This window comes from Phyllobates terribilis, unplaced genomic scaffold, assembly GCF_046119375.1.
Source record: "Phyllobates terribilis strain yellow unplaced genomic scaffold, ASM4611937v1 Scaffold_2__4_contigs__length_985480577, whole genome shotgun sequence".
Taxonomy (NCBI): Eukaryota; Metazoa; Chordata; class Amphibia; order Anura; family Dendrobatidae; genus Phyllobates; species Phyllobates terribilis.
The window spans coordinates 174,377,345-174,521,523 of record NW_027362762.1 but is presented as its reverse complement, the minus strand read 5'-3'; the positions used below and the strand labels follow the sequence as shown (position 1 = coordinate 174,521,523).

Sequence of the window (144,179 nt, the reverse complement as noted above, 5' to 3'; positions counted from 1 at the left end):
ATTTCAAGTGTTTATTTCTGTTAATGTTGATGATTATGGTTTACAGCCAATGAAAACACAAAAGTCATTATCTCAGTAAATTAAAATAATTAACAAAAAACACCTGCAAAGGCTTCCTAAGAGTATAAAAAAGTCCCTTAGTCTGTTTCAGTAGGCTTCACAATCATGGGGAAGACTGCTGACTTAACAGATGTCCAGAAGGCAGTCATTGACATACTCCACAAGGTCCCAGAGTTCCAATTTTCATTTGGAAATCAAGGTCCCAGAGTCTGGAGGAAGAGTGGAGAGGCCACAATCCAAGCTGCTTGAGGTCAGTGATGGTTTGGGGAGCCATGTCATCTGCTGGTGTAGGTCCACTATGGTTTATCAAGACCAAAGTCAGCGCAGCCGTCTACCAGGAAGTTTTAGAGCACTTCATGCTTCACCTCTGCCGACAAGATTTTTGGAAATGGAAATTTCCTTCTCCAGCAGGACTTGGCACCTGTCCACACTGCCAAAAGTACCAATACCTGGTTTAAAAACAACAGTATCACTGTGCTTGATTGGCCAGCAAACTCGCCTGACCTTAACCCCATAGAGAATTTATGGGGTATTGTCAAGAGGAAGATGAGAGACACCAGACCCAACAATGCAGAAGAGCTGAAGGCTGATATCAAAGCAACCTGGGCTTCCATAACATTGATGCAGTAATTGATGCCAAAGGAGCCCCGACCATAATAAGCCATAATCATCAACATTAACAGAAATAAACACTTGAAATAGATCACTCTGTTTGTAATGACTCTATATAATATATGAGGTTCACTTTTTGTATTCAAGAACTGAAATAAATTAACTTTTTGATGTTATTCTAATTTAGTGAGATGCACCTGTATCTTAATTAAAGCTCATCCTACATGAAGTGTATGTTCAGGCATCTGGTACAGTATTTCCTGTAGTGGTATTGCACCCAGTTAACACAGAACTTTACACACACAACTTCAAATCATGGACAAATTTATCAGTGGTTTGAAAAATTGTGGCAGACAACCTGATGGACATTTCCATTAGTACCAGTCGTCTCCGCCTTGAAAGGACACTTTTAAAGGGAATCTGTCTGCAGGATTGCACATCCCAAACTAACTACCGTGTTGTGAAAAAGTGTTTGCTCCCTACCTGATTTCTTATTCTTTTACATGTTTGTCACACTTAAATGTTTCAAATCACAATTGTAAATATTTGACAAAGAGTCAGTGGAAGACGGGGGTGATACTAACTTTTTTTTTCATATTCTTTAAAACTTTTTTTTTTTTTTTACCTTTACTGTATTTTTTAGTTCTCTTAGGGGATTTGAACCTGTGATTGAAGAACTAAGGAATGTGCAGATGGTACATGAAAATACCTTCATTGGTACTGTCTCCAACCATGTGTTTCGAGGCTTCCAGTAAACGCGTTGTTAGAAATTGTACCAATAAAGGTATTTCTGATTAACCTCTCCTGGTCATCTGCGCCTTCTATATTATTTCTTCGTATTATTATTATTATTATTTATTTAGCACCATTGATTCCAAGGTGCTGTACATGAGAAAAGGGTTTCATACAAAATACAGATATCACTTACAGTAAAAAAACTAACAATGATAGACTGGTACAGAGAGAAGAGGACCATTCTAACGGATGATGGGGAAGGAGACAGTAGGTGAGGGGTTGCAGCAGCTCTGGTGGTGGTGAGGAGGCAGCAAGCAAGGTCATGGCAGGCTGTAAGCTTTCTTGAAGAGTTGGGTTTTCAGGTTCCGTCTGAAGGATCCAAATGTGGTTATTGGCTAATCGGACGTGTTGGGGCACAGAATTCCAGAGGATAGGGGATATTCGGGAGAAGTCTTGGAGGTGATTGGGTGAGAAACAAATAAGTGTGGAAGGGAGATGGAGGTCTTGGGAGAACCGGTGATTACGTGAGGGAAGATATCGGGAGATTAGTTCTGAGATGTATGGAGGAGAAAGGTTATGGATGACTTTGTAGGTCAGTGTTAGTAGTTTGAACTGGATACGTTGGGGAATTGGGAGTCAGTGAAGGGATTTGCAAAGGGGGGGTAGCAGAGGAGAAGCGAGGAGAGAGATTAACTAGTCGTGCAGCAGAGTTGAGGACGGACTGGAGAGGTGCAAGAGTGTTAGCAGGTAGGCCACAGAGGAGGATGTTGCAGTAGTTGAGGTGGGAGATGATGAGAGCATGCACAAGCAGTTTAGTAGATTGAGGGTTGAGGAAGGGACGGATTATGGAAATATTTTTGAGCTAGAGGCGAAAGGAGGTGGCAAGAGCTTGGATGTGCAGTTTGAAGGACAGGACAGAGTCAAGGGTTACTCAGAGGCATCGGATTTCCAGTACAGGGGAAAGCGTGATGTAATTTATTGTGATAGATAGATCAGGTGGGTAAGATATGTGAGATGGAGGAAAGATAATGAGTTCAGATTTGTCCACATCGAGCTTGAGGAAGCGAGAGGGGAAGAAGGAGGATATGGCTTCGTATGGTATTAATTACACTGTGCTACTTCTGTGAAGCGCTGTTAACAGTGTGCCACTGCTTATGGGATTTCTGCAAATGGGACTTTGTATGGTATTAATTATACCATGCTACTTTTGTGAAGGACCATTAGCATCACAGTAGGACCAATCAAACCTGACTGAGGAACCTGGACACTAGCAGCAATTATATCTAGCTCCATCTGTCTCAGTCCTCTCATTGGATTTGTGCCCACTGTATCACAACTCAATGAGGTGAGCCTTCATCTATTTGCCTTCCTTCCCCTTGTCCTAAATGTATTTACCACGAGTGTTTTTTTTCTGGTTTTGTGCACTGATTTTTGAATATTATTAAGGGTATTGTGCACAAAGCGTTTTTTCCAGGCAGAGTCTGCCTGAAAAAGCATGGCAAAAGTGCCTCCTAAAATGAACATATCAAAACGACATTACTGTGTATATGTTCCATCTTGTATCATGTCTTTTAACTGCTTCAGGGTTTGGAAACCCTGAAACGGTTAAAAGAAGTGAAGTGTCCATTCATCAGAGCCACTTGCTTTCTATACTGGAAATTATAGAGTTACAAATACCAGTGTTTTCCTCAATCAGGAACCCGACAAATACCTAAAAGACACCATGTGCACATACCCTAATAGCGGAAGACCATGTGGCCGCTATATAATCCATGAGTTGGGGGGACCTTGTGCCGAATGGCCTTGCCCTCCTCATCTAGCATCTTGATTTTAATAATATCTGCATCATTAGGATACCGTTGAATACAATTTATGAAACAGGGAGCCATCAGCCGTCTCTGCTCTATCATTCAGCCTGTGTGTCTGAGTCTCAGTGCAGCAGGCACAATAATATCACTAGATCACACCTACTGCGAGGAACCTCAGTCCGTACATTGCATAAACGGAGTAGTGCATTGGTAGAATGGGGCTAGGTGAGTTTTGTTTTTTTTCTTTTGTCAGTCGGTACTTGTGCACTGTGGGGGCATCATACTGTGACAAAGGCAGTATGGAGACACCATACTTTGCTAGGGGAGCTGTGGGGTCAGCATACTGTGTGTGTGTTGAGGGGACAGTGGAGGCAAATTATGTGGAAGAATATATTGAATGGGGGAGCATTTTGGGCATATCCTTCTGTTATGTGGGCCATAAAAGGATTTTGTAGTGGTTGAGATCACTAAGGGATTTCAGAAAGGGCACTATTTCTGTGTACATGTTCCAATACTTGTCCCTCTTCCTGTCTTTAACATTGGAAGGTATGAGTTTCTTTGACTGTGCCTATGCGCTGCGACCCCATCTATATCGCCATTTTTTTTTTTTACTCTGTCCATAGGGTTGCAGTCACACATTGCAGTAGTGTTACAATTTTTGCAGTAAAACCACAACATTTTTGCTGCAATTGCTCAAACATGATACTTCACAAGACCAGAGTATGAGGATGAAAGGTTCTAGCAGAGGCGTATCTAGGGGAAACATCCGGGGTGCAGCTGGCAGGGGGGCGCCATTGGGGCACATAATTCAGCGGTCCGAGGTGTCTCCCTTTTTGCTGTCCCCGGAATGAGAGTAAGCAGTTCTCTGAGCCGGCTGTCAAACTTTGGCAGACAAGACCCCTAGTTTCGCCTCAGGCTTAAAATCCCTAGATAAATCAGAGGTGAGCAAAGTCCTCTCTAAAAAATCTAAGAGGAAGGAAGCTAACTATGAGGTCTCCCCAAACCCTGATTATTCCCTATCGTCAGCCGATGAGGTGGACTCTGATGATTCATCATCTTCATCCTCCTCATCCTCGGATAGTGGTTCAGGCCAGCACTGCTTTCCGTTAAATGAGGTTGACGGATTGGTTAAAGCGGTCCGCTCAACCATGGGCATTATGGACCCCAGGCCAGATAAGTCAGTCCAAGACGTCATGTTCAGAGGACTGGAACAGAGGAAGAGAAAATGTTTTCTGTTTAATGATAAACTTCAGGATCTAATCCGTAAAGAGTGGCAAAGGCCAGAAGGAAAGTTCTCTCCCCCCATTATTTAAAAGAAAGTACCCCTTTGAGGACTCGGCCTCTTCCTCCTGGGAGTCATCTCTCCCCTTTGATGATATGGGGGCCCTTAAAGACCCTCTGGACAGAAAAGCGGATGTGTTTCTCAAAGGCAACTGGGAGACAAATGCTGGGGCTTTAAAACCGGCAATTGCCGCAATGTGTATAGCTACGTCTTTGATGATATGGCTAAATCAGCTGGAGTCACATTTAGAAAACAATACATCCAGGAAAGAGATCTTGTCTAGTATCCCACTCATGCAGGGGGCAGCAGCTTTTCTAGCGGATGCTTCCCCGGACTCAGTTAAGTTAGCTGCTAGATCGGCCGCCATGTTTAATGCAGCCCACAGGGCTCTGTGGCTCAAGTGTTGGTCGGGTGACATTCAGGCTAGACCTAGACTCTGTGCTATACCTTACAAAGGGGGACATCTCTTCGGTCCAGTCCTGGATGAAATCTTGGACAAAGCAAGCGACATGAAGAAAGGTTTCCCTAACCTGTCCATGCCTGCCTATAAGCGGTCTTTTCGCAGGAGAAGATTTGTATGTAAGAGGCCACAGAGGGACCAAGATAAATGGGAAGACAGTAAACCAAAAGGTAGAGGTCTTCTGTTCAATACATCTTCTTCTACTCGGGAGCACCGGAAATCGAGTCAATCACTCGTAGCCCAGGTAGGGGGGAGGCTAATGGGCTTCTTATCTGCCTGGACAAAGATTTCAGCCAGTAACTGGATCCTTAATCTGATAGGTTCGGGTCTGATATTCCAGTTCCAAGCAGTTCCTCGTGGAAGGTTTATCTTGACCCCGCTACGTTCCTCTATGTCGGAATAGTTTGCCCTTCAGAGAGAAGTCCTGGACCTTGTTCATAAAGCAGTCCTGGTGGAGGTCCTGGCGTCCGAAAGAGGGTTGGGATTTTACTCCCCTCTCTTTCTGGTCTCTAAGCCGGACGGTTCTTTCAGGTGTATTATAAACTTAAAAGCACTGAATAAATTCCTGATAATCCCCACCTTCAAAATGGAATCGGTCAAGTCAACAATAAAATTGCTGTTTCCAGATTGTTACATGGTAGTTTTGAATTTGAAAGACTCCTATTACCATGTACCTATCCATTCAGATTACCAGAAGTATCTTAGAGTGGCCGTGGTTATAGATGGGGTAATCAAGCATTTTCAATATAGGGCCCTTCCGTTCGGTTTAGCCATAGGCCCCCGGGTATTTACCAAAATTGTGGCAGAGGTAATGGCTTATGTCAGGGAACATGACATATTAATTATCCCTTATCTGGATGATTTCCTGATAGTTGGTAATTCTGCAGTCCAATATAATAAGCATCTAAAAATAGTGATTTCCATCTTAGAGAATCTGGGCTAAGTACTCAATCTGAATAAATCTAGGTTAACTGCCACAATGGTTCAGCAATTCTTGGGCGTTATGCTGGATTCAAATTCTCAGACATGTTACCTCCCTGAAGCCAAAAAACTAAAGATCAGGGATCAAGTGAGAAGGGCAGTGTCAAACCCAGTCATGTCCCTTAGAGTTGCGATGTCCCTGTTAGGTACCCTGGGGTTCTGTGGGCACAATACCACTCTAGGGTTTTACAATGGGATGTACTGCATAATGAAGTTTTGTTGAGGGGAGGTTTTCCTTGTCCCCCCGGTCAGTTGAATCCTTACAGTGGTGGGATGATGAAGCGAATCTATCCAGAGGGGTCCCCTGGATTTTTAGAACCACCAGAACAATTACTACCGATGCCAGTTCCAGTGGGTGGGGTGCCCATCTAGGAGATATGGTAACCCAGGGGTCATGGTCTAATACGGAAAAGAGTCTCTCCTCCAACGTTAAAGAGTCGATAGCGATAGACAGGGCAGTCAATTATTTTCTAGTCTTTCTTCAAAAACGTGACATAAAGATTCTTTCTGATAATAAAATCGCAGTAGCTTACGTGAACCACCAGGGGGGTACATGATCAAGATCTCTGATGAGAGTGGCGCATCATCTCTTTCAGATTTCGGAATGCCATCTTCGTTCCCTAACAGCCCTTCATATAAAGGGAAAAGAAAATTCAAGGGCTGACTACTTAAGCCGCTATACCCTGAGACAGGAAGAATGGGAACTAAATCAGGACATTTTCTTCCAAATAGTCCGAAGGTGGGGGCCTCCGGTAGTGGGCTTGTTTGCCGCTAGGTTAAATAAAAAAAACACGGCTCTTCTGTTCCCTGAATCCCGAAGAAAAACCCCTGGCAGTGGACGCTCTCCAAATACCTTGGGGGTTCAGCCTAGCCTATGCCTTTCCCCCGTTGACCCTTCTTCCCATGGTTATCAGGGAGGACAGGGTGAGAGTTCTGCTGGTTCTCGTGCCTGAGGAGCATGTCTGTGTCAGATCCTCGGTCCTACCAGAAGTTCCGGATCTCCTCTTCCAGGGTCTGATAGTCCATCCTCAAGTGTCTGGCCTCAACTTGACGGTATGGAACTTGAAGGGAAGCTATTAAGAAAAAAGGGGTTCTCCCAAGGCCTAGTAGCTACCTTAATGTGTAGCCGTAAACCTGTTACAACCAGAATTTATGCGAGGACCTGGAAGAACTTTTTATCTTTTTCCGGTTCCAGAGTCGATGAGGGGGCTCCAATAAGTAAAATTCTAGAATTTCTGCAAAAAGGTCTTGAGCTAGGGCTAGCCACTAGCACCCTAAAAGTTCAGGTGTCCTCCTTAGGCACCTTATATAGCTGTGATCTGGCGAGTAATTAATGGATTTCTCTTTTCATTAAAGCTGCCTTTAGGTCCAGGCCCATTGTCAAAAGCAAATTGGTACCCTGGGATCTAAATTTGGTTCTAAAAGCCTTAACTAGTTCACCCTTTGAGCCAATAGAGTTAGCTACTCTTAAGTCCCTCTCCCTTAAAACAGCACTTCTGATAGCCTTAACATCTGCTAGGAAGATTAGTGATATTCAGGCTCTGTCTTCAGCCTTGCCCTTCACTCAGATCCTGGATGATAGAATAATTCTTAAACCTGATCCCGCTTATCTTCCTAAAGTAGCTACCCGTTTTCACAGACTCCAAGAAGTAGTCCTACCCTCCTTCTGCCCTAATCTGGGTAACCAGAAGGAAGAAGAGTTTCATGCGCTAGACTTAAAGAGATGTGTAATTAGGTACCTCTTGGTCACCAGAGATTTTAGGAGAGACAGTTTGTTATTTATATCCTACCACGATGTTAAGAAAGGCTTCAAAGTCACAAAGTACACCATTGCTAGATGGATTAGGGAGGCTATTTCCCTAGCTTATACATCCAGCGGTGAGGAAATACCACAACGGTTGAAGGCTCACTCCACCCGGGCAGTGGCGACCTCCTGGGCGGAGAAGACGGGTGTATCGATAGAAGACATATGTAAGGCTGCTACATGGTCTTCTCTGTCTACTTTCTATAGGCACTATAGACTGGATTCGGGTGTTTTATCTGATCTCACTTTTGGGAGAAGGGTGCTCCAAGCTGTAGTCCCTCCCTAAACTTCTTCATCTCTGCAATTCTCTCGTGGTGCTGTCATGGTCGACCGATAAAGTCATAAGTTACTTACCGGTAACGGGATTTTTCGGACACCATGACAGCACCCTTATATTCCCTCCCTTCACATTTGTGGGAGCACTCCTTGTTTACTGATTTTCACTCTTAGATGGTGATATATAAAAATGTTGATTTATCAAGTTTGCCATGTCTACTAACCTGGTGGTCCTCTCAATGCTCTGTAATTCAAACTGAGGCGAGAGAGAGGGCCGCCCCTTTTAAGCCTGTAGGTTTCCTGGCTTTGGTGGGCGGATCTCCTCTCTCGTGGTGCTGTTATGGTCTCTGAAAAATCCTGTTACCGGTAAGTAACTTATGACTATCCCAGCTGCCAGTCATTGCTTTGTAGTTGGGGTTAGCCAACCACTTGTAGATTCCTAGACAGTCCATAAAAACAGGACACCTTTCCTCCAGTGTCCAGATCATAGATTAATATGATTGTAAGTACATATAGCATCATTTTACAGATATGTTCATATAAGTATCTGAGTTGAACAAATATATTACTGGTAATCTTTGATTCCTCATACTTTTCTTATTTGCCTGTAAAATTAATGGCTGTCTGTGATTTTTGGAGTAGATGACCAAAAAAAAAGTAAAAATCCGATTGTGTGTAGTAGTGAAACAGTGAGCATGGAACAAAGCAAACCAAGCTCACTGACTCTCACATATATTGAGAGTTTATAGCATCAATATTACTGATCTCAAATACTACAGTTACAATGCAATTAAGCATGTATTTCATGGATCTTTTTTTTTCCAGAGAACCCTACACTTGAATGAAATCTATTGTTAAAGGAGCACTCCTCCCATCAAAGTATTTATCCTCTTAATATATCACAGTTATCATATTATATAGCACTGTACTTACAATTGCTCATTTTGCCGATTCTACCCAGTTAATTCTTCTCTTTTCTCTGCTCTATGTATAAACTAGAAGTATCTTGTACCTGCATGAATCATTCCCCTCTTCAACTCCTGACCCAGCTGCCCCCATCAGGGAATTTTGCAGTGATGACTCATGCAAGGAAAATGGATTTTGCATTTATTTTTCACTGACCTACATGCCCATATAAATGGTATAGGACTGTGTGACACCCCAGGGGTCTGGTTGCCACAGTGATAGAGATATTACGTCTGAGAGCAGGTGGGAGGTCCTTTGGTCAGGGATCCTGTGCATGCCACACCTCCTGCCCAGTCTTGGGAGGGGAAGGACTTCCCCTATATAAACCCGGGGCTGAGGCAGAGTGAGTGAGAAAGAAGACAGAACAAGAGTAGAGAAGAGAAGCAGCATAGCAAGAAACATCAGGAGCTCTGTGGGGAGCAGTGTTACAAGGAGTCAGGGGCTGGCAGCTGAAGAGCTCGCCCTGACTGAGAAGATTTCTAACCGGACCCGGAGTCCGAGGCTGTGGGGACTAACTCCTACCCAGCAGCAGAAACCGTCCGGCAGAGGATTTCAGGTCCTCTGGCCCAGAAGCCCGAAGGCACGGTCACACGCGTGGGACCAGCACCGCCATCGTGGAGCGGAAGCATTAGAAGGCCCCGAGTCACCGGCCATACGGGTGAGCACCACACGGTACACTCAGGGACGTGGGCTACTTATTCCCGCCTCTAGCAAGGTAGCCAGAAGAGTACAGTTAGTTGGGAAGGCCTACAACTCCGCCTGGCCAGGGGAAATCCCATCTGCTCCAGGACTGACCAGGCCCCTATCACTAGCAAGTACTCCGGGAGGGTCTATCTTTGTCACCAGTAAAGACCCTGAACTACACCGCACCGTCTCTGAGTGGTTCCTGCTACCCCCATCATCCACGTCGGCTGCCTTGAGGCTATACCCCTCCCGTTGGGGGTTATACCATCCACGCTGCACCATCCTTCCACCGGCCTCAGCGGTCCGCCCTGCAGCGGCAGCTCCATAGCTGCATTCAACGGGTGGCGTAGTCACCAACCATCTACTGCTAGTACATCGCCGCTCAGTTTGACTCCCTGGGCACGGACCGGGTCGCCGCCACGAGACTACAACACTCAAGAGATCCGGCTCCGGGTAAGCTCCCGCGTGCGCAACGCAGCGCGACACAGGCCCAGGGGCGCGTCAATTTTGGCGTAGTCGGCAGGATTTCGTGCCCGCAACCACCGGGTACTGCGTGCCTGAAAAAGAGACTTTTCAAACTTACCTGTGGTGAAGATTCCCGCCATCCGGCGCCATCTTCAGCCTTCTTCCCGCCATCGGTGAAGTTTCCCGCCATCCGGCGCCATCTTCTGCCTTCTTCCCGCCATCCGTGGAGTTTTCCCGCCATTGGACGCCATCTTGAGGACGCCGCGCGGGAAGAAGAGGGGCGTGGACTCCGAAAGCGCGCGAGAACTGAAGCCCCGCCTCACGTCCGGACGTTGCTTAAGGTCCTGGAAGGAGCCCAGCAGACGCCGACGTCACAGGAGCGCGACGGAAGGTCCTCAACCCTGACGATCCACTGCGGAGCCGCGGCCTACGGAACAGGATCATCGCAAGGTAGGCCACGGTCCACTAGGGGGGAGGAAGATGTCGGATACGGAGGAGAGCTTCACTGCCTCAACCCCCGCCAGCGCCACCGCTGCTGCAGTTATGCCCTTCACCATGCCCTATATCCCGGGAGCAGCTTGGCTACCCCAGTACTCAGGGGAGTCACATACCCTGCATGACTTTAGAGAAAAGCTGGATAGCCTCTTCCAGGTGTACCCCCTCACAGAAGAGCAAAAAGTGAGCATCCTGGTGGCCCAACTAACTGGGGCAGCCAAAAGGGAAGTAAAATCCTGGCCACCTGGGAGGAAGACTGTCGCAGGGATACTAACCCGGCTGAAGGACACCTTTGATACCCGCACCTCAGCTGAGATTAAGCTTAGATTCTACGGGTGCAAGCAGCGAGCGCATGAGAGTATAAGGGACTATGCACTAAACCTACAAGAGGCCCTGAGGGCCATAAAGCAGACCGACCCTGATGGGGTGGGAAACGAGGACAGGCTGTTGACTGAACAATTTATAGAGGGTTTATATTGCAATGCCCACCGAACCCAGTTGCGGGCAATGGCCTTACAGGATCCCCATCTAGACTTTGCACAGTTCAAGGACAGAGCCATCCGGGTGCTCCGAGAACCGGCACCGGGTGGCGTTGTGACCCACAGGCGCCCAGCTATCACTTACCACCAGGAGGCGGCGCCCTTGTCGGCAGGGCCTGTGGGAGCTGATGCGCAGGCTTTGGACAATGACCCGGCTCCAGACCTACGCCATCAGGTCCAAGAGCTAGCTAAGAGCGTTGCTGCGCTAACCCGAACTGTGCAGTCTTTACAGGTTTCCACCCCAGGGAAGATCCAGTTGGCATCCGGACCGGAGGACATCCCGTGGCGTCGACCAAGGAGGACCCCACCGGCCAGAGGAAGACCCAGTGACCGATACAGCGAGGACGGACGACCCATCTGCCGCCGCTGCAATCAACCCGGACATATGGAAAGGTACTGTTCTTTAAACGGGCACAACCTGGGGTAGAGGGCCAACCCCCAGGAAAAAGATCACCAGGCCCATCGAACTGGCGCAACAGATATGTGGGAGGACGTCCAGTCTTGCCTGTGGTACTGGATGGCATTCCCATGAGTGCCCTACTGGACACCGGGTCACAGGTCACCACCATCCCGTACGTGCTCTTTAAGCGGTACTGGAATGACTCGGATATTACCCGCTACCCTGACGACGACTTGAGTATCATCGCCAGCAATGGCCAGCCCGTGCCACAAATCGGATTTAAAGAGGTGACCATCAAAATCGGTAGAGTCGAACTGGCAGCACAGGGACTGATCATTGTAGACATTGACAAACATGAGAGCCACCCAAAAATAACTCTAGGAACTAATGTAATTGAGAATTGTCTTGCAGAAGTGATTTTCCTTCTACAGCAGGTTGCCAAGAACGCCAGCTCCGGCGAGCAGCGAGTGCTCCAGAAAGAGATCCGGGCACTGATGCGACGGCAACAGGTGGAACTCTCCGGCGGTGAGATTGGTAGCGTAAGAATGTGTGACCCTTTCCCTATTGCCATGCCCCCAAAAAGTGAAATGATGATTTGGTGCCGGGCAGCTATTGGTCTGAGAGGTAGAGATTACCAGGCAATGGTAGAACCAGTTTACTCAGACAGTAGGCCCACCATTTTGACAGCACGGGGGGTGGTCAATGTACGCCATGGGAGGGTGCCCGTTCGCATAATCAATATCGGGGAGAGGGAAGTGTACCTGCCCCGGTATGCCACGCTAGCAAAATTATATACCATCAACCAAAACTCTATACAGTCTGTGGAACCCTTGCCTCCATCTCACCCGGAGGAAGGTAACGGCTCTAAGAAAGTAATGGAAGATTGGTGTCAGCAACTACACTTGGGAACTGACTCCACTCCCTCCCACCAGAAACAGGGAGTCTACCGGGTGGTTCAAGAGTATGAGAGAGTGTTTAGTAAACACCCGTTAGACTTCGGGCGAGTCAAGGGGGTAGAACACCGCATCCCCACGGGAGATCATCCTCCCATAAAAGAGAGGTATCGACCCGTACCCCCTGCACATTACCAACACGCCAAGGGGATGCTTAGAGACATGAAGGAGGCTGGGGTAATCCGGGATAGCTGTAGCCCCTGGGCAGCCCCGCTAGTTTTAGTCAAAAAGAAAGACAACACCATGAGGATGTGTGTAGATTACCGGAAAATCAACCGTATCACACACAAGGATGCGTACCCCTTACCAAGGATAGAGGAGTCATTGGCTGCTTTAAGGTCTGCTAACTTCTTCTCTACCTTGGATCTCACTAGCGGGTACTGGCAGGTTCCTGTAGCAGAGGCGGACCGGGAGAAGACCGCATTCACCACCCCGATGGGACTTAGCGAGTTCACCTGCATGCCGTTCGGACTCTGCAACGCCCCAGGAACCTTCCAACGATTAATGGAGTGCTGTCTGGGCCACAGAAACTTCGAGACGGTCCTGTTGTACCTGGACGATGTCATTGTATACTCCAAAACTTATGAGGACCACCTGAAACACCTGGCGGAGGTGTTCGAAGCTCTGGCGAGTTACGGCCTAAAGGTGAAACCCTCCAAGTGTCACCTCCTGAAACCAAAGGTGCAGTACCTGGGACACGTGGTGAGCGCTGACGGAGTGGCTCCCGACCCCGATAAGATCACCGCAATTAAGGGATGGCCAAGCCCCTCCAGCGTAAAAGAAGTGCGGCAGTTCCTCGGGTTGGTAGGCTACTACCGAAGGTTTATTCCCGGTTTCACCAAAAAGGCAGCGCCTATGCAGGACCTCCTGATAGGCCAGTCCCGGAAGGCCAAGAACCAGAAGCCGCCCTTCAAATGGGAAGAGCTAGAAGAAGAGTCCTTCCGCCAGCTGAAGATGGCCCTCACGGGGGATGAAATCTTGGCGTACCCGGATTATAGCCAGCCCTTCATCCTCTACACCGACGCCAGTAACATCGGGCTAGGAGCCGTACTGTCCCAGATCCAGCAGGGGAAAGAACGAGTAATCGCCTACGCCAGCCGAAAACTGCGACCCACTGAAAGGAACCCCGAGAATTATAGCTCATTCAAGCTAGAGTTCCTGGCCGTGGTATGGGCAGTCACTGAGCGCTTTAAGCATTACCTTGCTTCTTCCCGGTTCACCGTGTACACGGATAACAACCCGTTGACACACCTGGACACGGCAAGACTCGGTGCCCTGGAGCAGAGGTGGATGGCCCGTCTGTCCAACTACGAGTTCATAATCAAATACCGGGCAGGGCGCTCCAATACTAACGCGGACGCCCTGTCCAGGATGCCCAACCTGCCGGACGAAGGAGAAGATCCGGAGGGACTGGAAGAGATTGAACTCCCTGCGTTCCACCGTCATGGGACTATCCAGTATTCCCACCGGGTAAGGAGTAAGCAGGCTGCTACGTTGAACCCCTTACCTCACTACAACTGGGCGGAAACGCAAGACAGCGACCCTGCCGTCCGACTGGTGAAGGAGATGCTGACTCGGCCGGAGGCTTGCCTTGAACCAGACGCTCCGGAGGAAGCCAAACAACTATGGGCAGAGAAGAGTCGACTGTTCCTTTACAAAGGGAAGTTGTGCCGCAGAATGGTTAACTCCCGGACGCATGAATTACTCTGGCAAGTAGTGGTGCCACGAAGAGACGCAGCCATGGTGATGGAGGCATACCACGACGGAGCTGGACACTTCGGGTGGAAGAAGCTGGAGTTCCTGCTGCGCGAGCGATTCCACTGGGTAGGCATGAGGGGAACCATTGAGAAGTGGTGCAGAGACTGTGGCCCGTGCAACCTGAGAAGGAAGGACCGCGCCAGCCAGAAGACTCCCCTGCAGTCCATCGTCACCCGGCAACCGTTGGAACTGGTAGCCTTGGATCATGTAAAACTGACCCCAAGCAGAAGTGGCTACGTCTACGCGTTAACCATCGTGGATCATTACTCCCGGTTTCTGGTTGTCGTCCCCGTCAAGGACTTAACGGCTCAAACAGCAGCTAGAGCCTTCCAGCAGCACTTTTGCCGTCCACACGGGTACCCGGACCAAGTGCTGATGGACCAGGGACCTGCCTTTGAAGCGGAGGTCTTCCAGGAATTCTGCAATCTGTATGGCTGCCGGAAGATAAGGACGACACCCTACCATCCGCAGACTAATGGACTTTGTGAAAAAATGAACCAGGTGGTAATGGATCTTCTAAAAACGTTGCCCCTGGAAGAACGCAGTCTGTGGCCTGAAAAGTTGCCCGATCTGGTGGACCTATACAACCACATCCCGGTAGGTTCCACTAACTGTACCCCGGCTTACCTAATGAGGGCAAGACCTGGTAAGTTACCTGTTGACCTGGAAATGGGAGTCCTGACACCCGAGGACACTTCACCAGAAACAGACTGGGACACAGAGAGGCAGCAGCAGTACCGGAGAGTACAGGAGAGCGTGGAGCGAAGTCTCTGTCAGGCTAGGGAAAGACAAGAGAAAACTTACAACCAGTATGCTCCCGCTGTTCCCCTGGTACCCGGAGAGCAGGTCTTGAAGAGGAAGAGACGGCTCCACAAGTTGGACGACCAGTGGGAGAAGGACCCGTACACCGTACTGCCCTCAAGCCACGAAAACCCGAAGGTCTGTACCATCAGTAAAGACGGAGGGGAAACCACAGCCATTGTATCCCGGGACCACCTGAAGAAGTGTCCCGAACAACTGAGGAACCCTGAAGAGGAACAAGAAGACCATCGACCCGTAGAGGAAAGGGAAGATATGGTTAGTACCGTGCTCGGGGACTTCCCTCGGTCTTGGACTCAAGTCAATGGTGCAGTTGTGGTACCCGTACTCACCTTCCTCCAACCATCATCCCAAGAACCTACGGAGCAACCGGTAGAGCTGGAAGAACAGCCGGTCCAGGAGGCAGAAGACTCTACACAAGCAGACCCGGAAAATCAACCCTCTGCTTATAGTGAGCCTGCCATACCCCTAGTGAGCCAGAGGGCCCATAGACAGCTGCCCAGTTTACCCTTGACAGCTCCTACACCCTGTAGTTCAGGGCCAGACAGTCAGCTCCGTAGGTCCACTAGGGCCACTAGAGGCCAGCTACCCGCACGTTGGAGGATCTAAATGTTTAAGCTATCTTATAATGTTTACTTGTTTATAGTTGCTTGTGTATAATTTTGTGTTTCTAGTTCTTTTTAGGAGTCCTTGGTGGATTTACCGGGAATCCTTGTACATAGTTGGAGCGTAACCCAGGATGGACTAAAGACTGTTAAGGACTCGGGGCAGGACAGGCCCCTACCTGGTTACGTCTCCCTGTTTTGGTGAAATGGACACCTTGCTTTTCAAAACTGCACCCGGTTGCGGACACGCCGTAACCATCTTATGTGTTTTTCTTATTGTATTGTTATTGCTATACCTTGTTATGTTTTTTTTCTAAAAAAAAAAAATATGTTTAGTCCCGGAGTACTAAATTTCACTAGGGGGGAATGTGACACCCCAGGGGTCTGGTTGCCACAGTGATAGAGATATTACGTCTGAGAGCAGGTGGGAGGTCCTTTGGTCAGGGATCCTGTGCATGCCACACCTCCTGCCCAGTCTTGGGAGGGGAAGGACTTCCCCTATATAAACCCGGGGCTGAGGCAGAGTGAGTGAGAAAGAAGACAGAACAAGAGTAGAGAAGAGAAGCAGCATAGCAAGAAACATCAGGAGCTCTGTGGGGAGCAGTGTTACAAGGAGTCAGGGGCTGGCAGCTGAAGAGCTCGCCCTGACTGAGAAGATTTCTAACCGGACCCGGAGTCCGAGGCTGTGGGGACTAACTCCTACCCAGCAGCAGAAACCGTCCGGCAGAGGATTTCAGGTCCTCTGGCCCAGAAGCCCGAAGGCACGGTCACACGCGTGGGACCAGCACCGCCATCGTGGAGCGGAAGCATTAGAAGGCCCCGAGTCACCGGCCATACGGGTGAGCACCACACGGTACACTCAGGGACGTGGGCTACTTATTCCCGCCTCTAGCAAGGTAGCCAGAAGAGTACAGTTAGTTGGGAAGGCCTACAACTCCGCCTGGCCAGGGGAAATCCCATCTGCTCAAGGACTGACCAGGCCCCTATCACTAGCAAGTACTCCGGGAGGGTCTATCTTTGTCACCAGTAAAGACCCTGAACTACACCGCACCGTCTCTGAGTGGTTCCTGCTACCCCCATCATCCACGTCGGCTGCCTTGAGGCTATACCCCTCCCGTTGGGGGTTATACCATCCACGCTGCACCATCCTTCCACCGGCCTCAGCGGTCCGCCCTGCAGCGGCAGCTCCATAGCTGCATTCAACGGGTGGCGTAGTCACCAACCATCTACTGCTAGTACATCGCCGCTCAGTTTGACTCCCTGGGCACGGACCGGGTCGCCGCCACGAGACTACAACCCTCAAGAGATCCGGCTCCGGGTAAGCTCCCGCGTGCGCAACGCAGCGCGACACAGGCCCAGGGGCGCGTCAACTGGAGGGCTGATCTTGCTGACAGATTCCCTTTAAACAATTCTTTTTTGCATGAAAGCTGACCATGTGATTAATAGATCATCACAGGTCTGACTTATCCCACCCCCATTATTCACCTGTAATTACTGGTGGAATGTGCTTTGGCTAGGTATTAAAAGGTATGAACAAATCATGGGTACACAGTTGTGCCTTAGCTTTTAATTCTGACTCACAGAGGGGGTCCTGAGTGGAGGACTGCTTGCCTATAGATAAACAGATCAACTGCTAAATGTATATGCACCTGACTTAGGTTAAGTTCACATGTGGGTATATAAAATCGTCCACTTTTCATCCACAAAAAATGGGCAATTTTCATCTCAATTGTCATTTGTAAGGCATCCAATTTTATACAGCAGCTGTTTTTAAAATTTGCAAGTCCAAATACAGTTTACCATGGTAAAGAATTGCAAAGTATCCGTAAAAATCGGATGCTACACGGTTGATCCACATGAGATCCAATTTGATTTTTTGCGCATCCATAGAATTGAAATGACAAGTTTCATATCGGTTCTTTCATGAACAGCATTTGGACCAAAAACAACAGCATTGTAACTTAAACTTTCCTATTTTGGATGACTGTTCCCCCTCATTGTCAGCTGATCAAATTATTATATCTGACTTCCTTTTGAGTTATAAAAGAGCCTTTTCTTTTTTTATTATTATTATTGTTATGAGAGAAATTAATTTTAATATTTTTTATTTTATTGATTTCTTAAATTTTAAGGTGTAGGAAGGTGCTGAGAAAGTGACCCTGACTTTCCAGAGGATAAAAGGTAGATTTAGGACAAACATCAATATGTAATCCTGTAGTGACAGACGTAGTAGTAGGAGGAATTTCTATGTTGAGTAAAGTGTCGTCTTTTTAATGTAAGCTTACGTATAAATGTATGAAGATCCAGAAAGGTAGAGAATTCGTCCATGAAATTTGTGGAGCAAATATTTGTTCATATATTTTTTGTAATTTATTATTGTTTATTATACTTCTAGATTGGAGGAGAACTGTATTATCATTTCCCCCTTCACCTTCCCATTAATTAATATGCTGCTTCCTCCTCGTACTCCACATCGAGCAGGAATACCGCTAATCTTCTGAAATCTCACTATCCCGTGTATGTCACATTTTTCCTAAAACTAATTCTCGAAAACTTTTCCCATTTGCCATTCAGTTTTTGCACTTTATATACTTTTCTTACGAATTCCCTATGGACTCCATGCCTCTCGTCACACATTTCATTCAATAGCTGTCTAAAGTTCTCTCCAATTTCTCCACACTTTGGCGGTTGTTCTTTTCAGCTCACCCGCCCCACTTTCCCAATTCATATTTATTTATTTTACTCACTTATATAGCACCATTAATTCCACAGCGCTTTACAGACATTATCGGCAGTGTGCCCATTGGGGCTCACAATCTAAATTCAGTAGGTCTTTGGAGTGTGGGAGGAAACCAGAGAACCAGGAGGAAACGAACACAAACACGCAGATGTTGTCCTTGGTGGGATTTGAACCCAGGACCCCAGCGCTGCAAGGCATAGCACCCTTTACATCCATTTCTCCTTGGGAAAAAAACTTCTATTCATTACTCTTCCTTTTTCTCCATTTATCGATATAATTTCAACCTGTTCTTCATGCCTTTTTGAGTATATTTGGAGCTCACAAAACTTCCTCTCAATGCATTTTTTTCCTGTATTTTAGCTCGAACTCCCCACTTTGGCTTCTCATATCTTCTTCATTTCATACTTTTAATCTATAAAAGTTTTTTTTGTTAGATCATTTCCTAATCTACCACCTCCTAATGTTGCTTTTTTTTTTATTCCACATCACTTTTTAAAAAAGTTCCAGCTCATGCAAAAAACTCAGTCCAATAATTTTGTTTTTTTTTGTTTTCTGTACATCACATCCACCTCACTTCTGCTATAGCTCGTTATTCCAGTAATATTTTCCATAAAAAAACATTATTAGCCAGTCTTCCTTATACTCCATTGGGATTTTATAGTGGCTAGTTATTCTACAGGGCATTCTAGAGAACCACAAGGCCCACAAAAATCCATTGGAATCGATTTTTCTCTCCATTAATTTCAGCGACCTTTTTCCAACATCAGGCTTCTTTTTTTATCTCAATATCCTTTCTTTTCAATTTTCCACACCACTAATCATCACCTTCTTCATCCCTATTCCTCAGACCACACTATAACCCATCCCCTCTTTTTTTTCATATAAACTTCTATATTACTGGTTTATATACTCAAAACAACGTTCTCTCTACTTGAACCTACGTTCACATGATCTCCCTTTTCTCCGCTCTCTTTTTCCACTTCTCCACCTTCCGTCCTAAGTCTTTGTTCTTCTTTTTTTCGCCTGCCCCTTTTTTTCTTCTCTCCAATCCATTGTCTACCTCTTGCTCCATACACTCCTCTGTGCAGGACACTCCGTAGTTCCACTCGTCAGTGCGGTCAATTCCTTCCTGTCTGTTCATTTTTCATCCTCACTTCTTTTCCTACATTTCACACCCATTCATTTTAAATTGTTCTCCAATACTCTTTTCTGATTCCAATATTCTATTTTCCCCTAATCAAGGACACACTTTCATTTTTCATGTATTTCTCCATTCTTATTATCACGTCAATATTTTTTCCACATCTCTATTACTCTCTTCCCCACCCCTACTTTTTTTTTAATGTGTATTCCAACCCCTGAATATGCGTGCTTACTGACCACCTGGTACCCTATTTTTTTTTTTACTTGAAAAAAGACACTTGTTAGGCATTGAAATGCAAAGTTAAATAAAAATGCTTTTTTTCTACTACTACTACAGCAGAAAAAATGTTTATCCAGCCGTGCAGCCATCTTGAAAGTGTTTTTTCCTACTGATGAAAAAAACTAATTTAGCATTTTCATTTTTTCTCTTTACTGTATTGGTTAATTAATTTTAGATTTTGACAATTTTTAATACTATATTTTTAAATGGGAGAGAAAAGGAGGTGATTCAAATTTTTAGATTATAAAAAATATTTTAAAAACTTTTTTTTTTAATTTTTTAGTTTCATTTTTAGTCCACATATGAGACTTAAGCCTGTGATTGTCCCATTCTTATAATATATACTGCAATACCACAGTGTTAAATTATCTAAGACAAATCACGGTCTTATATGAAGCGCAGTCTTTGACAAATCAAAGCTAAAATAGTAGAGAATAAGGCCTTCAGCAGGCTTCTAGCTGCCATGGAAATTCATTGTTACCCGCGATCGTGTCACGGGAAGCCGATGGGAACTGGTACCAGCGACGGTTCCATTTAAATGCCACTGTCAGATATTAACAGCAGGATGCAAATGTCTAGCAGCAGCGTTCAAACTTAGCTCCGGCCACTGCTATTCCGGCTATGAACATAGCTGACATCTATCATGTGTAGAGAGGACTCAGCAAGGCTGCCACCAGGAATTTCAGGGCCTCATAATGGCAAAATTTTCAGGCCCCTTGAGACTCTGCCCAGGCTCCACCCCAGCTCTGCTTCTACCCCTCGAACCTTCCACAGTCCCACCACCCACTCTTGGAAAAACTCCACTTCTGCACCACATAACAATCACACATTAACAGTTCCCATGGAACACAAAATCACCTACGTAGCCATCAGCTTTTGTTTTGGCCAAAACATTTTTTAAGCCGCCACCACGACAAGGTAGATTCTTCTGGCCAGGCCCTACTCTACTGCAACCTATTAAACATTTGTTAAAATATCCAATATTCTTTTTAGGTATATTTTGATTTATTTTTCTTTAAGGGAATGAGTCACATACATTTTTTAAACTAATTGAAACCAGATTGTGATACATTTTTTTATAATCTGTATTTCTAATTGCAAATTATTGTATTGTGTTTTCTGTACATTTATGGAAGCTGCTCTGTTGCCAGTTTCGAAATATGGACATTGGACATATGCATGTATATATATTATGCATATATTAAAATGTCGCCACCTGAGAGTCTGCTCAGACTGCCGTCTGCTCATGGCAGAAGCTGCCATTACTAGATGGGCTACCCAGCAGTATCTAAGCGCACTCCACAAAGACAATGTAACGAATGTGCCACATCCTGCTGAGACCTGTGTGTGCCTAGGATCAGGTCACAGAGATTAGCTGATAAGAGGTCCTCTTTGGAGTCTACAGGGCCATTCACATGAGTGGTGCAGGTTTATTATTTATGGTACAGAAGGGGTTAAGAGTTCCTGGTTTAAATCTGCTGAGATTCCATTTGTTTTTTGGTCTCAGCTGCTGCTCATTGGGACCACTCCCCTTCATTATTTAGGCTGTGTGCCCACGTAGCATTTTTCAAGCGTATATGCTGCGGAATTTCCGCAGCGTAAACGCTTGAAAAACACATGTATATCCGCACTCCATGGTCCCCAATGGCATTCCGCAATGTCAATGCCCATGCTGCGGATTTTTCCGCAGCGTATATGCTGCGGTCAAAAATCCGCAGCATGTTCATTAATTTTGCGGAAGCGCAGCGGAATCAATGTGCGGATGGTACCCAAGTCTGGATGAGAGGAGACTCTCATCCAGACCTGGGTACCAAAGAACCTGTAAAAAAAAGAATAAAATAAAGTTTATACTTATCTTCTGATGTTTTCCCTCCGTCGCGCTGTTGTCTGAAGGACCTGCCACGTCATTGAGTCATGTGACCCACCACATGACTCAATGACGTCACCGCAGGTCCTGCACACAACAGCGTGAGCCGCTCAAGCCTCCGGACGGGGCAGAGAATGCATCAGAAGGTGAGTATAAAGTTTATTTTTTTATTTTTTACCATTCTGAACAAGTTGTCAAGCACTTTTCCAAGTGATGCTTGGAGAAGTGCTTGATGACCCGCATGCGGAAATGCATGCAAAGACGCCTCACAAACGCTTCTACCTGGCGGGAAAACCACATGTAATATCCGCATGCGATTTTCCCGCCAGGGAGAAGCGTAAAAAATATGCTTCAGGTCCGCAACGTGGGCACATAGCCTTCAACCCACTCCTGGCTTCCTCACTTGCCAGTAATAGAGTTTCTATCCTGAGCCTGACTTCTCTGGAGAAAGGTGTTCTTGGAGAAGCTGTTGTGTCTTCCATTGAAGCCATGGAGTTCTATTTGTGTGGTTTTCCCCTGCTTGTCTCCTTCCCTGTGTTGTCTTGTCATAGTAGTGTCTTGCTGCCCATCTCTTTTGCCAGGGTAAAGCCCAGGGACAGCCAGGGATTCCTGCCCTGGCGTGACAGACAAACACCTTATTTTCCCCACCAACACAGTGCCTGGCTGCATACTGCAAAGATGAAAAAAAAATACTGGAGTTAGTAGTGATTTTGGCCAAAACACTGACGTTTGCAAACAGAGTCACTGGTCTTAATTGCCTTCTTAACGCTAAAATTAAAAGCAACTCATTGAAATGGACATGAAATCCAGAAAGAAACCAGTATCTAGCACAGTACCAATATACTGCAGAATGCAGAGAGGCTACAGTGATATAAGACGGAGGTAGCACATTTACAAAATACTGATGAGCATGCAACCTCCACCATGTATCATTGGGGACGGATTACATCCTGTATTATAAGTATGACCTCTTTTCTTCTTTGAGTATATGAATGGGGTATAAAATACTTTACTCACTTTCGTTACAGCTGGAAAGTTAGCTGTAAGGCTGTGTGCCCACTATGTGTTTTTTTAAGCGTTTCCGCAGCAGAAATTCCGCTGCAGAAACTCTAAAAAACGCTTGGTAGAAGCCTGCCATGTTCCCCAATGATAATCCGCATGTGCTGTGCACATGCTACGGAAATTTCCGCTGCAGATTATCATTGCGGAAAAATATGCAGCACTACCAATTATTTTGCGGAAGCGCTGCGTTTTCGCCGCCATTAACTTGCATTGGACCGCATGTCATCCGCATCACTGCATCTATACATGCGGAATCCATGCGTTTCAATGTGCGGCTGGTACCCGGGTTTGGAGAAGAGGAGACTCTCCTCCAGACCTGGGTACCATAGAACCTGTAAAAAAATAAAATAAAAAATATACATTATACTTACCTTCTGATGGCCCCCGGTGTCCTTATCCAATGCGTCTTGGCTTGCCAGCAGCTCGCGGTGGACTCAAGGACCTGCCATGACGTAATTTAGTCATGTGACAGGTCACGCGACCACTGACGTCAGCAGGTCCTTTAGTCTACCGTGAGCTGCCGGCAAGCCAGGACGCATCGGATAAAGACACCGGGGGCCATCAGAAGGTAAGTATAATATTTTTTTTTTATTTTTTACCATTCTTTTACGGTCACACTATATAAATCCATGCTGTTTGCATGGATTTATATAGTGTGACCAAGTTGTCAAGCACTTTCCAAGTGATGCTAAAATCGCTTGGAAAGCGCTTGACAACCCTTACGGAAATGCATGTGAAGAACGCTTCACATCCGCTTGTCCCTGGCAGAAAAAACGCATGTACAATCCGCATGTACAATCCGCATGCGTTTTTTCTGCCAGGGAGATGCAGAAACGCTCAGGAAAAATCCAGAGCATTTCTGCATCGTGAGCACATAGCCTTACTGTCAGGATGTAGAATCCAAACATAGATCCTGAACATGTAAATATGCCATTAGGAGATGATGGGGCACTGCTATATACTTCAAAACCATGTGCATGTATGTGCCATGACACCAGTCCGAGATGATGGAGCACTGATATATTACAAGACCATGTACTGGCATGTGCCATGAAACTAATACAGAATAATATAGAATATCTCACTGGCGGACACAAAAGAGGGCCCCTGTGCAAGAACATTATATGGGCCCTTTTTAGTCCAATTGATCAGAATGCAAAATTACACTAGCTTTGGAGCTAATTATGGCTCCTCTGATATCTTGGGCCCCTGTGTGGCTGCACCAATGATATGTCTGCCCCTGGAATAGCTTTATTCCCAAATCGTGTGGGCCATGACACTGATATGAGATGGTGGACCACTGCTATATTACAGGACTCTGTGTAGATAGATATGTGCCATGACACCAGTAGCAGGTGATGGCTACAGAGAGCATCTTACGGGCAAGATGGGTGTCTGGTGGAGCACTACTGTTTTTCAGGACCATGTGCAGGTATGTGCCATGACACTGGTAGGAGATGATGGAGCACTGCTATATGACAAGACCCTGCGTAGGTACAGTTATATGAAAAAGTTTGGGCACCCCTATTAATCTTAAGCTTAATGTTTTATAAAAATTGGCGTATTTGCAACAGCTATTTCAGTTTGATATATGTAATAACTGTTGGACACAGTAATGTTTCTGCCTTGAAATGAGGTTTATTGTACTAACAGAAAATGTGCAATCTGCATTCAAACAAAATTTGACAGGTGCATAAGTATGGGCACCCTTATCATTTTCTTGTTTTAAATACTCCTACCTACTTTTTACTGACTTACTAAAGCATTTTTTTGGTTTTGTAACCTCATTGAGCTTTGAACTTCATAGCCAGGTGTATGCAATCATGAGAAAAGCTACTTAAAGTGGCCACTTGCAAGTTGCTCTCCTGTTTGAATCTCTTCTGAAGAGTGGCATCATGGGCTCCTCAAAACAACTGTCAAATGATCTGAAAACAAAGATTATTCAACATAGTTGTTCAGGGGAAGGATACAAAAAGCTGTCTCAGAGATTTAACCTGTCAGTTTCCACTGTGAGGAACATAGTAAGGAAATGGAAGAACACAGGGACAGTTCTTGTTAAGGCCAGAAGTGGCAGGCCAAGAAAAACATCAGAAAGGCAGAGAAGAAGAATGGTGAGATCAGTCAAGGACAATCCTCAGACCACCTCCAGAGAGCTGCAGCATCAACTTGTCACTGTGCTTCGGTCAACTATACAACGCACTTTGCACAAGGAGAAGCTGTATGGGATAGTGATGCGAAAGAAGCCGTTTCTGCTAGCACGCCACAAACAGAGTCGGCTGAGGTATGCAAAAGCACATTTGGAGAAACCAATTTCTTTTTGGAAGAAGGTCCTGTGGAGTTGTTTGGTCATACAAAAAGGCGTTATGCATGGCGGCAAAAAAACACAGCATTCCAAGAAAAACACTTACTATCCACAGTAAAATTTGGTTGAGGTTCCATCATGCTTTGGGGCTGTGTGGCCATTGCCGGCACCGGGAATCTTGTTAAAGTTGAGGGACGCATGGATTCCACTCAGTGTCAGCAGATTCTTGACAATAATGTTCAAGAATCAGTGATAAAGTTGAAGTTACGCAGGGGATGGATCTTTCAGCAAGACAATGATCCAAAACACCGCTCCAAATCTACTCAGGCATTCATGCAGAGGAACAATTACAATGTTCTGGAATGGCCATCCCAGTCCCCAGACCTGAATATCATTGAACATCTGTGGGATCATTTGAAGAGGGCTGTCCATGCTCGGCGACCATCAAACTTAACTGAACTGGAATTGTTTTGTAAAGAGGAATGGTCAAAAATACCTTCATCCAGGATCCAGGAAATCATTAAAAGCTACAGGAAGCGACTAGAGGCTGTTATTTTTGCAAAAGGAGGATCTACTAAATATTAATGTCACTTTTCTGGTGAGGTGCCCATACTTATGCACCTGTCAAATTTTGTTTGAATGCAGATTGCACATTTTCTGTTAGTACAATAAACCTCATTTCAAGGCAGAAACATTACTGTGTCCAACAGTTAATACATATATCAAACTGAAATAGCTGTTGCAAAAACACCAATTTTTATAAAACAATAAGCTTAAGATTAATAGGGGTGCCCAAACTTTTTCATATAACTGTATTTGACACAACACTGTTAAGAGATGGTGGAACACTGTGACGCGCCCAGGGGATGGGGAAACGACTCGGCGCCCGGGCCTTGCTGTTAGTTTTGGGGGATGTCGCGGTGGTCGGCTCCCGGGCCCGTACCCTGGGGTCACTCTTAAAAAAGCAGGGGGAAAGTTATATGGGATAGGAAATGTTCGTGTCTGGTGAGGATCACCAGCGCTGCGACAGTCCTCTGAGGCCGGTGTTCAGGCAGCTTAGTTGGTGCGGCTCCCCACAGGTGGAGCGGGGCCTCAGGGCAGCGTAGGAGAAGGGATGCAGGACAGAGGGGACCCAGCCGGGTCAGAGGAAGGGTAGAAGAATAGGCACGCACACCGGAGTTCACTTCAGTACCTTTACTGGTGGTGTTTCAGGCACGATCCAGGGCACTGTAGGGTGAAGGGTGCATATCAGGACTCTCCCCAGTGAGTGGGTGTGGGGCTCCTGTTTCTTGCCTTTTCCTGATAAGTTTATGACCTGCCTGGAGCTAGGCCTAACTTGGTCTCTGTCTTGCACCAGCTGACCTGGTGGTAGGGCCTTCTGTTGGAGATCACACTCCCCGGTCTCTTTGGCCTCCGTGACTCCTGACCCTGGTATAACGGTCAGCTTTTGGTGTTCCTGGGACATATAGTTCGCCAGGGGTTCCGGTTGTTTCTGCTGGGCGTAGAGATCCCGCAGACACGGACCCGGTGTCCGGTATATGGTCTTGGGGCGAGCTGGCTAAGCTCCTCTGCCCCCTATGTAGCTCGCTTACTCCACTTGCCTTCGGCCACGCTCAGGGCCCTCACTAGGCTTCACACTGGCAGTAGGCCTCGCTACTCTTCACCGCTCTTTTGGCGTCGGCATGCCCTAGGCTCACTAACTGAGCTCACTGAGTCCGTACTGACCTGTCAACCTCTCTGGCTGCAGCAGACTGACTAACTGCCTAGCTCCACCTTCCCTATTTATATCACTAACGGGCTCCCTCTGGTGGTCTGAGGTGGAAGGTGGAGGTGTGTGAATGCTATGAGGGCCTCTTGTGGAGGAATCCGTCCATGCACCCCTCTGGGATCTGTGGCACCAATGCGCAGCAGGTGTGTGCCCAGACACTGGTAGGACACAGCACACTGCTATATGACATGACCTTGGGCAGGTGTGTGCCATGACACTAATAGGATATGATGGGTCACTGTTAAATTAGAGGACCCTGGGTAGGTGTGTGACATGACTGCGTTAGAAGGTGCTGGTAGCAGAAGGCATCATGCAGGCCACAGGCAGGACGGACGCCTGCTAGAGAAGTTCTATATTACAAGGACCCTGGGCAGGTGTGTGCTATGACACTGGTAGGAGATGGTGGGGCACTTTTATATTATAGGACACCAATGGGAAAGAGATAGTGGGGCACTGTGATATTACTGAACTCTGGGCAGGTGTGTGCCATAATACCACTAATAGATGGTGGGGCACTGTTATATTACAGGACCCTGGGCAGGTGTGTGCCATTACACTGGTGGTAGATGGTGGCCACTGTTATATTACAGGACCCTGGGCAGGTGTGTGCCATTACACTGGTGGTAGATGGTGGCCACTGTTATATTACAGGACCCTGGGCAGGTGTGTGCCATTACACTGGTGGTAGATGGTGGCCACTGTTATGGCATACACCCGCCCAGGGTCCTGTAATATGAGACTGGCAGGAGATGGTGGGCACTGTTATATTACAGGACCCTGGCAGGTGTGTGCCATGACACTGGTGGTAGATGGTGGGCACTGTTATATTACAGGACCCTGGCAGGTGTGTGCCATGACACTGGCAGGACGTGTGTGAGGTGACCCCCTGTGATACCACCCTGAGGCAGGAGGTAATGTCGCCTCCTCCCCCCAGTGCAGGGATTTCTATTTTCCAGGCTCCTCGCTGTTGCTATGGCTATGACCATTCCTGCAACGCAACACCCATGTGACCTGCTGTACGATGGCTGCTGTGATGGGAGGTATGTCATCTCACCGCGATGTGCAGCGGCGCAGCCCCTGACACTGGCAGCACAGAGCCGCGCTAGCAGAGGGCAGCGTGCAGGCCGCGGGCAGGACGGGCGACTGCTATGGGCGACGCGAGCGGGGCCGGGCACAGGGCACAGCTGTGAGGAGGACGCGGCGGGGGCGCCTGGCCTGCCACTCATCCTGGCACCGGTGCGTATTCTATTACATCTCCTCCTATTATCATGAAAGATGAGCGATCACACATCCGGGCAGTATGGAGGCCGCCATGTACTGAGGCTGGGGAGGAAGGGTGAGCAGAGGCAGGGATGGCGCCGGGCAGCTGACTGCTGAAGGACAGGTTATGGATCAGTGACCCAGACATTGTAACATTCACCATCTGCAGACTCTTCTGTCACAGGATCCGAGGCCACAGCTGTGTCCTGGGGAGTCCGCCCTCCACACACAAGACTATATATATATATGTGTGTGTGTATATATATATATATATATATATATATATATATATATATTTATATATTTATATAAACACACACACCACACATACATCACATACAGGACTATATATACAGCACACATATATACGTCACATGCAGGGCTATATATACAGCACACATATATACATCACATACAGGACTATATATACAGCACACATATATACATCACATACAGGACTATATATACAGCACACATATATACGTCACATGCAGGGCTATATATACAGCACACATATATACGTCACATACAGGACTATATATACAGCACACATATATACATCACATACAGGACTATATATACAGCTCACATATATACGTCACATACAGGACTATATATACAGCACACATATACGTCACATACAGGACTATATATACAGCTCACATATATACGTCACATACAGGACTATATATACAGCACACATATATACGTCACATACAGGACTATATATACAGCTCACATATATACATCACATACAGGACTATATATACAGCACACATATATACATCACATACAGGACTATATATACAGCATACATATATACGTCACATGCAGGGCTATATATACAGCACACATATATACGTCACATACAGGACTATATATACAGCACACATATATACATCACATACAGGACTATATATACAGCTCACATATATACGTCACATACAGGACTATATATACAGCACACATATACGTCACATACAGGACTATATATACAGCTCACATATATACGTCACATACAGGACTATATATACAGCACACATATATACGTCACATACAGGACTATATATACAGCTCACATATATACATCACATACAGGACTATATATACAGCACACATATACGTCACATACAGGACTATATATACAGCATACATATATACGTCACATACAGGACTATATATACAGCTCACATATATACGTCACATACAGGACTATATATACAGCACACATATATACGTCACATACAGGACTATATATACAGCTCACATATATACATCACATACAGGACTATATATACAGCACACATATATACATCACATACAGGACTATATATACAGCACACATATGTCACATACAGGACTATATATACAGCACACATATACGTCACATACAGGACTATATATACAGCTCACATATATACATCACATACAGGACTATATATACAGCACACATATACATCACATACAGGACTATATATACAGCACACATATGTCACATACAGGACTATATATACAGCACACATATGTCACATACAGGACTATATATACAGCACACATATACGTCACATACAGGACTATATATACAGCACACATATACGTCACATGCAGGACTATATATACAGTACACATACAGAATTATATATACATATATATATATATATATATATATATATATATATATATATATACACAGCAAACATACGTCTCATACAGGACTATATACATAGCACATATATACATCACATAAAGGACTATATACACACATATACATCACATACAGGACTATATATAATACATCACACATATACAGTGGGTACGCAAAGTATTTAGACCCCTTTCAATTTTTCACTCTGTTTCATTGGAGCCATTTGGTAAATTCTAAAAAGTTCATTTTTTTTGCTCATTAAAGTACACTCTGCACCCCATCTTGACTGAAAAAAACAGAAATGTAGACATTTTAGCTAATTTATTTTAAAAAAAACCTTGAAATAACACATGGTCATAAGTATTCAGACCCTTTGCTCAGACACTTATATATAAGTCACATGCTGTCCATTTCCTTGTGATCCTCTAGATTGTTCTACTTCTTCATTGGAGTCCAGCTGTGTTTAATTAAACTGATAGGACTTGATTTGGAAAAGCACACACCTGTCTATATAAGACCTCACAGCTCACAGTGCATGTCAGACCAAATGAGAATCATGAGCTCAAAGGAACTGCCCAAGGAGCTCAGAGACAGAATTGTGGCAAGGCACAGATCTGGCCAAGGTTACAAAAGAATTTCTGCATTACTCAAGGTTCCTAAGAGCACAGTGGCCTCCATAATCCTTAAATGGAAGAAGTTTGGGACCACCAGAAGTCTTCTTAGACCTGATCGTCCAGCCAAACTGAGCAATCGTGGGAGAAGAGCCTTTGTGAGAGAGGTAAAGAAGAACCCCAAGATCACTGTGGCTGAGCTCGAGAGATGCAGTAGGGAAATGATGGGAGAAAGTTCCACAAAGTCAACTATCACTGCAGCTCACCACCAGTCGGGCCTTTATGGCAGAGTGGCCCGACGGAAGCCTCTCCTCAGTGCAAGACATATGAAAGCCTGCATAGAGTTTGCTCAAAAACACATGAAGGACTCCCAGACTATGAGAAATAAGATTCTCTGGTCTGATGAGACGAAGATAGAACTTTTTGGTGATAATTGTAAGCGGTATGTGTGGAGAAAACCAGGCACTGCTCATCACCTGCCCAATACAATCCCAACAGTGAAACATGGTGGTGGCAGCATCATGCTATGGGGGTGTTTTTCAGCTGCAGGGATAGGACGACTGGTTGCAATTGAAGGAAACATGAATGCGGCCAAGTACAGAGATATCCTGGATGAAAACCTCTTCCAGAGTGCTCTGGACCTCAGACTTGGCCGAAGGTTCACCTTCCAACAAGACAATGACCCTAAGCACACAGCTAAAATAACAAAGGAGTGGCTTCAGAACAACTCTGTGACCATTCTTGACTGGCCCAGCCAGAGCCCTGACCTAAACCCAACTGAACATCTCTGGAGAGACCTGAAAATGGCTGTCCACCAACGTTCACCATCCAACCTGACGGAACTGGAGAGGATCTGCAAGGAAGAATGGCCGAGGATCCCCAAATCCAGGAGTGAAAAACTTGTTGCATCATTCCCAAAAAGACTCATGGTTGTACTAGCTCAAAAGAGTGTTTCTACTCAATACTGAGCAGAGGGTCTGAATACTTGACCATGTGATATTTCAGTTTTTCTCTTTTAATAAATTTGCAAAAATTTCTACATTTCTGTTTTTTACAGTCAAGATGGGGTGCAGAGTGTACTTTAATGAGAAAAAATATGAACTTTTTAGAATTTACCAAATGGCTGCAATGAAAAAAAGAGTGAAAAATTTAAAGGGGTCTGAATACTTTCCATACCCACTGTATACGTCACATAGAGGAATATATATGTACACACACACATATATATCGCATATAGGACTATATATATAGAGCATATATATGTTACATGCAGGGCTATATACACAGCACATATATGTCACATACAGGACTATTTATAATATATATCTATATATATATATCTATATATATATATACTGTATATATACACAGCACACATATACGTCACATACAGAACTGTACAGTGGTGTGAAAAAGTGTTTGCCCCTTTCCTGAAGGCTATGTTCACATGTTGCATTTTTGATGCTTTTTTTTTCCACAGGAAAAAACCTGCTCTCTTGCCAGTAAAGAAGCAACGTAAAAAAAGGAAAGTTTTGCTGAGTTTTTACTTTGTTTCTATTTTTGCACTTTTATCAGTGTACATTTGTCTCTTGTTCATGCTGATAAAGTTTAGTGCATAAAAAAAACCCTGATTCAACTTCATCAGGTTTTGGCACCAAAAACGCAGCAAGACCTGATATGTGCATTTTTTGCTGCATTTTTGCACTACCCATTGCTTTCTATGGGTGAAAAATGCTGAAAAAATGCTGAAAGAAGTGACATGCTGCATTTTGGAAAAACGCAGCTCTTTGACAAAATAGTCAGGAAAAAAAAAACCAAGGTGTGTGCATGAGATTTCTGAAATCTCATAGACTTTGCTGGTACTGCAAAACGCAGCTGAAAATTTGCATAAAAAAACGCAGCAAAAAAACGCAAGTATGAACATAGCCTTAAATGTTTCAGATCACAAAACAAATTTCAATATTAGACAAAGATAACACAAGTAAACAGAAAATGCATTTTTTAAATGAAGGTCTTTATTATTAAGGGGAAAAGAAATCCAAACCTACAGGGCCCTGTGTGAAAAAGTGATTGCCATAAACCTAATAACTGGTTGGGCCACCCTTAGCAGCAACAACTGCAATCAATGCAATAACTGGCAGTGAGTCTTTTACAACGCTCTGGAGGAATTTTGGTCCACTTATCTTTGCAAAATTGTTGTTATTCAGCCACATTGGAGGGTTTCTGAGCTTGAACTGCCTTTTTAAGGTTATGCCACAGCATCTCAATCGGATTAGGGTCAGGACTTTGATTAGGCCACTCCAAAGTCTTAATTTTGTTTTTCTTAAGCCATTTAGAGGTGGACTTGCTGGTGTGTTTTCCATCATTGTTCTGCTGCATAACCCAAGTGTGCTTCAGCTTGAGGTCAAGAACAGATGGCCGGACATTCTCCTTCAGGATTTTTTGGTAGACAGCAGAATTCATGGTTCCATTTACCACAGAAAGTTTTCCAGGCCCCGAAGCAGCAAAACAGCCCCAGACAATCACACTACCATCATATTTTTCTGTTGGTATGATGTTCCTTTTCTGAAATGCTGTGTTTTTTCTATGCTGGATGTAATGGGACATACACCTTCCAAAAAGTTCAACTTTTGTCTTGTCAGTCTACAGAGTATTCACCCAAAAGTTTTGGCGATCATCAAGATGATTTCTGGCAAAACTGAGACAAGCCTTTATGTTCTTTTTGCTCAGCAGTGGTTTTCATCTTGGAACTCTGCCATTTTTGCCCAGTCTCTTTTTGATGGTGTAGTCATGATCACTGTCCTTAACTGAGGCAAGTGAGGCCTGCAGTTCTTTGGATGTTGTTGTGGGGTCTTTTGTGACCTCTTGGATGAATCATTGCTGCGCTCTTGGGGTAATTTTGGTCGGCCGCCACTCCTGGGAAGATTCACCACTGTTCATGTTTTTGCCATTTGTAGATAATGCCTCTCACTGTGGTTCACTGGAATCCCAAAGCTTTAGAAATGGCTTTATAACCTTTTCCAGATTGATAGATCTCAATTACCTTGTTTCTCATTTGTTCCTGAATTTCTTTGGATCGCAGCATGATGTCTAGGTTTTGAGGATCTTATGGTCTACTTCACTTTGTCAGGCAGGTCCTATTTAAGTCATTTCTTGATTGAGAACAGGTGTGGCAGTAAGCAGGCCTGTGTGTGGCTAGGGAAATTGAACTCAGCTTCCCAAAGATGTGATAAACCACAGTTACTTTATGTTTTAAGGGGGGGATCACAATCACACAGGGCCCTGTAGGTTTGGATTTCTTTTTCCTTTAATAACAAAGACCTTCATTTAAAAACTGCGTTTTCTGTTTACTTGTGTTCTCTTTGTCTAATATTTAAGTTTGTTTTGTGATCTGAAACATTTAAGTGTGACAAACATGCAAAAGAATAAATCAGGAAGGGGGAAAACACTTTTGTCACACCACTGTATATACGTCACATACAGGACTAAGTATAAACAGCACACACACAGGACTAAGTATATACAGCACACATATATGTCACATACAAGACTATGTACACACATACATATATATGTCACATATAGGACTAAAGACATATAATCTGCATATAGGATAATCTATATGCATACAGCACACATGTATATGTGACATACAGGACAATGTACATATATTCATACATGATTACTCCGCACATACATGTATAGTTACCCGGCGCATACTGTGGCAGTTACCAGACTGTGGGGTAACCTCTTGCACTAGTCCTGTGTAGTTGCCGGCTGTGGTAGCCCACTATGCCATGACATGTGCTTTCTTTGCCAGTGTGAATGCGTCCTGTAGAGCATTATGAATGAGTGCCATGTGTTTGGGGAGCTGGGCGTCTTTCTTTGTGTTCCTTGTGAGCAGGATATTGCCTCCATATTAATCTTGAACTTGATGACTGAAACTTGATACTTCGCCTAAGATCAGTTTTCGGTGTAGTGCCACATACGGTACAGTGAATTGTTCCCCTCAGCGGTGACTAGTGGGTTAATGCGCATCATCTAAATGAATGTCTTCTGAGGCCGGGCACAGATATATGCATGGACTGGTGAGAACATTCCCATTATCTCTGCTGAGCAAAAAAAATGAACCGTATGGGGAGATTAAAGGGTTAAGATTAACATGAAAATCAATGTATATGACGGAGGACGGAGCTATGCGCTGTTTATGCTGCAGCATTGTGTGCACATTGCCTGTCAGATGATTGTGGGGGAGAGTGGTGACGTCATGGGGGTTTATTGTATACAGATATCCGCACTCCAGTATTACCGGACGGTATGTCACACACTATGGTATTCATATTAGACACGTGTACCATAAATCTATTCATAGTTTAAATTACTGAAGATGAAATATGTAAGAAAATATTTTGTGTAGATTAGAGTGAACCAAAACATCACATATTATGGATTATTCGCTGGTTCTTCTGCTTCTTCTTCCGGTCTTAGTTTGTGAGATTCCAGATTATTTTGCTGAATTATCAGAATGTTCTGTATCTCATTTCCTATGGAGCCTAGGATTCCCTAGTTACTGTTTTTACACTCATTGAAATTGCAACCTCAATAAGGCAAAGTCATGGAATTATGGAAATAACAGGATCGATAGACAGGGTAATGTTATGTAAAGGATGAAAAAATATTTTCAAAACATCTGGGTTTATTCATTATCATGTATGAGCGCCACATGCCGAAATTCCATCACTTACACGTCTTGGCTGCTATCAGTGAAGTTATTAATAGTTGTCTGAGGTATATTGTGTCACAGTGAATGCTCTCGGGCACAAAAATCTTCAAGATCCACTGCTGGCAGCTTTCTTTGCAAAATGCTGACTGATGACGTCCCAAATGTGCTCGATGGGAGACAGGTCTGGACATGCTGCAGGGAATGATAACATGTTTAGGCTATGCAGGCTGCTCACAGTAACACGAACAACGTGCAACTGTTACGTCTGTCAGAGGCCACTGGCTCAAAAAATGCTACCTAGAAAAGACTTGGCAGAAGACCCTCTGTCAGGCAGATTCCAGAGAAACCCCGACACCCTTTATCTCCTGTACAGGGATCTGGTCTTACACTGGAAGAAGGGCTGCCATCCAGAAAAGCGAACTACAGGCAGGAAAGGTTGCTGAGCAGGGTCAAAGCTGAGAAGTCACGTCAAGGACAAAATCAGGAGACAAGTGAGTAGTCAAAATACAAGCCTAAATCAGAGCGCTGTAAATACAAAACAGACCACAGGAGCCAAGTCAGAGAGAATAGTACTAGCTAAACCTGCCAATAACTGGCAGCTAGAGTCAGTCTGCTGGGGTATCCATAGAAGGGAGCCCACCCATGGCTCCCAGCAGAGAGCTAATTACCTACCAGCTTACTTCAGCAAAACACAAGAGTATAGCAAAGGGGAACTAGTCTCAGCAATCTGAAACCTAAACACCCTCACACTGCCCAGCATCCAGCAGTGTCAGTAGTTTTAGTGTGGTGCCACCTAGAGACCAGGGCAGGGGTTACAGCACTATGTTCAGACACGTACATTAATAATAAGGCCATTAATAACCTCATTGATAGCAGCAAAGGGTGTGAAAGTGCGGGGATTTCTGCACATGACGCTCATACTCGATACTGAATAAATACGTGTAGATAAGGGCACACATTGCTTTTAAAGCTCTAACGAAATGTTGTTTGTCCGGCTTAGCCTATAAATTGTGTGATGTAATTATAACGGGGTTTTCCAGATTCGACAAATCCCTTTCCCTCTCCTGCAATTTGTTTTAAAAAAATAAAGTAAGTTTTACTCGCCCACTTTGGTCCAGCGCTTGAGTCTCTGCCGTTACTTTCTGATATTGTCTGCAGCGCTGATGTCATGTCCACAGCGCTGCAGCCAATGACTGCTCTCAGAACGGCTCATGACAACAACTTGGGCAGAGCTGCTGAGATCAGTTATTGGCTACAGACTGTCAGCGCTGCAGACAAAATCAGACACCAGGAGCAGCGGTGAGGACTTGGCGCTGGACCCCGGGGAGGATAAGAAAAGCAAACTGCAGCCGCAGGACAGGATTGTCCAAAACCGGAAAAACCAAGAGTTACTATTTACAGTGAACAGTGACCCATAGCTTGGCACAAGTAGGAAAAATGAGAGGGAACATCAGACAATTTAAAGGGAAAGTGTCATCACAAAATGACCTATTGTTTAAATAAGGTTTTCGTGTTAGATGTGTTTTTTTATTATTTGGGAATATTTTATATCACTATATTTATTACAAATCAAAATGAGTTATCTTGCAATTCTCACGGTGGCCACTGAGGCTTTTTTAGACTCATCCTTCCGGTCCTTATCATCAGAGGCAGGTAACACCTCTATATAAAGCTGATAACACAGGATCCACCAATCACAATAGACGATGTCACAGCTGACGTTGCCCCCCTCCATTCACAATGATTACACAGGCTCATTAGATACTGCAGTACAAAAGATAGGGTGGGGATCTGACCATTGTCTCTATGTACATGTTTTATTCATGAAACTACAGGAATTTAGAGTCTAAAAAAATTGCAAGTTTTCTGATTTTTATTTTTAGTAAAGAGTATGATTTGCAATGTAATGTGCTGTGGAATATGTTGGCGCTTAGAAATAAAAATAATTTTTATTATTATGATGTGGAAAAAAAAAAGCAAAGCCAAATGTCATCATTTAAAATAAATACTGTATTTTTCAGATTATAACACACATTCTTTTTCCCCCAAATTTGGGAGGCAAATGTACGTTCTTCTTATCCTAATGTAGCTTACCAGGGGGGGCGGCATTAATGGAGCAGGGGTCACAGGAGGCAGGGGCGCTGCTGCAGGAGGCCAGCAGCGGTGGGAGGACTGGGGCGATGATGCGGGCCCCGGTCTATAAGGAGGGAGTGTCCTGGTGCTGCGAGACTGCAGGCCTTAGGCTGTCAGAAAATGTCTCGCCCGAGATCTCGGGAGGCAAAATCTTAATCTGCGCATGTGCCGCTTCCAGCAGCCGTTTTCCTGAAGCCCACCGCAGGGATATCAATGGGAGAGTGTAAGGACTACCTTCAATACCGACCTTTTGTGACAGCCCAGAGCCTGCAGTCTCGCAGCACCAGGACACCCCTCCTCCCAGCCCAGGGCCCGCAGCATCTCCCCAGTCCTGCTGACGCCAGCTTCCTGCAGCGGCGACCCTGTTTTCTGTGACCCCGCTCCACTGCAGCCACCCCACCACGGTAAGCTACCTTAAAATCAGACTATAAAATGCACCACCATTTTATTAAAAAAAATGTTTTCCCTATTTTCCTTCCAAAAATTTGGGGTTTGTCTTATTGTCCGGCGCGTATTATAGTCCACAAAATACAGTGTATAAAAAATTAATAAAGGGAAAAAAAGAATTTCAAACCTGATTTATACAATAGGTACTTTTCCGATGGCACATTCCCTTTAATTCCTATTAGAGAGTGGGAAGGGGAGAATAGGAAGCGGCTGAGCTGCATAATTTGAAACCTAATGAGAATAGTTATAATTTCACCAAAGTTTGAGAACAAAAAGTTAAGCCTGTGAGGTGTCGATGGTATTGGGGGAGTCTGGAGGGAGTGAGGATGGGGGAGTCTGGGCCATAGTGATCCCCTATTGGAGCGCCAGAGGGACAAGATCCTTGCAAAAGAGGAAAGTGTTCTAACTTCTCAACTAGACAACTTCTCCATTCTGCAAGTATTGTTAGTTTCGTCTATCCATTCTTTAATGGACGTGGAGGTTTATCTCCAAGTTAGTGGGATGAGGAGTTTAGCTTTTATAATCATATGTATGATATACTAATGGAGCAGAGAAATCGGCATTTCCAGCTGATTTCTTTGATGTGAGAGTTAACTGAGGGACAAAATTAAGTTTTTTCTATTTCAGTGCTGGAGTGGTGCCACTAATGTAAGTTCCTTGTACCTAGTAATATACTTACCAGCCCTCGTCTTCTGCTTTTCTCGGTCCCGCTCCACCATCTTGTGACCACACCTCCTGAATGACCAAAAGTCAGAGGTAACGGTCACAAAGCTCTCAGTGTGAATCTATGAATTCCTCGTTTTGGCTCTGGTAGACTTACATTGAGTAGTCACTTCCGGCTCATCCAGCAAACTGGACCGATCTGGCAGGACACAACCTGCAGAAGACAACCAAAATGACACCACTTCAGCGGTAAAATAAAAAAATTGCTGGAGTGGTGCTTTAATGATGGGACAATCCCACCAGATATGAGAAATAGTACCGGTGGATTCTCCGGATCGGCAGTATTATTTATTTGGTATTAGTCCCCTTCTATGAACGAGATCAGGAACCCTATACCATCTATTAGAGGTCTTCTAGGAATTCTCTTGAATTTTGAAACCTCTAATGAAGCCATGCATACGTGCTAGGATAGATGTCTGCTCTTCTTCAGTAAAGAACCTGTTCCCTCTCCCAGGCAAGGATGAAGCTTGGTTTGTTTGGCGACTGGATGAGGCCAGAATAGATTTTAGAGAGAAGTTTGGTGGGCATAGATGAGAACATCTGCAGTGTGTCTAAGCCTGGTATTGTCTAGCCAAGAGGGGTTCGGTATTAAAGGGAATTTATTGGACAAGCAGCGACATAGGGATTGGAGTCTTGTATGTGGTAGGAAAAGACCCCATTGGGTGGGAATCTGAATCACACGAAAATGGATCTCATGAAAGGCCAGCTGACTTTGTCAAACATTTTCTCTGTATAGGTCCCCAATATTATCATTGATCTCATATATTTTATAAAATTATAGTATATAATTATTGTGGCATGTGGCTTTTTCTATTGAGGTCTAAGGGAGTCAATACGCTGGCAGTGTCCATAACTTATAGATGGCCATATGCATATGCAGTCCCATATCTTCTATGTGCTGTATTAAAGTCAGGTGGAACTTGGGTCCCACAAATAAGATAAAGAACCACTAAAATTTTTACCTAGTGAGGTTTCTCCAATTTAAAGCCTAGAATGGCTAGAACATACAGTACAGACCAAAGGTTTGGACACACCTTCTCATTTAAAGATTTTTCCGTATTTTCATGACTATGAAAATTGTATATTCACACTGAAGGCATCAAAACTATGAATTAACACATGTGGAATTATATACTTAACAAAAAAGTGTGAAACAGCTGAAAATATGTCTTATATTCTAGGTTATTCAAAGTTGCCACCTTTTGCTTTGATGACTGCTTTGCACACTCTTGGCATTCTCTTGATGAGCTTTAAAAGGTAGTCACCGGAAATGGTCTTCCAACCATCTTGAAGGAGTTCCCAGAGATGCTTAGCACTTGTTGGCCCTTTTGCCTTCACTCTGTGATCCAACTCACCCCAACCCATCTCGATTGGGTTCAGGTCTGGTGACTGTGGAGGCCAGGTTATCTGGCGTAGCTCACATCACTCTCCTTCTTGGTCAAATAGCCCTTACACAACCTGGAGGTGTGTTTGGGGTCATTGTCCTGTTGAAAAATAAATGATGGTCCAACTAAACGCAAACCGGATGGAATAGCATGCCGCTGCAAGATGCTGTGGTAGCCATGCTGGTTCACTATGCCTTCAATTTTGAATAAATCCCCAACATTGTCACCAGCAAAGCACCCCCACACCATAACACATCCTCCATGCTTCACGGTGGGAACCAGGCATGTAGAGTCCATCTGTTCACCTTTTCTGCGTCGCACAAAGACACGGTGGTTGGAACCAAAGATCTCAAATTTGGACTCATCAGACCAAAGCACAGATTTCCACTGGTCTAATGTCCATTCCTTGTGTTCTTTAGCCCAAACAAGTCTCTTCTGCTTGTTGCCTATCCTTAACAGTGGTTTCCTAGCAGCTATTTTACCATGAAGGCCTGCTGCACAAAGTCTCCTCTTAATAGTTGTTGAAGAGATGTGTATGCTGCTAGAATTCTGTGTGGCATTGACCTGGTCTCTAATCTGAGCTGCTGTTAACCTGCGATTTCTGAGGCTGGTGACTCGGATAAACTTATCCTCAGAAGCAGAGGTGACTCTTGGTCTTCCTTTCCTGGGGCGGTCCTCATGTGAGCTAGTTTCTTTGTAGCGCTTGATGGTTTTTACAACTGCACTTGGGGACACTTTCAAAGTTTTCCTAATTTTTCGCACTGACTGACCTTCATTTCTTAAAGTAATGATGGCCACTCGTTTTTCTTTACTTAGCTGCTTTTTTCTTGCCATAATACAAATTCTAACAGTCTATTCAGTAGGACTATCAGCTGTGTATCCACACGACTTCTGCACAACACAACTGATGGTCCCAACCCCATTTATAAGGCAAGAAATCCCACTTATGAAACCTGACAGGGCACACCTGTGAAGTGAAAACCATTTCCGGTGACTACTTCTTGAAGCTCATCAAGAGAATGCCAAGAGTGTGCAAAGCAGTCATCAAAGCAAAAGGTGGCTACTTTGAAGAACCTAGAATATAAGACATATTTTCAGTTGTTTCACACTTTTTTGTTAAGTATATAATTCCACATGTGTTAATTCATAGTTTTGATGCCTTCAGTGTGAATGTACAATTTTCAAAGTTATGAAAATACAGAAAAATCTTTAAATCAGAAGGTGTGTCCAAACTTTTGGTCTGTACTGTATCTAAGCACAGTGTAGTGAAGGACTGCCAATTTTAAAAGTCACACTTAGCATGGGCATAGGTAGTTTAGATCTAATTTATTAGGTAAAAAAAAACATTTGAGTAAGGCCTTACATGGCCCAGGTTCCTCTTTAATCTTTTTCTAGCATTATTGAAATCTGACCGCTGCAGCTAATCACTGGCTGCAATGGACCCAAGTGCTACAAGGCAAGAGTGCTAACTACAGAAACACCATGCCGAGCTCAGGATATCCGAATATTCTCTGCTACTCTGTCATGGCTGATTGCCTAGACTCTGTCATGACTCCCAAATTTAAAGGATCCATGAAGTAAAACATATACAGTACAGACCAAAAGTTTAGACACACCTTCTCATTTAAAGATTTTTCTGTATTTTCTTGACTATGAAAATTGTACATTCACACTGAAGGCATCAAAACTATGAATTAACACATTTGGAATTATATAGGTAACAAAAAAGTATGAATCAACTGAAAATATGTCTTATATTCTAGGTTCTTCAAAGTAGTCACCTTTTGCTTTGATGACTGCTTTGCACACTCTTGGCATTCTCTTGATGAGCTTTAAAAGGTAGTCACCGGAAATGGTCTTCCAACCATCTTGAAGGAGTTCCCAGAGATGCTTAGCACTTGTTGGCCCTTTTGCCTTCACTCTGTGATCCAACTCACCCCAACCCATCTCGATTGGGTTCAGGTCTGGTGACTGTGGAGGCCAGGTTATCTGGCGTAGCTCCCATCACTCTCCTTCTTGGTCAAATAGCCCTTACACAGCCTGGAGGTGTGTTTGGGGTCATTGTCCTGTTGAAAAATAAATGATGGTCCAACTAAACGCAAACCGGATGGAATAGCATGCCGCTGCAAGATGCTGTGGTAGCCATGCTGGTTCAGTATGCCTTCAATTTTGAATAAATCCCAAACAGTGTCACCAGCAAAGCACCCCCACACCATCACACCTCCTCCTCCATGCTTCACGGTGGGAACCAGGCATGTAGAGTCCATCCGTTCACCTTTTCTGCGTTGCACAAAGACACGGTGGTTGGAATCAAAGATCTCAAATTTGAACTCATCAGACTAAATCACAGATTTCCACTGGTCTAATGTCCATTCCTTGTGTTCTTTAGCCCAAACAAGTCTCTTCTGCTTGTTGCCTGTCCTTAGCAGTTGTTTCCTAGCAGCTATTTTACCATGAAGGCCTGCTGCACAAAATCTCCTCTTAACGGTTGTTGTAAAGATGTGTCTGCTGCTAGAACTCTGTGTGGCATTGACCTGGTCTCTAATCTGAGCTGCTGTTAACGTGCGATTTCTGAGGCTGGTGACTCAGATAAACGTATCCTCAGAAGCAAAGGTGACTCTTGGTCTTCCTTTCCTGGGGCGGTCCTCATGTGAGCCGGTTTCTTTGTAGCGCTTGATGGTTTTTGCAACTGCACTTGGGGACACTTTCAAAGTTTTCCCAATTTTTCGGACTGACTGACGTTCATTTCTTAAAGTAATGATGGCCACTTATTTTTCTTTACTTAGCTGCTTTTTTCTTGCCATAATACAAATTCTAACAGTCTATTCAGTAGGACTATTAGCTGTGTATTCACCAGTCTTCTGCACAACACAACCGATGGTCCCAACCCCATTTATAAGGCAAGAAATCCCACTTATTAAACTTGACAGGGCACACCTGTGAAGTGAAAACCATTTCCGGTGACTACCTCTTGAAGCTCATCAAGAGAATGCCAAGAGTGTGCAAAGCAATCATCAAAGCAAAAGGTGGCTACTTTGAAGAACCTAGAATATAAGACATATTTTCAGTCGTTTCACACTTTTTTGTTAAGTATATAATTCCACATGTGTTAATTCATAGAGTCATGGCCAAAAGTATTGAGAATGAGACAAATAGTAATTTTTCAAAAGTTTACTGCTTCATTTTTTGTAATGGCAATTTGCATATACTCCTGAATGTCAAAGAGTGATCAGCTTAACAGCAATTACGGTACTTGCCTAGTCAATATTTGCCCAGAAAATGAACTTTAACCCCCAAAACACATTTCAACATCATTGCAGTCCTGCCTTAAAAGGAGCAGCTAACATCATTTTAGTGATTGATCCATTAACACAGGTGTGGGTGTTGATGAGGACAGGGCTGGCGATCAATCAGTCATGATTAAGTAAGAATGACATTACTGGACACTTTAAAAGGAGGCTGGTTCTTGGTATCATTGTTTCTCTTCAGTTAACCATGGTTATCTCTAAAGAAACACATGCAGCCATCATTGCACTGCACAAAAATGGCCTAACAGGGAAGAGTATCGCAGCTACAAAGATTGCACCTCAGTCAACAATCTATCGCATCATCAAGAACTTCAAGGAGAGAGCTTCCATTGTTGTCAAAAAGGCTCCAGGGCGCCCAAGAAAGACCAGCAAGTGCCAGGACCATATCTTAAAACTGTTTCAGCTGCGGGATCAGACTACCAGCAGTGCCGAGCTTGCTCAGGAATGGCAGCAGGCTGGTGTGAGTGCTTCTGCACGCACTGTGAGGCGGAGACTCTTTGAGCAAGGGCTGGTTTCAAGGAGGGCAGCAAAGAAGCCACTTCTCTCCAGAAAAAACATCAGGGACCGACTGATATTCTGCAAAAGGTACAGGGAGTGGACTGCTGAGGACTGGGGCAAAGTCATTTTCTCTGATGAATCCCCTTTTCGATTGTTTGGGACATCTGGAAAACAGCTTATTCGGAGAAGAAGAGGTGAGCGCTACCACCAGTCTTGTCTCATGCCAACTGTAAAGCATCCTGAAACCATTCATGTGTGCGGTTGCTTCTCAGCCAAGGGAATCGGCTCACTCACAGTCTTGCCTAAAAACACAGCCATGAATAAAGAATGGTACCAGAATGTCCTCCAAGAGCAACTTCTCCAAACCGTCCAAGAGCAGTTTGGCGCCCAACAATGCCTTTTCCAGCATGATGGAGCACCTTGCCATAAAGCAAAGGTGATAACTAAATGGCTCATGGAACAAAACATAGAGATTTTGGGTCCATGGCCTGGAAACTCCCCAGATCTTAATCCCAATGAGAACTTGTGGTCAATCATCAAGAGGCGGGTGGACAAACAAAAACCAATAAATTCTGGCGAAATGCAAGCATTGATTATGCAAGAATGGACTGCTATCAGTCAGGATTTGGTCCAAAAGTTAATTGAGAGCATGCCAGGGAGAGTTACAGAGGTCTTGAAGAAGAAGGGGCAACACTGCAAATATTGACTTGCTGCATTAACTCATTCTAACTGTCAATATAACCTATTGGTACTCATAATATGATTGCAATTATATTTCTGTATGTGATATAAACATCAGACTAACACTAATAAAAACCAGAGGCCAGCAAATCATGTGAAAACATAATTTTGGTGTCATTCTCAAAACTTTTGGCCATGACTGTAGTTTTGATGCCTTCAGTGTGAATGTACAATTTTCATAGTCATGAAAATACAGAAAAATCTTTAAATGAGAAGGTGTGTCCAAACTTTTGGTCTGTACTGTATAATAAAATAAAAAGTCTTATGCACCCCTTACCAATATATTCTCTGAAAGCAGACACCTGGTACATTGTGTACATTTATGTTCAAGAGTGGCAGAGTTTATGGTGACGAACTTAATGAACGTAGCCTAACAAAAAGCGTCTGTCAGATCTGATCCCCATGAGAGCCCTCTCAGTTTTGTTGAGTTTGCTCTGAATTTGCAAAGAATGAACTTCCCAAATTGTCACTCTACTCTTGTCCAAACACTAGAAGCATATCATTGGGAAATTATGATCTGAAACATGTTTTGTGACCCAGTGTTCATTCTGCATCTCCTGGCCAGTGGTTTGGAGCCTGGAAATTTGGGTTATAGCACCAATCACACTTGTCATCAGTAATTGCGCCTACGTCATACTGGTGGAACGTTCCATGTGAAGACTACAGATAGCAGTGACTGGCTCGCAGATAAAAAAACCAGACCGGCCGCATTTTCCTGCAGTTCTTTTAATTCCTGTACCCCCTGATACATTGCAGCTTGTGTAAAGAGAGCCACATTCTATATGTGTAATGTGGGAGGGGGACTAGAATAGGACTTGATTGTTAGTGTCCTTTGTAAGATGAAACAGGTTTTATACACCATGGACCCAATTCATTACTGCATCTGCACTTGTGTTGTTTTTTTTTGTATTTTTCACCTGTTTTTCATTTGCACCATAGTCCTCTTTCTAATTGTACGTTTTTTGAAGCCTATTTTATACGTATTTGCCTTTTATTTTTTTCTATTCGCCATTATGGGCGTGGTTTAGGGTTTCAGTCAAGTCAGTTTTCAAAAATTGGATTCAGGTATAGGGTTTCCAGATGTTTTCACCTGATTCATCATTTGTGACTTTTCGGATAGTTGGAAAATTTGCTGCAAATGTACTCCAGTTCTCCTGACCTGGAATGATTTTATGTAACTCGGCACAATTTTGTGACTCTTTGCTTTAAAAAGTTGCCAAAAAAGGTCAAATAAAAACCATATTTGACTTTGCGCAAAATGTATGAACCATGTTTGATATTTTGAAGAATTTGACGTAAAACCCAGCAGCGAATACCACAAGGCAAAAAAGAAAAGTGGCTTAGACCCACAAACGATGAATCGGAGCCCATGTGTTGGTCAGTGTAAAGTAATAGTCCATCGAGCTGTGGAGCAGCAGAGACGGAGATGTCTTAACAATTGCCGGCACACACGTGTCTTGTTGGTTGTGAGGGGCAGCTGTACTAAAGATCCTACGAATAAGTGATTGTATCCCTCAGTGAAATGCGTTTCCTAGTATTATACAGATGGGAAATGGTGACTACAGAAACCTGGCAGATCACATTAAAGGCAATGGGGAATGGCAAGGGAGAAGACTAACCTAAAGATTTCTACTTGAGTGCATTGACCCCAAATAAGAGATCAATGATGGAGTTGAGGTTTTTATCATCGTTTCAGAAATAGAAGCCATAATTATTCATGATGAGTTAAAAAGTCTCTTTAGCGATGATATCAAAACCTTGGGACTGAAAATGACTATACGTTTGTCTTGTGTAGTCAACCTACTTGGTGCCCTCTGTTTGCCTCTTGCTACCTCCTCCACTGAGGCCAGCTTTCTGTTTTTCCCGTGTCCCAGTTGGCGCGGCAGTGGCATGGAGAGCCTATTGGTATGTCTGAACTATGCCTTTCCTGTTCTGTGGGCACGTGGTTCAGACTTACCACTGTGATGGCCACCTGAGATGCAAGTGTTCTGGTCTGCCAATCTCAGCAGTGGGAGGCAAAAAAGGGCCCCAGATAGGCGGGGGCGGACATAGCATTGGTGCAACCCAGGGGCCCAAGGGTTAAGGGGGCCCATTTTCATCTCCAAAGTAGGTGGAATTGCGCTTATTATGAGGAGGAATTAGACTACAAAGGGCCCATATACTGTTCTGGCCCAGGAGCCCCTTTTGTCTGTGTCCTCCAGTGCAGATAGGGCAATTATACATGAGATATAGCGCCATAGTGGAGGTACGCTTTTAAAGTCAATGGGACCAACCCACACATTGAATCGTTCCTCTGTCAGAGCCGTGGTGCTGGCGATGGAGCCATAACGTATCACACTGTATGAATGGGATTATTCGCATTCAGTACAGTGCAGGTTTTATCTGTTGTGGGGAGAACATGACTGGTGCTCTGTGAAGTGTCTGCTTTCTAGCAAAGATGATGTCTGCTGGAAGGAGGCAGGAGAGATGTTTGTGGGCAGGCCAGAGTACGGGGAGCACATGACAGGAAAAGCCAGTCCGTACAGTAATGCAGGGCCTAGGTAACAAAGCCATTGTGTGCGATGGCTGGCAGTGCCCGCTCCTGAGCATTGCTAGCTGCTGTGGGTGACTCTGGATCCTCCTTTTCTCCCACACATCAGTTTCACTTTAGCAGAAGCAGGCCCTTGTTTTGGTGTGAGCCTCGCTGCCTCCGCCCCTGTCAGCCTGCTGTGTATTGTGAAAGTGCAAGAAGAGAGTGCATGACACGGACGGACACCGCTGCTCTCATTCCATTATAACTCTCTTCCCTTTTATCTGCTTTTTTTTCCCACAGATCACTTAAAATAGGAGCTGTGGGGATTTCTCGCTGTGGAATCAGCCCATGGGGTCTCCAGGTAAGAAGCCCTCATTTCATTACGGGAGACAATTTAGTGGAGGCTGGAGGAGGATAACTACATTAAGGGCTAAGCTTTCCTCCAGGAGGCTGACGCCGATGATCGCAGCTGCTGCTTTTAGTAGTAATAGCAATTGCATTTTTCTTTATGGCTGCTCTTAATATTCATCCAGGTTCTGTGCATCCTTCACATTTCCGAGATAAAAGCCTTACAGAGGTGACGCCGCTAACACTGACATTTTCTACTCTCTGCCGGAGATTCTTGTGGGCGAGTCAGACATATTTTATCAGATGAGTGGGTGCTGAGCAGTGCTGGCCGTGTATGTAGCCACCGTAGGAAGGTCCGGGGTTTTCACAGTGTTATTTTTATTGTGGAGCTAACATAGAGTAATACATGGATTTACACGTCTGGGTTTTGTGAGCGCGGTCTATCCATTTTTTTGTGCGTGCAGAACACGTGCCCATTATAGTTAATGGGTTTATTCACGTGCCTGTTTTTTCTATGACCTGCAGAAAAAAACAGAGACTTGTACGATTTCTAACCAATTTATGGGTCAAACTCCTCCATTCCAGTGATTAGATATCCGTGTGCAGTGTATTAGCTAGGAAAAGCTTAGGACCCTCAATCCGTTTTTTTCTCATACGTGAAAAGCGAATTACAAACAAATAAAAATTGGAAATATCACACCGATGAAGATCAATGTCTTTTAAAAAAAAACTTGACACTTGAATCTAACGAATAAGGAATAGTGAAGAATGTATTGTTACCCATGTATGCTGAAATCTCATATATCCAATGTGTCGGCAATGATCATAGGGGATGGTAGGTTAGAGGAAGTAGATTGTAAATGTAGACGTTCCTACTGGGATGAGTAATCACCTCCAGCCTTGTGTCCGTGCTCTTACTGTGTAATGCTATAGGGCGGCTGTGGGGCTGCATTGTATGACAGAAGTTAAGTCTTTGTTCTCAATTTGCAGATAGTGCCCTTCATTTTGGTCTCCTGAGTCCGATTAATTCTGAAAGTTGTGGCTGATTTCTCAGTGGGAGGGGGTCAGATGTATGTTCCCATCTTCACTGTCTGGGGGTGAGTGAGCTGCAGTGTCTGTCCCTAAGGTCCGGCTGTGTAAGGAGTAGGGTGGCGTTGGATGTGTGTATGTACATTTCTCATGTGACCCCATGGACATTGGAAATAGACCAATATGTCTGTACGTGGTGATATACGGATTAGCAAGAAGTCTTGTCCACATATGTGTCCGGATCAGAGTAATGTGTCATGTAAACGCTTCTTTTTTCCCCCAATAAATTACACTACTACGGACGAATGTCATTGTGTGGTTTATAGAAGCATTGCATTGCTGACTTAACGGCAGGGTCGTGGAGTTGGTGTCCATTTTGGTGGAGTCGGAGTCAGTATAAAATATATAATACATTGGATACATTAGTACAATGCAGGATGTACTGTAAATGTTTTCATAAGGCTTTGTGCCCACGATGCAGAAATTCTCCGGATTTTTCCTAAGCGTTTCTGCATCTCCCTGGCAGAAAAAAATGCATGCGGATTGTACATGCGGATTGTACATGCGGATTGTACATGCGTTTTCCTGCCAGGGACAAGCAGATGTGAAGCGTTCTTCACTTGCATTTCCGCATGCGGGTTGACAAGCGCTTTCCAAGCGATTTTAGCATCACTTGGAAAGTGCTTGTCAACTTGGTCACACTATATAAATCCATGCAAACGGCATGGATTTATATAGTGTGACCAGAGACAATGGTAAAAAATAAAAAAACAAACCTATACTTACCTTCCGATGACCCCCCCGCAGTCTTGCTGCGCTCGTTCCTGGCTGCCGGCAGATCGCGGTGCCCTGTACTGAAGGACCTGCCGTCACATGACTCACCGCAGGTCCTACAGTCCTTCGCGATCTGCCGGCAAGCACAGAGAAGGAGTCCGGGGGCCGTCGGAAGGTGAATATAATCTTTATTTTTTATTTTATTCTTTTTTTTTACAGTTTTCTATGGTACCCAGGTCCGGAGGAGAGTCTCCTGTCCTCCAGACCCAGGTACCATCCGCACATTAGAACGCATGGAATGCTCATCTGCCGATGCAGTGATACGCTTTTCATGCGTTCTAATGCAAGTCAATGGCGGTGAAAACGCAGCACTTCCGCAAAATTAATGGACATGCTACGGATTTTTGAGCGCAGCATAAACTCTGCGGAAAAATACGCAGCATGGGCATTGACATTGCAGCTTGTCATTGAGGACCATGGGGGATGGATTACCAAGCGTTTCCCAAGAGTTTACGCTGTGGAAATTCCGCAGCGTAAATGCTTGGGAAACGCATAGTGGGCGCACAGCCTAAGAATTTCGGAAAGTTATGAAATGTCCTATAAATGTCTGTTCTATTCCTGATCTAAGGGTCTAGACTTTTAGTGGAGATGAATCCTTGCTGCACTTTATGTCCACGCTCAGTAGTGAGGCCGGGCTGTGGAGTCGGGAGTCAGAGAAATTGAGGAGTCGGAGGTTTGGCTTACCGACTCCACAGCCCTGCTTAACGGAGTATTAAAAGTTGAGTTCTCCCTTTGACGTAGTTAATTACAGTGCAGGGATAGCTTGATCTGAAGAAAATGGATTAATGCTTGTTTACAAAGCTGTAAAATTGCAGGTTTAGAGGAAATGAGGCCCTTGTGTTCTCATGCGCTCATTGGAAGGAAGGACGTTGAGCTGCAAGTCAATATGACTTTGCTGGAGGCGGGTTTGGAAAGGTAAAGACCATTTTCATAAATGTTATGTATTATCAAATCATATTTATACAATTCTTGAGTAATATTATAGTTATTTGATGTCCATTTTGTTACTTTTGTCCATAAAATCTATAAATTTATGTGAATACCTAACCTTCACATGAGCGTGTAGGACATGCAACCCCAAAACCATGAGCGTTAATATGATATTTGGGACCCCTTTTGCACCTTTCACCACCTCCACTCTTCTAGGAAATACTTTCCAGAAGATCTTGGAGTTGGTAGGAATTAGTGCATATTCAGCCAGAATATTTGTGAGGTCTGGTACTGATGTGGTTAAACCCAAAGTTGCAAGCCTCTCTAGGTCCTTCACGCAAAACTCATCAAACCATGTGTTTACGGACCTCGCTTTTTTCATAGGGGCGCAGCCATATGAGCTGGAACAGAAAGTTGGAAGCAAACAAATGTCTAAAATGTTTGCGGTACCGTAAAATAAACTTTTCCCTTCACTGGAAATAATAGGCCTAGCCCAAACCATGGAAGATCAGCTCCATACCATTACCTCTCCTTTGTTAAATTTTACACTATACATTCTAGTAGGGACCGTATTTTTTAGTCCCCATAGGGAACTTGAACCTGTGATCATTTGTTCGCTTATACTATATACTGCGTCTGCAATACCAGAGTATATATAAGGCCACGGCCCCGACTTTCAGTATTTGGTCAGTATTCGGTCAGTATTTTGTCTCAGGAGTGGGAGCCAAAACCAGGTGAGGAACAATCAGAGAAAAGGTATAATAGAAACAAGTCACCAATTCTGCATTTATCACCCACTCCTGGTTTTGGCTCCCACTCCTGAGAAAAAATACTGGCCGAATACTGACCAAATACTGATAGTGGGGCCGTGGCCTAATTCGTTGTCTCTTTTGAAGCACACCTTAGCTTCAGAGGAGTACCAAGATGGAAGTGGCTGCCATGTTAGCCCAATAGTTCTCCACGTTCGCGTTATGGAGGCCGGTAGACGCTGGTGAGTGCTCGCATTGGAGATCACGCCATTTAAATTCTGTTGTCAGTAATTGAAAGCTATGCTTAAATAGTTGAACAGCAGTGATTGTGACTAGCGCTAGTTATTGCTATTACGGGCAGATGCCAGTTTTATATTAGAGCCGGCATCTGCCCTGTATAAATTGGCACAGGTCCTAATCGCCTGCTTAATACACGCGCACCCTGACCATAGCATACGTGTACGGCAGAGTGTACGAAGGGGTTAAAGCAAGCGGTCTGCTCTCATAATTCAGTTAGCATTGGCAGAGTGATATCAGCTGCCTTGTCCTTGTTAATACTTTCTTGTGAGCTAACGAGAAGATCACTTAAATAATGTAAGCAGGTCATTTTATGGCAGGGCTAAAATTCAGTGGAAATGGGGTTTTTGTGATTAAGTTAATTTTTATTGCAAGGAATATCTTTGCAATTTTTTTGCAATTCATGTGATCATTATTCATAGCAATTTTGATGTAATCCAATTGCCAGTGTGAAAAGTGAAGCATCAAAATTTGGCCACGGCCCCACTATCAGTATTTGATCAGTATTTGGTCAGTATTTTTTCTCAGGAGTGGGAGCCAAAACCAGGAGTGGGTGATAAATGCAGAATTGGTGACTTGTTTCTATTATACCTTTTCTCTGATTGTTCCTCACCTGGTTTTGACCGAATACTGATAGTGGGGTCGTGGCCTTTGTATCAGTCTCAAATGTTTTGGCCACGACTGCATAGTAGATGCAAATTCCACCAATAGGATCCTAATCAGGACTATCCTTGATGGGTGCTGCACATCAGGTCATTTAAGGAAACCTGTCATACCCCAAAACGCTATTAACCGCTTCCCGACCGCCCACTGTAGATAAACGTCCGCGCTGCCTGGGCTCTGTGCAGCGCGGACGTTTAAAAACGGTGAGTGGTCCTGCAAGCGCTCCAGGAGCGGTGCAGAGCGATAGCTCTGACAGGGAACATCATCGGGACCTGATTGGATCAGGTCCCAGTGATGTTAACCCTGTGCTGTCTTCTTCTTACCTCTCCGACGACCCCTGATACCTTCCAGGACCTTGGGTTGCTATGGCAGCTGGAGGTCACATGACCGCCTCCAGCTCTGCCATATATGGTGTCCTGCCTGGCTCAGCCTGCAGCCTGCAGCTGAAGCCTGGCAGGAGACTCTGACTGTGAAAGTCAGTGAAGATCTCATATAATGTAATATATGTCTATTACATTACATGAGATCAGGGATCAGAAAAATAAAAATTAATGTCCCATACAGGGACTAAGTAAAAATGTAAAAAAAATGTTTTGAAACTGTTAAAAAAAAAATACAAAATAAATTAAAATAAATAAATAAAATATTAAACCGATAAATCCGTATATTTATGCAAAAATAAAAAAAGTACACATATTTGGTATTGCCGCGTCCGAAACAACCCGAGCTATAAAACTGTCACACTAATTAACTCCTTCTGTGCACATCGTAATAAAAATAAATAAAAAACGGAGCAAAAAACTATGCTTTTTCCTCATATCGCCAAACAAAAAGTGGAAAAAAATGCGATCAAAAAGCAAAATGGAAATAAAAATGGTACCGTTGAAAACGTCATCTTGTTCCGCAAAAAAAAAGCCACCATACAGCTCCATCAGCCGAAAAATAAAAAAGTTATAGTGCTCAGAATAAAGCAATGCAAAAAAAATATTTTTTCTATAAAATTGTTTTATTGTGTAAAAGCGCCAAAACATAAAAAAAATATACAGTAAGTGTAGTATCGCTGTAAACGTACTGACCCGAAGAATAACGCTGCCTGATCACTTTTACCACACGCAGAACGGCATAAAAAAAAACCCTCAAAAAACAATTCCTGAATTGTTGGTTTTTGTTAATTTTACCTCCCAAAAAACGGAATAGAAAGTGATCAAAAAATGTCCCGTACCCAAAAATGGTACCAATAAAAATGTCAACTCGTCCCGCAAAAAACAAGCCGTCACATGACTCTGTCGGCCGAAATATGGAAAAATTATAGCTCTCAAAATATGGCGATGCAAAAACTAGATTTTGCAAAAAAAAAGCGTGTTTTAGTGTGTGACAGCTGTCGATCATAAAAACCCGATATAAATCTGGTATCTCTGTAATCGCACCGACCCGAAGAATAAAGTAATCTAATCAGTTATATCACACTAGGAACGGCGTAAAAAATAAATAAAACCAATTCTTCACCTGCTACTGATTTGTTTATTATGTCTCCCAAAGATCGCAGTATGGCTCGGCACACATTTATCCTGCGCTCTGCGCTGAGCACTTACGCCAGAGTTTCCGTGTAAATCTCTGAAATATGTGATTCAGCCGGAACCCATGACGGAAGATTACCTGTAATGAGGCAGATGTAGGCCACTGTGGATGCCGTCTGGCCTGTGATCCCACGGTGTCATTTGTTTTAGGCGTGCATAAAAGTGCGGTTGGCCACAGTTTTGTGCACTAATGAAAAAAAAGGACACTGCTAAACAGAGGCCAGACGGAGTCCAGAGTAACTCTGCTGCCTCATTACAGTGAATGGATCCCGTAGGGGTTTCATCTGAATTACATCACTTGGAAATTTAGATGGAAACCCCCATGTAAGTGCTCAGCCTAGAGCGCCGGATAAATGTTACGGAAAATGTTCCCAATAAAAGCTTCAACTCAGTCCTCAAAAAAAGCTAGTCCCCACTCAGGTCCATCATCTGTTAAAAATATAAGGGATTTCCAAGTTACTGGTAGCAGAAAGGCTCTGGAAAAGCAAAATGGCCCTTGCCCCCCAAAAGAAATTCTGAAAATTTTGTGCTCCCAAATCCAAATGCCTATTCTACAATAATTTGTTCTCCAATTGTCAAATAGCGCTCCGTCCCCCCCAGATCTCGCCGTATGGCTGAGTGGTACGATACAGCCACATATGGGGTATTGCCACTTTTAGAAGAAATTGTGTGACACATTCGGCACCATTTTTACCCATTGCCCTGTGTGAAAATGTAAAATCTGAGGGTAAAACATTTTTTTGTGGTAAAAATATAATTATGCTTTTTTCACTGCCCAATGGTATAAATTTAAAAATTAAAAAATACTCACTACTTCCCTAGATGAATTCCTTGAGAGGTGTATTTTACAGAATGGGGTCACTTGTGGGGGTTTCTGCTGTTTCGGCATGTCAGCGACTCTTCAAATGTGACATGGTGTCTGCTGCCTATCCCAGCCAACATAGCGCTCCTTTCTCTTCCGAACCCTGCCGTACACCAAAGCAGTGGTTTTTCCCCACATATGGGGTATCGGCGTACTCAGGAGAAATTGTACAACAAATTTCATGGTGCAATTTATCCTGTTACCCTTATGATAATGCGAAATTAGGGAATGAAAAACATTTTTTGTGGGAAAACTGTGAAAATTTTATTTTTATGGCTCAATATTATAAACTTCTGTGAAGCAGCTGGGGGTGCAAGGTGCTCACCACACATCTAGATAAGTTCCCTAAGGGGTCTAGTTTCCAAAATGGTGTCACTTGTGGGGGGTTTCCACTGTTTAGGCACATCAGGGGCTCCCCAAATGCAACATGGCGTCCGCTAATTATTCAAACAAATTTTACATTCAAAAAGTCAAATGGCGCTCCTTCCGTTTCAAACCCTGCCGTGCGCCCAAACAGTGGTTTGCCTCCACATATGGGGTATCGGCGTGTTCAGGAGAAATTGCACAACAAATTTCATGGTGCAATTTATCCTATTACCCTTATGATAATGCAAAATTAAGGGATGAAAAACGTTTTTGTGGGAAAAATGTGAAAATTTTATTTTTACAGCTGATTATTATAAACTTCTGTGAAGCACCTTGGGGTTCAAGGTGCTCACCACACATCTACAGTCATGGCCAAAAGATTTGAGAATGACACCAAAATTATATTTTCACATGATCTGCTGGCCTCTGGTTTTTATTAGTGTTTGTCTGATGTTTATATCACATACAGAAATATAATTGCAATCATATTATGAGTACCAATAGGTTATATTGACAGTTAGAATGAGTTAATGCAGCAAGTCAATATTTGCAGTGTTGCCCCTTCTTCTTCAAGACCTCTGTAATTCTCCCTGGCATGCTCTCAATCAACTTTTGGACCAAATCCTGACTGATAACAGTCCATTCTTGCATAATCAATGCTTGCATTTTGCCAGAATTTGTTGGTTTTTGTTTGTCCACCCGCCTCTTGATGATTGACCACAAGTTCTCAATGGGATTAAGATCTGGGGAGTTTCCAGGCCATGGACCCAAAATCTCTATGTTTTGTTCCATGAGCCATATAGTTATCACCTTTGCTTTATGGCAAGGTGCTCCATCATGCTGGAAAAGGCATTGTTGGGCGCCAAACTGCTCTTGGACGGTTGGGAGAAGTTGATCTTGGAGGACATTCTGGTACCATTCTTTATTCATGGCTGTGTTTTTAGGCAAGACTGTGAGTGAGCCGATTCCCTTGGCTGAGAAGCAACCCCACACATGAATGGTTTCAGGATGCTTTACAGTTGGCATGAGACAAGACTGGTGGTAGCGCTCACCTCTTTTTCTCCGAATAAGCTGTTTTCCAGATGTCCCAAACAATCGAAAAGGGGATTCATCAGAGAAAATGACTTTGCCCCAGTCCTCAGCAGTCCACTCCCTGTACCTTTTGCAGAATATCAGTCGGTCCCTGATGTTTTTTCTGGAGAGAAGTGGCTTCTTTGCTGCCCTCCTTGAAACCAGCCCTTGCTCAAAGAGTCTCCGCCTCACAGTGCGTGCAGAAGCACTCACACCAGCCTGCTGCCATTCCTGAGCAAGCTCGGCACTGCTGGTAGTCCGATCCCGCAGCTGAAACAGTTTTAAGATACGATCCTGGCGCTTGCTGGTCTTTCTTGGGCGCCCTGGAGCCTTTTTGACAACAATGGAAGCTCTCTCCTTGAAGTTCTTGATGATGCGATAGATTGTTGACTGAGGTGCAATCTTTGTAGCTGCGATACTCTTCCCTGTTAGGCCATTTTTGTGCAGTGCAATGATGGCTGCACGTGTTTCTTTAGAGATAACCATGGTTAACTGAAGAGAAACAATGATACCAAGAACCAGCCTCCTTTTAAAGTGTCCAGTGATGTAATTCTTACTTAATCATGACTGATTGATCGCCAGCCCTGTCCTCATCAACACCCACACCTGTGTTAATGGATCAATCACTAAAACGATGTTAGCTGCTCCTTTTAAGGCAGGACTGCAATGATGTTGAAATGTGTTTTGGGGGTTAAAGTTCATTTTCTGGGCAAATATTGACTTTGCAAGTACAGTAATTGCTGTTAAGCTGATCACTCTTTGACATTCAGGAGTATATGCAAATTGCCATTACAAAAAATGAAGCAGTAAACTTTTGAAAAATTACTATTTGTCTCATTCTCAATACTTTTGGCCATGACTGTAGATAAGTTCCCTAAGGAGTCTAGTTTCCAAAATGGTGTCACTTGTGGGGGGTTTCCACTGTTTAGGCACATCAGGGGCTCCCCAAATGCAACATGGCGTCCGCTAATTATTCAAACAAATTTTACATTCAAAAAGTCAAATGGCGCTCCTTCCCTTCCGAACCCTGCCGTGCGCCCAAACAGTGGTTTGCCTCCACATATGGGGTATCGGCGTGTTCAGGAGAAACTGCACAACAAATTTCATGGTGCAATTTATCCTATTACCCTTATGATAATGCAAATTAAGGGATGAAAAACGTTTTTGTGGGAAAAATGTGAAAATTTTATTTTTACAGCTCAATATTATAAACTTCTGTGAAGCACCTTGGGGTTCAAGGTGCTCACCACACATCTAGATATGTTCCCTAAGGGGTCTAGTTTCCAAAATGGTGTCACTTGTGGGGGGTTTCCACTGTTTAGGAACATCAAGGGCTCTCCAAACGCAACATGACGTCTGCTAATTATTCAGACAAATTTTACATTCAAAAAGTCTAATGGCGCTCCTTCCCTTCCGAGCCCTGCTGTGCGCCCAAACAGTGGTTTTCCCTCACATATGGGGTATCAGCGCGCTCAAGAGAAATTGCATAAAAATTTTGGGGTCCATTTTTTCCTGTTACCCCTGTGAAAATAAAAAATTTGGGGTCTAAAGTAACATTTTTGTGAAAAAAGTTAAATGTTAATTTTTTTCTTCCACATTCCAAAAATTCCTGTGAAGCACCTGAAGGGTTAATAAAGTTCTTGAATGTGGTTTTGAGCACCTTGAGGGGTGCAGTTTTTAGAATGGTGTCACTTTTGGGTATTTTCTGTCATAAAGACCCCTCAAAGTGACTTCAAATATGATATGGTCCCTAAAAAAAATGTTTTTGTAAATTTTGTTGGAAAAATGAGAAATCGCTGGTCAACTTTTAACCCTTATAGCTCCCTAAAAAAAAAAAAAAAAAAAAATGTTGGTTCCAAAATTGTGCTGATGTAAAATAGACATGTGGGAAATGTTATTTATTAACTATTTTGTGTGAAATATCTCTCTGATTTAAGGGCATGAAAATTCAAAGTTTGAAAATTGCTAAATTTTCACAATTTTCACCAAATTTCCGATTTTTTCACAAATAAACGCAAGTGATATCAAAGAAATTTTACCACTATCATGAAGTACAATATGTCACGAAAAAAGAGTCTCAGAATCAAGGGAATCCGTTGAAGCGTTCCAGAGTAATTACTTCATAAAGTGACAGATTTGAAAAAATTGGCCCGGTCACGAAGGCAAAAACAGGCTCTGGTGCGAAGTGGTTAACTTGCAGCTGTGGGGTTAATCTACAGGTTAATTGCAATCTAAAGCCGTGCAGCCTCGGCAAGGAAAGCACAGCTACCAGGAGAAAATAAACGTAATGTCTCCCGCCATCACCTAGTCATAGTGGCGTGGCTTCAGTCGCCGCTCAGTACCTAGTACAGTGCAGTACACTGATGCACTGCAGAGCTGGCTGTCAGTCAGTGCCGGGGCGTGGTTACAGCCACCACTCACTATGTACAAAGTGGTGACTAAAGTCACACCTCTATGACTGAACGCTTTTAACGTAATGACCTAACACAACTTTAGAACGCTATTAACGTGCAGATATACCCCATATCTGCAGGTTAATAACGTTTTTTCACATGACAGGTTACCTTTAGTGTATTTTAGTGGCTGAAAATGTAACGGCATTCACCCTTCTTTCACAAGATATGACCAGCCAGCCCTAATTACCTGATTTTTATGAGCTTGGTGTCCACTGTTTACCCTGTACCTGGTTACCCTGTACCTAGTTGCCATGTACCTGTTTACCCTCTACCTGGTTACCCTCTACCTGGTTACCCTCCACCTGGTTACCCTCTTACCTGTTCACCCTGTACCTGTTCACCCTGTACCTGTTTACCCTCTCCCTGTTTACTCTGCACCTGTTTACCCTCTACCTGTTTACTCTGCACCTGTTTACCCTCTACGTGTTTACCCTGTACCTGTTTACCCTCTACGTGTTTACCCTCTACGTGTTTACTCTGTACCTGGTTACCCTGTACCTGGTTACCCTGTACCTGTTTACTTTGTACCTGTTTACTCTCTACCTGTTTACTTTGCACCTGTTTACCCTGTACCTGGTTACCCTGTGTTATTGACAGCATGGAAACTGCTTATCTTGGTCAAGCAGCTTAAAAAACGCATCGTGGGCACACAGCCTAATAAACCCATCATTCTGCAATTAATCCTTCACCTCCTTGGGGTGATAACATTGTTTCACTATTAGTTTCTTTGTTTTTTCAAACTAGTTTGGAGTGTATCCTGTTTTGCTAGGAAAAGTTTTATCAGACGTGAAAACAGCTGTATTTTATAACTTATTTTTGTATTACTGGACACGAAAATGTAGACTGCCACGGAAATATATCCACCTTATATTTACTGTGCAGACTTTCAATAGTGATTGTAATAACGAGGATAAACGAGCCATGGGTGAGGGTTTTGACAAATTCTCACAAGTGTCTATCTTTAGGAAGAAACTTAATATCCTATACTTCTTACACTTATATGTAGTGTTAAAAAAGTTGTCCACTGCTAAGACCACCCCTGTTCATACCCCACACTTGGCCCCGATAAAATAAAAAAGCTTATACTCACTTCCTGTGCCGGCGCCGTTCCTGCAGTGTCGGCACTCGCTTTCCTTGGGGTTCCCGTGTTGTTGTGACACATGACCCCGGCGCCAATCAGTGCTGGCGTCACTAGCCCCGCCTCCTGTCGAATTGACCATGAAGAGGAAGTCACAGATCAGCTGCAGCCCGAACTTCCTCTTCCTGTTCGATTTGTCTGAAGGCGGGGACAGTGGCGCCAGCGCTGATTGGGCGCCCGGGTCATGTGTCATAACAACTGTACAAGAGCGTCGGGACTGCAAGTGCCAATGCCGCTGGTACGGTGCTGGCATGGGAGGTGATTATACGCTTTTATATTTTATTGGGGTCAAACATTTAGATAAGGAGGGGGTTGTCCTAGTAGTGGAAACCACGTTAATGATGCTGAATTAAGCATAAAAATGAAAGCAGCATGATGCTCCTGATTCTATGCAATCCATTCTATTCAGCAGTGAGGGTCAAAAAGGCCCATTTGAGGGGTCCTAAAAATAAAAAGGTGGTGGTTATTGGACAAATCTTTTCAAGGGAATGTATCGCTTATATTATTGTTTAGTAATGCATATTTTTTCCAGGGCTGTGGAGTCAGTAAGCCAAACCTCCGACTGACTTCACAATTTCCCTGACTCCCGACTCCACAGCCCTGCCTCACTACTGAGCGTCGACATAAAGTGCAGCACAGATTCATCTCCACTAAAAGCGGAGACCCTTAGATCAGGAACAGAACAGACATTTATAGGACATTTCATAACTTTTTCAAATTCTTATGAAAACATTTACAGCACATTCTACATTGAACTACTGTACTCAATTTATTATATATTTTAGGAGTTGGAGTCGGTCTATTTTATACCAACTCCGACTCCACCAACATACACACCGACTCCACGACTCCCGACTGCACAGCCCTGATTTTTTTCTAATCGTTTTAATGTCCAATAGATTTTTTACTTTGTGCCTGATTATAGGGGATATTCATCTTTCTGCAGTTATCTGCACTTAGTGGTATGCTTTACAGCAGCCACATGAGCCATAGGGCACAATAGACTGGAGATGTTAAATGACTTCTATGGGAGAGTCTGGTGGGAAGCTTTGTGATTTGTGCAGAGGTCATTGTGCAGGAAGAGGAGAAGGTGTGTTGTGATATCACCTATAGTGAATGGTAGATTCAGTGTTATCTACATTTTATATAGGTGTTATCTTTCGTTGTAATCCTGCCTGTAATGATAATGAGACTGCTGAAAAGTGATCAATAGAGAATATGAGGTGTCAGTCTATTATTAGGCTTCATAGGCAGAGTAAATACTGCAAAACGTAAGGATTTTTTAATATAAAAAGTGATAGAAAAATTGAAAAAGTATTTTTAATAAAAAAATGTTAAATATATAAATTCCAATTTAACTGTATTTCCGTCTCTGATGATGCACTCCATTTAGGAGAGAAATGTGCTGTACATTGTTAGCTTTCATTTAATTTCATTACATCCAAATATACAGCGCTTAGTCCTGAACTTTATCCCAGCACTATTGTGGGGGTAAAAGTGCTGCTCATGCAATCTAGCAGGAGCAGGTCAGAAGTCCGGCTGTCAGACGGAGCTGGGGACCCAGGGCACAATACAGATAGGTTTATTACTGCTTCTGCCTTTTATTTCACCAGCTACATGGTGCTCATTGAGCGCCATGTAGTGTACAGAAGCACAGGACTTGGTGATCACAGGATTGACAGCTGTCTAGCAGCACTGTGGAGCTGCTGGATCCCACATCCCCTCTGCCAGGGACTCATGTTACAGTGGTTTGCTATTCTCCCTTGTATCTGGGGTTCCTTTGGATGGCCCAGTTACAGTAGAAAAAAAATCAATAAAGTGAAAAAAAAAGTGCAACAAAAAGTTATGTAAATAAATATGCAGAAAAATCTCTTTTCCCAGTCCGCAAAAAATATCTAAATATTTTTTTTCATATATAATAAATTTGATTACACGCATGTAAGGAAAAATCAAAATCCCACACATATTACATATCTACGCAACATTAATAATCTGGACACTTCATTCAACAATTTGTTTGGTGTGAAACATAAACAGTAAAAATACAAACCAAAAAGCTAATCCAAAAATCGTTTTTTTCCATAGTTTTGTTGCAAGAAAAGATGTCTGTAAGTTACACAGTAATTTATATCTGCCCCAAAGCAGTGTTAAAAAATGAATTTGTCATGCATAACACAAAGCCTAGAGAAGAAAAAATAAAAAAGTAATGGCTGGTGAAAAGTGGAGAGGCAAAAAATGAAAAAACAAAATTGACTGGTTATTAAAGGGTTTAACCCTTTGCTTCAATAACTTTACCTCCAGTTTGGAATATTCCAACTAGCATAATCTACATTACAGTCCACACCTGCTTTTAATGAAGACTTTCCTACGTAAAATAGGCAGTACAGCAATACCCATTTAAGGGGCTTTGCTGAACGCTTAGGACCCCCGTAACCTCGAGAACGGGGGGGCTCTGCAGAGCCTATTCTTGAATGGAGCAGAGGTTGGCATGCTCATTTTCCGCTCCATTCATTACCTATAGGACTGCAGGATCCATTCTTCAGGTGTTTTATAGTCTGTTTACACTGCGCTATTTTCGGGAACATTCCTAGAAACGCTCATTCATGATAATCTGCCAGTGTAAATCCCCCCAAGTTATCCAGGATGCAGTGTAGCACAAAGCATTGCATAATTCAGTACAGACATATCAGCGGGTTTGTATGCTGACTGTCATAAATAGTTTTGTAGAAAACCATGCAGGGGAAATATGGAATTAGCATTTTAATTACTCGTTCATGCTGTGCTTATCAGTGTGCATCGAGACCTGTGTCCAGATTCTCCTACCCTGGTGGATAGCTGTGATTGACAGCTATCTCTGTATGAGCATGTGTACCGGGAAGGATGTTAATCACAAGAAAAAAAAAATCATTAGCACACTAATTATAAGTTTCTCTTGCATTTTCCACTTTAAAAGTATTTAAAGGGAACCTATCACCTGGTTCTTTCCACCGAACCAGAATGAATCAGATATCGGCTGCGTTATTGCCACTCAGAGATTTCAGAAAACATACCTTGAAAAGTCAGCCAGGGACTATGCGTCTCAGATGACCAGTTTAAGGCCACGGCCCCACTATCAGTATTTGGTAAGTATTCAGTCAGTATTTTTTCTCAAGAGTGGGAGCCAGAACCAGGAGTGGGTGATAAATGCAGAATTGGTGACTTGTTTCTATTATACCTTTTCTCTGATTGTTCCTCACCTGGTTTTGGCTCCGACTCCTGAGAAAAAATACTGACCGAATACTGACCAAATACTGATAGTGGAGTCATGGCCTTAGGCAGGTCCTCTGTGGCTCCTTCCCGCTCCAATCCCTATGGCTGACAGGTCTCTCCCTGTGGGAGATTATGTCGGATGAGTGCTATCCACAGTTTTCACGGGTAGCACTCGTACCCATAATAATCCACGGCGCTGTGCACATGTCCGATTTTGATCTGAGTGTCGGCTCAATATCGGCCGTTCAAGTCTAAGGGCCCATGGAAAACATCGGACCACACTCAAATGACATCTGATTTTCACGGACTGACTGAATGGAGAGGGTGGAGAAAATGTTTCATTCTCTGCTGGGGATCTGCCTGAGATCTAAGGCATGTAGTCCCCAAACAGCTTTTCAAAGTATGTTGTCATTGAAACGCTGCAACGTTTCGCTGTGGATCATACACAGCTGCAATAGTACAACTTGTTTCTAATTTCTGCTCCCTGTGGTTTGGGCGGCATGGATCAGCTGACAGGTTCGCTTGAAGTATGTCATTTCCTCTGTCATATATTCTCCACACAAAGGATAGTGTAAGCCGATGAATGAGGGGTCTTCTTTGGCTTTAAAGAGGTCTTATCACCAGGTCAAAAAGTGGTTGCTTGTTTTTTCCCTGGTAATCACCTGAACAGTCAGCTTTTTGTTTCTTGTAAATCTACAATACTATTCCAGAGAAATAGACCTTTTTTCAGTGTAAATTTTTTTATGTTTTTTTTGTCAAGGGGGCGTGGCTCACAGAATTATCTGGAGGCATTGTCTTTAGGCTGCTCCGCATTATTATCCCGAGTCACATCACTTTCATAAAGACAAAAAAATAGCAGTAAATAATAAGGCCCATATCTCTGGAACCGTATTGTAGATTTACAAAAAACGGAAATACTCACGGGAATAAAATAAGAGCAGAACCTGGCCACTTTTGGCCTGCTGACACCCTCTTTAAGGGGTGTATCTGACAACAAGCTCACCCACTGATTTCATGTACCAGTGTGCTACAATACAAATATGTAAAATCCTAGATTCTGAGGTTTGTTTGGCCCAATGGCAGTGATAGTCCTAAATATACAGGGACGGGTTAGACATAGCAGTTGTCACATACAGAAGCTTAGAAGTTTACTTTATAATAGATGGCGAAAGATGATTTCCAGTTATAAGACCAAAATTGAGATTTTACTTTGCATTACAATTTATTAAAAACAGTGAGTCAGATGTACAGTGGTGGCCAAAAGTATTGGCACCCCTGCAATTCTGTCAGATAATACTCAGTTTCTTCCTGAAAATGATTGCAATCACAAATTCTTTGGCATTATTCTCTTCATTTAATTTGTCTTCAATGAAAAAAACACAAAAAGAATTGTCCTAAAGCCAAATTGGATAAAATTCCACACCAAACCTAAAGAAGGGGGTGGACAAAAGTATTGGCACCCTTTGAAAAATCATGTGATGCTTCTCTAATTCGTGTAATTAACAGCACCTGTAACTTACCTGTGGCACCTAACAGGTGTTGGCAATAACTAAATCACACTTGCAGCCAGTTAACATGGATTAAAGTTGACTCAACCTCTGTCCTGTGTCCTTGTGTGTACCACATTGAGCATGGAGAAAAGAAAGAAGACCAAAGAACTGTCTGAGGACTTGAGAAACCAAATTGTGAGGAAGCATGAGCAATCTCAAGGCTACAAGTCCATCTCCAAAGACCTGAATGTTCCTGTGTCTTCCGTGCGAAGTGTCATCAAGAAGTTTAAAGCTTTTGATAATGTATTAAGACTGGACCTTACAGATTGACATAAATGGCTGTTTTTATGCATATCTAGATACTAAGGGACACCGTAACAGCTGGTGATCCTGCACCACAAGAGAACAGGGAGTACTGAGTAAAGGACAAGACAAAATCCTCCTAAAATCTACATATATTAATATGTTACGAATTAGGACACGTATAGAAATTTCTCTCCTCTATGTGCTTTAATTAGTGTAAAAAGAGGATTTATGTAGTGGTGCAATAATAATCCCGTGATGCTAATTTCATGTCATCATCCAGGATCAATCAGCAGGAAGATCTGTGGCCTAGGGGCAAACTGACTAATACACAGCGCTTTCAGGCGAAAGGGTACTGGTCCATAATACAGCACCCATAGAATAAATTGTTACTAGATCAATTGTTGTAATGCTGAACGCGAGGGGTTAATTATAGGGGGATATCATACTTCCCTATACGGGAGCTGTCAGGATGGCGGTCTACATCACACACACGTTGATAGCAGTAAGGCCGCTATCCTTCTCAGGGAATCCTGTACATCATCAAGACAGATGTCTCTGACCAACACCTGGATACAGAAACTTTATCATTCAGGACCACAAAACTCCCAAAATTAATATTCTGTGGGATTTGTTTTAATGTTAACATGAGTCTACCATAACTAACGGCTCATTCAGATATCAGTGATTTTTCGCACAAGCAAACAACTGGTTGATTTTCATTAGTACTTTGAGTCAGATTATCATCAGAGTTTGGTCATTGTCAGTTTTTACCATCAGTTTGTTTTTGCCTATGAGAAGTTTTCTCAAGCTCCTTCTATCAAACAAACATGAAGATCGGACTGCTCACGGATGGCACCCAAAGAGTGTCCGATTTTATCATAGACCCATAGTCTTGCATTGGAGACTTTGGACTGTAACTCGGATCAAAATCGGACATGACCTCGTATTTTAGTGAAGACTGCTTTATCCGCAGAAATATACAGCCATTTGGACAGAAGCATAGACTATAATAGGTGTGAGTCCTATAGAAATCCTGCATGTAATCCTATACTGTAAAAAAAAAATAATTCTCCCATAGCTGTCCATCTAATCTAGAACTTTTGTCTTTTATATTAGTGGTGTCAATGTGACAGTCTGCTCCTGGTGCCACTGTCTAGAGGAGAGCTCAGTGCCCTCAATCCGAGCACATTACCTAATAGGAGATTGACACTAGGACCTCTTCATTGTACTATTAAGTCATGTTAGCTAGGCTAGAATGGGTTAATCAAAGGATAACATTGGATAGTGGCATCACCTGTTCCCATAAAAGTTTGTGAACTATTCATGCAGTTATGCAAGGAACAATGTTATCCAACTCTGTAGAAAATGTACTACCTATGTAAACTGAATAACTGGTTGCACCACCATCATTCTGAGTCATCAGCAGAAGTTTACAGTTAAGAAGTCTCTGCCTGTGGGGGATCCAGAAGATCTATGCATTACACGGACAGTCCATTCATGGGTGCCTTGTACTATTGTATGGCATGTACTCACCTGTCTCCATTCTTGTGCCTGTCTTCACCTCTCTCTGACGCTCCTGCTTCCTTCCCATGGCCGGTGCTGACAGTAGAGGTGGTGGTGGGTGGTGTGATCTGGAGAACTGTGTTCCTCTCCTGCTGGGCGGCATGTGCGATGCCCAACCAATACTGTTAATAATAATATAATAATAATTTATATATATATATATATATATATATATATATATTAACATTTGGAATTATATACTTAACAAAAAAGTGTAAAACAACTGAAAATATGTCTTATATTCTAGGTTCTTCAAAGTAGCCACCTTTTGCTTTGATGACTGCTTTGCACACTCTTGGCATTCTCTTGATGAGCTTCAAGAGGTAGTCACCGGAAATGGTTTTCACTTCCCAGGTGTGCCCTGTCAGGTTTAATAAGTGGGATTTCTTGCCTTATAAATGGGGTTGGGACCATCAGTTGTGTTGTGCAGAAGTGAGGTGGATACACAGCTGATAGTCCTACTGAATAGACTGTTAGAATTTGTATTATGGCAAGAAAAAAGCAGCTAAGAAAAACGAGTGGCCATCATTACTTTCAGAAATGAAGGTCAGTCAGTCCGAAAAATTGGGCAAACTTTGAAAGTGTCCCCAAGTGCAGTTGCAAAAATCATCAAGCGCTACAAAGAAACTGGCTCACATGAGGACCGCCCCAGGAAAGGAAGACCAAGAGTCACCTCTGCTTCTGAGGATAAGTTTATCCGAGTCACCAGCCTCAGAAATGACAGGTTAACAGCAGCTCAGATTACAGACCAGGTCAATGCCTCACAGAGTTCTAGCAGCAGACACATCTCATCAACAACTGTTAAGAGGAGACTTTGTGTAGCAGGCCTTCATGGTAAAATAGCGCCAGGAAACCACTGCTAAGGACAGGCAACAAGCAGAAGAGACTTGTTTGGGCTAAAGAACACAAGGAATGGACATTAGACCAGTGGAAATCTGTGCTTTGGTCTGATGAGTCCAAATTTGAGATCTTTGGTTCCAACCTCCGTGTCTTTGTGCGACGCAGAAAAGGTGAACGGATGGACTCTACATGCCTGGTTCCCACCGTGAAGCATGGAGAAGGAGGTGTGATGGTGTGGGGGTGCTTTGCTGGTGACACTGTTGGGGATTTATTCAAAATTGAAGGCATACTGAACCAGCATGGCTATCATAGCATCTTGCAGCGGCATGCTATTCCATCCAGTTTGCGTTTAGTTGGACCATCATTTAATTTTCAACAGGACAATGACCCCAAACACACCTCCAGGCTGTGTAAGGGCTATTTGACCAAGAAGGAGAGTGATGGGGTGCTACGCCAGATGACCTGGCCTCCACAGTCACCAGACCTGAACCATATCGAGATGGTTTGACGTGAGCTGGAGCGCAGAGTGAAGGCAAAAGGGCCAAGAAATGCTAAGCATCTCTGGGAACTCCTTCAAGATTGTTGGAAGACCATTTTCGGTGACTACCTTTTGAAGCTCATCAAGAGAATGCCAAGAGTGTGCAAAGAAGTCATCAAAGCAAAAGGTGGCTACTTTGAAGAACCTAGAATATAAGACATATTTTCAGTTGTTTCACACTTTTTTGTTAAGTATATAATTCCACATGTGTTAATTCATAGTTTTGATGCCTTCAGTGTGAATGTACAATTTTTATAGCCATGAAAATACAGAAAAATCTTTAAATGAGAAGGTGTGTCCAAACTTTTGGTCTGTACTGTATATATATCATCGTATTCATCATTATCTGTAAACATACCTGAAAAATAACCAGTTCAGGCAGTGTAAAGATTTCTCTTGCTTAATTTGGTAAATTTTAGGTCAGCGGATTTTTGATTAAAACCAGCATTTAAATTCTGGTCTTAAAGGGAATGTCACATTTTTGTTTTATAAATCATCATTAATTACATAAGCATTTGCTTTTAAAACAAAATAGAATTTACAGTTTTAACATGTTTATTTTGAAATTTTTCTTTAGCTGCTGGGGGTTGCCATTTTTATTTTTCTGGGGTGTAAGTGTCTGAACACAACATTTACACACTGTAAATCAAGCCATAAGAGACTGCGATCAGTGTTTCATCTCTGTTATACTTGGGCTGCCCAGTTCACAGAAGATGGGTAGGGGGTGGGTGGCGCCGCTGCCAGTTTATTGTAAATTCAACTTCAATATACAACACCTTGTAACCAGTGACAAAGTCATCTCTTCTGATGCGCTTTGCAGCTGTAGCAGTAAAGCTTCATTCAGACGTCCCTGAATGAGTCTTTACACTGACAGAGGTCAGCCAGTTTTCAGAGCATGTACCAAGGGAACTAAAAAAAAAAAAATAGTAGAAATTTCAAATCTCCCTCTGAATATTAAATAATCACTCCCACTAATGTTTTTATTCTCTAAACCTTTGTAAAATTGTATTTACTGTAGAGGAACTGTATTGATATTGATGGGCAGCACGGTGGCTCAGTGGTTAGCACTGCAGCCTTGCAGCGCTGGGGTCCTGGGTTCAAATCCCACCAAGGACAACATCTGCAAGGAGTTTGCGTGGGTTTCCTCCGGGTTCTCCGGTTTCCTCACACACTTCAAAGACATAATGATAAGGAATGTAGATTGTGAGCCCCAATGGGGACAGTGATGATAATGTCTGTAAAATTGTTTGAATTGTAAAGCGCTGCGGAATATATTGGCACTATATAAATAGAATTATTATTATTATATATAAAAATTATCATTATATATATAGCACCAACATATTCCGCAGCACTTTACAATTAAGTAGGAACATGTACAGACAATAAAAACAATACAATGTAACACATTTCAACAGTTACAGGAGGAATGAGGGCCCCGCTCACAGCCTTACAATATATAAGGAAATAGGGAGACACAATAGGTAGAATGTGCTTGTTATATACGGTGACCAGCCATCATTATAATAAATAAGGGTTTTCATATTAAACTGCATGATCACGTCATCAGCCAGGATATGTCTGAATGCAGTTACCATGTGCTATTGGGTGCATGGAAGATGTGGAGATTGATGAATAGGAGGGACCAGATTAAGATTAAGATTTAGGAGGGAACAGGGGAGAGTTAGGTTAGTGAGTTGAGGTGATAGGGTTGTCTAAACAGATGTGTTTTTAAGGCACGCTTAAAAACATGGGGGCTAGATGTTAGTCAGATCGTTTGAGGTAGTGCATTCCAGAAAACTGGTGCAGCACGAGAGAAGTCTTGGAGACAGAGGTGCGAAGTTTGTATTATAGAGCATGTTAGTCTTGGATCAGTTGCAGAATGGAGGGCACGGGAGGGGTGATAGACAGAAATGAGGGATGAGATATAGGTCGGTGCAGAACTGTGGAGAGCTTTGTGGGTGAGAGAGATGAGTTTGTATTGTATTTATATCTTATTCATATAACATATAAATCATTGTCTTGCTGTCTGCTGTGTCACTGGGCTTGGTCATTTACAATAGCAGGACTGTTTCAGCCATGAACTGGGGCGCAAGGCACATTTTCCCAAGTCCTCATTACACTCGCTGTGTTGCCAGTTATCATATTGCTTTACTACAAAGGTGGACTTCTTATTGGATTGACCCTCCTGGATTTTCCTTCTTAGACAGTTTACTCTCTCTGCCTGATATCTGGGTCTCACCTCTTGGACTCAGCCATCCCCTGACATTCTTGTCTCTGAATTTGTCATTGTCTCTGGTTCTAGTTTGTTCACATTCTCCCCTCAACTCCTCACCGGCTCGCTGCTTCTGCTTGAATGTAGCCCAGGACCGCTGCTGTGAAGGGTGAATACCAGGGATCCCTTGGGACCTGCACAACGTAGTTCCTATCACCTAATCTGTTCACGGACACCTATTTGGGCTGACAGTTAGTTATTAAGACTAATGTATTAGTTTAGTGTGTGACATAACTTTTTTTTTGCTTTATATTCCATCCCATTGATCATAGAGAGGAGGTACCTGTCATATAAAGTAATGATATGACTGTATACACCCATGTCTCCTAATAAAATGGATAACCTTTTTTGCCAGTCATGAAAAATCTAGCAAGGAAGTCATATGCAAATCAGGCTGGGAGTGCAGTGGGGCGTGTCAATGCATTAAGAAAAAACAATCCAAGTGCACTGACTTCCCCCAGTGCACTTCCAGATGGATTTGCGCAGGTCTTGTATGCCATTTTTTTTTTAATCATGGCTGGCACAGCGGATTTCTACAAAAAAGTAATTCCTTTTTTTGGGGGAGCCAGTGCCTATGCAGCCATAGCACTACCGCCATAGGTGAAAACTTGTTGACCGGTAAAGGATTGAAAGTATCTACGTGTTATAAATTCCCAGTATCAGCAGGTGGGTTTTCTTATCACTCGTACTGGGCATCTTTTGCAGACTTCCTATAAGGCATACTGACCCGCTGTTGGCCTTCTCTTCATGTATCAGAGTGTAACAAAATGTTCTGTCCTGAAAAACTCCCAGACCTTGTAATTGCGCTTCAGCTGATGCCTTTATAGCACATTCACATATGGAACATTTTACTTTACTGTTGTCATGGAGACCCTGAACCTATGTGACCCTCATCTGTCAGCTAAACATTTCTCAATGTCACATTCCTGTAGGGTGCTGGGGTAATACGTGTAGGTATCCACTGCAGACAGCCTTGGCGTGTGTTCTCTACAGAGCGGCACCCTCTAATAGATTACTTTGTCTACTACTTTAACATTGATGACTTACCCTTAGGATGATCATCAGTGTCTGATCAGTGGGGGTGCGACACCCAGCACCCCTGCCAATCAGCTGTTCTCAATGCTGCTGACAGCGACTGCGGCCTGGTACTTCACATCTGCTAACACAAAAAGCCCTTTTATCTATTTATTATGAAAGATAATCTTTAATAGTCATATTTGACAAATATAACATACATAAAGTGCCCGTAAAGTGCCCATAAAAAGTGACCTAGTGCAGGCAGAAATATACATTCATCATGATTAATTTTTCCTATTTTCACACCTTCTTACTGAAGACGATAATCTTTCACTACTTGATATATAATATATAGGTGTGAACTTGAACAAAAACAGCCTATACATAATAGGTCACTGATCTTAAAAACAGCAGGAGAAGGTTATTGTAGGTGGGATTTATGAATACATATCTATTATTTCCCAAACTGCATCAATATACCACATACATGTCAAGGGCTCAACCCTATATATGGAGTCCTTAATCAGATGCTTTACACATATTACAGTATGATATTCACAAGGTTAACAGTGCTAATCCCCCTCACAGTTTGAGTTTATATGATAAGCTGATACTCCATTCCAAAATACTTTTTCAAGACAATAACATGATCAAAAATAGGACTTATCTGAAATATGTATTTAGGTTGCCCCCATCATTCCTCCAAACTCCTCGACGCGTTTCCCCGTTGTTTAGTGGTTCATCAGGAGAAGATCATCCTGCAGAGATGGGAATGGATATGTATTCATAAGTCCCACCTACAATAACCTTCTCCTGCTGTTTTTAAGATCAGTGACCTATTATGTATAGGCTGTTTTTGTTCAAGTTCACACCTATATATTATATATCAAGTAGTGAAAGATTATCGTCTTCAGTAAGAAGGTGTGAAAATAGGAAAAATTAATCATGATGAATGTATATTTCTGCCTGCACTAGGTCACTTTTTATGGGCACTTTACGGGCACTTTATGTATGTTATATTTGTCAAATATGACTATTAAAGATTATCTTTCATAATAAATAGATAAAAGGGCTTTTTGTGTTAGTTGGTAAAAGATATTCCCTTTATATATGGAATCAAGACTTTGTGATCTTACTTCACATCTGCCCCCAAATGATTTGAATAGAAGATAGGTCATCAGTGTCAAAGTAGTGGACAACCGCTTTAAAGCAAAGTGCCACATCGCCATGTACACCCATGGGAGAGACCTGTCAATCAACTGGAGAGGAGTCAGGTCTCTTCCTATTGTCCATACATGTCAAACTCTGGCCTGTTGGCCAAATCTGGCCCGCAAGGTGATTATATTTGGCCTGTGACACCAGAACCACCACCCCTATGTGGGGCCTATTATACTGCATGGAGGACTATGTGGGGCTCATTATTCTGTATGGAGGACTATGTAGCAGGGCTGTGGAGTCGGAGTCGTGGAGTCGGAGCCCATTTTGGTGGAGTCGGTATAAAATGGACCGACTCCTAAAATATATAATAAATTGGGTACAGTAATTCAATGCAGTTTGTGGGGAATATTTTTTCATAAGAATTTGGGAAAGTTATGAAATGTCCTATAAATGTCTGTCCTATTCCTGATCTAAGGGTCTAGACTTTTAGCTGAGATGAATCTGTGCTACAGTAAATTTATCACTTAAACATGAGCCATGTATGAGGGAGTCGCAGTCGTGGAGTCGGTGTCATGGAAATTGAGGAGTCGGAGGTTTGGATTACCGCTTCTGCAGCCCTGCTATGTGGGGCCCATTATTCTGTATGGAGGGCTATGTGGGGCCCATTATTCTGTATGGAGGGCTATGTGGGGCCCATTATTCTGTATGGAGGACTATGTGTGGCCCATTATTCTGTATAGAGGACTATGTGGGACCCATTATTCTGTATAGAGGACTATGTGGGTCCATTATTCTGTATAGAGGACTATGTGGGACCCATTATTCTGTATAGAGGACTATGTGGGACCCATTATTCTGTATAGAGGACTATGTGTGGCCCATTATACTGTGTGGAGGGCTATGTGGGGCCCATTATACTGTGTGGAGGGCTATGTGGGGCTCATTATACTGTGTGGAGGGCTATGTGGGGCCCATTATACTGTGTGGAGGGCTATGTGGGGCCCATTATACTGTATGGAGGACTATGTGGGGCCATTATTCTGTATAGAGGACTATGTGGGACCCATTATTCTGTATAGAGGACTATGTGTGGCCCATTATACTGTGTGGAGGGCTATGTGGGGCCCATTATACTGTGTGGAGGGCTATGTGGGGCCCATTATACTGTGTGGAGGACTATGTGGGGCGCATTATTCTGTATAGAGGACTATGTGGGACCCATTATTCTGTATAGAGGACTAGGTGGGACCCATTATACTGTGTGGAGGGCTATGTGGGGCTCATTATACTGTGTGGAGGGCTATGTGGGGCCCATTATACTGTGTGGAGGGCTATGTGGGGCCCATTATACTGTATGGAGGACTATGTGGGGCCATTATTCTGTATAGAGGACTATGTGGGACCCATTATTCTGTATTTTATTTTGGCCCTCTGTGTGTTTGAGTTTGACATCTCTGGTATAGTCTCTGGCCGGCTTTTCAAACTAGTATTTTTCAGATTAGCCAGTCCGTGATTTATGCTGCCTGTGGTTTGTAGATTGGTGATAACTTGTTTTACAGGACAACCCCTTTAAGGAAGTGTTGTATAAATTGTCTATTTGCGGTGATCCTTATCTGTTACCACTATAAGACATTTACTACTAAAGTTTCAGTCCATCATCCGTGAACACTTTTAAATAAGTTATTTGACAAATATTACTGATAATACAATTATAGATAAAACATAGAAGAAGACAATAAGGGCTATTATCTTTTATGTATTGTATTTTTATGTTGTTCTTAATCTTTTGTTTTGGCCTATAATACTACTACTGGAAACTACTCTGAATAAGTATTTGATCCCCTACAAACCATTATGAGTCCTGGCTCCTACAGACCAGTTAGATTATTATATAGCACTGTGTTACTTACAATTGCTCATATTTCCTTTCTACCCAGCTAATTATTCTCTTTTCTCTGCTCTATGTAGAAACAGAAAGTATCTTGCCCATGCAATTATCATTCCCCTCTTCACCTCCTGACCTAGCTGCTCCCCCCCCCCCCGCCATGGACTTTTGCAGGGACTCATGACTTGTGCAGAGAAAATTGACCTCCTTTTGGTAAATAGAGCTTAGAAGGATCAGCTAGTCAGTGTTTACTCATGTGATGCCATAGATCTAATAGAAAACAGAAGAATTAGCTGGGTAGAAGGGCAAAATGAGCAATTGTAAGTACACAGTGCTATATAATATGATGACTGCAATGTATTAAGAGGATAAAACTTTGATGGAAGGAGTGCTTCTTTAAACAGTAATTTGGGAAAAGGGTATTTGTTTGCCTTATGGAAAATAGACAATTCTACTAAAATAATATCTGCCACACCCTTAGGTCTCTAAAAGAATATGGACTTATAGTTACAGGTGTGGCCCAGTCATAAGGACTGAAGCTTCCCCGTTTTTGCGGAGTTAGTCAGGTTGCTGTATATGCAGCAATACAGTCTGTCAATCACTGGTTGGAGAGGCAGGCAGAAGGGGAGCACTCCCCTCATAAATAAACCAAACTATGAATGCCTGATATACTTTTAATGCTCCTTTTAGCTAAATGCACAACATTTTTGTGCCATTTTGGCTGCTAGTAGTATGGGCCCGTAGCTGTAATATACAGTCTTCACAAAGGGCAGCATATGAAGCTCACAGATCTGCATTAACATAAAACACTTTTTCTGCAGACCATTATTTTTCTCTGATGTGTTCTCTACGGGAAATCTTAGCATGTATGGTCACTATACCCCAGGTTTATTGCACAAACAGAAATCCTTTGTGCTGATTCATATGTTCAGAAATGACTTCTTTTAAGTCTGTTTATTAAGATTTTCCAAATCTTTTCGAAGTTATTGTAGATGGAAAAGAACCCAAGATGTTGGCAGTGAAACCAGATTACAGCAGGATGGATTCCTTTTCGACACCAGTAATTTATTTATCCATTTATTTTGGACTGTGAGAACCAAAGGATGGAAACTGAAATGTTTATCTGCGGAGCTAATTCAATTTTGGATTTATTGAGTTGGGTTATATTAGAACATTTTAAACGTAAGCTAAACTTGGCTGCTGGCAATTTAATATAAAGCAGGAACTCGCATGTTACATGGGAAATGTTCTCTTCCCAGATTAGAAAAAAGAAAAATAAAATAGAGGTGCCTACTACAGAATTCTAGGTGTCAAATATAATGGAACACTAGCCAAAAAGTTGGATAGAACTTATTGCGTGGTGTGAACATGGTTCTGTTTAGTTGTACATCAGTAAACAATATATCTGTTGTGTAATATTTTTAGCTATGTCAATGGGGTTGTCACATCAAGACAACCCCTCTCTATAAAGCCCACTAGATGATTACCTGATTGGCGAGTCACCTGGATTTTGACAAAACGTTGAAGAATGGTTGTGTCACGATTCCACCAATCACGGTGTCCTGGACGCAGTGAGTGACAGCTCAGTCGCCCTATAAAATCAGGGTCGTGCTGAGCTGTCAGTATTGTGAGTAACAGTCCAGCTGCTAATCAGGGTAAGGGCATGCTGGGTTTCTTCCAGGTGTTCCTTTTTTGGGTGATTCCCTGGCTATTTAGCTGGCTGTCGGTGTCTGATTATTGCCAGTCGTAGCTTTAGCTTGGTAGTGTGTGTGTGTGTGCCTTGTTTCCAGTGTTTTCTTTGTGATCTTTTGCTGCCTGAACTTGGACCTTGCCTTTTACAATCCGTTTGCCTTGCCCCTTTGTGTTGATCCGATACCTTCCTGGAATTCTGACCCTTGGACTGTGACCTGACTATTCCTTTGTCTTATCCCTCTGATTATGACGAGCTACCTTGTTATCTGACCCCGGACCTCTTGACTACTCAGCATTACGGCTTGTCCGTGAGTAGTGACTCGGTGTCACATTTCTGACTTAGTGTCACAGGTTACTCTCTTTTAGGCCGCCATTGGGACATGTTTTGGTCTCTATTGTAATTTTACTATGTGGACAAAAATATTGGGACACACCTCTTAATCATTTAATTCAGATTTTGCATTCAGCTCCATTTCCATTGAAAGAATGGATGGTTCTAAAGAGTTGACTGTACTTGAACGTGGTGCTATAATCGGCCATGTTCACACATCCAGGAGCAGCAATTCACTGTGTATTACAAGTGATTAGGGCTTTGAAAACCCCATTCACACGTTGCAGAAAAAAATCCACAATGAAAATGATTTGTACTGGAATATGATAAAATTCGCAAGTAACACATGCAGATTTTGAGACAATTTTGTTGTGCATTTGTAATAAAATCTGCAGTAGATATTTTACGCAATGTGTGTACATAGCCATAGTGTGCCACCGTTGCGACAAGACAGTTCGTGAATTTTTTTCTCTCCTAAATACTCCATGATGAACTGTGAGTGGTATTATTGAAAAGTGGAAGCGTTGAGGAACCTTAACAACTCAGCCATGAAGTGTCAGTCAGACGACGTAAAGTTACAGAGAGGGGTCATCAATGCCCTGCTGACCAATAACCGTAGAGTCCAAACCTCCTCTGGCAGTAAATAAGAATACTTTCGAAAATAAATGAAGCTCATCAAGAGAATGCCAAGAGTGTGCAAAGCAGTCATCAAAGCAAAAGGTGGCTACTTTGAAGAACCTAGAACATAAGACATATTTTCAGTTGTTTCACACTTTTTTGTTAAGTATATAATTCCACATGTGTTAATTCATAGTTTTGATGCCTTCAGTGTGAATGTACAATTTTCATAGTCATGAAAATGCAGAAAAATCTTTAAATGAGAAGGTGTGTCCAAACTTTTGGTCTGTACTGTGTATGTATGTATATATATATATATATATATATATATATATATATATATATATATATATATATACACCACGGTATGATCACTGCCAACTCCACAAAGAACTACTAGCTGCCACCACCAATCGGTTATACAGACCGATTGGACACCCGTTACATGTAGTGTAGAGCTTCAGGGGTGCGGTTTACAGAGCAAGAGGAACAGAGCTATTACATTTTATATATTTAATCCAGAAAGATAGGCAGTGTTTATAAAAAATATACAAAGATGATACAAAATGGGAACAAAACAATATGATATATACAATTACATAAAATAAAAAGGAATAACTAGAGAAAATTACTAAACCTGTGTCACGGAAATGGCTCAGAACTTAGTGGAGGGAGGGATTCCTTAGGAAAACGTACAGAACCACAGCAAGCTGTACCTTCCAGAGCTGACAATTGACCCAAACCCAACTACTGTTTTTTATTAGCTCAAAGTTACACTCACATACCTCCCCTTGATGAGCTCATATGGGGGCTGATTGTGGGATGTGCCGGATCTGTTAGAATTTTATGAGGTCATACTGGATATATTCACTCCTGGAGGTTTCAGGCTATAGATATTGTCGTCATATTTCTTATCGTGATTTTACCTTTACATAATGAGCAAAAATGACCTGGATAGCATCATCTATTGGTCCGTTATTAAGTTGGAGGGGTTAGAATGGCCTTACAGTGATTTTAGTGAATGTGTCATGTTTGTCCCTTCGCCACGACGCTGAAAATATATCTTCCATAAATATTGGATCAATGTAAACACCAATATTCATATTTGGCAACTGGCACTGGCCGGGCTGCGTGAGATCCTTAGATCTAAAGAGGCTCTTTCCTGGGAAAGAATACTTCTCCTCCTGTACATAAACAAATCTCAGTCTCGTCTGTTTCCCAGAGAATCTCCTGTTTAATTACCTGGATAATGCAGGGGGTCTCTGCTTCAAAGGAGCTGGAGGTGTCAGCTCTCTTTATTTTAATTCCCCTGTTATAATTTATTCCCAGATGTTCAATGTGAGGGGGAAATACTTCTTTTAATTTTTCTCTATGTCCAGCTGCTTAAAATTAAAACTTTTGCACAGTACTGTAGTGGTGAAAAACCGCCACCACTGAACGCCGGAGCAGTGGAAGTGTGTTCTGTGATGAATTACACGTGTCCATCTGACAGTCTGATGGGCAAGTGTGGGTTACCAACCTGACTTCATGGTGCCAATTCTAAAGTTTTGTGGAGGGGATATAAATCTATAGGTTGGTTTTTCAGTGGGTGATTTTGGCCACTTAGTTTCAGTGAAGGGAAATCTTAATGCCTCTGCATACCATGACATTTTGTATACTTGTATGCTTCCAGTTTTGTTGGAAGGCTCTTTTTCTGTTCCAGTATTACTGTATCCCATGGCACAAAGCTAGCTCCATAGAGGTTTGGTTTGGGGAGTTTGGTGTAAAAGAACATAACCAGAGCCCTGAACTCCACGCCATCAATCGTCTTTGGGATGAACTAGAGCAGAGATCGTGAGCCAACATCAGGGTGTGACCTCACAATTGCTCTTTTAGATAAATGGGGTCCTGGTTTCAAATCCCACCAAGGACAACATCTGCAAGGAGTTTGTATGTTCTCCTCATGTTTGCTCTGGGTTCTCCGGTTTCCTCCCACACTCCAAAGACATACTGATAGGGAATATAGATTGTGAGCCCCAATGGGGACAGTGCCAATAATGCCCCATTTCTTTAGACTGGCCTATCGCCTCAACACACTATCTAACTGTCCCAGTTTTGGCCCATATTAAAATCTTCTTCAATTTCAGGTTCATACCATCCATGCACTTAAGTCCATGCACAGTCCATGTATTATTTATCCTATTTAGTATATCAAGGCTGCATTATACAATATATGTACATTCTACCTTTTGTGTCTCCCCCATTTCCTCATAGACTGCAGGGCCCTCACTCCTTTCGTTATGAGATATGCTTATTCTGTATTGTCTGTATATGTCCCCCCTAAAATTGTAAAGTGCTGCCTAATATGTTGGCGCTATAAAAATGATTATTATTATATTGTCTGAATTATTAAGCACTGTGTAATATGTTGGTGTTATATAAATAAAAATATTATTATTATTATTATTATTAATGGGCAAAAATCTTGCAAAATTTTGTAGAAAGCCTTCCCAGGAGAGTGGAAGGTGTTCCATCTGCCAAGGGTTCAGCAGTGGTACATTATGCTCCTGCAGGTGTAGTGTGAAGGTCTCCTAATACATTTGTTCTTTTTATTAAGAAAACACATGCTTACTAATCATTACATATGAATTATATTTGTTAGTATGTCTAGTATAGACTATAAAATTATATTGGGGCAAATTGATCCGTTCCGTTACAGGACTGGTTCTGGGGCTAGGTGAAAAATGCGAGATATTAGTGATAAATATTAAATATTCTGTGGCTCATGATGAATATAATATCTCTTTTGGAGCTGTTATTTTTGTACCACAATTTTTATGCAATAGTTTTTCATTATTGGACATTGATGTCTACAGTTACAACATCAAGTCATAGTTTACCGTGGTTATCCATGTTTTGTGACGCTACTGTGTGCATCATTCCTACATTGTGACCTGCTATAACTATAGTTATCTTTATCTTTATTATTCCTGTGCAGAGATAGGGGACTGTATTTATTATGCCTACATCTTGACATCACTAAACTTTTTATTCATGTGATGGAATATTTTGTACGTGTATACATTTGTTTACTCCTGTAACTAATAGACTTACTCCTGTAGTTACATGTTCAGTGCTATAAGTGCTGCCGCCATCAAAATTATTCAACCCCATTGCAATTATGTTGTATTTGCAAAATTTCCAAGCTGTCTGCTTTGCAATAAACCAAATAGATAAAAACAAAGTAGCTCAGCACAACTAATATAACATGTGGTTTCTCCAAATACAACACAAAAATGCCATTTTTAATGACGACTGCAATCTCAGGATTATCCAACAGCTTCATGACAATGGTCTTTCGCACTTAGTAGAGCCCCTCTGGCTGTTATGACCTGCTGTAAATGTGATGTATAGCTTGACCTCTGTTCCTAGCAAAGTTCCTGAGGAATCTTAGCAAAGTCCTCATGGGCAATGGCCACCAGTACATTAGTGCAACTGCCTTGTTCAAATACCATTGTAACGGGTCTGGGAGGCGGAACCTCTGAGCTACTATACAAGGGGGCGGTCCTTGTAAGGGAGCGGGTGGCGACCAGGCAGGCAGTCACAGCAGGTGACCGGGACAGTCTCTGGGTGTACGGGCAGGAGGTCACGGCAAGTGACCGGGACAGTCTCTGGGTGAACGGGCTGGAGATCACGGCAAGTGACCGGGGCAGTCTCTGGGTGAACGGGCTGGAGGTCACGGCAAGTGACCGGGGCAGTCTCTGGGTGAACAGGCTGGAGGTCACGGCAAGTGACCGGGGCAGTCTCTAGGTAAAGGGTAGGTACGACCTGTGATGGCTGAACCTCCAGGTAGGCTAGCAAGGCAGATGGAGGATGTGTGCTCCCAGGTGAGCAAGCGAGAGTCTCTGGAATAGCAGGTGGTCACAGCACGTGACGGCGAAGCCTCCAGGTAGGCAAGCAGGCAGGTAGTGGAGAAGCGCTCCCAGGTGAGCGGGCAAGAGTCTCTGGAATAGCTGGTGGTCACAGCACGTGACGGCGGAGCCTCCGGGCAGGCAAGCAGGCAGGTAGCGGAGAAGCGCTCCCAGGTGAGCGGGCAAGAGTCTCTGGAATAGCTGGTGGTCACAGCACGTGACGGCGGAGCCTCCGGGCAGGCAAGCAGGCAGGTAGCGGAGAAGCGCTCCCAGGTGAGCGTGCAAGAGTCTCTGGAATAGCTGTTGGTCACAGCACGTGACGGCGGAGCCTCCGGGCAGGCAAGCAGGCAGGTAGCGGAGGAGCGCTCCCAGGTGAGCGGGCAAGCTGGTCCATAGACAGACTGACAGGAGTAGAAAGGCAGACCGTCGGACCTCAGGCTAGCAAGCAGGCAGGTAGCTGATGTGCGCTCCCAGGTGAGTGGGCAAGCTGGTCCTTAGACAGACTGACAGGAGTTGTAAGGCAGACCGTCGGACCTCAGGCTAGCAAGCAGGTAGCAGGAATAACTGGCAGGAATCAGGCAGGTAACTAGCAGGTAACTGGCAACGGGACCTGAGGGCTGAAGCAGAGTAGAACAGTGCAACAACATTGCTCGGGCACCTCCATTTTGGAGGAGGTGCCTTATATATGGTGAAGTCCTCCGGCCATTGGCCGGGGACTCCTTAGGACGGCGCGCGCGGCCCCTTTAAGAGGGAGGGAGAGCGCGCGCCCTAAGCACAGTGGCCGGGAAGGAGCGCGCGCTGCCAGCAGAGCGGGAGGAGGACGCCGGGCACGGAGCAGGGAGGTGAGGGGAACAGCGTCCCTGCCTAGCAGAGGGCAGGGACGCCGGCGCTACAGTACCCCCCCCTTTAGGCCCCCCCTTTTTTAGGCCAGACAGAAATTTAGCAAGGATAAGAGGGGCATGGATGTTCTCCCGGGCCTCCCACGTTCTCTCCTCAGGACCAAACCCCTTCCAATCTACTAGAAAAAAGGTCTTTCCTCTTACCCTTTTGGTGGCAAGAATGTTCTCTACCTCAAACTCGTCCTCAGCAGAAACCGGAGCAGGAGGCGTACCTGTAGACTTGGAAAAAGAGTTAAGTACCACAGGTTTGAGGAGAGATACATGGAAGGAGTTAGGGATCCGTAAGTTGGCCGGGAGTTTCAATTTATAGGCCACCGGGTTGATCTGACTGATGACCTCCAGGGGGCCGATGAACCGAGGCCCTAACTTGTAAGAAGGTATCTTGAGTCGGACATATTTAGATGAGAGCCAGACTTTATCTCCGGGACGAAATTGTGGAGGATCCAGGCGTTTTTTGTCAGCGTGTCTTTTCATCCGTTCGGACGACTGAAGGAGTGCGGATCGGGTACTCTCCCAAATGGAGGAAAATTTGCCAACGAGAGATTCCGCAGCCGGGTTGTCCACAGAGGTGGAGACAGGAAAAGGAATCCGAGGATGCTGACCGAAGACTACAAAAAACGGGGATTTGGAGGAGGATTCGCTCTCGTGATTGTTATAAGAGAACTCGGCCCATGGTAGGAGATCCACCCAGTCTGAATGATGGGCATTAACGAAGTGCCGGAGGTAACTGGTCAGGTTCTGATTGATCCGCTCCACTTGACCATTGGACTGTGGGTGGTAAGCGGAAGAGAAGTCCAGGGTGACGTCTAGCAGTTTACAAGTGGCTCTCCAGAAGCGTGAGGTGAACTGTACCCCACGATCCGACACGATGTGGAGGGGCAGGCCATGAAGACGGAAGATGTGACGAATAAAGTCTTTAGCTAGCTCTGGTGCAGACGGGAGGCCTGGCAGGGGAACGAAATGAGCCATCTTGGAGAAGCGGTCAGCGACCATCCAAATGACCGTACAACCGGCAGAGACTGGGAGGTCTGTTATAAAGTCCATAGCTATATGCTGCCAGGGGGCAGCAGGTACTGGGAGCGGAAGGAGGAGACCGGCTGGCAGATGTCTCGGAACCTTGTTGCGGGCGCAGGACACACAGGCAGAAACAAAGTCTATTACGTCCTTGTGCAGGGTAGGCCACCAGTAGTGCCGGGTAATAAGCTGGAGGGTCTTTTTTTGACCGGCATGGCCAGCCAGTTTAGACGAGTGACCCCAGTGAAGGATCTTCTCCCGATCAGGTACTGATACGAACGTCTTTCCGGGAGGGAGACGATTTAGACTCACGGGAGCCACCTGCATTACTCTGGCGGGATCGATGATGTGTTTCGGATCTTCCTCGAGATCAGACACCAGAAAGGATCGAGACAGGGCGTCCGCCTTGACGTTTTTGTCAGCCGGGCGAAAATGAAGAACAAAATCAAAGCGAGCAAAAAACAAGGACCACCGGGCTTGGCGCGGGTTAAGTCTCTGGGCATGCTGGAGGTAAGCCAAGTTCTTGTGGTCCGTGTAAATTATTACCGGGTGAAGAGCCCCCTCGAGCAGGTAACGCCACTCCTCCAATGCCAGTTTGATGGCCAATAACTCTCGGTCTCCTATGGAATAATTGCGCTCTGAGGAGGAGAAGAGTTTAGAGAAGAAGCCGCAAGTTACCATCCTCCCGGAAGATGATTTTTGAGTAAGTACCGCTCCGGCTCCAGAGTAGGAGGCGTCAACTTCCAGGAAGAACTGCTTGTTGCCGTCCGGGCGATGCAGCACCGGGGCGGAAGAGAAGGCCTGTTTTAAGGAAAGAAAGGCCTCCTCTGCTTCGGGCGGCCACTCTTTGGGATTAGTACCCTTACGGGTGAGCGCGGAAATTGGGGCAGTCCGGGAAGAGAAGTGCGAGATGAAGAGGCGGTAGTAGTTGGCGAAGCCCAGGAACCGCTGAATGGCCTTCAACCCCTCCGGTCGAGGCCATTTCTCGATGGCAGACAGTTTCTCTGGATCCATTCGTAGGCCGGTCTGAGAAATAATGTAGCCCAAAAACGGAAGCGAGGTCTGCTCAAAGAGGCACTTCTCGTATTTAGCGAATAGGTGATTCTGTCTGAGCCTGAGCAGGACCTGACGAACGTCCCTCCGGTGAGTCTGGAGATCCGGAGAGAAGACCAAGATGTCGTCCAGGTACACCACTACGCAGGAGTAGAGAAGGTCCCGGAAGATGTCATTGACCAACTCTTGAAAGACGGCAGGAGCGTTACAGAGACCAAAGGGCATTACCAGATATTCATAGTGGCCGTCCCGGGTGTTGAATGCCGTCTTCCATTCATCCCCCTGACGGATACGAACCAGGTTGTACTCCCCACGGAGGTCCAGTTTGGTGAAGATTCTAGCCCCTCTCAGACGATCAAATAACACCGGAATGAGCGGAAGGGGGTACTTATTCTTCACCGTGATTTGGTTAAGGCCTCTATAGTCTATACAGGGACGGAGAGAGCCGTCCTTCTTTTTTACGAAGAAGAAGCCTGCTCCCGCCGGGGAGGTAGATTTCCGGATGAATCCCCTGGCCAGATTCTCCTCAATATATTCGGACATCGACCGGGTCTCAGCAGCGGATAATGGATAAATACGCCCACGGGGAGGAGTAGTACCGGGTAACAGGTCGATAGGGCAGTCGTATGGTCTATGAGGGGGTAGTGTCTCTGCTTCCTTTTTATTAAAGACATCAGCATAAGACCAATAAGGAATCGGAAGTCCAGGTAGATTAGCTGGGGTAGGAGAAGGACGGACGGGATGGACGGGAACCAGACAGGTCTTATGGCAGTCCTGTCCCCAGCGAAGGACTTCTCCGGTCTGCCAGTCAAGCACGGGTGCATGTCTCTGGAGCCAAGGTAGACCTAGCAAGAGGGCGTGAGAGAGTCCAGGCAGAACATGAAAGGAGATACTCTCAGAATGCAGCATTCCCACCTGTAGAGTAATGGATTCGGTGATGAGTTGGATGGGGCGTGGTAAGAGACCCCCATCCACGGCAGCAACAGACAAGGGTACAGCCAGAGGTTTGGTGGGGATGCGGTATTTCTCTACCAGGGACTGTGAAATAAGATTCCCGGCTGCTCCAGAGTCCAGTTGGGCTAGTTCGAAATAACGGTTCTCCCCGCAGACGATTGAAACTGACAGCAGCAGAGATGGAGAGGATTTATTCTTGTCTAGGTCGACCTCTCTGAGCGAACCTAGACACAGGCGTTTCCCGACCTCTCTGGGCAGGCACGGATCCGGTGCTCCTTACTGCCACAGTAGAAGCAGCTCCCCTCGGCACGGCGTAAGTCCTGACGGGTTTTGACCATCTTGGTCTGGTCGACCTGCATAGACTCAGGAGAGTGTACCTGGGGAGAGATGGAGGGAGTGACGGGTTTCTGAAAGGTAGGAGCTAGACGTGGAAACCTCCTCTCACGGGTGACCTCTTTGGCACGCTCCTGGAACCGTAGGTCAATCCGGGTGGCAAGAGTTATTAGGTCATCGAGAGTGGTAGGAATGTCCCGACCGGCAAGTTCATCTTAAATACGGCCGGACAGACCCTCCCAGAAGACGGATACCAGAGCGTCGTTATCCCAGGCCAGCTCCGAGGCAAGGGTACGGAACCGTATGGCATATTGGCCCACGGTGAGACTTCCCTGACGGAGGCGTAGCAGAGATGATGCGGATGAGGTCTTCCGTCCGGGTTCGTCGAAGACTTTCCGGAAAGCCGTGAGGAAGGCAGGCAAGTCGGACACCAGGGGGTCTCCTCTCTCCCATAGAGGATTTAGCCAGGCCAGGGCCTCCCCGGTGAGATGGGACATGATGAAGGCAATTTTGGCCCGGTCGGAGTTAAACTGGTGGGACAATAGTTCAAAGTGCAGGGTGCACTGATTTATGAAGCCCCGAGCCTGGGCGGAGTCGCCTCCGAAGCGAGGAGGTGCAGAAAGCCGGGGTCCGGGGTAGGATACCATGGTATTGGTGGGCAGCGGAGCTGCCGGGTTGCGAGTCATGGCACTGGCGGTGGTTGCTGGTGGAGCAGTCAGAGTATCCAGGCGAGAATTGACATTCCGCAGGTGACCCAGGATGGACTCCTGTTGGGACCTCTGACGGGACAGTTCATGACAGAGGTCCGAGAGCGAGGGAGCTTGGGTGCCACCGGGTTCCATGGCCCGAGCAAACTGTAACGGGTCTGGGAGGCGGAACCTCTGAGCTACTATACAAGGGGGCGGTCCTTGTAAGGGAGCGGGTGGCGACCAGGCAGGCAGTCACAGCAGGTGACCGGGACAGTCTCTGGGTGTACGGGCAGGAGGTCACGGCAAGTGACCGGGACAGTCTCTGGGTGAACGGGCTGGAGATCACGGCAAGTGACCGGGGCAGTCTCTGGGTGAACGGGCTGGAGGTCACGGCAAGTGACCGGGGCAGTCTCTGGGTGAACGGGCTGGAGGTCACGGCAAGTGACCGGGGCAGTCTCTAGGTAAAGGGTAGGTACGACCTGTGATGGCTGAACCTCCAGGTAGGCTAGCAAGGCAGATGGAGGATGTGTGCTCCCAGGTGAGCAAGCGAGAGTCTCTGGAATAGCAGGTGGTCACAGCACGTGACGGCGAAGCCTCCAGGTAGGCAAGCAGGCAGGTAGTGGAGAAGCGCTTCCAGGTGAGCGGGCAAGAGTCTCTGGAATAGCTGGTGGTCACAGCACGTGACGGCGGAGCCTCCGGGCAGGCAAGCAGGCAGGTAGCGGAGAAGCGCTCCCAGGTGAGCGGGCAAGAGTCTCTGGAATAGCTGGTGGTCACAGCACGTGACGGCGGAGCCTCCGGGCAGGCAAGCAGGCAGGTAGCGGAGAAGCGCTCCCAGGTGAGCGGGCAAGAGTCTCTGGAATAGCTGGTGGTCACAGCACGTGACGGCGGAGCCTCCGGGCAGGCAAGCAGGCAGGTAGCGGAGGAGCGCTCCCAGGTGAGCGGGCAAGCTGGTCCATAGACAGACTGACAGGAGTAGAAAGGCAGACCGTCGGACCTCAGGCTAGCAAGCAGGCAGGTAGCTGATGTGCGCTCCCAGGTGAGCGGGCAAGCTGGTCCTTAGACAGACTGACAGGAGTTGTAAGGCAGACCGTCGGACCTCAGGCTAGCAAGCAGGTAGCAGGAATAACTGGCAGGAATCAGGCAGGTAACTAGCAGGTAACTGGCAACGGGACCTGAGGGCTGAAGCAGAGTAGAACAGTGCAACAACATTGCTCGGGCACCTCCATTTTGGAGGAGGTGCCTTATATATGGTGAAGTCCTCCGGCCATTGGCCGGGGACTCCTTAGGACGGCGCGCGCGGCCCCTTTAAGAGGGAGGGAGAGCGCGCGCGCGCGCGCCCTAAGCACAGTGGCCGGGAAGGAGCGCGCGCTGCCAGCAGAGCGGGAGGAGGACGCCGGGCACGGAGCAGGGAGGTGAGGGGAACAGCGTCCCTGCCTAGCAGAGGGCAGGGACGCCGGCGCTACAACCATCAGACATTTTCTATGTGGCTCAAGTCAGGCAACAGTGATGGCCACTGCAGTAAACCAAGTTCATTGATTTATTGAATATAAATTTTGCTACTAAACATATTTGCAATAGGGTTTGAATAATTTTGATTGCAACTGCATATGATGTGTAAAGGTTGGTAACTTGTGCTTGGAATGGTCTGAAGGTTTATCTGTCAGATAGGGATATCATGCACGTAGGAGGCCTCCATACACAGACTAACATTGGCCAAATCCATCAATATCAATGGGTTTGTCTGAGAGTCTTATGTGTATGGGGACCCCCGACTCTCACCCAACATCATCTGGCATGTCTGATTTCAGACTGCTGATCTTTTTGTTCTCTACCAGATAAATTGTCACTAGAGATGTCTGGCAGCAGCTCTCTCATAGAAAACACAGTAGCACTCAACTGTCACGGGTGTGTCAGAAGTGACAGACAGTCACCCTGCAGTGGGTTGCAGGAGATTTCTTCGTTTGGCATTACAGACAACTTCTTAGAAGCTGTATCTCTAGGACCCAGTGGCTACCTTCTTCTGGCTAATTAACACCCTGCCCTGGGTGTATGAATACCTGCTGTGTGCCAGAGGGAAGTGCTGGCGATATTCATTACTCCTTGTGAAGGCTTGAACAAGAGCAGTACTTCTTCCTCTCTGGTTCTAGTGGACTTGTGCGCATTTGTCTGGAGTCGACTAAAGCTAATCGATTTTCCCTTCTTTGTCCCCCCTTGTCTTTAGTGTTCAGTGGGGATCGACTAGTGCTCATCCCCTCCCTTCCATAGCCTGAGCCTAATGCCTGGGAAAGACAGGGCGAGGTATGCGTGCGGCGATTGATGAAGAGCCAATATAGGGACATTAGTGGAGCCAGGGTGACACTAGACCAGACTAGGAGGTCTCCACTCCCCCCTTTCCCTAGAGTCTGGGCTCCCTTTCCTTCTTCCTTTTGTGTTGCACTTTGTCTTTCCCACACCTTGCCTGACATCAACAGAGTCTAGCTAGATAGTCATCATTCGGCCAGGACTATCTAAAGTGTATGGGGGTCTTAATAGATTTTCCAGTAGGGACTGGAAAGTTAACGTTATTCCACTTCTTGCTATTCTTCTCCTAGTAGGAGATAGTAGGAGTTGTTATGGCTTTGGACTATCATGTCCTCCCATAGACGAACTCATTCTAATGGAACGAAGAGCAGACAATGTTGAGTGGTGTTATTAAACTTCATTTAATAATTAAGAAAAACAATTAGTGAATTATCTCATTCTAACTCATTGTTCAGGGTTAACATTCTCGGGCCGACGCTAAACCCTCATGAGCAATGTCAGCTCTGCCATGTTGTGTAGACACTTGTAGTGATTGATTGAAAGGCAGGCTATTTATCATATCAAACATGAGGCTGACGGTGAACTGCTGGGAGCTGGGGCTGTAGGTTGGAACAACGCAATTTCATTTATTTACATTGTACGAGCGAGTCTGCCCGTGTCTTATAAAGTATGACAGCTTTGATCAGATAGATGGTAGATATGTTATGGTTCACTTGATACCTCAAAGGACTTCACTTCATGACAGTTCTTTCCAAAACTCTATACTTGTAATATTACTTGACACATCGTACCAGCAGGATAGTCAACGTGATTCTGTGTTGTTTACAGCAAAACTATTATTTATGTCAAAAATCTGATTTTCTTAGTATTCTGTTCAATAGAGATAAACCTAAAATACAGTCTCTGCGCTAAACAGTCCCTTACACCAAACAAGGTGGCTCTGTAATGTGACTCTGTCAGTGGTCAACTGGCCGCTCTAAAATGACTATCACGGACAGGCTTAGCGCAAGCCACTCAGCTTACCAGATCCCGGGCGTTGTCCTGACCTTCACCCCTATACAGGGATATGGGACCCCTGGGTTGGGGCCACGAAATAAGCTGCTGTTCGGTGGTGCAGGGTTGGAACCAAGAGGGCAGGAAAAGTACCAAATTAAAATACGTTAGAAAGACGCCGAGGTCAAAACAGGAAACAGTGATACCACACAAGAGCTAAACAGACAGGACTAAACCAGAGAAGCACAAAGCTATATCTGGCAGCTTCCAGCAGTAAGCTGAAAGGTTAAGTAGGGGGTTGTTCTCTCCAGTTGGCTGTATCAGGGAGCTGATAGCTTGAGCTGGACAATACACACTTATACTGCCAGATTGGGCGGCACTGCAGGTCCCAGCCACCCTGATCATAGCGGTTGGACAGAGCCTGTGCCGTCCACAGCTTCTGGTTCTGACATATCTTCTATCACCAGCGCCGCCCGCAGAATGAATATGGCGGTGCCTGGTGACAGAAGCAACCATCCCATGAGCAGGTCCTGGTGAAGATGTGACTGTCTCATACTGAAACAATAGATACCACTATCTTCTATAGATGCCCTAATATGCTACATTATAGCTAAAGGTGACCATACACCTAAAACAGTTTTTCCTCACGACCCCCTATACAGATGCACACTCGATTCAAAAAAGATATACATACATTTCCAGTAGGAAGAGGGGAATAGACACATCTATCTAACATGCCTATTTTCAGGAAGGCTGGACTAGCCAAAAAAGAAAGAATCAAAATGGCTGGACGAACCATCAACAATCTTAAAGATGTTGTCCACTACTTTAACATTGATAACCTTTCCTTAGGATGGGTCATCAATGTATGATCAGTGGGAGTGCGACACAGCTACTGACAAGATACGGATCTGCGCAGCTGCGTCTACTGTATAGTGGCCGCAGCCGGGTCCTGCCAAACAATAGCGGGGCAGATGTGCGGTACTCAGCCACGTCCAATATACAGTAGACAAAGCTGTGCTGTGCAGCTCCATAACTGGTCAGTTCCGGCCACTGCCAATATGAAGACGAGTTGATCGGCGGGGGTGCTGGGTGTCACATCCCCACTGATCAGAAATTGATGACTTATACTAAAGATAGGCCATAAATGTTAAAGTATGGACAACCCCTTTAAATACACAGACGATACAACATTGATAGTAACAAGTGTAGATGGAATGAAGGACTTATTATAGAGTGTCAAAATGGAAAGCTCGAATATGGGACTGCTACGCACAGAGAAGACAAAGTTATTGACTACTGCCAGGTATGATCGGGACATATTTGAGATGGGTGACAACGAACTGGAAGTTGTAAAGGACTTCAACCTACTCAGATCGATGATCACTCAAGATGCAGCTACGACAGCGGAAGTCAATAGGAGAATAGCTATGGGCAAATCAACAATGAAGTCACTGGACAAGGTCTTCAAATTGAGGAACATTTCACTGACGACGATGACACGACTCATACTTAGTTTGGTCTTTTCTGTGGTAACTTACTGTTGTGAAACCTGGACTATAAGGAAACAAGACAGAAGAAGAATCAACGCCTTTGAAATGTGGTGCTGGAGAACGATATCAATACCATGGATGGTAAGAAGGAGAAACAAATCAATTTTTGAACAAATCAAGCCAGACATGTCACTCGAAGCACAGATCACCAAGTTCCGATTTGCCAACTTTGGACACATTATATGCCGAGAGGATTCACTGGAGAAGGACATCATGGTCAGCAGAATAGAAGGAACAAGGTGAAGAGGAAGACCAGCAACCCGATGGCTTTATACTGTCACGATAAGACCCTGGTGGACATATCTAGGTTTACATAAGATTGATCTTCCTACAGATCGTTCATCCATCATGTCGCCATTGCTTGAAATGGAGCCAAAGACCCTTAAAAAAAATAAATAAATAAGAAGTCCTTCTTTCCACCAACATTTGCTTTTGGAGTGTAGTTGAGACACCTTGATGCAAATGATATGTTCGTCGTACTCTGCCACAATCTTCAGGTTGGCAAGTAAACCTGATTAATATGTGAACTTCCTACATTATCACAGATGTGTTAGCATTTCTAGTATGTGAAGTGACAACTAATACAGAGGATGTAGGAAAAGAGCAGTGAGCATCCAGAGTGAACAGTAACCTGGTAGCCATCCATCATGCACAATGTTTCTTCTGCTAATGAACCTTTTTCTGGCTCCTGTGAAGATAAATACTATAGGGTTTTAAGTGTGCTCAAAGCTAATTTACATAATGCATTTGCATTAATCAGTGGGGTAGCAGATATTATATAAATAATATAGTGCTGGGAATGTGGTATAATTAGCATGTGTAAACCTTCAGTAAATGCCGGTAAAAATAGGCCAAATTGGAGGAAATGGTTGAAAATAATCATTTTACACGTGCTTAATCATTTATGTTTCCCTCTAAGCTGTGCACTATGGAAATTGTAGAGTTAAAGGGATTGGCCACTACTTTTTTTTATTGATGATCCATCCCCTAGTATAGGCCATAAATATCTAATTAGTGTTGATGTAACACTCGGCACCTCCACCGTTCAGCTGTTGCCGGTGATGGCAGCTGGAAGTTCTCGGATGTTACCGGTACATAGCAGCTGTGTCAAAGCAATAGTGGCCGTGGCCGGTCATTTGAATAGGGGGTGAATCTGCAGTACCCGGCCGCGGACACTATAGAAATGACGGAGCTGCTGTGTTCTGACAGCATCCGACAACTTCCGGTCGCCACCTGTAACAGCTGATCAGCGTGGGTGCAGGGTGTCACACCTCCACCGATTAGGTATTAATGGCCTATACTAAAGATAGGCCATCAATAATAGCGTAGTGGCCAACCCCTTTAAACTTTGCAGACCTGCAAAGCTGTTATTGGGTTTTTTATCCTCATAAATATATTGCTTTATCTCTATCCTTTCCAGAGCGCACTACTTAGGACTCATTCAGATGTCATTGATTTTTCTTGTATGCAAAAAAACTGACTGATTTTCTTCAATTTGTTGGATCAGATTTTCATCAGTTTGGTCATTGTGTCAGTTTGTACCAGCAATTTCATCTGGGTTTTTTTTGTAATAAAGAAAAAAACTTGATAAGGGTTTCTCCAGCTTCTTCAATCAAACAGTTAGTGAAAAACTAACAGCACATGGGTGGCATCTGAGTGCTGTCCAATTCTTTCATGGACCCAAAGTCTTACATCCATTCTCCGATCAAAATCAGACATGTCTCTGTTTTTGTGTTGACAACTCATTCTGCAAAAATACACAGTCATCTGAACAGCCCCATCAACTATAAGAGAGGTAGGACTTCTGTCTGTGAAAACGTATAGATCTTGTACGTGAAAAACTGACATCTGAATGAGATCTTAGGTCGAGTTCATATGTCCAGTAATCATCCGTTTTGAAACAGATCCAATAGACAAATAAACTGGATCAGTTTCAGACACAACTTAAAACCGATCAGTGCACATTGGCCCCACATAGTCCTCCATACAGAATAATGAGCCCCACATAGTCCTCCATACAGAATAATGAGCCCCACATAGTCCTCCATACAGAATAATGGGCCCTACAAAGTCCTCCATACAGCATAATTGGCCCTACATACTCATCCATACAGAATAATGGGCCCCACAAAGTCTTCCATACAGTATAATAAGCCCCACATAGTCTTCCATACAGAATAATGGGCCCCACATAATCTTCCATACAGAATAATGGCCCCACATAGTCCTCCATACAGAATAATGGGCCCCACAAGGTCCTCCATACAGTATAATGGGCCCCACATAGACCTCCATACAGTATAATTGGCCCTACATACTCATCCATACAGAATAATGGCCCCACATAGTCCTCCATACAGAATAATGGCCCCACATAGCCCTCCATACAGTATAATGGGCCCCACCTAGTCCTCCATACAGAATAATGGCCCTGCATAGTCCTCCATACAGTATAATGGGCCCCACATAATCCTCCATAAAGTATAATGGCCCCGCATAGTCCTCCATACAGTATAATGGCCCCACATAGTAGTTCTCCATACAGTATAATGGGCCCACATAGTCCTCCATACAGTATAATTGGCCCTACATACTCATCCATACAGAATAATGGCCCCAAATAGTCCTCCATACAGTATAATTGGCCCTACATACTCATCCATACAGAATAATGGCCCCACATAGTCCTCCATACAGAATAATGGCCCTGCATAGTCCTCCATACAGTATAATGGGCCCCACATAGTCCTCCATAAAGTATAATGGCCCCGCTTAGTCCTTCATACAGAATAATGGCCCCACATAGTCCTCCATACAGAATAATGGGCCCCACATAGTCCTCCAAACAGAATAATGGGCCACATAGGGGTGGTGGTTCTGGTGTTACGGGCCTGTGGGGGGCGCCCTACCTGGTGCTCTGCTTACATATTCATCTGTATTCTCTTATGACAGCTCACTGTGCCTCTTATTTTACATAATGCATCTAGTAGTGCGGGGCTAGGTAAAATAGGAGGCAAATCAGTGAAGGCACAGTGAGCTGTCATAAGAGCATACAGATGAATATGTAAGCGGAGCACCAGATAGAGAGAGCGCCCCCCACAGGCCATCCCGAAGCACGGGCATATCATTATCTCCAAACTGAAAGTAAAGGTTACACAAGAATCACAAGACAGATTTCATCAACCAAGGTGTCATATTAATCAGTGTAATGGCGCCCACCTGACAGTGTATGTGGTTTACTGAGCACAATCCTGCTGACAGGTGCGTTTTAATAGAATGTACAAGACCACATACAATTTATAATGTTGAGAATTGTAATGCCATAAAAGTCTGTGTTTTTTTGCTCCACCATAAATGTGAATGAATGAGTCTCACACGAAATACGCAGAAGACTAGTTCATGCTGTGAGTTTCTTCACGTGGACATGTGGTCCGTGTAAAATAAATGCTCATCTGAACAGCACAATGAATAAAATTGGTCCGAGTTCTGGGCCTTTTTTCCACAGACAGCACTCGGACCGAGAATAGGGTCTTGTGAATGTAGCCTAAGGCCACGGCCACACTATCAGTATTCGTCTGTATTTTTTCTCAGGAGTGGGAGCCAAAACCAGGAGTGGGTGATAAATGCAGAATTGGTGACTTGTTTCTATTATACCTTTTCTCTGATTGTTCCTCACCTGGTTTTGGCTCCCACTCCTGAGAAAAAATACTGACTGAATACTGACCAAATACTGATAGTGGGGCTGTGGCCTAAAGGTAAGATAGACAAGTGATTCGCCACCCGGCCAAAACTCTACGCAAATGAAGTGTCAGTTTTGGAGCACGTGGTCTCACCCTGAGGTGACGGACATGAATGCAGGTCAGGTATTTCATACAATTGTGTAATTTCTGCTATGAAGTACTGTAAAGAGTATTAGCTGATTAGTAGATCATTAGCGGCACTGAATTATGTGTTCATTATTCTTTCCTTCTGGCATTACACATTTTTCTGATCCAGCATTTTTTTAATCAACACAGTGCAAGGTCATTATCATTTATAATGTGTTAATGAATGTAACTTGGTGAAGATCTTATACATTATTCTGACATATTAGAAGAACCTTCCTCTCTTTTACCTTCTACACAGTATTAGTATTCAGTAAGAGTACTGAACAGTGTGAGAGGCTTTTTTTCTAATATATTTCAAATACTGTACTTATTGCTGCTTTGTATTTTATAGCGGAAACAAAAGACAGATCCGACTACATTAGGTGTTTCTTGGTGTAGTCAGAACACCGCATTAATCCTGTTCAATGGCCTGTTCTACAATGATGCCTTGTAATGGATTAGTGAAGAGACCAGTGCGGATTGATGATAGCGGGGTTCTGACAACATCCTCACACTCATGCACGCTTGTAGAGAGCGGAGTAAGCTGCTGCCAGACATCTCTGACCATGACTTATCTCTCCTGAGAACAAAGGACCAAGCATACTGAAATTCATCATGCCCAGCCTTTCCTTTCCCTTGCGCAATGTTTCGAACATATTGAAATCCAACATTCCTGACCTTTTCTTCCCCCATACACATGGTCGTCCTGTCCCCCACCCCTTCCTCATTAGCTAGGTTCAGCCAACATTCATCTAATTTCCATGGGCACCTAAGGCATTGTGCGCACAGCAGGGAAAGCTATTTTCCAATTGAAGGAGGTTGATGGACAGGCCTGGTCACTCCTTTGGCTATTTGTGGACAGAAGAGCTGTGCAGTCTTTGAAGACGGCTGTACTAACAAGTGTTGGAGGAAAATCTGTAATGTGTATTATTAAAGGGGTTTTCCGTCTTAGGCTACAAGTCTGCAGTCACTCTATGTGACTGCAGACCTGTGAATCCTCATATTGCGCGCACACTGTGAATTCTCTGGCCCGGGAGCAATTGGGCTCGTGACTTCCAAGTATGTGACTTGCATACTCCTGGCCACATTCCGACTAGACATTGAGCGAGGCCGAGCACGCTTAGTTGGCACGATACCACATGTATGCAAATCACATACTTGCAATCACATGCTTGCCACTCCCGGCACCGGAAATCCTGACAGCATGCAGTGTGCGCATTCACAGGTCTGCAGTCACTTAGAGAGGTAACATGGTTAATATGTTTTAATCAACGTAAACAAACCATGATAATGTATCAGTACTAGGTTGCTTGTTGTGAAATACCGTGAGATGTATAAACTCATGTAAAACCGGAAGTACTGGTAAGCGCTGTGTGTTCTTTTGTGGTCGTTGCATTCAGCATTGTGCTAATTTCTTGTTCTCTTTTTTTCTTTCAGTTTCCTTTGTCTTGTCCAGAATGGCAGCCTGCGGAGGGAACGCGAAGAACAAAGTCACAGTTCATAAACCAGTTTGGGATTTCCTCAACAAAGAGACTCCATCTAAACTGAACCGACTAAGAGAGGACAGTGGCGTTCGCATCCTGATTGACGGTGAAACGTCTGAGATTTACGTGCTGCGGTTGTCTTTTGACAGCCACGTTACTGCCCATAATATTTCACTTGTCAGAAAGGCTCTAAAATCTTTATTAAAAGATACTGAGAAAGAATTAAAGAAATCCTGCAAGCAGCATCAGATTTCAGGTTGCATGGCTTATACAGATAAGAACAGTGAGCATGCGGGCGAGCTCCATCTCCGCAATATGTATAGCCGAGGTCAGCAGAGTACGAGCAGCCGCGGATTACCAAGTTCCAGTGGGGGAGCAAGTGGTAGTCATGGGAATTCACGTGACCACCGAAGAGAAGAGGCAGAAGATGACCGAGAGAACCAGTGTCCCATTTGTCTGGGCGAGATCCAAAACATAAAAACCCTGGAGAAATGCCAGCATTCCTTCTGTGAGGATTGCATCACCAGGGCTCTGCAAGTAAAGAAAGCATGCCCAATGTGTGGTCGCTTCTATGGGCAACTTGTGGGCAACCAACCTGAGAATGGTAGAATGTTAGTTTCCAAGGACTCCAGCCTTTTGCTTCCTGGTTATGAAAAATATGGAACGATTATCATCCAATATGTCTTCCCACCAGGCATTCAAGGGGTAAGAGAATTTGTACTTATTTTTGTAGATATATTATGAAAAAAAAAAAAAGAAATCTGGTGGAATAACGACAATTTCTCCCAAACAACCCCCCATATACATACACACTCAGTTTAACTAAATTTGCATATGTTTTCTATTATGAAAGGGAAGCAAGCTGCTGTCAGACATCTCTGATCAGAAGTATTGATGAAGGTCATCATGCTCGATCCTTCTTCTCTCCCACGTCATCTGTCATGGGGAGAGTCATTAGGCCTCAATACAAATAAGCTAGTCGCCTGAATTGACTGACTTTGCTGTAAAGTTTATGGCTACTTTACTCAGCACTTGTGTTGCACATCAGTGTCACAATGTCTCTAACAATGCGAGAATAGAAATAAATAACTAAAGGAAATGTCATTATAAATATATTCCTAATTACCTTTAATTAGCAAATCACAATCATTTTGTCTAGAGAGGTAATCACTATATAATTAAAATGGCTGCCATCCTATAACACAGATAGAAACATGTCTTAGCATGTTAGGGCTTCTGCTGTGAGCATGTGAGGAAGCACTGCCCCTTCTCTTCATGTGTAGGAAAATGTGCTCCTAGTAGATATTCTAATCTAATACTAGAGATACCATGTGTGCTGCTGTATGAAGAGACCGATCAACCTGCTGTAACCCCTGTAGTTATAATAGTAATAGTGGAGATATCAGGAGTGCTGAGGTAAGAAGAGGCTGCTCACACTGCTGTCCACCATGTATATCTGATGTAATATTGGAGATACTGGGAATGCTGAGGTAAGAAAAGCCTGCTCACACTACTGTCCACCATGAATATCTGATGTAATACTGGAGATACCAGGGGTGCTGAGGTAAGAAGAGGCTGCTCACACTGCTGTCCACCATGAATATCTGATGTAATACTGGAGATACCAGGGGTGCTGAGGTAAGAAGAGGCTACTCACACTGCTGTCCATCATGTATATCTGATGTAATATTGGAGATACTGGAGATGCTGAGGTAAGAATAGGCTGCTCACAGTACTGTCCACCATGAATATCTGATGTAATACTGGAGATACTAAGGGTGCTGAGGTAAGAAAAGGCTGCTCACACTGCTATCCTCTTTGTCTATCTGATGAAATGCTGGAGATACTGGGGATGCTGAGGTAAGAAGAGAGTTCACTGCTGTCCACCATGTCTATTTGATCTAATACTGGCGATACCAGGGAAGCTGAGGTAAGAAGACTCTGCTCACACTGCTGTCCTCTTTGTCTATCTGATGAAATACTGGAGATACCAAAGAAGTTGAGGTAAGAAGAGAGTTCACTGCTGTCCACCATGTCTATTTGATCTAATAATGGAGATACCAGGGAAGCTGAGGTAAGAAGAGAGTTCGCACATTGCTGTGCACCTTGTGTATCTTATCTAATACTGGAGACACATTGGGTGCTGAGGGTAAAAAAGGCTGCTCACACTGCTGTCCACCCTGTCTTTCTGAATGACTATACGTGGTAGAGCTGATCTCCAAGTCAAAGCAGCAGAACTTCTTACTGCCCATGCTCTCAGGCAGGTGCCCTAACATTCCAGGACAGGTGTCTGTCAATGTTACTGAACGGCGGACATTTTAATTCTGCAGTGATTACCTCCCTAGAGAAAACAATTGTGTTTTGATAATTAACGGTATTTGGAATTTATTTATATTGACATTTCTTTTAAGTTATTTTTTTTTTCCACTCCTGGGGAACCCAATTATGCAGTGGTAAGTATAGCAAAACCTTTTCAAAAGACCACCTCTTGTCAAGTGACAGATCTTGAGTTTAATTTAATTTTCTCTTTCTTTCTCTCTCTCAATTTTGAGTAATCATATCAAAGAATTTTCTCTGCATGTAGTAGTTTTTCATAGAGATAGGGTGATCTGAATTTTAAAAGGACACTATCAGCTGCCTTGGCCCCTCTAAACTGCCGTCATGTCTGTACTCCACTTGGTGTCTGCACTCTAACCACCCCATTCTTGTGACTTTGTGATATCTTTATACTTTGAAAATCAATTTTTATTCTGTACTTGCATTATGTAAATGACTCAGGACTAGTCCAGCAGGGTCGTTCGTTCCCCCCCAGACCAGTGCTACCTTCCATCTTGTAATCATACCCCCCTTTGTGTGATTGACTTGATTTGCGTCACCGTCAAGTCTTTGCGCATCTCCCTTTTAATGTGCACTGCGGCCATTCTTACGCTCCCCTGATTTATCAGCGCACTGCCTATATGCCCAGGGAGGCAGAACATCCCGAGTCATCTACATAACGAAGGATCAGAATGAAACTGTTTTTTAAAAGAGTATAGATGTCATAAAGCCACAAGAAGGGGGTTGTTAGAATGCAAAAATACATGGAGAAGAGACATGGTAGCGATGTAGGGAACCAGGGCAGCTGACCAGTTTCCTGTAAAGCAATGGGTTCTCCAGTGTAATTGTAAAGCTGTGGCTTTTTGTCGAATATTGTAGTCTATAATCGTGCTGGGAAACTAATTAACTTGATCAAGTTGATTAAAGTGGAAATGCACTTTTGGCTGAGTGTTTTTTTAATGAGTTAGACATGCTCTTTGCTTCCAGGACTGATCTCAGTTGTGTCTGCACAGATATGTCAAGTGCTTAGTTGGTAGAGTGTTTGCAAACAAATGATACATAATGCAAGACCCCGAAAACGACGTGATCTTATCCTTGCTATTATCCACTAAGCATTGATTGGAGCAAGTAAATCCATTTATGTATGATTTGGTCACTAGCTATCCATGAAGCTTGGGCTCATTGCAATTGGTCTTTCAGTTTAATAGACTGGTTGCAAAGTATGAAGTTATTTTCATTTTCAGTGATCACATTAATCTTTATTTCTAGTAGCAAACAGTCAAAAAAAAATCTTAGAGGTTGTCCACTACTTTTTCAATGATGACCTATTCTTAGGATAGGTCATCAATATCTGATCACCCAGGGTCCGACACCTGGCATCCCTGCCATTCAGCTGTCATTGGTGTCAGCGGCGGCCGCTGGCTGGAGGTACTCACTTGTGGAGCTGGCCATCTTCTGGTAGTGGCTGAGACTTAGTGCTGCACATCTGCCTCCTATTCAGACCAATAGGATGCGGATGTGCAGTTCCCAACCTCGGCCACTACCAGAAGGCGGCCAGCTCCGCAAGTGAGTACTTCCAGCCGCCGACACCGATAACAACTGATAGGCAGGGGTGCTGGGTGTCGGACCCCGGCCGACCAGACATTGATGACCTCATCAATGAAAATGTAGTGGGCGACCTCTTTAAGGCTACATTCCCACAATGAGTTTTTATGGAGTTTTTTTACTCTGAGTATTTTTGAAAAAATACAATAAACCCATTTTACTAAATGGTGCAGAAAATCTGCAACATCAAAAACTCACCAAAAGCTCATCATGGGAACGTAGCCTTAAGCAGAAAAGCAAAGTTCACTGCTTGCCACGTCTAATTTAGAAGAGTTCCTGAAGCCTCCACCGATCAGCTGTCATCAGCTCTACACAGTGTATGGAACTGTCCTGTTCAGCACTGTTCACTGCTTACATTTGGCCACCACCGGTGCTGATAACAGCTGATCGAACCCTCACCAATCCAATTTTAATGACTTATCCCATGGATTAGCCTGGACAATCCCTTTAATTACTGAATGCAAAAAGTTATATAAAAACATGTTATCAATGTTCTCACTCTGATTTTTGGCCAATATCTTCCTTTGCTGTCACTTCTAAATAGCAAACAGCTGCTTGGATTTGCTTCTAAATCTAAAAATGACCAAGCATCATATATTTACAGTACTTGTTTCTGGCCTCTTGGGTTTGTTCGTCAGGATTTTGATGCAGTTTTTGAAGCTGAAAATCAGAAGTGGATTCAAGAGGAGACTTCTGGATCTTTTCCTTACATGTGTCTTCCATTTATGATCCATTTCTGGTTATGACTTCAAAGACTGTATCAAAATACCTCAACATGGAAATCTAGCCTTAAGCCCGCACTATTGTAAATTTATGACTCAGGGTTAAAGTGCCTACATCTCCAATATAGCAGGAGGATATTCTGGGGAGAAGACAGAAGTGGTTTACTACCAGTTCTGTCTTCTGTTTTGACAACTACAAAGCACCATCTGATGTGTTTGGGCACTTTTAAATTCTCTAATGTTTTATTTTTCATTTCAGAAGTGCTGGGACAAAAAAAATCAAATGTAGATTTTAAATACGACTTTTTGGACCACCCAACATCATAATTTGTGGGAAGATTAAACTTTTTTTTTTACAAATTCCTTTTGTTCCCATAGACTGTAGTGGCAAAACAGGCGCACTTTTGGTATATATTTGTGTGACATACATCATTATCCTTTTTGTTGTCAATGGCAGACATATGCCATTGTATAGGCAAATACATAATATAATGAGTTTTTAGCTTTTTACATGTTTCTAAGGCTAGGGTCACGCAACTGTTTTTTTCTCATCCAAGAAAATCGGTCGGATTGTGCTAATCACACTCTGATTAGAGAGCAATCAGAGGACGATTAGAGGGCAATCAGAGGACGATTAGAGGGCAATCAGAGGACGATTAGAGGACAATCAGAGGACGATTAGAAGGTGATCAGAGTACGATCCAGTTATTGGATGCAAATCGTGTATGTGCACAGACTCATTGAATAACTTGGAGACTTGTGCTATCAGTCAAAACGACAAATAGAACTCGTCTGATTTTTACGGTCATCTGCACGAGACCTTTATAGGGGAAACTGAGAACCACAGAATGTGACGCACCCTTGAGATTGAAATGGTTAACTGTGAGCCGAGTACTTGGAAAGGAAGATGCACTTACCTTGTCCAAATACAAATGATTTCACCCTGATCCTCCTGCCAAGGTCATGAACAATTAGCGTTTAATGTCATTTGCCCATGGTTATTCTGTAACTGGAGTGCACATAATGCATGTATTCATCTACACTAATACATTTTATATGCACCATAATCCATCCCAGTGACAAAAGATGAGAAAAGAATTACAGTCCTAGATAGGTTACTGATTACTGTGTAATATATGTGAGGCATAAGCCACTGCTTTATGGTAACGTGGTGAAGATTAATTAAAGGGGTTTTCCAGTTTAAAAAAAAATAGTCCTTAATGGTAGCACTCATGTAGAATATGAAAAAAAATAGTACTCGCCCTACTCCGGTCCAGTGCCGGCTCTCCGCTTCTGCCTCTATGTTCTGGCTACAGTGGTGACATCATGTTGACAGCACATATTAATGCTGCAGCCAATCACTGAGCTCGGCAGCTCTGCTGATGTGAACGCCACAAATCCCTCAGTGTTTGGTCAGTGTCCATTTTCACCATCAGTCTGTCAACCGGCCCATTAAAGGGTAAAAACCAGAGAGCACACGGATCACATATGTGTACTGTCCATTTTTTTCACGGACCCCTTGATTTCAATGGGTGAATTTCATCCGTGACTTGGACTATAAACTTTTTTGTCTCCTTAGACGAGCACCATAGACTATAATGGATGGAACATGTATGTGAAAAAGAGACGTCTGAACAAGGCCTTAGAGTAGACTATGTAGGGACGCACCCTATTGAGAAGGGGAATAGAATTGCCCAGTTGACAAGAAATTCATGGATTTCTTTCAGAAATTAAGGAGGAGCATTGAGATTTCCTGGAGAATATGAATAGATCCTAGAGAAGACAAGCCAGGAGAGATAACTGGTCTACTTTACTCATCTAATTCTGCCATTTGGGTTCTGCTATCTAAGTGTAGTTTGCAAAGTACAGTAAATAACGTCATACAGACAGTGCGGTCTTTCACTCACCTTATACTGTTGTGTATGAATGTACTCTTATAGGAGATGATAGACTATTTGCTTGCAGTAATGCTCCAAGAAGAAAGGTCGTAGAATCCAATTGGGAGTGAAAAGATGACCACTTTATATGAAAACACACGTACAACGCATTTCAGCTCTTATAAACGAAACTTCTATTAGGTACCAATGATGAAATAACCTGATGAAGGCTCATTCATTAGAACTGAAATGCGTTGTACGTATGTTTTCCAAAAAAGTGGTAATCTTTTCACTCACATTTGGATCCTACGAACCTTTGTCTATGGAGCATCGTCGCAAGCAAATAATCCTCCTCTATAGTATTATATTCTGTCTTGAGATGTTAAAAATTATTTGATTTATTCTGTCCTGGATGGTGAGAATTTCTACACTATTAGACGCCAGATTAAAGTAATATGAGCTATTATGTCTGACTTGGAATATCCCCTATTACAGGGATCAGCAACCTTCAGCATTCCCGGCAGTTGGAAAACTACAACTTCCAGCACTCTCTGGCAACCACAGACTGTCACGTGGCTGTTATGACACCTTGAGGTTGTAGGTTGATGATCTCTGCCGTGTTTTATTGTAGAGCTCTTTTTTCTGGAAACAGATAATGTTATATTGGGGAAAGAAGAATCGATCCTGTTTCTCTCTGGGAGATAAACCAATGCCAGAAGTCTGTCACCGGCTCTCTCATAGAGGACACAGGAACGTTCAAGTTGAGTATTCCTGTGTATGGAGGACTCGCAAGGGAGAGCTGACCGCAAATGAGTCTTTAGGCGGCATCTTATGTGTATGGTGGCTTTAGTCCTGAGCTGCATGGAGACTTCTTGGAGCACCAAAGCTGCGGATCACAGGATCCTGCAAACCAATGTATTTCTTTTGCCTACAGCTGATCAGTTGCATTTCCATATAGTATGGGCCTGAATCCAGCATTCTCCATACTTGTGTGACCTAATGGCTTATATCACGGGACGTCTGGCTGTAATGGATGTACTAAGCTTAGGGTCAGGCCTATTCCTGGTCTTTGTGGTGTGATATTGGTAGTAGGAACTGATGAGCAACATTTGTCTTTAGGTAAGTAACCAATACATGTAACCTTACACATGACCAAGACCTAAGTTATATATAAATCTGTTGTTTATGAATTGGGTCAATTAATATTAGTGTTGCTGAAAACCTTAGGCTTAGGTTGCTTAGGCTGAAAAACTGTATCAAACACTGCAGTGCCATTTTTCCAAAAAATTTTATATGTGGAGCCACCCTAGAAGTATCTTGTTACACTGTGTAGGTGCTTTGAATCCCAGCTGAATATCTTGGAGTATCTTGGGTACAATATGGTGGCTCAGTGGTTAGCACTGTTGGCTTTGCAACTCTGGGGTACTTAGTACAGATCCAACCAAGGAGAACATCTGCAAGCAGTTTGTATGTTCTACCCGTGTTTGTGTGGTTTTCCTCCGGGTTCTCCAGTTGCCTTCCACACTCCAAAGACATAATGATAAGTCATTTAGATTGTGAGCCCCAGTGGGGACAGTGATGATGTAAAGCGCTGTGGAATATGATTGTCCTGTATGAGTAAGTAGAATAAATACCTAGCCTCAATAGTAGGTATTTTGGAACAGTAACAAATATGTTGTACTATTCATTGACTTCATTTCATACTTTGTTCCTCCAGTCAGAGCACCCAAATCCTGGAGTGAGGTATCCAGGAACAACTCGTGTGGCGTATTTACCCGATTGTCCAGAAGGGAATAAAGTGCTGACACTCTTTAAGAAAGCATTCGACCAACGTTTGACCTTCACCATTGGGACATCAATGACCACAGGAAGACCTAATGTCATAACGTGGAATGACATTCACCACAAGACTAATTGCACAGGAGGACCACAGTTGTAAGTATTAGCATTTACTGATTTTATTTCTTACAGTATACACTTGGGATTATTTTTCTTATATTTTAATGCTGTAGCCTTTTTTGAGGTGCTTGATATTTGACTGAATATTGTATTTTAATAATTAGTACCAGCATTTTGGTCTAAGCCCTCTTTGTGGTGCATGCTGGTATTTTTAGTGTATCTGATGATATTGTTTTCATGGATTTTTACAAGTTAAAGTACCAGTGATTTTTTTTTCAATTAGCCTATCATTAGTTCGCCAATATACATATAATTCAGATAGTAGTACCTTATTTAATTGTCCCTTTTTATTTGAGAATTCATGGATTCCTTTTCCTAAATTGGTCATGTGATCTAATAGTGACCCTTTCGGATTTACATACCTTTATATTATCTTCAGAGACTCAATATCTCAGTCACCAGAACTACCTGAATGATAAAATTACATGGACCATACCGTACAACTGAAGTTCTCCACGGGAAGGAGATAAAAACTCCTAGCACAGTTACTGATGATGATTACACAGCTTCTGTCACAAAGTTGTGCTGAATATGACTGTTCGGCCTCCATGAAAGTATATTTATAATAACTTATCTAGTAAAATTTAGATAGAAGGATCACTGTTACCACAAGAGGCCGAGATAGTACTGGCCCTAGCTATTCATATGAGGCTGCGCTGATGCATCATTGAATTGATAGCACAGCTTTGTGAAATAAAAGGCAGGATAAGATCTGGAATTCAAGACAGTGTCCAAAGACGAGACTGAGATGCTGGCACACAAGTACACCATATGTGAAGTGCAGAATGTGATAGGTGCCGGGGCAAACTGGAAACAAAGATAAAAGAGTTCATGTTGTACACAGAAGCCAGTTTGTTGGCTGGAAAGCTGAGCACACATTACTAAATGATATACACGACCTGACATTTCTGTGCCCCGTTTCCCATACTAGCCATCTGTGCAGTAGAAATCTGAAATAGTTATAAGTATGGTCTGCAAATTGCTTTTAATGCTCTTCCAACCAAGCAAACAGCAAGGATATTTAGCAATTAAATGGAAAGCTGCAGGCAAATATGGTGGCCAACAGGCTGCTATCTTAGGCACTTTTTTCTGTCAGGTCTGCCTGTTTACAACCCTATGCAACTCTTCATGTGAGCATGAACATGATGTCTTCACTATTGATGAGCGAGTATATTTTGTTAACCCTTTCGCCGAGTATGCTCGGCCGAGCACCGAGTATTTATAGCGTGTTCGGGCTTTAAGTTTTCGTCACTTTGTGAACATGATTTGCAACTGTTTGACAGTTTTATTACATGTGAGGAATGCTGTAAAAACAGGCATTCCTCACATGTATTAAAGCTGTCAAACATTCGCAAATCATGTTCACGGAGCGACGAAAACTTAAAGCCCGAGCACGCTATAAATACTCGGTGCTCGGCCGAGCATGCTCGGCGATAGGGTTAACAAAACATACTCGCTCATCACTAGTCTTCACTCATAGACTGCACCCCTTTTGTGATACAAGGTTTTTGTAAAAATTGTAATATTTCCCTTAATTGTTGAGTGAAGAACGGCAAAGCAAGATGAAGGACCTGAAGGTTGTGCAATCTGCACTGTACTCATTCTTATACTCATTATTTACTCATGATTTATTGGGATTTTCTAATTTGTCTGTAAAAATATTAGCTCTCCGTGATTTTTTTTGATCATCTGTCCTTAAAAAAAGGAATGTTTAATTTGATAACCCAGGATGGAGCATGACCAAGAATATCAGGAAAAGAGCTTTTTGAATTATGTAGTCATAGACCTGAAACACAGAGCTCTGCAAGTCACCATCATGAGCGTGGGCTACCAATGAAAAATAAAATGGTTCAACTGACCGAAAATAAGGGAGGAGTAGGTATGCTACTTAAAGGGAACCACCTGTCAAGTAGTTTATGCTGCCTTAACCACAGGTAGCATGAAAACTCGACAGGTTACCTTTTTACAAGCAGCTGTGCTGTATAGTGAAACTCTGGAGCAGGGACCAATTCCTATATCTGTCTAGAGGGAGAAAGGCTGTGGTCACATGTCCAATAATCATCCGTTAGAACGGATCCAGCAGTAATCCTTTGGCAAAAAAGTTCCGCAAACACAACTTTTTAGTCTGTTTTAAAAAAAAAAAATCTCTGCTGGATCCGTTTTTTTAACATTGAAGCCTATGGAAAACTGATCCGTTAATTAGCCATCCATTTTTCTTTTACTTGTAAACGATCTGCTTTTTGCTTACTGGATCCTTCACAAATGGATAGCTAATTAACAGATCCATTTTCCATAGGCTTCAATGTTCGAAAAACGGATCCACTGTGGGACAGTGCCAGGCCACGCCATTTCCATTACACTCCATACACTTTTCAGAAAGTTGGTGGAACTACCATAAAAAATAGTAGCTCCAAAAATCACTAAATTTTTGCTCTGTTTTGTTAAAAAATGTGCTACTTTTTAATGTCAGTTACTTGATGAATACCGCCAATAGCTCTTTGTAATGAGGAAGATTGTCGCTATTTTATACTTCCCATAGACAGACATGGAGAAATTTGCTGACATATTCCTATCCCTATTTCTAGTCTGAAATACAGTATGTGGTTCTTGTGTTTATGTATATTTACATTTCACTTCCTGACTTTCTCATCCTTTTTACTTTTTTTTCTGCATATTCTTAATAATCAAAAACCATGGCGCTAGACGATTCCTTGGAATTTTTTCTGCTTTATTTATCACAGTGTTGAATCTTAGTTGATGTAATTAAGTATTTTTGACACTGATCAACAAGAAAGACTAATGTCTATGAGAAAACCAATCTACAAGGTCATCAATGTTCATTACATTGATTAAACACAAAATAACTACTGTACATGCTTAATTACTCAGTCCTACTAATGTGATATTAAAATCATCACTGGAACAGGTACAGTAATTGGTTATGAAAGTTACCGTATATATACTATATTTAGTTAAATGTGGAATAATTGTGTGCCGGCAAGCTGTTTAGAATGATCGAAATATAGATATAAGTGTATCTGAAAGGTCCCTTTGATGAAGAATCGGCTTATTAAAGGTAAAAGATATCAGAACATTATTCATGAAGTACCAATGAGGAGATAGATGCTATGAATTTCACTAAATATCTATAGAAGTATGGTTAACAACAACAATAAATCTGCCTTGACCATGCAAAAATCAATGAAGGTGGCTGAAGACCAGAGACAATTCAGAAAAAGATAGTACAGTCAGTTTTACTGATTGTGGTGTGAGACATTGTGCACGCAACAGTTTTTATTTTCATGCTTCACCTGTTAACGGGGACCTTTCACCAAATGTTTGGTCTTGAACTAGACACACTATGTAATATTGGCTGAAGAGCAGAATAAAATGTTTTTTTTGTTTTTTTTAAATTTTCACCTCTCCATTGCAGAGATATAAGCAATCAAAGTATTTAACACCTAATGAGTTAACGTTTATTAAATCCATGTGGGAGTTATCAGATAGTTTTCACTGGGGGCGTGCACTTCTTCTCCCTGTGTGATGCAGACCAATCATAAGCAGGCATCAACACTCAGGAGAAAGAAAAACATGCCCCTAAAATAGCTTAGAGCAGTTAACTCATTAGGTGCCAAATATTTTGATTGCTAATAGGAATTGCAAACTGGCTTTGACCATAAAAAGCCAAAAAGAATGGATTGAAAACCTCAAGGGTAAGGCTGATATCACATATGCAGTTTCTGTGGCAGCTTTTTGATGCATTTTTTGAACAATAATTCGAAGTTAATTGAAAAATAATGGGAAGTATAAAGCAAGGACTTATACAAGGTGATTGAAAAGGATGGTGCAAAAGTAAAAGCTCATAGTTAAAGTAACATCAGTGGTAAAGAGATAGCCAGTGACTGAAAATCAAAGTAAAGCTGGCTTGGTTGCCCATAGCAGCCAATCATAACACAGCTTTCATTTTTCAAGAGACAAATGTAAAAAGTGTTTAAATAGTATGATATAAGATGATCGAAATTAAAAAAAAAAAAAAATTTTCATGTGTTGGAATTTGCAAGAACGGTGTCTGTTGTGACAGTACAGTGAAACTTTCAAAATAAATTTGGTGAATGTGCTCCACATGGAAACTGCATTTTGCGTTGGGTGAAGTAATTCGAAACCACACAGTGTTTATGCCATTGGACTTCAAAAGACTTCACTAGAGACCGTAAACAAGATTTAGCATCGACTTGCAGGGCCGGGTTCAGCGATGAGACAACCTTTCATCTCAGTAGGAAGGTCAATCACAACAACCTTAGAATTTGGGGCTTAGAAAACCATGTGCCCTTATCAAGCACATGAGGGACCCACCCAAAGTAATTGTCTTCTGTGCAATGATTTGGTGCAAAGTCTACGGTTTCTTAATTTTTATCAGAAATACTGTCATTGGCCGCTCCTAACTAGATATGTTAAAGACATGGCCTGTGCCACAGTTAAAGGAAGTTCTGCCAATGTAGTCTATCAGCTGGATGATGCACCTCCATATTTCCCTGTGGATGTTCTCCGATACTTGAATTAAACTCTACTTGAAAGTTAAAGGCCACATCAGAAACCAGGGCTGTGGAGTCAGTAAGCCAAACCACCGACTCTGACTCCTCAGTTTCCCTGACTTCCGACTCCACAGCACTGCCTCACTACCGAGCGTGGACATAAAGTGCAGCACAGATTCATCTTCACTAAAAGCCGAGACCCTTAGATCAGGAACAGAACAGACATTTATAGAACATTTCATAACTTTCCCAAATTCTTATGAAAAAAATTACAGCACTTACTGCATTGAACTACTGTACTCAATTTATTATATATTTTAGGAGTTGGAGTCGGTCCATGTTTTACCGACTCCAACTCAGACTCCACCAAAATGGACACCAACTCCACAGCCCTGCTGGAAACAATGATTAATCATTGTTGCACTGGTCTCCATGATCGTCAGATCTAACACCCTTCAATTTCTTTCTGTGAGACCACATCAAGGACTCAGTGTATCAGTGTATCTGCCCCCCACTCCCTCCAGCCGTAGGATCTGAACGACCTGGGACAATGCATCACTGAAACAGTGGAGTCCATTTCCGAAGAATTGCTGGCACTTGTCTGTACAGAACTGGACTATGACCTGGACATCTGCTGTGTCACCAATGGATAAAACTTGGAGAGCTACTGTGGCTTTTCATGATAGTACATTTCCGTTATGTTCTCTCTTTTATGAACATTGATGCTTTTGTTTTGCTCCATCCTTTGCAAATCACCCTGTCCTTCCTGCTGGACTTTGAGCTTTGACTATAAACTGCAGCCTTAATAAAGCAAGCACAAATTCCTCAACTAGACCGCCCAAACCACCATGACTTTTTTTGTGATGGGAATGCACATTGTATCGGTGCCAGGTGCCCACGCAATAAATCAGATATGTCACCCAGTATTTATCTGAATGTTTGATATTATTTTATACAGAATAGGATTCATCTCTCAGCTTTAATTTTTTTTGTATCAATGTATAAACTACACTTATACATTTACTTTTAAAATGGTGCAAAAATAAAGTGGAATATTTGCTCATGGCAGCTGTTGAGGTCGCTGATTTATATTTTTAGCCTCTGAAAATTGAAAGTTAAAATTTGATTGCTTGCTATGGATTACTAATCCCCTTTTTCTTTGCATCAGTTTTAAAGGCTGTCTGTCACCAGGTTTTTTCCACCTAATCTGAGAGCAGCATAAAGTAGAGTCAGAGACCCTGATTTATCAGTAAGAGATTATCACTGGAGGACTAGTAGGTAGCCCTCCATATTCAAGACCTCTGTATAACCCCACCACTGATTGGCAGCTTTCTGTGTACTCTGTGCATAGGCAAAAAACTGCCAATCAGTGGTGGGGGCGGGGTTATACAAAGCTCAACATTCAGAGAACTGCTAGATCTGCAGCAGAGAAAACAATGATTTTATCAAAATGACTGCATAGTACTCAAAAAATTGATACATCACTGTAATCAGGGTCTCTATCCATACTTTTGGATAGTGTAGCAAGAACCTGGTGACAGATTCCCTTTAATACATCTCATCCATTGTTTCCTTTTATGTATCCTAGGTGCAGGGATCTGTCCCACAGTAAGGTTATGTGCCCACATAGCAGATTTGATGCTGAGCGTTTTTGCCTTTCTCTGGCAGAAAAAAACGCATGCAGATTTACATGCGTTTTTTCTGCCAGAGAGAAGCGTTTTTTCAGTGTTTTTACATGCGTTTTTTCATGCGTTTTTTCAAGCACTTTTCCAAGCGATTTTGAACATCACTTGGAAAGTGCTTGACAAGTTGGTCACACAATATAAATCCATGCAAACCGGCATGGATTTATATTGTGTGACCAACTTGAATTCTTTAAATGCTGCATCTATACTAAAAAAAAAAAGAATTAAAAAGTTAAAAATAAAAAAATTCTGTATACTCACCTCTCCAGTCTCCTCCCGGCGGCGATCCTCTCTCCTCGGTGTCCTTCGGTGTACTGCCAGTACCTGTAGTGATGTCATTTAGTCAGCTGATGGTCACGCAACCGTCACCTGACCGCTGACGTCAGCGGTCGCGTGACCATCAGCTGACTAAATGACGTCACCACAGGTCCTGCAAGTAAACGTTCCTCAATGGCTGCAGTGAATTTGCAGCGTAATCGCGGTAGAAATGGTCATGCTGCGTTTTGCAACGCAATGTGAATTTGGCACACTAATTAGCGCATCATGTGCACATCCGAATTCACATTGCTTTGCATGGCAGATGGTTTTACAAGCGTTTTCGCGGCCGTAAAAACGCCGCAAAAACGCTACGTGGGCACATGGCATAAATCTGGTATACTAGAAGAACTAGTAATTCTTTCACTGCTCAGTTCTGGCGTGGGCTGATGGTGATAGACGAGATCAGTACCTGACTGTTTCCTACAGCCCCACTGACAGTGGATTGAGTGACTGTCGTTCCATTCCTGCTCTGGCCCTAGTTATAATGATTGGTGAGGGTCCCATCATTGGGATCCCCAGCGATCAGACATTTATGTCCTATCCTGCTGATAGGTGATGAATGTCTAGGGTGGGAAAACCACTTTAAGTACCCATATGGCTCAGAATACCTTGGAAACATAGTTTAAAGATCTAGCTAGGGACCATAAAAGACTGCCTTGCTGGATCTTTAAACTATGTTTTCAAGATTATCTGAAACAGTATGGGAACTGAAAGAGTAACCGTTATTTTAATTTTATAAATCAGTAGCACAGATACTCTGTAATATATCTTATCAGAGAGATCTGCTTCTTTCTCCGCCAGGACTGATCATTCATTCTCAAAATACTCAGTTCACAGGTAAATCTGTATTCAGTGAAGAAAGATTATTACATTACTGAGATAGGAGATGACAGCTTCTACTGGTAACATTTTATGTAGAAAGGAGAGAGGGTGAAGGGGCTAGAGACCCCCTTTTACATGGAATCTTATAAAAACTAACTGTCACCTCCTATCTCTATCTAGTAATGTAATAATCTGTCTTCACTGAATACAGATTTTTACAGGGAGTTGGAAATTCTGAAAATCCTGGTGGAGAAAGAAGCAGATTTCTCAAATAAGACATATTACAAAGTTTCTTATTTTCGTGTGTACGATTGATTTATGAAATAAAAATTAAAACGATTGTTATTCAATCAAGGAGTTTTCTCACAATAGACATTCATCACCTCTCCACACTTCTCTAGTTGATTGATAGATCTCTCCCATGTGTGTACATCAGAAGAGACCCATCAATCACTGGAAGTGGTACGGAGAATCCCTCTGGGGGTGGTGCCACTTGTCTCCACCGATGGTCCCTGGCTGGGTCTTAAAATTATGTCTTCTCGGAAATTGCCGAGCTCTGATTCACGTCTGTGGTTCGGGCTGCATTAATTGACTGACATTTTTAAAAAGTTCATCTGAATATGTACACAGTATTTGTGTTCAACCACCTGGCTCTAACCATAAAAAAAATCTTCTTTCTTGCCTTCAGGTTCGGGTACCCCGACCCCACTTACTTGCTGAGAGTTCAAGAGGAATTGCGAGCCAAAGGCATCACTGCCGACTAGAGGAGGAAGACACTTGTGATAGATGGGTATGAAATGGAAGGAGACTTTCATGACTATATGGACCAAACTCTCACCTTCAGTGGGGGAACCTCAGCATCTTTCCTTTTCCCTTTTGCCCTCCCTTACTTTAGCTTTTTTGCTGATTGGATATTGAATCAGAATAAGAAGACCATAACTTATGTGGAGACTCGTACAGAGCACACAACAAAGTTGTGTCACGCTCAATGTTATTGACTTTGTGGGTTCGCCGAGCTGGTGAACCTGAAGATAGACAGAGAATTGATTGTGACTATGAAACATTTACAGACAGAACGCTTGCTGAACCATTGATGAGTAACTGGTGGAGATGCGTCCGTCAGCTGGATGTCCAGTCAGTCATCGCTCTTCTCCTCTAGTGTTTGGCTTTAGTTCAGAGAAAGAGAAGACAAATGTTTGTGATCTTACAGTGCATTCCGATTCCTGCAGTTCTGATAATCCATTTCTGTGGAATTTCATCATATTCTGAGCTTTGTAGTAAAAAAAAAGCCCCTAGAAAAGGCCAACGTAACTGTTTCCGCACATCTTGGATCCCATAGCCCTGAGATTTTAGCCACAGAGCTGCAGTACATCCTGGTCTCATCATTTTTCCCACCTTGGCCCATTGTAGTAGATGCTGCGATGCTCCTCCTACGGTCTTGGTTTTACTTAACTTATCCCGATTTATTTTCTGTTACTTCTTAGTGTTGTTGCAGATACGATTTCTCCACAGAATGGGATTTGTTGATATCATTTTGTAAAGAATACAAAAGGGAACTTCAGACACACACTAGATAATAGTCACCATTTACAAAAAGCATGATGGGAATATTTAGCCACTCAATTAGACAAAAAACATTACCAAAGTATTTTTTTTGCTTGTTTTTAGAATGTATTACCCGAGAATGTAAGATTATACTCGTCTACGAGGCGGTCCGGTGTGATGGGCATCTCTGGTCTTGGTCCGGCGCCTCTTCTATTCTTGGAATGGCGCCCTCCTTCTGTTCTTCTCGTGGATGTCGCCTCCTACGTCATCCACACAGTGTCCTTGTCGCTCTCTTGTGCAGGCGTACCTCTGTCTGCCCTGCATAACAAAGTACTATAGTGCACATGCGCCAGCGCTCTTTGGGCTTTCCTCGCACATGCGCAGAACAGTAATTTGCTTCCCTCGGCAGGGCAGAGAGAAGTGCGCCGGTGCAGGAGCGGAAAGGGGAACACTGCGTGGACGACGAAGGACACGTCATCCACACGAAGCAGGAACGAGGACGGCATCGCAAGAAGAGAGGAGGTGCCGAACCAAGACCAGTGACTGGTGAATTTGGCTCCCAACACCAATGTTAATTTATCCTCCCCTGATCCAAGAGGCATTTTTGGAGATCTTTGATAATATATTGCACAGCAGTAGACCAATTACTTACGAGTGTAATGCGTGCGCATTATCTGAACCCATATTGAGGCCACACGTCCCGGCTGTGCTGCTTGTCTAATGATCCGAACTAACAGCAACTTTAACAAACTTTTCCCCTTTTTCTACTGTAGTTATCCTGTAGTTCGGGGTTGGTGAGAGATAAAAGTAGGCCAAATGTGAATCCAATTTCTATGGCCAATCTTAAAGGGCTATTCCCATCTTTAAGATCCTATCCCAATATGTAGTAGGTGTAATAATAATATTAGTAAATACCTCCAATTAGAAATGTAGTATAGATTTTTGATTTGCTCATGTGCAGAGCATTGCAGGACCTTAGGTATCCATGGTTACGACCACTAGCAACTAGCTAACTAACTGTCACTATATCAGTGGTTGTAACCATGGATACTTAAGGTCCTGCAATGCCTACACATGAGGAAAAAAAACTTACAAATCAGAAAAACTATACTACATTTCTTATTGGAGGTATTTGCAAATATTATTATTATTATTACACTTACTACATACTGGGATAGGATCTTGGAGATGGGAATACCCCTTTAAGCTCATGTGAAATTGAACTTACAAGTATGTAACCGAGTACTACAGGCTGATTTTATTTTGAACCCCTGTTGAAATATTTCACAGAAGGGAGATTTAGGCTAAGCTCAAACTTAGCTAAGCTCCACTTGTGCATGTGACTGGTTCTATGTGCAGCTCTGCTCGCTCATCAGCAGAGTGGACAGCACCAGAGCTGCCATCTATTTACAGGCTCTAGGCTGCTCCATAATTCGGACTAAACTTGTACATGTCGTGTTTCTTTGCCCGCACGGACCTGAGCTCCATGTGAATTGCCCATGTGCTCTAGCACATAGGCTACAGTGGTCCATGCACTGTCCTTTGTGCACTCTGACAGCAGACTGAGAATACAATCCTGTGAACATGCCCAGAGAAGGACCTTTCCCTTCTATAATGTCAAATTTGTCAGCTAAAATGTGTTTTTAAATCTTATTTTAGCTAATGTTTTTCAGTAGTTTTGTTATCATATTGTATTGCTTACATGAGTGAAGCTTCTGTACTCGGCAATCTCCTTCCTTTTCCTTCTTTAGCTCCAGGAAAAAGTTGTAGCTTCTAACTGTAGAAGCTTGTCAGCTTGTATACACTATGTTTTATGCAGGATAAAATCCTTGAAGGTATACTACGTCCAGTTTAGCACGTGAATTTTTTTTCATGAGTTCTTATATTTGATTAGAGAGATGGTCCTGGCCAAGAGTCAGAGATGGAGAAGTTCTTGAGCTTGAGATCATTGAGAAAATGTATGGGACTTAAAATTTTGGGCCCCTCCCATAATCAGTATGATCCAGATTAGTGATCCCTGCAGCCAATCAGTGGCCACTTCACTCTCCGCTCCTTTGGACGTAATTGACATCCAGAGAAAGTGAGAGCTGCGGCTGCCCTCTCACCTCCACCGGATGTCTGATTTGTCCAAAGAAGGGAAGAGTGATCGGCCTCAGGGATTGTGTGACAAAGTAATGTCACGTGAGCCCCGGGAGAGCCAGTGTCGACACACTTGAAATGGCGCCCGCACCAGAGGGGAGTATAGGTGTTATTATTTTACTTGGAGGAAACATAGTGATTGAGAAGGGGTTGTCCCAGTAGTGGACAATGCCTTTAATGATGCAAACGAAAGCAGAGAAGTCCCACAGATGATCAAGAGGTCCCTCTAGATTTGTTTTTTTCAGGTTTTAGAACAGAAAAAAAAGTCCTGCAAGGAGAACATGTGCTTTCTTTCTAAAAACTTGCACAAAACAAAGCGGACCTCCTAAAAATCATTGGGGCCACGCTACTTACATTTGCATAATTGATGGACGTGGATACTTTTTACTGTACATAATGAAGCTGCAATATGTTATGTTTTGAGTGAATAATTTTAATTCATAGGGGGAATTCGCATTGATATATTTGGTTTAGAGGTGTTAGCCCAGATCCTTGGTGATTTAAATTAGAAATATATCAACCTTATCAGTAAATATGTTGGCTTCGAGCTTGCACTGGGCTGTTAAAATCATTGATGCTTTAGTGCTTGCTTTGTGCCAGGAGATCCGAAAACACAGATCCTCGATGACGGCATTTTAAAATTGAGTCTGAGGCTACGTTCTCCCCGATGAGCTTTTGGGGAGTTTTTGATGTTGCAGATTTTCTGCACCCGTAAGTTACTTGCTTTTTTTTTTTAAATACACAGCGGGAAAAAAAATCAGCAAAAACTAATCGTGGGGACCCGGCCTAAGAAATAAATTCACTCGGCTAAGAAATAAATGACATAATATAGAAATCCCTGGAGGACCCTCGGGACGATTTTTTTTCTCATTTGTCATCCATGTGCTGCTATCTGTTTTTATACAACAGCAGTTGTTAAAAATTTAGAAGACTGAAAACAATTTCCTATGTTAAAGAATTGCAAAGTATTTGTAAAATCGGATGCCGTACAGTTGCTCTGTATGGAATCCTATTTTTTTCTGCACTCGTAGACTTGAATGGGCGACAGATGGGAAAAAAATAGATTTTTTTTCACTCGCAGATTTTGTCCAGTACTGCACTGTCCCATTGAATAAGATTGGTGTGTGTTTTTTAGGGACTGCACAACTTGGCTATATAGTTATTGGCATCTGTGCAGTTTTGACCTAAACGCTTGTAACTTGTACAATGGAAACACCATTTTCTTGGCATTTATCTTATGACCCAACATACAGTTTGAAACAAATGGGACAATTTAGGAGGATGTACTATTCAACAGACAGTAAAAGATCAATAACTGGGGGCAGATATCACAGGCCGATTCCTCTAATGTCAGCCCCTTTATACCCTCTGCATTTTACAGGTTCATCTTTTACATTTATTCATATTTTATACTTCTCTTGATTTATTCATTTCTTCCTTTATGATTTATTATATTCGTCTCCTGCATTAACAAATGGGAGATTAATTTATTACAGCTAGGACCATATTATTAATCCTCCCAAAAAAGCCATCCTGTATCACGTCACTGGAGTGTCTACATGGTTTATTAGGTGCTTTTGTGCGTATTTTTTGCAGTCGCAGTGGGAATTTCCCAGTAAATATGGTGAAACAGGTTGAGCAACATTGCAGTCTAGTTACAAGACGGTTAATGGAAGCTCCGAGGTATTGATTCTCTTATGTGATCTTGAGGGAACTTCCATAGAGCTGGACGGAGGTGACAGGTGTTAAAGCAGTGTATTATTTCACATTTACAACCAGGAAAGGTGATAACAGAAAAAAAAAATAGTTTTTCAAGTGCCTGAGGTTCCAGTAAAGAAGTGCGAAATCCAGACTGAAGTGTGATACTACAGCACGCAGCGTAATAATCAGCATTTTATTCAGTATGATCTGAAGAGTGCAGAACCGGCAGTGAAATAAAATAAAATAAAAATCCTGCTTTTAAAGGGGTTGCCCCAAAACTGAAGTTTTATTAGGACACAAACATTTTGGGGACCTGTATCTTTAAGCTAAGGCAAGGAGCCACTGTAAAGTGAGCACCATGTAATGCAACATTTGCCCTGGAAACGATAGGTATCAATTTATATTATTCCGAATAATACGATCAATACAATGATCGCACTTTCTTTTGGGAAAAAAAAGGACATTGAATGAAAAAAAGCTGCATTGGGTACAGCCTAGCTAATCCTCTGTGAACAAGCTCAAAAGACCACCGTACACATTAGACTGAATCCGGTCCACCAATATGAGCAGGATCGGATGACAGTCTAATGTTTATAGGGGCATCCTGGTTATCCCATCAGATGATGGCAGCATAGTATTCCTGAGTATGGCAGAGTTGGGGGAGATAGGTGTCGGCCGACAGCTATCTAATGTGTATAGAGGTTTTAGGACTAGAGAAATTTGCTGATGTGCCCGACTCCCCACGGATCGCCTGTGCTACAGGGATACAAAACGGCAAACGTTTAAACTTTGAAAAGTGTTTTTTTTTTTCCCCATTCACCGGCAGGAAGCAGACATAATGAAAACACAAAGTTTCTTCAATACATTTTTTATTGTCCCATGACCGATGATTATTTTATAAGAATGTTTTTCTATGTACTATATAAAAAGGATCATATGTTTAGATTTACAGCCTAAAGATTACATGGTCAACCATTCAGAAAGTAGTATTTTACATTTCTATGAAAATGTACATTTCTTTTTAAGGGCATCTCCAACTTAAGGTTACTGGCCTCTGTTCTTAGGATAAGCCATGAATCAATGAACAGTGGGGGTCCGACCTCTGGGATGAACTACAGTACAAGGCAGAGCCGCCAGTCAAGGAGACCTGTTTTTGGTGCCGATCAGTGTGATTCCTGGGGTCACACACCAACCTGTGTAATATTTGATTGCCTGTCCTGAAACATTCAAGTCCCAAAGAATCCCTTTATGCAGATATTGAAAAATAAGGTGTTCATTGTAATAAATGTTATAGCTCAGAGGTCAGCCTAAGAAATCTGTTGTCCTAGTTCTGGTACTATATTGTACATTTCTTAGCGGTATCCTAAATCAATTTTCGTCCTCTCTGGTTTGGGGTGCTGAGAGATGTATGCCTGGTTATCAATCAGCTTTTCATTTGGCCAACAACAGACGCAATCCCCAAAGACCTTATAAGAGGACATCCCAGGGCGTAGATCTAACAGGCACGGCCATTATCTCTTTTCTAACCCAAACTACCAATGTTGATTGCGGTATGTGGTCCATGTATACATAACAGGTTACTTAATTTTAATGGCTTGAAAACTCTTCTTAGTACTACATACAAGATCAATGAAGACAAGATCGATGGATTCAGAGCAAATTACTATTATTATAAAGTAGGCATTTAACAATTACATGAATATGGACCGTGTAATGTATATCCAACTGTGTAGAGTATGTGAGCAGCGGCTGTACATAAGGTATTATTACTCTTAGGAAGCCAAACTTGGTAAAAGGCTTTGTACATGCAATTTTCTAAACTGAAATATTTTTCTTGGGCAGCAGATTAAATGTTCTTCATAGAAAACATTGTTTTATTAAGTGGGCTGGCTACCGGCGCATATCAAAATCTGCTGTTTGCTCAACTATCAGGTCCAAAAATCCATAGATTTGCTGTGAAGTCTTAATTCCACATTTTATGCAAATGCAAAAACTTTTGTTCACGTTTCTTACCTGGAGTTACGGACTCCTGGTCACCTGTATAAAAAAAAAATACATCCAATCATAGATATTGCAGGATTCTGCAGATATTTCAGAATAGAGTTGACCGAGTAGGTCTTTATACCAGGTGCTAAGAGAGTCTTGTGGAGTAAAGAGGCCAGAGGAATCCCCAAGATCTCTGCATTTTAGGATTTCAGGGAGATTTTTGGTATGGAGATCAGTCATTTTCAAAATAAAAGCAGAATTCTTAGTTTATGCTAGGAGATATATTTTAGTTTTAGCTTCACCCACAAACCGGTTCCTTTACATTGTTATTATATGATGGGTCCACTCCTTGAGTTACACAACTGCTTGGTACATTCTAGTCAAAGGGACCTTGCTGAAGGCCACAAATCATGTTGCAATATATATGTATAGGATGTGAGCTGTAGAAAAAAATATTTCCTAGTTTGTTTTTTATATTGTATTTAAAACCCTTGAATGCCAGACTAAGTGATGGAGTGACGTTGGCCTGGCCGGCAGGAAAGGGGGGAGTTCCACTGAAATACAGAAGGGCTTTGAGAACTGCATCTAGATCCTACCTGTGTGCATTGTATTGTACTGTACAATAATGTACATAATCGCGGGTCGCTTACTGGGACATTGTGGGTATGGTTTTGATGTATTCACTTATGCTGTAATAAAAAGACATATTTCAAAAACCTGGTCTCCATATTTCATGAATTCACTGGAATTAATGTTCCTTTTTATGTATTATTTTTAACAGTATTTCTGATAATACATTGCTGGGGAGCTTGTACTCCTGGTAAAAACATTGTGTTTTATGCCTTAGACAACATTTTAATGTGGCCATTCTAGATTTCGTAAAGGATTATTGGAACATCTTTAGTAATTTTCAGATAGGTTATTGTTCTCTGAGTTGCTGGTCTGAAAATGAATATTCAAACCGTGAAGCTGACAGTATACATGTTAGTAGGGGTTGGACACTTAAAGTGGTTATCACAGAAACAGTATACTGGACAGGTAATAAATATATGAATGATCAGGGTCAGACCACTTGGGTCCAACCAGTCACAAGAACAGGGCTCTTCTGGGTGAATAGAGTGGAAGTGAGCATGTGTGACCATTATCCATTCACTGTCTACAGAAGTCTTGGTCGCACATGCTCACTACAGCTTTATGCTCACGGGGTGTCTGGCTCCTCGTTCTTATTATTATTGGAGGTCTGAGCAGCCAGATCTCCAGCAGTCATACAATTATCATCTATCCTGTGAATAGGCAATAAATGCTGTTTTGGAGATGAACCTTTTATGCATAAAATCAGAATTCAGTTAATACACCATTAAATAGACTTTCCCTTGAGAACACATGGTGTTGCGCGAACGTGCTCGGATAAGGCGTTATCTAAGCACAGTTGAGTCCTAACCGAGTATCTTCAGCGTGCTCGTCAGATATGTTCTCGTCGCTGCAACTGCATGTCTTGCAGCTGTTAGACAACCGCAACACATGCAGAGATTGCCTAACAAGCAATACCTGCATGTGTTGCGGCTGTCTAACAGCCATGACACATGCTGCTGCGGCGGCGCAAACATATCTGACGAGCACGCCGAAGATACTCGGTTAGGACTGGAGCATGCTCGGTTAACAACTTATCCGAGCATGTTCATGCAACACTAATGCTGAGCTCTGCACTTGAAGGAAGCATCAGAAACTTGCCGACTTACCTTCTTGCAAGCTTGCACAAGGAGAATGTCCGAGCTCGCCTATGCATATAATAGGGCAGGGTATGGAATCTGTGGCCAGACACTGCTGCCATCGTCATTTCTCAGAATCACAATGCTTTGCTTTGTTAATGGAGAGATAAGTGTGTAATCGGTTGTCATAAACAGATAATGTAATGGCTTCTTTTGGATAACACAAGGTTAATAAGAGCAAATCATTGGCTGATGCCTCAGACTGATTTCACATCATTTTCCTGAATTCACATGTCAGTGATTTTTCACATTTTTTTTATCAAAGTGTTTAAAAAATAAAATTGATGGAGGTTCCTCTGGCTTCTAACATTAGGCAGTGAAAAATAGATGTAACTAGGATGACATCCCTAAGGTTTTCTCATTAACTAATTCAATTGAATAGGCAAGTTTGGCCCACAAATCGAACCAAAATGGGACGTGTGTCTGGATCATCGGTCAGCAAAAATAAAAGTGGTGTGAATAGCCCCACAGAATATAATAAGTCATTATGTCATCAGTGAAAAACGTACTTGTGCTGATAATACATTATCTGTTTATGACAATTGATAAGTCATCTATCCATTACCATCAGCTCCGGGATGGTCGAGCCTATTCTGCCTGGATATTACCTGGGAATCTACCCCTGGGATTTCGGATATCAGAATACAATTTAGGGAATGATTTCAATTTATTTTTTATTGACTACTGAACTTTAGGATAGTCCATCAAAAGAGTAGTGGGGGTCTAGCTCTCAATACCCCTACTGTATGAAGGGTCCACCGGGCTCCGGTGAGTGCCACGTTCCCTTTGTGGTTTACCAGTCAATGCTGTACTTTTAGTACCGACTGTGTCTAGCATTACAGTTTACGATAGCTTTGTCTCATTTAAGTAAATGGGGTGAAACTTATACCAGTCACAGAAGCTTCTAAAAGTATGGAGCTGTGCAAACAACAAAGGGGAACTACACCTTTAAACAGCTGGTTAACAGGATACTGTTCGTCAGACTGAAAAAAAAACCTTTAAAGAAAAACTATAAACATTTATTAGGTATATTGCCATAACCTCAGCCATATTCTAGCTGCGTAATTTGCTTGATCCCAGCTCAGTTGTATCTATACATTTTATACACTTTCATTATGTGATCCTAGTCTGATCACCGGTCCAGAGCTTCTTTTCCTGTGAAGATTGGAACTATAGGATTATATGCAACGGAAGAAAAAATCCAGCAAAGGGAGAAGATCCATAAAAACTTGAAGTTTATTGAAAAATCTACAAATCCATAAAAACCTGTAGGGTAATGAACCACAGCAAACGTGTTTCAGACGTAGTCCTTATTCATTGCTTACAGAATTATATGGTTACCTATAAATGACCCCTAGCTGCTTTCAGACCCCTTCTCTCTTCATAGATCTCCAGGAGACGCTGTAAAACATTTCCATCAGATATGCAGGCACGAGTTATAGGAGAAATGAGCGTTCCATATCCAATACTGTATGATAATGTTGGTGAATACACTTACCATCGTTGGAGTTAACCTTGCATATCTGTTACTTGACACTAAATCTACTCTAACGTTCCCTTGGAACATACTGTATATTCTATTTTTTCTTTTCACTATGTTTTTTTTGTGCAGAAAATCTGCTGCATTTAACAGTTCAAGCAATCAGGATGTGATTTCATGAATAGTGATAATCTGCTTTTAAAGACGCTGTTGTGCATTTTTTATGCATATTTTTACTTATGGCTTTTATAAGGGGCCTGAAAAAAGGTAAGTATAATATTTATTTTTTATTTTATTCTTTTTTTTATAGGTACTATGGTACCTGGGTCCGGAGGAGAGTCTCCTCTTCTCCAAACCCGGGTACAATCCGCACATTGAATCGCATGTTATCCGCATGTACAGATGCAGTGATGCGGAATACATGCGGTCCAATGCAAATCAATGGCAGCGAAAACGCTGTGTTTCCGCAAAATAATTGGTAGTGCTGTGGATTTTTCCGCAATGATAATCCGCAGCGGAAATTTCCGCAGCATGTGCACAGCACATGCGGATTATCATTGGGGGACATGGCAGGCCTTCTACCAAGCGTTTCTGCAGCGGAATTGCCCCTGCGGAAACGCTTAAAAAACGCATAGTGGGTACACAGCCTAATAGAAACACGTCACCACTTCTGCATTTTTTACCCACTCCTGGTTTTGGCTTACAAATACCGATGTAAAATTCTGACCAAATACTTAACGTGTGAATGTGGCCTTATGGGTGTAAAAATTGAAAGTTTGATAATTGCAAATTTTTTTACATTTTTGTTAAATTACAGATATTTTTTACAAAAAATGCAAAACATATTGTAATAAATCACAACGTAACAACAGACAAAATCTCATAATCACTAGGATATGTTGAGTCATTCCAGAGTTATTACCACATAAAGTGACACTGATCAGATTTAAAAAAAATGGGGCTTGGTCATTAAGGTCAAAATTGGCTCTGTCTCTAAAGGGTTAAGGCTGTTGCTCTGTTCATATTTTTCAGGCTCTTTTCCTGCAAAGGGCTGCCTGCAGAATGAGTTATTAAAGCAGTTGTCCACTACTCCGACAGCCCTTCTCAATTACCATACTCCCTCATGTAAAATAATAAAAGCTGGTTCTCATCTCCGGGCCCAGTACTGGGTGACATTGTTATGTAACATGAGCCCTATAGCCAATCAGTGGCCGATAATGGGCTGGTTCACTATTACTTCCTTATGTTAAAACTGACATCCAGAAGCAGTGAGAACTGCTGCTGCTCTCTGACTTCAGTCAGTTTCATCCAAAGGAAGTGAAGGTGAAATGGCCCATTAGCGGCCCCTGATTGGCTGCAGGGCTCACGTGACATAATGTCATGCGAGCCCCAGGAGACATGGCGTTGATGTCGCTGGAACAGTGAGTACAGTGAGTACATCGGAGGTGAGTACAGGCTGTTAATATTTTACGGATACGTGGGGGAATATGGTGATTGACAAGAGGGTGTATGAGTAGTGGACATAATCTGTCAGTGAGCTCTGCCTGGCAGGACAGTTTGTAACTCTTTTATATCTTTTTTTTTTCTGAGCTCCTTTGAGGTCAGTTATGACCATAAAGTTCAGCTCAAATTTGATGTGGTCTAGGGTCATAAATCAGCACAGTTGTGCTCATAAAAAAGATAAATCAGTTAGGCCAAATATTCACATTTGTGAAACCATGCATGGATCACCTCATTGGCATATATGAGGCAGTTAGCTCAGGTCAGTAGACCCGCTGGTCGTGCTAGTCTGCTAAATGGTGTGATCTGAGAATGGTTCGTGTTTCATAGACCTATGAATTTTCAAAAGCGGCTCACAAAGGACATGAATTCAAGAAAAAACACAAAACAAAACAGCCTTGCAAACTGCAGGGCAGATTACCTATACGCTAGCGGGATGCAGCAGACCCTCATAATAAAGGTGGGGTCAGCAAAGGTGCAAAATACTGATGGAGCAATCACTCACGGACCTACCAATTAATCGAAGGGGGTGGTTGCCTAGTATTAAACATGCACACAGATAAGGCTTGCATAGGACGCCAGTCACACAGATACGTGTGATGCACAGTGTCTGGCTTACAGCCTATTGATGGTGCCCATAATATTAGATCAGACGGGCTGTCCACTACTATATAAGTGCACCCCACAAGGACAGACACCCCAAATCACCCAACCAACAGTAAAGGACCTTGCTGCACCCTGCAAAAAGATGGTAACATTAGATTAAAAAATAATGTATAAAATACATGAGGTATTTGTTGATATTTTGGCCAAAATAAACAAGCTCGCAACCCACATCAAGGGTCCTCATACTTGCGAGTCCTAACACTATATTGAAAATAGTATGCGCCTCATCAATAGGCTGTAAGCCAGACACTGTGCATCACACGTATCTGTGTGACTGGTGTCCTATGCAAGCTCCATCTGTGTGCATGTTTAATTCTAGGCAACCACCCAATCGATGAATTGGTAGGTCTGTTAGTGGCTGCTCCATCAGTATTTTGCACCTGTGCTGCCCCAGCCTTTATCATGGGGGTCTGCTGCATCCTGCTAATGTATTGGTAATCTGACCTGGAGTTGGTAAGGCAGTTTTTTTTTGTGGTTTTACAGGTGAATTTGCCCCTACAAACTTTCCTGTCAGAACAAGCTCAAGAAAAATAATGCCCATAAGGTGTCCATATACTTTAAGACAATACCAAATATTTGTAATTTTTTCATACTACTGCACAATGAAATCCCTTTTTGTTTCAGAAACGTTTTGTAATTTTCTGCAACAGGTACAAACTCACATACAGTACAATGCTGCGGCATCAATCCCTAATTACAAAGTACGCAGGTTTCTTAATACTCATATTATGGCTGGAAGTCATACCTCAAGTTTCCAAATATAAACATTAATTACAAAGAAAAACTTGAACTCTATTATCATCATTTTCATTTTTTTTTAACTTTTTATGAGCTGTGAGTAATGAAGTTCCATAGCACATAGTCACCATAAATTTACACCTTAGACCAGTGTGACATTAATGTCTGTCTGGTAATAAACAGCTGCAGCCATTCAGTGATTTACTATTGAATCGATTAGGCATAGCGATGACTTCTAAAGCCAGTCTCACACAGTTGTAAGGCTTGGGACACACTGCGTTTGAGATCACACGTTATCCGCTTCTTTGCGGTAACCATCTGTATAAGAAAACTGACACTCATTTCTTATAGCACCACTCCAGCAGTTTTTTTTTCCACTGCTGGAGTGGTGCTTTAAACATAAATCCCTTCCCCCGGTCATATATTCACCCTCTGGCGTCTTCATCGTTTTTTGATGTCGGTTGAGCGGCACCTTCTTATGAGCCCAAGTTCTCAATGCAAATCTATGATAGCCAGAATGAGGCTCTCATAGACTTACATTGATTAGTGACCTCCAGATCACTCCATGAAACACTGGAGCAGCGGGCAGGTCACAAACTGCAGGAGAAAAAGCGGCGGCAAAAACAGATGAAAACTCTGGAAGGTGAGTATTAGACAGGGGGCAGGGGACTTCAATTTTAACCCCTTTACCACCGAGGGTGGTTTGCACGTTAATGACTGGGCCAATTTTTACAATTCTGACCACTGTCACTTTATGAGGTAATACCTCTGGAACGCTTCAACGGATACGGCTGATTCTGAGATTGTTTTTTCGTGACATTTTGTACTTCATGATTGTGGTAAAATTTCCTTGATATCACTTGTGTTTATTTCTGAAAAAATCTGAAATTTGGCGAAAATTTTCAAAATTTTGCAATTTTCAAAATTTTAATTTTTATGCCCTTAAATCAGAGCGATATGTCACACAAAAGAGTTAATAAATAACATTTCCCACATGTCTACTTTACATCAGCACAATTTTGGAACCAATTTTTTTTTTATTAGGGAGCTATAAGGGTTAAAAGTTGACCAGCGATTTATAATTTTTACAACAAAATTTACAAAACCATTTTTTTAGGGACCACATCAGGCTATTTTTAAGATCCTCCAGAATGTACCACGCTGTGGAAGTGAAGGGGTCCACCACTTTCCTTTTTTCATTTAATGAGCAGCAATTTACAATAAACTGTTTCCATTTCGGAAGAAATTTCCCAGCTTGCGTTTCCTTATTGCTAAGGGCGTCTTGTTGCTCCACTCCCATAAAATGTTTCTTTTGAGCTGTCAACTCTTCAATGGGGTAGTGTGGGGGGTTTTGGGGTCTAGCCAATATTTAAGTAATTGTTTTTTTTGCCAGAATAAGCAGGGTGTGGAGCTATTTGGGTGGGCTTCCCATCTTCCCCCAGGGTTCTCTGTGTTGTTATAGAAATGCCTCAAGGCTAGATAAGGGGAAAGGGTGTATTCCCTACCCCATATGGTGTTGATCATAGCTGATACTTGTCCCCAATATGAAACTGAAGCCAGGCATGACCATAGGCCGTGTATAAGGTCAGAGAATGGAAGGTGGCATTTAGGGCAAGCTGTTACCTAAAAAAGATCCACTATCAAATAGGCTATCTTTAATGCGTAAATGGCGCTATGCATGATGTTATACTGAGTTTCTCTCCATGCTTCATTTATAATGTGTTTTCTTAATAAATTCCAGCCTGACCTGATCTTATCGGAAATTTCCACATCCTCCAGCTGTTGTCTCCAATATTTGAAGAAAGTGTCCGGGTGCACCCCTAGTAAATTAGATCTCATTACAGAATAAAGAACAGATATTGAAGGAGTACCCATTGGACATAGCAAAATGACATCCAATTCATTTTGGGAGACCTCAAAGGTCACATCTTTTAAATTGGCCATAATGGAGAATTTGATTTGTTCATATTGGAAAACATGTTGGGGAGGTAAATTGTATCTGTCTAAACACTCAGTACATGTCATCCATCTCTGCTCAGTTGGATGGAGAAGATGGGATACGTTGTCTACACCTGCCTGCCGCCATTTCAAAAATAGTTTATTTTCACTACACTGGGGGAATTCTGGGTTTTGCCATATCAGAAGGTACTTTGAAGTCCTGAAAGAAAGGCTGTATTTTTTCCTAACTGCCTTCCATGCAGAAATAGTGTCCCTAAGGATTGTTGACTTTTTAACTGCCAGGGGTAAAGAGGTGAACAGGGAATGAAGGAGAGCTGTTAAGTTAAAGGGGTATGCATAATCGGCTTCCAACGTGTAGTCAGAATCAGGGTCGGACTGCGGTGTCTGGGGCCCACAGGGGTAATTGACTCTAGGGGCCCACCTACAGCAATATGCAAATATCTGTTATCCGCTATCCCAGTTATAGTGGAGCATTGACTGGCGGCTCCTGCACATCTACTGTGTGACACTATAACTGGAATGTACATGTTTGCATTAAAGGGCTTCTTTGGTTAAAACAAGTTATCACCGATCCATGGGCTCTACAGAATAGGTGATCACTTATTGAGCGTTTGGGTCCGAACATTGTAAAACGCACCTATCGGAAGAATGGGGAAGTTTTATCCCTGACCGAACACTTATCCCTATTTTAAAATGCAGCGACAGGTGGGACGTCTGACCGCAGCTCCATTCATTATCTTGGGGGCTTCCAAAAAAGAGCAGCGCTCACAGCCACTGAGGGAATAAATGGATCAGTGGTCGCATCTCACATGCCGCTCCAGTCTAATGAGAAAAGCTTCACATTCTGCCGATTGTGTGCCAGCAGTCAGACCCCCACCAATCAATATTATCACTGATCCTGTGGAGAGGTGATTACTTGTTTTCACCAGAGAACCCCTGTAAGTGCACCTCAGCTGCTCTGGTCCAAGTATTTAATCTCTAAGGCCACGGCCCCACTATCAGTATTCGGACAGTATCCGGTCCGTATTTTTTCTCTGAAGTGGAAGCCAAAACCAGGTGAGGAACAATCAGAGAAAAGGCTAATAGAAACAAGTCACCAATTCTGCATTTATCACCCACTCCTGGTTTTGGCTCCCACTCCTGAGAAAAAAATACTGACCAAATACTGATAGCGGGGCTGTGGCCTAATGGAAAAAAATCTTTTCCTAGTTAATATCAGCGAGAACAAAATAACCGCCATACACAACACAGTCCACTATATCAACACCAATAATACTACATACAAAAGGGACAAATATCGCCACACCATGACTAGATCACATATTACCACCACATAGTGACCGAATAATACCACATACAAGGAACAAATACGGCCACACCATGACCAGACCACATATTACCACCCCAAAGTGACCAAATACTGCAATACTGATCATGAATACAAACCACAATACTAACAACACTGTTATTGACTCGCCCCCTGGGCCGTGGGGCACTCGGATCCGGGCAATAGGGGAACGATGGGAGTAGTAGTGGCAACCCGGTTCCGTGGCTCAGGGTGGTCAGGCCAGTGGTAGTCCGTTATGTGCTGTTGATTATGTCCGACTACGCCACCCGTGGATTTGCGGTCATTAGGAACCGCCGCTGCAAGGCAGACCGCTGGGGCTGATGATGTATGCAGCTGGGATGGTGTGACTCCCCACGGGAAGAGTGCGGCCCCAGGGCAGTGTAGTGGATGTTGGGAGTGATGGTAGTGAGATTCCCAGTGCTGATAGTGCTGGAGGAGCAAGGAGCACGCAGACAACAGGTTGCAGTCCAGGTCTTTACTAGAACAGGTAAATTGACCCACAAACAGTCCCAGCTAGGAGGGGACCTGGATGTCTGAGAGCAACGGGGAAATTGGCCCTGGTCAGGGTGAGGGTGTAGGCCTACCGTGCTTTCTGTGCTCCTTTTGGCTATCTCCTCGTTATAGGGTAACAGCCCACGTTTCCGAGCTTTCCGTGTATTCTCGCCTGTATGGCCTGCGACGTGGGTTCCTTTCTACTCCCAGCCTTGTACGGCTTTGCTGGTCCCTTCTGTTGTGGCAGGGCCTCCAGGCTTCTTAGGCCAAGGAATATACAGTCCCCTGCGAACTGGTTATCTGCTGGGGGATGTGGAATCCTTCCAGCCTCAGACACCAAAGTCTGGTAAATTAAGTCCGTGATCTGCCAAGACAGGCTCTCTTCGCCTCTTGTCTCTGGCTTGTGGCTCTCCTCCTGCCACACTTCCTCTTAGGTGCAATACAACTGTCTGTCCCTGCTCTGCTCTGAGACAAGTCTCAGTCCTGAGACAGGCCTTCAAGTTCTCCCTAACCCTGCCCCCAGTACCAGCTTTTATAGGGGCAGCCTGCTCCCCCTACTGGCCTGAGACAGGAGGTACTGCATGCTAATGTTCCCCTGACTAGAGAACCTCCCCCCTGCTCTCAGACACAGCTTTATTACATTTTGTGGCATCCAGGCCAGGGTGACACATTCCCCCCTAGTGAAATTTAGTACTCCGGGACTAAACAATACACAAGGATAATATACATGACTATAAAACATTAATAGACAAACGACGCACAGATTGAGTTCTTAAGGTCACAGTGTGGTCTGTGACCGGGTGTCCATATCACCAATACAACGGGGAGCCTTAACCAGGTGGGGGTCTGTCCTACCCCAAGTCCTTTACAGTCTTAGTTCATTCCTGGGTTAGGCTCAGAACGCAGTCCATACAAGGTTCCGGTTATAAAAAGTCCATAACCTTTGAGTCCTTACGGTAGCTGCAAGAAACTGAAACACAGAATTACCAAACATGTATGTGACTTTGCAAACATTTCAACATTTGGCAACAGGGTTATTTACAATTTTAGCGTGCTCTATATTTTCCAGCGAGCGGGTATCTGCCCCTTTGTGCTCCTGGTTGACCTACGTAGCCCACTGTCTGGTGGTGGACCAACCTGGCTTTCCCCACTAGCGTTAGGGGTACAGCTACCAGCTGGGTGTACAGGTAGGGCAGGCAGCTGTCTGCGGGTCCTTTGGCTTACCGCAGGCATGGCAGGCTCACTGTCAGCAGAGGGTTGACTCTCCTGGGCTGCTGGTACAGGCTCTCTGCCTCTGGAACCGCTTGCTCCTCTTCACCTTCCGGCTCTGGTGTTGGTTGTTGTTGAGCCGGTTGCAGTAAATGCAGGATGGGTACCACTATGGCATCATTTATGCGAGTCCAGGACTGAGGGAACTCTCCGAGAACGGTGCTGATCATTTCTTCCTTGTCCTCTGCGGGTTCAAGGTCACTCTGATCCTCTTCTGCACTACGGAGTTGCTCGGGGCATCTTTTGAGGTGGTCTCTGGAGACGGTGCTAGTGGTTTCTCCTCCGTCCTTGGTGATCACGCACACCTTCGGGTTGTCGTGATCAGACTGCAGTACGGTGTAGGGTTCTCTTTCCCACTGGTCGTCCAACTTATGTAGCCTTCTCTTCCGCTTCAGGACTTGCTCACCAGGTTCTAGGGGACCAGCAGGGGCGTGTTGGTTGAAGAGTTTTTCTTGCCTCTCTCTCACCTGGGCCAGGCTCTTCTCCACACTCTCCTGTACCTTCTTGTATTGCAGTTGCCTTTCCGTATCCCAGTCTGCATCCGGGGAGGTGTCCTCAGGTGTTAGGACTCCCATCTCCAGGTCTACGGGCAGCTTACCTGGTCTGGCCCGCATCAGGTAAGCCGGGGTGCAGTTGGTAGCATTCACCGGGATATTGTTGTATAGGTCTATCAGGTCCGGCAGTTTTTCTGGCCACAGGCTGCGTTCCTCCAGGGGCAACGTCTTCAGGAGATCAATGACTATATTGTTCATCTTCTCACACATCCCGTTGGTTTGGGGGTGGTAAGGCGTTGTACGAATCTTCTTACAGCCATAGAGGTTGCAGAACTCCTGGAAGATTTCAGCCTCGAACGCTGGACCCTGGTCTGTCAGGACCTGTTCCGGATACCCGTGTGGACGGCAGAAGTATTGCTGGAAGGCTCTGGCCGCTGTTTGGGCTGTCAAGTCTTTTACCGGGACCACCACGAGAAAACGGGAATAGTGGTCCACGATTGTCAGGGCGTAGATGTACCCTGACCGGCTTGGAGCCAACTTGACGTGGTCTAGAGCTACCAGCTCAAGAGGTTGCGTGGTGACAATGGGCCTCAAGGGTGTCTTCTGGCTGGTGCGGTCCTTCCTCCTTAGGTGACAAGGGCCACAGTCTCTGCACCACTTTTCTACAGCCCCTCTCATGCCGACCCAAAAGAACCTTCCTCTTAGCAGGAACTCCAGTTTCTTCCAACCGAAGTGCCCCGCTCTGTCATGGTAAGCCCCCAGGACCATAGCAGCATCCCGCCTTGGAACCACGACTTGCCAGGTCAGCTCGTGCGTCCGGTGGTTGACAATTCTTCTGCACAACTTGCCTTCGTAGAGGAACAGCTTGCTCTTCTCTTTCCATAGCTGCTTGGCTTCCTCTGGGGCATCCGGATCCATGCGGGCGTCTTCCTGGGTCAGCAGATCTTTCACCAGGCGGATGGCAGGGTCACTATCTTGGGTCTCGGCCCAGCTGTGGTGAGGTAGGGGATTGATCATCACAGTTGTTAGATCCTCCTCCTTCACGCGGTGGGAGTATTGAGCGGCTCCATACCGGTGAAACGCGGGGAGTTCTACCTCCTCCAGCTCTTCTTCGTCTTCGTTACCTTCAGGTAAGGGAGGCATTCTTGATAGGGCGTCTGCGTTGGCATTGGTTTTGCCGACCCGGTACTTGATCACGAAGTCATAGTTGGAGAGACGGGCCATCCACCGCTGTTCTAGGGCACCCAGTCTTGCATTGTCTAGGTGTGTCAACGGGTTGTTGTCCGTGTACACGGTGAACTTTGCGGAGGCCAGGTAATGCTTGAAGCGTTCCGTCACGGCCCACACCACCGCCAAGAATTCTAGCTTGAAGGAGCTCTAATTCTCCGGGTTCCTCTCGGTGGGCCTCAGCTTCCGGCTGGCGTATGCGATCACCCGTTCTCTGACCTGTTGGTTTTGGGACAGTACGGCTCCCAGTCCCACATTACTGGCGTCTGTGTGGAGAATGAAAGGCTGGCCATAATCAGGGTAGGCCAGGATCTCATCCCCCGTAAGGGCCATCTTTAGCTGGCGGAAGGACTCCTCTTCCGGTTTATCCCACTTGAAGGGTGGCTTTTGACTTCTGGACTTAGACTGTCCGATCAGGAGGTCCTGCATAGGAGCTGCCATCTTAGTGAACCCGGGGATGAACCTTCGGTAGTAGCCTACCAATCCGAGAAACTGTCTCACCTCTTTGATGTTCGAGGGGCTTGGCCAGCTCTAGATTGCCGTGACCTTGTCAGGGTCGGGGGCTACTCCTTCCGCGCTTACCACGTGCCCTAGGTACTGGACCTTTGGTTTCAGCAGGTGACACTTCGATGGTTTCACCTTCAGGCCATAGCCTGCCAGGGCTTCGAACACCTCGGCCAGGTGCTTTAGATGGTCCTCGTAGATCTTCGAATAGACGATCACGTCGTCCAGGTAAAGGAGGACCGTCTCGAAGTTTCGGTGCCCTAGACAGCATTATATCAGCCGCTGGAAGGTCCCTGGTGCGTTGCAGAGCCCGAAAGGCATGCAGTTGAATTCGCTCAGTCCCATCGGGGTGGTGAAGGCGGTCTTCTCCTTGTCAGCCTCTGCCACAGGAACCTGCCAGTACCCGCTAGTAAGGTCCAAAGTAGAAAAGAAGTTAGCAGATTTTAGTGCGGCTAAATACTCCTCTATTCTAGGCAGCGGATATGCGTCTTTGTGGGTGATACGGTTGATTTGTCTATAGTCAACGCACATTCTCATGGTGCCGTCTTTCTTTTTAACCAGAACCAGGGGGGCTGCCCAGGGGCTACAGCTATCTCTAATGACCCCAGCTTCTTTCATTTCCCGCAGCATACCCTTGGCGTTCTGATAATGTGCAGGGGGTACAGGCCTGTGTCTCTCTTTTATTGGTGGGTGGCTCCCTGTGGGGATGTGGTGTTCTATCCCTTTTACTCTGCCGAAGTCCAGCGGGTGCTTACTAAAGACTCTCTCGTACTCCTGTACCACCCGGTAGACTCCTTGTTTTTGGTGCAGGGGAGTGGAGTCAGCACCCACGTGGAGTTTCTGGCACCAGTCCTCCTTTTGTTTCTGGGAGCCATTACCCTCCGCCTGAGGAGATGGAGGCAAGGGTTCCACGGCCCTGATAGCTTTGTGTTCGACAACAAACAGTTTGGCGAGTGTAGCGTACCTGGGTAAGTGTACTTCCCTCTCCCCAATGTTGAGGATGCGGACGGGCACCCTCCCATGACGGACATCAACCACCCCCCGGCTGTCAAAATGGTGGGCCTGCTGTCTGAGTACACGGGTTCTACCATGGCTTGGTAGTCTCTACCTCTTAACCCGATTGCAGGCCGACACCAGATCATCATTTCACTTTTGGGAGGCATGGAAATGGGGAATGGGTCACTCAGTCTTACGCTACCGATCTCACCACCAGACAGTTCTACCTGCTGCCGTCTCATCAGGGCTTTTATCTCCTTGTTGAGGACTCTCTGTTGGCTGGAACTAGCATTCACCACCACCTGTTGTAGAATTACAATTACCTCTGAAAGACAATTTTCAATTACGTTAGTACCCACAGTTATTTTAGGGTGACTTTCACGTCGGTCAATGTCCACAATAATTACTCCCTGTGCCGGTAGTTCAACTTTACCAATTTTAATGGTCATCTCCTTGAACCCCCATCTGCGGCACGGGTAAGCCATTACTGGCGATGATGCTCAAGTTACTGTCTGGATACCGTGTGATATCAGCATCAGTCCAATACTGCTTAAAAAGTACATAAGGGATAGTGGTTACTTGCGACCCAGTATCCAGCAAGGCGCTCATGGGGATACCGTCCAGCACCACGGGTAAAACCGGGCGCCCCCCAGCGTACTTATCACGCCAATTATAAGGGCCTGGTGATCTTATGCCTGGGGGTCAGCCCTCTGCCCCAGGTTGGACCCGTTTAAATTACAGTACCTGGAAATGTGTCCGGGCTGGTTGCATCGACGGCAAATGGGCTGTCCATCCTCTGCGTAGCGGTCTGTGGGCCTCCCTCGGAATGACGGGATCCTCCTCTGTCGACGCCATGGGACATCCTCCGGACTTGAAGCCGACTCGATGGGTCTTGACGGGTCCACTTGCAACGCCTGGACGGTCCTGGTCAACGCCGCGACGCTCCTGGTCAGCTCCTGGACTTGGTGGTGCAGGTCTTTCGACGGGGCTTGGTTCAGGGCCTGTGCATCAGCCCCCACGGGGTCCATAGAGGAGGGCGTCGCCTCCTGGTGGTAGGTGAGAGCAGGGCGCCGGGGGTTTATAGCGCCACTGGTGACAGGTTCACGGAGCACCCTTATGGCCCTGTCCTTAAATTGGGCAAAGGTCAGATCAGGGTTCTGAAAGAACATGAGGCGCAGTTGGGCCCTGTGGGCGCTAGACAGCAGACCCTCTATGAATTGTTCTGTTAGAAGCTTATCCGTTTCCTGCACACTGCCAGGGTCAGTTTGTTGGATAGCCCTCAAGGCTTCCTGCAGATTTAGGGCATAGTCTCTGATGCTGTCCTGTGCCCGCTGCTTACATCCATAGAACCTCATTTTAATTTCAGCGGAGGTACGTGTATCAAAGGTACCCCGCAGCCGGGCCAGAATACCCTTCACAGTCCTTTTCTCCTCAGTGGGCCATGATTTTACCTCCCTTTGGGCTGCGCCAGTTAACTGCCCTGTTAGTATGCTGACCTTCTGTTCCTCAGTCAGGGGGTAGACTTGGAACAAACTGTACAGCCTTTCCTTAAAGTCAGTTAGGGCATGGGGCTCCCCTGAGTATTTGGGCAGCCAGGCCGCTCCAGGGATGTAGGGCAGGGAAAAGGGCATCACCGCTGCTTCAGCCACGTTGGTGGTAGTGGGGGTCTCTGTGTCCGACATCCTCCTCCCCCCCTAGTCAAGCGTGGCCTACCTTCTGACGATCCTCTTCTGTAGGCCGCGGCTCCGCTGCTGCTGCTCCGGACGAGGACCTTGCGTCGCGTCCTGATGACGTCAGCGTCGCTCTCTCTCCCTTCCAGGACCTTGCGCAGCGTCGGTGCGTGGGGCGGAGCTTCGGATCTCGCGCGGTTTGGACGTCCACACCCCTCTTCTTCCCGCGCGGCGTCCTGAAGATGGCGTCCGATGGCGGGAAAACGGCTGGAGATGGCGGGAACCGGCGGAAGATGGCGGGAGACGGCTGGAAATGGCGGGAAACGGCTCCGGATGGCGGGAAACCTCTTTTCAGGTAAGTGCAAAGTCTTTTCTAGGCACGCAATACCCGTTTATGGCGGGTTGGTTGCAATCCTGCCGACTACGCCAAAGCTGACTCGCCCCCTGGGCCGTGGGGCACTCGGATCCGGGCAATAGGGGAACGATGGGAGTAGTAGTGGCAACCCGGTTCCGTGGCTCAGGGTGGTCAGGCCAGTGGTAGTCCGTTATGTGCTGTTGATTATGTCCGACTGCGCCACCCGTGGATTTGCGGTCATTAGGAACCGCCGCTGCAAGGCAGACCGCTGGGGCTGATGATGTATGCAGCTGGGATGGTGTGACTCCCCACGGGAAGAGTGCGGCCCCAGGGCAGTGTAGTGGATGTTGGGAGTGATGGTAGTGAGAGTCCCAGTGCTGATAGTGCTGGAGGAGCAAGGAGCACGCAGACAACAGGTTGCAGTCCAGGGTCTTTACTAGAACAGGTAAATTGACCCACAAACAGTCCCAGCTAGGAGGGGACCTGGATGTCTGAGAGCAACGGCGAAATTGGCCCTGGTCAGGGTGAGGGTGTAGGCCTACCGTGCTTTCTGTGCTCCTTCTGGCTATCTCCTCGTTATAGGGTAACAGCCCACGTTTCCGAGCTTTCCGTGTATTCTCGCCTGTATGGCCTGCGACGTGGGTTCCTTTCTACTCCCAGCCTTGTACGGCTTTGCTGGTCCCTTCTGTTGTGGCAGGGCCTCCAGGCTTCTTAGGCCAAGGAATATACAGTCCCCTGCGAACTGGTTATCTGCTGGGGGATGTGGAATCCTTCCAGCCTCAGACACCAAAGTCTGGTAAATTAAGTCCGTGATCTGCCAAGACAGGCTCTCTTCGCCTCTTGTCTCTGACTTGTGGCTCTCCTCCTGCCACACTTCCTCTTAGGTGCAATACAACTGTCTGTCCCTGCTCTGCTCTGGGACAAGTCTCAGTCCTGAGACAGGCCTTCAAGTTCTCCCTAACCCTGCCCCCAGTACCAGCTTTTATAGGGGCAGCCTGCTCCCCCTACTGGCCTGAGACAGGAGGTACTGCATGCTAATGTTCCCCTGACTAGAGAACCTCCCCCCTGCTCTCAGACACAGCTTTATTACATTTTGTGGCATCCAGGCCAGGGTGACACATTATTACCACCAGCGACATTATACACAGGAGCTCTGTATATAGTGTCAGTGTATAGGTAATACAGTGATCACCAGTGACATACACAGGAGCTCTGTATATACTATATACACACGTGGTCAAAATTGTTGGTACCCCTCGTTTAATGAAAGAAAAACCCACAATGGTCACAGAAGTAACTTGAATCTGACAAAAGTAATAATAAATTAAAAATCTATGAAAATGAACAAATGAAAGTCAGACATTGCTTTTCAACCCTGCTTCCACAGAATTAAAAAAAAAATTAAACTCATGAAATAGGCCTGGACAGAAATGATGGTACCCCTGAAAATAATGTGACAAAAGGGACATGTTAAATCAAGTTGTGTCCATGAATTAGCATCACAGGTATCTACAATCTTGTAATCAGTCAGTGGGCCTGTATATAGGGCTACAGATACTCACTGTGCTGTTAGGGGACATGGTGTGTACCACACTCAACATGGACCAGAGGAAGCAAAGGAAAGAGTTGTCTCAGGAGTTTAGAAAGAAAATTATAGACAAGCATGTTAAAGGTAAAGGGTATAAGACCATCTCCAAGCAGCTTGATGTTCCTGTGACTACAGTTGCACATATTATTCAGAAATTTAAGATCCATGGGACTGTAGCCAACCTCCCCGGACGTGGCCGCAGAAGGAAAATTGAAGACAAATCAAAGAGACGGATAATACGAATGGTAACAAAAGAGCCCAGGATAACTTCTAAAGAGATTAAAGGCGAACTTCCAGCTCAAGTAACATCAGTGTCAGATCGCACCATCCGTCGTTGTTTGATCCAAAGTGGACTTCATGGACTTCATGGGAGACGACCAAGGAGAACACCATTGTTGAAAAAAATCATAAAAAAAGTCAGACTGGAATTTGCCAAACTACATATTGACAAGCCACACAGCTTCTGGAAGAATGTCCTATGGACAGATGAGACAAAAATTGAAGTTTTTGGCAAGGCACATCAGCTCTATGTTCACAGATGGAAAAATGAAGCATATCAAGAAAAGAACACTGTCCCTACTGTGAAACATGGAGGAGTCTCTGTTATGTTCTGGGGCTGGTCTGCTGCATCTGGCACAGGGTGTCTTGAATCTGTGCAGGGTACAATGAAATCTCAAGACTATCAAATGATTTTAGAGAGAAATGTGCTACCCAGTGTCAGAAAGCTTGGTCTCAGTCGCAGGTCATGGGTCTTGCAACAGGATAATGACCCAAAACACACAGCTAAAAACACCCAAGAATGGCTAAGAGGAAAACATTGGACTATTCTGAAGGTGGCCTTCTATGAGCCCTGACCTAAATCCTGTTGAGCATCTTTGGAAAGAGCTGAAACATGCCGTCTGGAAAAGGCAACCTTCAGACACGAGACAACTGAAGCAGTTTGCTCATGAGGAGTGGGCCAAAATACCTGTCGAGAGGTGCAGAAGTCTCATTGACAGTTACAGGAATCATTTGATTGCAGTGATTACCTCAAAAGGTTGTTCAACAAAATATTAAGTTAAGAGTACCATCATTTCTGTCCAGGCCTATTTCATCAGTTTAATTTTTTTAACAATTCTGTGAAGCAGGGTTGAAAAGCAATGTCTGACTTTCATTTGTTTATTTTCATAGATTTTTAATTTATTATTACTTTTGTCAGTTTCAAGTTATTTCTGTGACCATTGTGGGTTTTTCTTTCATTAAACCAGGGGTACCAACAATTTTGACCACGTGTGTAACGTATGTGTACATGTAATACACTGACTCACCAGTGACGTCTCTAGGTGAAGTCCTTCATCTTCGCTTTTCTTCTTCATCTGGCCCAGACCGCTATCACTTCTTCCAGCCAGGAATCATCTCTGCAGAAAATAACTCACAGTTATCAATAACTGATCTCTTCTAGAGAATATTCCCACTTTCCCTCCCCGACTTCTACACTGCACCAGTTGAAGAAAAAAAGCGATATAGTGCCGCACTGCACAGTAACAGGACCCCTCTTTTGTCCCATCCCATGGAAAGCAATTTCCTAAAAAGCAAATTATATTACAGAAGTAATAATGTACCTAATTGGACTCTAAAATAATAATGTTCCCCACTGGCCACCATAAACTAATAAAGTATGTTCCTCAATCTGGCCCCCAAACAGTAATTAAGTCCCTTGTCCAGCCACTCACCCCCATATATCCATCCTGGTCCCACCTGCATATATCCATCCTGACACCCCCCCATATATCCCTTCTGGCCCCCATATGTCTAGTGTGACCCCTCCATATATTTATCCTAGCCCACATGTACCGAGCCTGCCCCCTCCCATATACCCATCCAAGTCCCCCATGTGGCCAGCCTACTCCCCCACATATCCATCTTGGCCTCCATGTTTCCAGCCTGCCCCCCCATATATCTGTCCTGGCCTCCATGTGTCCAGCCTGCCCCCTCCCATATATCGGTCCTAGCGCCCCATGTGTCCTGCCTGCCCCCTCTCATATATCCATCCTGGCCTCCATGTGTCCAGCCTGCCCCCCCATATATCCATCCTGGCCTCCATATGTTCAGCTGGCCACCCCCCCATATATCCATCCTGGCCTCCATGTGTCCAGCCTGCCCCCCCCTCATATATCCATCCTGACCTCCATGTGTCCAGCCTGCCCCCCATATATCCATCCTGGCCTCCATGTGTCCAGCCAGGGCCCCCCCTCATGTGTCCAGCCAGGGTTCCCCCATCGTGTTTCCAGCCAGGGTTCCCCCATCGTGTGTCCAGCCAGGGCCCCCCCTTGTGTGTCCAGCCAGGGCCCCCCCTTGTGTGTCCAGCCAGGGCCCCCCCTTGTGTGTCCAGCCAGGGCCCCCCTTGTGTGTTCAGCCAGGGGCCCATCCCATTCTGCATCCACTCATATACACACACACACACACCTCGGTTTCCTCCTTCTCCGGAGGCTGAGTTGCACGCCTCCTTCACAGCAGGCGCATGACGATGACGTCATACGCCGGCCGACGAAGAGAGACAGCTTCAGCTGCTTCTCTGGGACGTGCGCCGCGGCGGTTCAGGTAATGAACGCCGAGTGCACGTGTCCCTGCATACACTCTGCCTGCGCTTTTAAAGGGCCTGTGCCCCTTAAAACTGTGGAGTTTTTTTTTCGTTATCTTCTCTTCCTCTCCTCTGCAGCAGGGGGCTGGGCCCACCAGGAAAATTCCCGGTGCCCCGCCAGCCCAGTCCGACCCTGAGCACATGGGCCAGGCATGGTATGTGTGTGAGCTCGCCTCGCCTCAGAGCCGCCACCAGGTTCCGGCCATTGTCACACATGACCATGCCTGGCTGTAGGTTCAGCGGTGTGAACCACAGATCGGCCTGCTCTTTCAGAGCTGTCCACAACTCTTCAGCATTGCTTCAGGTTTGTCACTGAAGCATATTAGCTTCAACACAGCCTGTTGCCACTTGGCCGAGGCAGTGCTGCAGTGCTTCCAGCTTGTGACTGATGTGGTCATTTCGGAGATGGAGGCTGAAGAGGAGGGGGGAGGCTGAGGAGGATGAGGTGCAGGAGCTGTAGACCTCGGGGGCAACCCTAATTGATCTAGCGCCTGCAATCCTTGGCGTCGGGAGGACGTGTTCCGTCCCAAGGTCGGACTGGTCCTGGCTTCCACTATGTTAACCCAGTGTGCCGTCAGCGAGATGTACCGTCCCTGCCCACAATCACTTGTCCACGTGTCCGTGGTTAGGTGGACTTTCCCGGTAACTGCGTTGTTGAGAGCACAGCTAATTCTTTGGGTGCTGGTATAATGCGGGGACGCCTCACTGGGAGAAATAGTGGCGGCTGGGGACCGAGTACCGAGGAACGGCTGCCGCCATCATGTTGCGGAATGCTTCCATCTCCATGAGCCTAAAAGGCAACATTTCGAGCGTAAGCAGTTAGGAAATGTGGGAATTTAGTGGTGTGGCCTGTGGGGCGTTGGCTGCGTATTTGCGCTTGCGTTCCAAGGACTGGGGTATGGAAAACTGAATGCTGTGCTGGGATAAGGACATGGACGTGCTTCCTGATGATGCTACTTGAGAGTGTGCAATGATAGGTGCAAGGCTGGAGGCATCTTTGCATGCACCATGGACAGGGGATTGGCATGCATACACAACAGCGGAAGAAGCAGTGGTGCCGCCCGCAGACACTGTTCCTGGACTCTAGGATTCGGCCCACAAAGTCGAGTTCTTTGCTGCCATGTGCCTGATCATGCTGCTGGTGGTCAGGCTGGTTGTTTTGCCACGCCTGCTGATACTGGCCTGGTAGGTTGTGTAAATGGCCTTTTTGAGGTTTTCGGCAGAATCTTTAAAAAACAACCAGACTTGGGAAGACCTAACAGTTGTACTGGCAACTTCCTTCGTGTTGGTGTTATGGGGAACGGTTGCCTGCCTTCTGTCTGTGGCCGCCACACTGCTTCTTCCTGCCTGTTGGGGTGCTCTGCCTCCCTCCCCCTGTGTGCTGCTGTCCTCGCTCTGCATGTCCTCCTGCCAGGTTGGGTCAGTTACTATATCATCCACCACCTCGTCTTCCACTTCCGCACCCTGGTCCTCCTCCTGACTTTCTGGCAATTGTGTCTCATCATCGTCCACCTCTTGTGACACTTTCCCACCGTCACCTTCATGTGACCGTGGCTGCTCAAATATTTGGGCATCGCTACATGCAATCTCCTCTTGCCCCGCTTCAAGTGGACCGGGCGAGAGACCTGAATCTATAAATGGAAAAATGAACAGCTCTTCAGAGTGTCCAAGTGTGGGATCAGTTATCTCTGGGCACTCGGCATGGTGGGAGGAAGGAGGTTCAGGGTGAGGAATATGCGGTCCAGACTCACAGCTACTGAGACTTGACCATGTGGATGACAGGGTGGTGGTGGTGGTGGCGGTGGTGGCTAAGGGACTGGAAGCATTATCTGCTATCCAACCAATAACCTTTTCACACTGCTCTGTGTTCAATAGTGGTGTTCTATGGTCCCCTATTAATTGGGACAGGAAGGTCGAGCGAGAAGATGTGGGTTTTTGTTGTGGCACAATTTCAGCTTGCCCACGGCCTCGGCCTCTGCATGCACCATCACGTCCAGTTCCCCGTCTCTTGCCACGTGCCTTGCCCATTTTAAATGGAGGACAATATCTTCCACGCTCACTACAAATGGCTGAATTTGGAGCAAACTTATATGTGATCCGTGTGACGGACAAACCACAGTTTTAAATAGCTGGACTGTAGTAACTATTTTGAACAGCAAACTGGTGTCAATAGTTTCACTGACACACTGAAACTAATTTTTAATGGAGGTCAGAAATTGCAGTATTTTCTGAAAACATATATGTGATCCGTGTGACGAAGAAAACACAGTATTAAATACCTGGCCTGTAGGTAACTATTTTGAACAGCAAACTGGTGTCAATAGCTTCACTGACAAACTGAAACAAATGTTTAATGGAGGCCAGAAATGGCAGTATTTTCTGAAAACCTATATGTGATCCGTGTGACGGAGAAAACACAGTTTTAGATACCTGTCCTGTAGGTAACTATTTTGAACAGCAAACTGGTGTCAATAGCTTCACTGACACACTGAAATTTTTAATGGAGGCCAGAAATGGCAGTATTTTCAGCGCAATTATATGTGATCCGTATGACGGACTAACCACAGTTTTAAATAGCTGGATTTTTAACGTTGTAATATGGAAAGGACCTGGCTGTATTCTGCACTGCCAACAAGCAAATGGCGCAGAAAAACAGTGTTCTCTGGATTGCTTTTTAAGCAAATAATGAGGATTAAGATCCAAAAAAAAGTTATTCCTGGCCCCTGAGACATGGGCTTATTTCTAGAAATATCTAACAGCAGAGGCAGCAGCAGACCAAACAGGAATGGAGCCTCTTATGCTATATGCACTGCAGTCTGCTATATACCCTGCCTGCCTATATACACTGCCTGTCTGATATCTCTGAAGATGGATTAGTCCTCAGAAGGAGTGTTTGTTAAAATGGATATGTGTCTCTAATATAGTTTGGTATACCTACACTAACTAGAAACAAGCAAATCTCTCCATAGCTCAGCAGCACCTCTCCCTACACTGTCTGATTCCGGAGTGACTGTGACGAGCATGGCGGTGCCAGGTCTGATATAGACCTGATGACGCTGTGCAGTCAGCCAGTCACTGTAATGCCACAACCAACAGGGTTGTGGCATTACAATGAGTGGCAGACTATCCCTGCATGTTCATTGGCTCTGGAAAGACCGCCAAACATGCAGGGAGGAAACCCGAGCTCCTGCCGATCAACCCCGGAAATACATCTCGAGCAGTGAGACGCTCGCGCGAGCACCGAGCATGCTCGCTCATCACTAGTGGTTTTACCAGTTAGTCTACTAGTTCTTCCAATACCTCCTGGTGGTCTGCTGTCCAGAGAATGGGCTGTTGGGATGAAACGGCATTGTTTCTTTTAAGCCCGGTCCTACCCGTGTTCTTCTTTTTCTCCATGGGTGTTGTTGTCTCTGTCGTCCTCCCCAAGAGGAGGTATAGTGAGGCGTCAATCCTGGAGAAGTTCTGAACGTAAGTACGATAGTAGGAGAGGAATCCTAATATCTGCCTCAACTCCCCGACGGTAGAGGGCCGCTTGTCTTTTAAGGCCAGTGCCGGAGTGATTTCTGCTGGGTCCATGATATATCCTTCTCTGGACACAATTTTCCCTAGAAATCGGACTTGTCTTTTGAACAGTTCACAATTCTTTGGGGTCAACTTAACTCCGTGTTGTTGATACCGTTGTAATACGGTCCTTACGTGTTCAACATGCTCCCGGAAGGTTTTGCTGTGTACCACATTTTCATCCAAGTACGGCTGGCAGATATCGTCCCTCAATCCTTCGAAACATGTCTCCATGCCCCTCTGGAATTCTGCTGGAGCTGAACGGAGCCCAAACGGTATGCGGATCCACTCATATAATCCCCACGGTGTGATGAATGCTGTCAAGGGTCTACTGGACTCTTCGACAAACCCTTGGTGGTATACCTTACCCTGATCGAGGACAGAGAACCAGGTGCTTCCTGATAGGCTATCCAGCGTTTCTTGGATCTTTGGTATCGGGTGTCGATCAGGTACTGACTTTCGGTTTAGTTCCCGGTAATAACAACAGAGTCTAAACATGCCGTCCTTCTTCCTAACACAAACAATAGGAGAGGAATAAGACGATTTCAACTTTTGGACCCAACCTCTGTTGATGAGATCTTGTAAATATTCTTTCACTCCTGTTGATTTGTGGTGTTAGAGAGGACTGTCTTCCTGATTTATCTAACCCGAACAGGTTAAAGGTCCCGTCTGAGTCTATCACCCATTCAGAGGTTTTGGTCGATTCGATTCCTGCAGGGCTGTTGTTAGGGCTTTGAATTGTTCTTTCAATTCCTGTAGTTCAGTCTGTGGATGGAGATTCCCGCTTTTGGTAATTGGTGCCGCCCCTCCATCCTCCAACTTCAACCTGGTTAGAAACTGTGTTAGTTCCTGGAGGAATGACCCCATGACGTCTTCAGCTTCTTTCTCCCCCAGCTCATCCATGTTTGCATTAATGGCAGCTAACAGTTGCCTGCGGTTGTGTGCTTTGAAAATATGTTCTACTGACATCTTTATATGTTCTGCTACTATTCTCAATTCTTCACAGGTTAACTGAAGAAGCCGCTCTCTAATTCTGTCCATTTGTATTTCCACATCCATTGCTGCTGGTGAGTTTTTCTTTAGGGCTGGTCCCCTTTAACTGGTGTAGCAGAGTTGAATTGCGGTGCTGTGCTGCTGTGTTTTTCCATACACTTTTCCTCTTCTCCCTCTACACCCTAATTCCCCCTCAGGATTCCCCGTATGGGCCACCAATGTTACACGCATGCCGCCTAAGTTCAGATAGGGGCAAGACCGGTTACATAAATTCATTGGAATCCTGGGGGAACAGTTACTCAGGGTGACCATAGGCAGCAGCTTCTCTCAGGCACACGATAGATTCATTTGCTGACCAGACACATCTGACAAGAGTCTTCATAAACGGTAGAACAGTAACATTTAATGAGGCACGGCAAGCGCAATGCAGATGTCTCTTTGAGCAACAGGCTCCAGTAATAACAGTACAGTCTCCTTTGCAGCACAGCAGTACACAGTCTATTATCCGGTAGCACAGTACAGCACAGTTTTAATGCATACACAACCACAGACATTTCCTTCACAAGGACTCAATAGTACACA

General features: G+C 44.1%; 1 protein-coding gene across 6 annotated transcripts; it reads left to right on the top strand.

Moving 5' to 3' along the window:
* Positions 1-27,781: 27,781 nt before the first annotated feature.
* Positions 27,782-119,054, top strand: DTX3 (deltex E3 ubiquitin ligase 3). 6 transcript variants are annotated; one of them, XM_073663296.1, is made up of 5 exons: positions 27,782-27,904; positions 47,151-47,211; positions 95,115-95,866; positions 103,399-103,616; positions 111,686-119,054. In XM_073663296.1, the coding sequence occupies exons 2-5, from the start codon at positions 47,199-47,201 to the stop codon at positions 111,759-111,761; spliced, it is 1,059 nt and encodes a 352-aa protein (XP_073519397.1). In that variant the 5' UTR covers positions 27,782-27,904; positions 47,151-47,198; the 3' UTR covers positions 111,762-119,054. The 6 variants fall into 6 exon arrangements, with proteins under 6 accessions (XP_073519397.1, XP_073519398.1, XP_073519400.1 ...); XM_073663297.1 differs by lacking the exon at positions 27,782-27,904 and adding an exon at positions 27,911-28,100; XM_073663299.1 differs by lacking the exon at positions 27,782-27,904 and adding an exon at positions 28,143-28,200.
* The last annotated feature ends 25,125 nt before the right edge of the window (positions 119,055-144,179 follow it).

Bases quoted from the DNA above. Each gene is read 5' to 3' on its own strand.
- DTX3 (XM_073663296.1), top strand. The intron at 95,867-103,398 runs GTAAGAGAATTT...TTGTTCCTCCAG, and splicing joins TCCCACCAGGCATTCAAGGG to TCAGAGCACCCAAATCCTGG. The intron at 103,617-111,685 runs GTAAGTATTAGC...TCTTGCCTTCAG, and splicing joins TGCACAGGAGGACCACAGTT to GTTCGGGTACCCCGACCCCA.